This window comes from Vombatus ursinus, unplaced genomic scaffold (genome assembly GCF_900497805.2).
Source record: "Vombatus ursinus unplaced genomic scaffold, bare-nosed wombat genome assembly UNPS02014813.1, whole genome shotgun sequence".
Lineage (NCBI taxonomy): Eukaryota > Metazoa > Chordata > Mammalia > Diprotodontia > Vombatidae > Vombatus > Vombatus ursinus.
The window spans coordinates 3023199-3167377 of NW_020954591.1; the positions used below are offsets into that span (position 1 = coordinate 3023199).

Below are 144179 nucleotides of genomic sequence, written 5' to 3' on the forward strand. Positions count from 1 at the left end.
CAGCAATACTAAAAACCAGAGGAAGGCTATTCTGGAGTTTTAGGGCTGATTTATACTTCTGGGAAGGAGTTCTCACAGCAGAGAGAGCATAGGGTTTATTGATGTGTTCATTTGGCAGATTATTTTCTTTAGTTGTGTGTTATCTGACAAAGGAAAATATATGTAAAAAGTAATTATTACCTTTAAGTGGTTTTTTTTTAAACAAGGAGATTTCATATAAATATTTTTAAAATTAGTTCCTTTGGCTACATGATTTCAGTGGAATGAAGGAATAGAATTCTATCCATTCTTCTTCATTTTACATTAAATTTTATTTATTTTTTGTTTTTACTTATCAGGCATTTCATTTCCCTCTACCACCACACCACTCCCAAAGAAAAAGAAAACCTATAAGCATAATCAAGCAAAAGAAATTTCCATAGTGGCCATATCCAAAAATATGTGTCTCTACATATTAACCCATCACCTCTACCAGGACTTTCTCCTTGCCTTTTCATACAGTGTACTTATTCTTGTTTTCTTCTTCTTGTTCAGTGGTGTCTAATTCTGTGACTTCATTTGGGGTTTTCTTGGCAAAGATACTGGAGTGGTTCGCCATTTCCTTCTCCAGCTCATTTAACAGATAAGGAAACTGAGGCAAAGTTAAGTGACTTGCCCAGAGTCACACAGCTAGTTAAATGTCTGAGCTAGATTTGAATTCAGGAAGAGTCTTCTTGACTTCAGGCTTAGCCTCCACTCTACCACCTAGCTTTGTTTTCCTACAATCTTCCATTCACAAGCTATCCAATGTGCCATCCACTTAGTCTTTTCAGTACATTTCCAATTCTCTTCTTTTCTGCACATATATTACCTTAATGATTTTGTATGGCACTTTTCATACCTGCATTACCAATAGTAACATGCTACAACCTATGTAAATTCACCAAACATTTTCCATTGCCTTTGGGTTATTTGTCATTTTGATTCTTCCAGAATCATTTTTCTGTGATACATAGCAGCATTGATGTTAGCAATAAGCAATCTAGGCTAATTGGGAAGCATTATGCTATTTCTCAAATGCAATCTAATATTTTCTACCTGCCCAATCTTGGGTCCAATTCATTGTCCCACTTTGTGCAGCCCCTGTAAAAGACAACAGTAAGCTGCCACGTATATGTTTGTTTATTTGTTTTGGCCTTGATTGTTTACATTGCTGTGGATTTCATTTAGAAGGCTTTATAGAATTCTCTGGCTCAGTGCATTTAGTAAAATCTCCTCTGTGAATAGAAGCATTTAGAGAATCTTGTCATCAATAGACTCCTTTTTTTTTTTTTGTGCAGGAAATTTTCCATGACATTGGCAGACTGTATTTCAGCCTCTATCTGCCTAGCTTATACCTTGCTCAATAGCAATACTCAGTGTATCAGTGAACAATTACCTCTGTAGTCGTATCTTTTATAGATCAATATTATGTAAGACTGTATTTAGAGGACATCTTCTCTAAGAAGAGCCTTTAAGGATGCATGTTTCTAGTGCGTGATGTGCTTTTACAAGAAAACAATATACAGTGGCATAAATACTCTCCATACCTCTCAATCAGTGGTATGAGTAAAGATGTACTCAGTTCACAAAATAAAAGAAATAGAAGGTATTAGCGCAGCCTTCAATTGTATGCTAACAAAATGACATTTAAAAGAAAGCATTATTTACAAAAATATAAAATATATTAAGTTACTGAACATGAAATAGAGATCTTAACTACTAATAATAAATGCAGATCCAATCAATCATGAGATTTCTTTTACCTCACCCTCAAAAAGTTTGGCAAAGATGGCAAAAAGTGGAAATAGTGGCAAAATAGCTGTACTAATACACTGGGTAAAACTATGATGGTCCAACCATTCTGAAAAATGGTCATGCTAAAAAATTATTAAGATGTTTATGTCCTTTGCCCAACAATCTCACTGCTAAGCATATATTTGCAAAGAGATTAAAGGTAAAAACAGCCTATCTAGGTAAATAATCAGAAACAAAGATGTCCATTGATTCACAAATGACTAAAATAAATTGTGGTTTTGCAACATTATAGCACTGTTAAGAAACTAACGGGACTTCCACAGGGTGAAGCCAAGATGGTGGTATAGAGAAAGCACTCAGCCAAACTCTCCCAATATTCCCCTCCAAACATCTTTAAAAATAACACCTCAAATAGAATTCTGGAGTAGTAGAGCCAACGAAAAGCCAAAGTAAGACATTCCTCCATCCCAAGACAACTTGGGAGATTAGAAAGAGATCTGTGATGCAGGAGTGGAGGCTTGCTTGTACCCCATATAGATGAAACCCAGTGGTGAGACTAGATGGTGGTGACAGAAGCAGCAACAGTAGCAGCTTCAGGAGCTCTCAAACCAGTGACAGTAAGGGGACATGGCAACTGGTCAGAAAGATTACAGGGGACCCTTATGCTAGCACTGGGTGCAGGACTGGATGCTCTTTGGCAGATTCACTGCCTGTAACCAGTTCTGAATCATAGTTCAAGGGCAGAGAGGTACACTTTTGGTCAAGAGGGAGCAGGAGCCCTGAGAATCAGTATTGCTTTTGCTCACAAGAGATCGGGGACCCTGAGGAATAGTATCATTTCTGGTTGTAAGGGAGCAGGAGCCCTAAAAAGCAGAATCACTTTTGGTCATAAGGGAAGAGGGGCTCTTCCTGGTTAAGGGACCAGAGTGAGACCAGGAGAGCAATGACCGCAAGTCTCCCTGTAAGCACTGAAAACATCCAACCCCCCTGAACTACCTCTGAAAACTAGTGTGAAAAAGCCTGAAGCTTAAGACAGTGCACCTCCCTGCCCCATGTTGAAAATAGAGCCCAACTTAAACATAAAAGTTAAAAAATCAAGAAATAGGGTGGGAAAATTGGCAAACAATAAAAAACGAACCTGAATATAAAAAGTTATTATGGGGGCAGCTAGGTGGCTCAGTGGATAGAGCACTGGCCCTGGAGTCAGGAGGACCTGAGTTCAAATACGGCCTCAGACACTTGACACTTACTGGCTGTGTGACTCTGGGCAAGTCACTTAACCCCATTGCTTAGCCAAAAAAAAGTTATTGTGATAGGGAAGATCAAGGCAAACTCAGAAGGAGACAATAATGTGAAAAAGCTACAAGGAAAGCCTCAAAGGGAAAAAAATGTGAATTGGACACAAGTCTAATAAGAATTTCTTGAGCTAAAGTATTATTGTCAAAATTCAATGAGTAGTAGAGGAGATTTTAGGTAAAGAAATGAGAGCAAGGGAAGAAAATTATGAAAAGACAATAGTTTAGTAAAAGAGGTACAAAAAATACTGAAGAAAAATAACACCTTAAAAAACAGAATTGGCCAAATGGTAAAAGAGATATAAAAATTCATGGATGAAAAGAACTTAAAAAGCATAACTGGCCAAATGGAAAAAGAGCTCAGTGAGGAAAAGAAGGAAATACATACACACACACACACACAAAATTGGTACTAGAAATCTATCTTACCCAATGGGGAAGTAGGAGGAGAAGGGGATAAGAGGAGGTGGAGGAGAATAAAAGGGAGAGCAGATTAAAAAAAAAGAAAAGTCAGTGGGCAGAAGCAAAACCAATTTAGAGAAGGATAAACAGAAGAAAATAGGGAAATGCACAGTTAGTAGTCAAACCATGAATGGGATGATCTCACCCATAAAACAGAAGTGGATAGAAGAATGGATTAGAAACCAGAATCCAACAATGTCATTTACAAGAAATACACTTGAAACAAAATGATACACAGAGTGTTAAAATAAGAAGCTGGAGAAGAATCTATTATGCTTCAGGTGAAGTAAAAAATGCAGGAGTAGCAATCGTGATCTCAGACAAAGCAAAAGCAAAAACAGACCTAATTAAAAGGGGTAAGTAGGGAAACTACATCTTACTAAAAGAAACTATAGACAATGAAACAATATCAATACTAAACATATGCATCAAATGATATAGCAACTAAATTCTTAAAGGAAATGTTAAAATTAATTCCAAGAGGAAATAGTAAAACTCCACTAGTGAGGGACCTCAACTTCCCCTGTCAGAGTTAGATAAATCTATCCATTAAATAAATAAGAAAAAAAGTTAAGAAGATGAATAGGATTTTAGAAAAGTTAGATATGATAGACCTCTAGAGAAAACTGAGTAGGAATAGAAAGTGTACCTTTTTCTTAGCTATACGTGGCACCTTCACAAAAACTGATCATTTATTAGGGCATAAAAACCTCACAACCAAATTCAGAAAAGCATTAATATTAAATGCACCCTTTTGAGACCATAATGTAATAAATAGAAACTATATTAAATAAAGGTCCATGGAAGCACAGATTAAAAAATTAACTAGAAACAAAATAATCTAATTCTAAAGAATGAGTGGGTAAAAGAATAAATCATGTTCAGTTGTTTCCAACTCTTCATGACCCCATGGACCATAGCACACCAGGCCCCCCTATTTTCCACTATCTCTTAAAGTCTGTCAAAGTTCATGTTCATTATTTCCATTACACTATCCATATCATCCTCTACTGTCCCCTTTATCTTTTGCCTTCAATCTCTCCCAACATCAATGTCTTTTCCAGTGAGTCCTGTCTTCTCATTATGTGGCCAAAGTACATTGGCTTCATTATTTGACTTTCCAGTGAGTAGTCTGAATTAATTTCTTTTGAAGTATTGATTGATTTGATGTCCTTGCTGTCCAAGGGACTCTCAAAAGTCTAAAAGAATAAATCATAATGAGAGAAATGATTATTTCCCTCAATAACCAATTATTAAGATTTTTTCTTTTTCATTCAGAAGTAAACCCCTGTAGGTTAGTACAGCCAGTCTTTGAAGGACATTACTGATCTTGCCCCCCAAAATTTGTCCCACCTAGACCATCTTATTTAGTGGAATTGTTACCCCATCAACTAGAAAAACCTTAAAAAGAGAATCTAATGTAGGTGAATTCCAGTCCATTGTGTTCTACTCAAGCTTGGAGGGTGAGGAGTGGGAGGTAGATCCATTGTCAAGATTGCCCAAGCTAGGATTGAGTGACATAATCAAAGTAGCATCTCCCAGCCCCTCATTAGAATAGGTCCACTTCTCATAATACTCATTCTCTCATTATGTTAATGTTAATGAATCAAAGTTGATTGCAGCCGGTTGGGAGCACCCACTCTTCCAAGGATATATAAGCATCAAGAGGCCTCCAGGAGGGGTGTTTAGTTATGAGAGAAGGCCAGATGACCATCCTTTGATTAATTATTTGCTAGACATAATTAATAAAAATTATTAATTACCCAGAAACCAAGTCCCTCGAACTTTTCATATGTCACAATAGAAACAATAATTTCATCAAGGAAAATGACAACAAGACAGCATTCCAAAATTTGTGAGATACAGCCAAAGCAGTAATTAGGGAGAAATTTATATCTCTAAATGCTTACCTCAATAAAATAGACAAAGAACAGATCAACAAATTGGGCATGCAACTAAAATAACTAGAAAAATAACAAATTCCCCAATTAAACACCAAAATAGGAGTCTTAAAAATCAAAGGAGACATTAATAAAATTAAAAGTTAAAAAAAAACCCTCAAACCAACACATAAAACTAGGAGTTAGTTTAATTGGTTAATTTGATTTAAAAAAAACAAATTACTAGTATCAAAAATGAAAAGGGTGACTGCAACACCAATGAAGAGGAAATTAAAGCAATTATTAGGAGTTATTTTGCCCAGTTATATTCCAGTAAAAACTGATAATCTAAGAGAAATGGATGAATATTTTCAAAAATATAAATTGCTCACAATAATAAAAGAGGAAATGTAATAAATAAGCCTGTTTTAGAAAAAGAAATTGAACAACCCATAAATGAGTTCCCTAAGAAAAAATCCTCAGGACAAGATGGATTCACAAGTGAATTCTACCATTCAAGAAATAATCCCAACACTTTATAAACTATTTTTTAAAAATAGGTAAAGGAGTTCTACCAAATTCCCTTTATGACACAAATATGCTTTTTGTTTTTACTTTTTTTAGGTGGGGCTAGGCAATGGGGTTAAATGACTTGCCCAGGGTCACACAGCTAGTAAGTGTTAAGTGTCTGAAGCCAGATTTGAACTTAGGTTCTCCTGACTCCAGGGTCACTGCTCTATCCACTGAGCCACCTCGCTGCCCCCACAAATAGGCTTTTGATACCTAAAACAGAGATAACAAAAACAGAAACTATAAACCAATTTCCCTAATGAATATCAATGCAAAAAATTTAAACAAATACTAGCAAGGAGATTATAGCAATATATCACAAAGATCATACACTATGATCAGGTAGGATATATACCAGGAAGGCAGGGCTGGTTTTGTATTAGGAAAACTATAGGTATAATTGACCATTTCAATATCAAATATAACAAAAATCATATAATTATCTCAATAGATGCAGAAAATGCCTTTGACAAAATATAACACCCATTTCTATTAAAAAAACACTAGAAAGCATAGGAATAAATGGAACCTTTCTTAAATTGATAAATATTATACATCTAAAACCAAGAGCAAGCATTATCTGTGATGAGGATAAACTTGAAGCCTTCCCAACAAGATAGGCAGGAAGCAAGGATATCTGTTATCACCACTATTACTCAATATTGTACTGTAAATGCTAGCTATAGCAATAAGATAAGAAAAAGAAATGGAAGGAATGAAAATAAAGCAGTGAGAAAACAAAATTATCACTCCTTGCAAACGATATGATGATATACTTAAGAGAACCCTAGAGAATCAGCTAAAAACTAGTTGAAGCAGTTAACAACTTCAGCAGTATTTCAGGACAGAAAATAAACCCACACAAATCATCAGCATTTCTATATGCTATAAACAAAGCCCAGCAGGAAGAGATAGAGAAATTCCATTGAAAATAACTGCAGACAATATAAAATACTTGGGAGTCTGCCTTCCAAGACAAACCCAGGGACACTATGAACACAATTACAAAACACTTTTCATAAAAATACAGATCCAAACCATTGGAGAAATATTAATTGCTCATGGGTAGGCTGAACCAATATAATAAAAATGACAATTCTCCCTAAGTTAATTTACTTATTCAGTGCCATACCAATCAAACTACCAAAAATTATTTTATAAAGTTAGAAAAAATAATAAAATTCATCTGGAAGAATAAAAAGTCAAGACTATTAAGGAAATCAATAAAAAAAAAATGTGAAGGAAGGCAGTCCAGCAGTACCAGATATCAAACTGTATTACCAAGCAGTAATCATCAAAGCAATCTGGTACTGGCTGAGAAACAGAGTGGTGAATCATTTGAATAATTAGACACATAATACACAGTAGTAAATGCCCATAGCAATCTAGTTTTTTATAAACTCAAAGATCTGAGCTTTTGTGGTAAGAACTCGCCATTTGACAAAAATTGCTGGGAAAATTGGAAAACATTTTGACAGAAACTAGGCATAGACCAGCATTTCACACTATATGCCAAGATAAAGTCCAAATGGATAAATGATTTAGGCATTAAGGATGACATCATAAGTAAATTAGGGGAGCGTGGAAAAAAAATCTGTCAGATCTATGGATAAAGGAAGAGTTTATGACCAAACAAGAAATAAAGAAGATCACAGGAAGTATAATGAATAATTTTGGTTATATGAAATTTAAAAACTTTTGCACAAACAAAACTCATGCAGATAAAATTAGAAGGAAAATTGGAAACTGGAACAAGTTTCTCTGATGAAGGTATCATTTCTCAAATATATAGGAAACTGAGCCAAATTTCTAAAAATAAAACCTATTCCCCAGTTGACAAATATTGAAAGGATATGAACATGCAGTTTTCAAAAGAAGAAATCAAAGCTATATTTTGCCATATGAAAAAATTATTTAAATCACTACTGATTAGAGAAATGCAAATTAAAATAACTCAGGTACCACCTCACACCTATCAGATTGGCTAACATGACAGAAAAGAAAAATGATAAATTTTGGAGGGGATATGGAAAAAATGAGACACATGCATTGTCGGTGGAGTTGTGAACTAGTCCAACCATTCTAGAGAATAATTTGGAGCTATGCCAAAGGGCTATCAGACTGTGCATACTCTTTGACCCAGCAATACCACTCCCAAAGAGATCAAAGAAACTGGAAAAGGACCTGTATGTACTAAAATAATCATAGAAGCCCTTTTTGTGGTGCCAAAGAATTGGAACTTGACAGGATACCCATCAATGGGGGAATGGTTGAACAAGTTGTGGTACATGGTTGTAATGGAATTCTTGTTGTTCAGACACTTCAGTCATGTCTGACTCTCTGTGACCTCATTTGGGGTTTTCTTGGTAAAGATACTAGAGTGTTTTGCCATTTCCTTCTCCAGCTCATTTTATAGATGAGGAACTGAAGCAAACAGGGTAAAGTGACTTGCACATGGTCACACTGCTAGTAAGTGTCTGAGGCCATATTTGAATTCAGGAAGATAAGTCTACCTGACTTCAAGCCCAGCACTCTATCCACTGTGCCACCTAGCTCCCATATGGAATACTATTGTCCTATAAAAATGATAAGCTGCATGGTTTCAGAAAAACCTGGGAAGACTTATGTAAACTAGTGCAAATTGTAGTGAGTAGAACCAGGAGAACATTGTTCACAGTAACAGCAATGTTGTTGGGAGCAGACTTAGCTACTCTGATCAAGACAGCGATCCAAGACAATTCCAAAGGACTCATGATGAAAAATGATACCCATTTCTAGAGAGAGAGAACTGACAAACTCTGAATGCAGACTGAAGCATATCTTTTTTACTTTAGTTACTTCTCTTGTTTTTTTTTCCATCTGTTTTCTTTTGCAATGTGGCTAATATGGAAATTTGCTTTGCATGACTTCACATGTAGTTTTGATGTCAAATTGCATGCCTTCTCAAGGAGGGGGGAAGGACAAAAGGGAGGGACAGAATTTGGAACTCAAAATTTTTAAAAATGAATGTTAAAATTTTACATGTAATTGGGAAATGTTTAACAAAATAAAAATGTAGTAAAAACAAACCAAAAAAAAAAAAACTAACTGAAGAAGGAAGACTTATATGAAATGGCACAAAATGAAGTTAAGTAGAAACCTACCCAGCATCTACAAGAATGTAAATGGAAAGAACAACAATAAAAAATAAAATAGAAAAAAAAATTTAATTACACATACACATATGTGTATATATTTGTCTCTGGTGAAAAGAGGAGAAAATGAACGTTCCTTTCTTCTTTGTATAGGTGGACAACTATGGGATGATGGGTGGAACATTGACTATACCATCAGACTTGATTTATGTACTGGTTCACTTTACTCAACTCCCTATTTTTCTTGCTTCTTAAATCTTTGTTGCAAGGAATGTCTTGTTATGTAGGAGAGGAGGTATAAATTTGGAAATGAATGTGATGAAAATAAAACTAAATGCACCAATAAAAATAAAAGACAAACATCAATAAAAGGTGAAATAAACATTCTCTATAGCTTGCAATCATTTTTATAGCTATAAAGATGTATTTTTTTGGAAACTCCTTTTTCACTTTTCTAAATTTTTGGAAAGCTTTTTAAAAAAACTTCATGTAATAATTTTCATAAGTATGTAATCAATTTTTATTTAAATAACTTTTACAACTATTTTCTGCTATAATACTATGCCACTATACTTTCTTTACACTGATATTTGGGAAGTCAGCTGAGGCTCTTGACTCAAACAGTGCAAAAGATTCTGTGAAGATTATTGGTTATCTGATATCAGTGAAAGTCCATGGAGACCAACTTTGTTTACAACACACTTGTCAACAGGTATCTGAAGGACAAGAAAAAAAAAAGATTGAAGATATAGTCATTGTTTGAAGGCAACCAAAACTAGAGTGCATGGTTATTCTATATATGTTCATTGTGATAGGTACTTGAGTATCTCACTGATGTGGGTAATATATCTGAAGGTGAAGAGTACAACCCATATATGCCTGATCAATCATTGTCCGTGTTCTCCCATAAATCCACTACAGTGCTCCACCCAACATTCTAAGGACCTTCCTCCAGATCTCCTGATAATATCAGGATACCAGTGGAGAATGCAGGTTGCCTAATGGATATACCACATTCTTGCTACATGCCCATCTTTTTTTTTTTTTCTGGTCATACATCCCTTATATTGCTTCCCTTTTGCAATTAATTTCTCTTCTGTAATGAGTTGCAGACTTGTTATGCCCACCACATGTATCATGTATCTCCATTAACCTTTAGTTAATTTTCAGTTTGTTTTATTTTTTGGAATCCATGGTATTTGTTTACTCAAAACCATATACTATCACTAGGATAATATTGGTGTTACAAAGATAGTCCTTTAAATCAGTGAGAAGCTTAGGGCCATTCAAAAAGAAATCTGCAAAATCTCCCAAGGACGATCTAGATCACTCTTCCTCTTCAGTCCTGGTTTCAACGCATTGTCCATTTGTACTGTTAGTACAGGAGAGGTGTCCTAGAGGACAAGCTCTGTACATTGATCATCTGAATGATATGTCATAGTGTGGACAATAGGCATTCTTGATTCACTTGGTTTTTTCCATGCAGATAGTTAAGCTGAACTCAAATAGCTGGTTCTCATTTAGGAGTCTGCATTGTTCAGGGGCTTGATGCAATCCCTACGGTGGTATCTTTAAGAACACTTTGAAGAACTCACCATCAATAAGGAATTACTCTTCCACTTGGACTATACATTTAACATCCTTTATGACACTAGCAATTATACTTAATAAGCATATGTCTCCCTGTTTTATGTCTTGCTTATTTTATCAGAGAATCATTGAACAAAATTATCTCTTTTGTTAAATTTTTTAAGGAGTTCTTTGAATGAAAAAAAAACATTTATTAAGCTCTTTCGATATGCCAGATATTGTGACAAACGTGAGGAATACAAATTCAAAAGTAATAGTATCCTTGCCCTCAAGGAGCTATGTTACAACAGGAAAAGATAACATATATAAGAGTACTGACCAAGGAAGAGAATTTTGGTTTGGTGAGTCACAAGGATGGTGACTATAGGGCAATCAATGGACAGACACATCCTTACCTGAAAGAGTGGTAGCATTGACTTGATTACAGTACCCAGAGCAAGAAATAAAAAGATGAGTGGAGTTCATATGTCAGGAAAGATGAAAGATGGCCTAAGTAAATGGCTGGATGGGGTGTGAAGCATGATCTCACGTACAGCAGCTAAACTCAGTGGCTGGATGAGTTTTCAATAACTATCAACTCATTCCTAATGTATAAAACTTTTATGAGAATGACCTACACACACATTGAAGTCATCCTTGGTGAATATATGTGAAAAGGGAAACATGCAGGTTTTCAAAAATTATTTTCTACAGCAGACCAACTCTTTACCATGACATGATTGATTGAAAGTCTTTAGAGAGTACAAGCCTCTATTGTGCTTATCATTTGGTTGACTAGCAAAAAGAAGACTTCCATATTTCAATATACAACCTTTATCTGCCTCCTGGACTCCAGTCCCAAACTACCAGCTTCCTACTAGACATCTCCAACTGAATGTCCTATAGGCATCTCAAACTCAGTATGTCCATAATAGAATGCAAATTTCTCTTCTCAACTTAGGCCAACTCTAACCTTCCCTGAGTGTGACACCTTTTTTCTAGTCATTCAGGTTCCCAACCTTTGGAGTTATCCTTTTCCTTCACTACCTATCAATTGACTAATCTTGTCAGTTTTACTTCTTTAATCTGTCCGCTTTTCTGCAGCTTGAGCAGCCTGTACTCTAGTTCTGATTTCCATCACAAGAGCTTTCTTTTGATTTCTCTACCTTCAGTTTCTCTCCTCTCCAATCCACACAGCTGCCTTACAGCTGCCTAAGTGATATTCCTAAAGGGTCTAACCATGCCGCATCTCTTTATTACTTTCTAAGATAACATACAAATTCCTCTGACAGGTACTTACACATCCTTAGATCCAGCCAAACTGACCTTCCTGCTGCTTCTAAGCAAAATCAGATGTGATTTTGTGATCTGATACCCCCCATTTCCTGTCTAGGAGTCTTTATGCAGGCCTCAAATGCCCTTTCCCCTCACAGCCATCTCTTAAAAGCCTTCGTTCCCTGCCAAGCTCAGCTCAAATATTGAGTCCTACATGAAGTCTTTTCTGATCCCTCCAGTTATTAGTGCCTTCTTATAAAAACTGCCTTTATTTATTTTGTATATACTTATATGTGTACATGCTCTCTCTCTCGACAGAAGGTAAGCTTTTTGAGGACAGGAACTGTTTTCATTTTTGTCTTTATATCCCCAGCACCTCACACATAATAGATGTTAAATAAATGCTTGTCAATTGATCAACTTCCTAATGTATCACCTTGAATATGTCACTCCACTACTCATATAGCTCCTGTACTTAGAAAATAAAATGGGATGAAATTCCCCCCCTTTACTTAGAAAACAAAATATAAGCTTATTCTGACATTCAAGACTCCAAAATCTGGCTCCAAACTACTTTTTCCAGCCATATTTCTTCCAGCTTTCCCTTATTCAGAGCTCTTAAGTCACTTGTCTTATTGCCTTAACTCTCCTAAAGATATTACATCTCTGCCTGCCCTCTCCCAAAGAGATCTCTCAATTTCTCCAATTTAGTGGTAGAAGATCAGGGGTCAGTTTGCTCCTTGCTTTTACAGTGGCCTCTGATTTTGCCTTTAACTTTGCCATTAAGCATCTGCCAGTAGGAATGTCATCTTCCTTCTCCAAATGAAACCTCCTTTACTTGTTCTCTCAAGCTGATACATTCATGAAATCTTTCCACCTATCTAGACTTTTAATTGCTCAACTCTTCCCATTTCAATCAGTCTAATAGTCATCTACTTACTAAATTGAACTCCCTACCTTATACCCACGACTAGTTAATTTCAGCTGCCCATATCAAACTTCTAGATTCTTTTGCTCCCTCCCATAGTACTAATTCCCTAACCCTGAATTACCTACAGTCTATTTCTTCTGGCCCTACTCCTTGGCTGTAGAATACTGCTGGAGAAATACACAAAGTTAAAGTGTGAGACATGTAATAGACAAACAATGAACTGTCAAGTGAGTAAGTGGTACAGGCAATAAATTAAATAGGTCAGAATGAGAAGAGACCAATTTGAATTGTAGTAATTGGGGAAAAGTTCATAAAAGAGGTGTGACTTGAGCACCTGAACACAATGGAATAGTTTTTGGAACAAATTTAAATTAGTTTCCTTGCAACCTTTGATTAACATTTACTTATATGGATTCTAGCTTCATATTTATTTCTTCCTTTCTTCTCTCTATTTTCTGTGTATGTCTCTTCCATTCTCTATGTATGTCTTTTCTTTCCTTTTGTAAAATGTCTCTTCTCCACTTTGCAGTCTCACTCTCAACTCTCATCACCTCGCTTGACTTTAACTAAAATGGAGTAAATCTTTTGAGTATCTTACATTTATTGTTCCACGTATTTTGAATATGTCATATTAATATTCAATTATAAACATTGCTTTGCCAATGCATCCTAAGGGCAATGGGACTTTTCTGACTTGCAGTTGAAACCTTTCATATATGTGTTATCTTCCTCCATTAGAATATGAACTCTTTGAGAGTAGGGATTTGCCTTACTTGTTCTATTTGTATCCCCAGTGCTTAGCACATAGCAAGCACTTAATGAATGCTTCATTACTTCATTCTCTAATCCCAGTCCCAAAGCAAATTAGCATGGCACTCTCTCCTAACTGGTGGAGATGAATACCCTGCCATGCATGAGAGGTGGAGTGGAGTTAATGAGAGAGATAATTTCAGTCTTCAAATAATCCTTGAGTCATTCCAAGCTTGGAATTGCTTTGGGTGCTTCGAGCTTTGAGAGAGAAGAGACTTCAGGTTACTGAAGGAAGACTCTGGAAAGACATGAGCGAAAACTGGTAGTCTCTGAGTCATCCCTATCCCCAGCTGGTTACTCTAGAGACTTTGGGAAGTTTCCCCTTGGATACGATCTCGAACTCTCTTTCTTGCTTGAGCTGAGTAACCTCAATCTCATTGTGAGAGCTCCTTCACTCTGTGTTGTCTGGTATATATTTTCTCCTATGTATACCTTCTTTGATTTCTGTTTTGCTACCTGTCTTGATATGTGGGTTTTCTTTGATAACTCCTTCATGTTTGTTGATTGTGGAACTAGTATTTGTTGGAGGGAGAGTTGGTGCATGATTTTTTGTTTGCAGATGATTGTGCACTCAATGCAACCTCTGAGGCTGAGATGCAACAGCCTATGGACTGGCGCTTTGCACTTTGCACTAACTTTGGCCTGACAGTTAACATCAAGAAAACAGGTTTTACACCAGCCAGCACCTCACCATCCATATGTGGAATGATGAGTTACAGCAAATGGAGAAAATTAAATGCTATGAATAAGTTAACTTGCCTTGGCAGTATACTTTCCAGGGATGCACACATAGATGATAAGGTTGACACATGCATTGTCATTGCTCTGTATTTGGGAGTCTCTGAAGGAAAGTATGGGAAAGAAGAGACATTAGACTGCCTACCAAAGTGAAGGTCTTAGAGTTATTGTGCTGACCTTATTGTTGTGTGCCTGTGAAACTTGGACAGTATACCAGCACCCTGCCAAGAAACAGAATCCCTTCCATTTGAATTGCCTACGGAAGATTCTGAAGATCACCTGGCAAGATAATGTAGCAGACACTGAGGTCCTTTCTTGAGCTGAACTGTCAAACATTCAGACCAGAGAGTGCAAATCTGATGGGCTGACCATGTTATTCAAATGCCAGAAGTAACATTAGCCTAAACAACTGTTTTACAGAGAACTCACACAAGGCAAGCACTCATATGGAGGTCAGAAAAAGCAATACAAGGATACCCTCAAGGTCTCTCTGATGAACTTTGGAATCAATTGTGAGACATGGGAGACAATGGCACAGGACAAACCCACATCAAAGAAGGTGCTGTGCTTTATGGGCAAAGCAGGATTTCAGTAGCTCAAAAGAAATGTGAGATGTGCAAACTTAGAGACATCTCTACTCTAAATATTCACATGGACTATTTGTGCCCAACCTGTAGTAGAGCCTTCCAAGCTCATACTGGTCTGATTAGCCACAGTTGGACACACTAACTCTAACACTTGACTCTAACATAGTAATGTCATTTTGGTCCTCTTTGAGCATGAAGGACAATAGCTAAACAATTCTAGCCTGGTATACCCTCTTTTTGAAGAGAACAGAGTGGCCTCCAGGCCCCAACTTCTTGTTCCTCCTCCTTCTGGCAGGAGAAGAGGAGAGGGGAAAAGAGTCTAGACATGTCTGTTCTGCCTCCCTTCCATGCTAGATGTGGTGGATAGCCCTCCTTATAATTCACTGAAAGTCTCTGAAACAATAAGGCCCATATGCTCTCAGGAATGAAAGGTGAGCCATATACTAGAAAGATCACTTGATTCGGAATCTGAAGACCTGGACTACCTGTCTGAGCTTCAGTTTCCTTGCCAGCAAAAAAGGGAAGCACTGCTCTCTGCCTGCCTCCCACTTGTGTGAGCACCAAGCACTGAAATGTACAACTCATACCAAGTATCAACTGATCTCCATATTAGTATACATTTGTTAATTCTGTATCTGGTGTGCAAGCTGCTTGTGGCCAAGACTTACCCATCTCCTTCCCCCACCTTCCCAGGTTGCCAAAGGATCAGTTAACACAAACTGGAGTCAGGAGTTGGGGAAAAGCAGGAGGCTGGACTGTATGAAGTTGGTCTTTGGGCTACAGAAAGTCCCAATCTTAAGGAAACTTAAGGATGAAGGAAAATGACCTTTGCTCTATGATAAGACCTAGGAAGGGAACAGTCTTTTTCCCACTCCTTTCTTAAAGGCAGTTAAGTAACTAGACCAAGATCACTCAGCAGCTGAGTGACACCCATAGAGCCGGGTGGGAGTGAGGGGAGGGACCCTCAGAAAGGAAAGAACGCTCCTGGCGCAATTTCTCTAAGCCAGTCAAGGAGGTACCGGAGCTCGCCAATCACGGAGCCGAAAGGCGGGGCCGTATTGTTCTACTTCACCAATCAGCGGGAGCTATCGAAGGTTCACGAGCCCAGAAGTCCAGGGTTCTCGCGTCCTTGCCTCAGACCTTGGGGGTCCTCATGGGCACGTAGCGGGACAGCTTGGAGCTCCTGTGGTATTTCTCGGTGTGCCCGGAATCCCCGCTTGTCTTCTGCCTACGAACCCCCTTCTCTGCCGCCCTTGTCCAGTACTTCCCATCGTTCAGACTTCTGCGTCCTCGGGGGAGTTTCTACGCGGGCTGGGGGCCGGGGTCTGCCGGTCTTCGGGTCACTCCAGCGGGGGCTGGGAGAGTCCGGGCTACGTTACTATGGAGTCGGGGGCTCGCCATAGTGACGGCACCGCTTCAGCGGAGGGGCTTCCCAGGACTTGGTCCTGCGCTCGCCTTTCCAAGTCAGTCCCTGGACCAAAAAGGTGCGGGAGCTTAGTGAGCTCAAAATTATGGGGGAAGGAAGAGGGGACACCTTGGGCAGTTGGACCACAGACCGCCTTAGACTGGAGTTACTGGAGGAAACTCGATTGAAGTGAGTTGGAAAGAAACGAGGACGAAGTGCCGGATGGAGTGCATAGAGAGATACTCCTCCCAAGCCACTTGTGCCTTGGAGGTAGCTGGGGTGGCTGATGCTTGCAGAGCTCCCTTAAGCTTTATTCCTGGTGAAAATACCTAAGCCCCTCCTATCTCCCCTTTCCCCATCCCCCACCCCAAGCCCTGGCTGATGGCAAAGAGTCTGCTGAAGACCCCGGTCCAAATCCCAAAGTCGCCCGAGCTGCAGATCTTGAGAAATTCGCTTTACCCACTCTGGGACCCAGTTTCCCCATCCGAAAAGTGAGAGCTTTAGACGAAGATGATCTTTAGGGTTCCCCACTAGCCTTGAATCTTGAAACGCCTATGCGAATGTCTCCTTTCTACCAAGGGAATAATAGGTTGAGATGACCCAGTATGAAACCGGCGAACTTAGCGTAAATCCTTTGGATTAGTAGTATTTCCACAGTTCTGAAACTAATGGCCCTATTTTACACTATTGCAACTTTGAATACGAGAATTTCGGGGAATTCATTCGAACTAATGGGGATTGGGCTGTTTTATAGCCTACAACCAACTGCTGTATCTCACACAATTCTAACTTTATGTAGGGGGAATTTCAGTACATGTATTCACTTGGGGGATTCATGCTCACTAACCAGGATCGGGGTATATATGGCCTGGAACTAATTGCCATAACACAGTTAGGATGTCTAATAGTACTAATGTCAATACATGTAGACAGGGGCTTCATTATTCTTACTAATCTTAATCAGGATCAGAATAGATATAGATACCTATATCTCACATATATACTGGATATATATCCTGTATATAACATATATTTGTATACACATTTGTGTGTGTGTGTATATGTGTGTGTGTGTGTATATATGTGTGTGTGTGTATATATGTGTGTGCATATATGTGTGTATGTGTATATATATGTGTGTGTAGGTATGTATGTATTTCTGCTTAGGGGAATTGACAAGAGCATCAAGTGAAATAGTATAGAGGGAGAAGAAGCTTAGGACTGAGCCTTGGGGGACACCTACCATTAGTAGGCAAAACCTGGATGAAAATTTAGCAAAGGAGCAAAGTAAGACAAGAAAAGAACCAGGCTAGAGGAGTGTCCTGGAAACCTAGGAAGAAGGTAGTATCAAGGAAAAGAGAGTAATTGACAGTGTCAGAGGCTGCAAAAGAAGTCAAGAAGGCTGAAGATTGAGGAAAAGAACATTAGATTTGGCAATTAAGAAGTCACTGGTAGCTTTGGAGAGAGCAGTTTGGGTTGAGTGATGAGTTTGGAAGCCAGACAGTAGAGAATTGAGAAGAGAATGAGAGGAAAAGAAGTAGAATCACTGAATGTAAATGGCCTTCTTTAGAAAAAAGAGAACAGACATATGAAATGATAGCAAGGATGGATGGATGAAGTGGAAGGGTTTTGGAAGGTGGAGAAGATACTCATGTTTGCAGGCAGTAGGGAAGCGGTCAGTAGACAGGGAGAGGGGGAAGATAAATGGTACTGGGGATAATAGTGCTTATTATCTAATGGACAAGACAGTCTGGAATGGGATCACATAGGTGGGGGGTAGGGGATGGAGTTTGCCTTGGCAAGGAGAAGGGCCACCTCTTCATGGCAAACAGAAGTGAAGGAGAAAATAGTGCCGGAAGACATCTGGAAGATGTGATATAACTGGGAAGGCAGGAACTCTTGGTGAATGACCTCATTTTTTTTTCAGTGAAATATGAGGCAAGGTTCTTATCTGAGAGGGGGAAGGGAAGAGGAGCAATAGGTCTTTTAAGGAGGGATGAAAAGCTTTAGAAGAGCTGCTGTCCTGAATGGGATAGTGTTAATTAGGGTGGTAAAAAAGGATTGCCCTGCCACATCGAAGGCCCAGTTGAGATTATGTAATGTGAATTTGTAGTGGATCTAGTAAGCACAATTTAGTGTGCTTATTTTTCTCCATCTTCATTCATCAGCATGTAAAATAGCACTGAAGGCAGCAGATGGTGGAAATAGTCCAAGGCTAGGTCATGGCAAGGTAAGAAGAGAGGCCACCAAAGGGTCAAGATGGTAAAGGGAAGAAAAAGTAGCTAGTGCAAGGGTGATGGTTCAGGTTAAATTACAATACTATGCTATGTCTACTACAGATTCCTATCATCTAATCTCAACTGCCCCTCATTGGTACATGGCCATTTTTTTTTATTATTCTTTGATTCTATTATCACTCTCCTCAGCAGCCTTTCTGCTCCTTTCCTTTTCTCCTAATGTCTCCTCTATCACTATTTCAGTGCAGATGTCCTCATCTTCTAGTTTACTGAGAAAATAGAAGCTGCCATGAACTCCTTCTGCTCTCCTATTCTATACCTCAAAACTTTCATATATATAGATATATACATATAATATCCTCTCTTCCTTCACTACTCCTAACTCTGAGGAAGACATAGCCCTTCTTCTTTCCATGAACAACACTTCTATCTGTGTCTTCAAATGCCAGAAGTAACATCAGGCACTGTTTGCATTACATAGTCCACCACAGGATGTGCCAAAGTGATATGCCTAAAGAATGTATCCAGTATGTCTCTTCCCTGATCAAGAAACCCAGTTGGCTAGCTAGTGCCTGTGGGAACAAATACAAACCATTGCTTAGTTTTGTATCTAAAACATCTGGTACCCAATATGGTTATCAAATTCCTACCACCTACTTCATACTTTCATAGTCACTGTGATGTTTGATTACTGACTGTTGTTCAGTTTTTTTCAGTCATGTCCAACTCTTCATGACCGCATTTGAGGTTTTCTTGGCAGAGATACTAGAGTGGTTTGCCATTTCCTTCTCCAGCTCATTTTACAGATGAGGAAACAGATGAAGCAAATAGGGATACAGTGACTTGCCCAGGGTCACACAGCTACTAAAGTGTCTGGTGCCAGATTTGAACTCGGGAAGATGAGTCTTCTGATTTCAGGCCCAGTACTCTATCAACTGCATTACTTAAGAGTCAACTACTCTTCCCTACCCCCGTGCCACCCCCCCTCACCCCCAGCCCCTCATTGCTTGTTCTCACCCTCATCTTCCTTGACCCTATCCCTCTCATATCTACAGCTCAGTTCATCCTGTCCCTCCCATTATATGCCCACTAGGATTCCCAAACCGTACCAGACTTCATCCTTTATTTTGAATCTTTTCCTTTCATGTTCTTTCCATCTTATAGTACTCATTGATACCTGGCTTCTCCTGAATGATAGTACATCCTTGACCATCCTCTCCAGGACTCTGCTTTCTCTGATACCCTGATCACAGCAACTGAGGAGTTGGAGGAGGGAGTCAGAATACTTCTTGCTTGCCACTGGCAATTCCAGGCTCTCCCTCTACCGTCATCACTGCGCAACTTCTTTGAAGTTCAAAATCACTCCCATCAAAATTTATCCCCCAGTTGAGATAGCAGAATGGAGGTCAGTTTCTCTCTTTGCTCAAGGCTATTAGTGCCTGGTTCACTGTCTTTCTCCGATTTCTGTCCTTCAACATTTATGTCGAAGTTCTATCATACAATCTAACCTCTCAAGTCTAAAATTTCACATTTCAGATTCTACTCAACCTAAAAACATGCTGAAGAATGATTATACCCTAGTTCTTGCCATGACCCATTATCCATGATAAAAAACTGACATTCCTCTATATCTGATCATAATTTCCTATCATTCCATCTCTCCCTATGCCCTATGCTCCTAAATCTATTCTTCATCATCATTGTGACCTCCAGTCCCTCCAAACCTCAGCCTTTTTTCAAGGCCAGTCCTGCTGCTCTGAATTTCCTTTCCTTTTACAGACTTAGGACCCTGAGCAGTGCACCACCACACTGTACTCTATTCTCAAATCGCTTCTGCCTTGTCCTCTGGCTGCTCATGTTTTGCCAAACCCCAATCTTGAATTATTCCCACCACCTACTTCTTCTTGGGGGCAGCTAGGTGGTGGGCCTGGAGTCAGGAAGATTCATCTTCCTGAGTTCACATTTGGCCTCAAACAAGAGCTATGTGACCCTAGGCAAGGCACTTAACTCTGTCTCAGTTTTCTCCTCTGTGAAATCAGCTGAAGAAGGAAATGAATGGTAAACCATTCCAGTATCTTTGCCAAAAAAAAAAAACCCAAATGGAGTCACAAAGAAGCAAACACGACTGAAAAACAACTCAACAAATTCTTCTGCTCCTATTCATGTGCTTCTGATAGGAGTTGTTGGAATTCATGCAAATGAACTGACTAGATTCACTGCAGATGTATCCAATCTAACCTCAACTCGGCCCTTACTGAAGTTGAATCAAGGAAATTCTTTTAATACTCTCTAATTCCCTATCCTGCTCATCACAGAGGTGATTTTGAAATGTCTCCTCTCTTCTTAAATCCCCACATCTTTTCCTTCCCCCAACTTTTTAGCTGAGTACTTTGCCTCATAATTTACCAAAAAAACAAAACAAAACAAAACAAACAAACCTGAGGCAATAGCTGCCTTACTCTTTATCTTAAAACCTCTTTCCATCATTCCCTACTCTCCCCTCTTTTATTCCAGTCTGTGATAATGACATGGGCTCTTCTTACCAGGGCTAGACCCACTTCCCTCAGACACCAGTTGTATGACTTTAGGTAAGTCACTTAATCTTTCTCAGCCTCAGTTTACATATCGGTAAAATGAGGGGGGTTTGGATTCTATGGCCTCTTCCATCCCTAAATCTATGGAAACAGGTGTCCTTGATCCTTCCCCCTCCTGTCTGCTTCAGCAGATTGTTCCTTCAATCATCCCCTCTAGTTATAATCTTAAATCTTACCCTACCTACTGGTTCTTTCCCAGATGCTTTTAAATATGCCTGTCCCTCTCCTCTCTCCTTAAAAATATCTTAACTGATTTCTGTCATGCCTTCAAACTATCACTGTAATATCTCTCCTCCATTTCTCAGCCAAACTCCTAGAAAAACCTATTTATTCTTCATTTTCTTTCCTCCCATTCATTTCTCAAACCTCTGCAAATCTGGCTTGCTACCTCATCACTCAACTGAAACTGCTCACTCCAAAGTCATCTCTCCAATAAACTTCCCTTGCACTATCCCTCCTGGCCCCCCTCAAAGAACTCATAATTGCCAAATCAGATTGTTTTTCTCACTCCTAATCCTCCTTGAGCTCTCTGCTGCATTTGAAGTTGTTGGCTACCATCTTCCTCCATATACTTTCTCCTCTGGATTTTCCAGACACTATCCTCTCCCAGTTCTTCTCCTACCTGTCTGTCCTCAGTTTATTTTGCTCTTTTTGGAGCCCATTTCTCTTTTTATAGAGGTCATCTCCCCTGGGTTTTACTATGATCTCTCTTCAGATGACTCTCAGATCTCTACATCCAGCCACAGTCTCTATTCTGATCCCCAGTCCTGCATCACCGGCTGCCTATTGCACATATCGAATAGGATGTCCCAGAGACACTTCAAACCCAACACTTTCAAACAGAACTCGTTATCTTTCCCCTTCAAGCCCAACCTTCTTCCAAAGTTAAATATTTCTGTCAAGTGCATCACCATTTTCCTAGTCTCCCAAGAGTTGGCAGCTTTAGCATTATTCTCACTCTTCCCAATTCCATCAATCTCAGCAGCTGCCAAATATCACCATTTCTGTCTTATGTCTGTCCCTTTTCACAACTCTCATAACACCCACTTTAGTTCAGGTCCCTGTCACCTCTCCTGGATTATTTCAATGGCCTAATTGGTCTTCCTGTCCCAAGTCCCTCCTAATTTCATTCTGTTCTCCACATAGCTCCCAGCTCAAGTCTTCCTCTCTCCAAGTCTAGCTCTGTATTCACTATGCTAACTACAATGCATTCCCTCCTCACTCTCCCTTGTGGATTCTCTTAACTTCAAGGGAAGAACCACTTTCTACAGGAATTCTTTACTGATTCTCCCAGCTGCTAGTGCCCTTCCTTCTTAAGATAACATTCCTTTTGTATTCGGTGTGTATGTATAGATAGATATATATGTGTGTGTATAACTATCTAGGTAGATATTATATGTATAAAGAGATTTGTCTATAGATATCTAAGTCAATATTTATAGACATATCTATATCTAGGTATCTAGCTGTATATCTATATGTATATCTATACACACACACACACACACGCACACACACACACGATGTAATAGTGTAGACTGATAGAATGTAAACTCCTTGAGAATAGAAACTATTCCATATTTGTCTTTGTATCCCAACACCTACCACAGTGACTGACACATAATAGATACTGAATAAATGCTTATTGATCGATTGGTTGACTTGTATACCTTGTGAATTGCCTCAGGAAATTATAAGCTCTTGTAGAGTTTTATTTTTGTATTTGAATCAATCCCTAGCATCTAGAACAGTGCTTCAAATATAATGGGTTCTTAAGATCTTTAATTTAATTGAGTTGGATTGAAACAGAAATGTGGGTCTATTTGTTATAGAGACCTAGTTCCATCTGATATTAGGGACACATTTCCTATTAAGGAGTGAGGAAAATCTATATAGGTGAATTTTTCAAATAACTAAAGCTTATGTCCTTAAACACCCAAACTTTTCATTTTAACTGTTCTGGTTAGAAATCTTTCTAAAATACATTTCATACTGACTTGTCTTAAATTATGCTAGATATATTTTGACCTTTTATATTTGACTTATGATTATCATGAGCATTGGGCAACATAGTGGGAAGAGCACTGAATTTTGAGTCTAAAAACCTGGGTTCAAATCCTGATCCTGCTATATATGTATATATATATATGTATATATATAAATATATATGTATATATATTATATATGTGTATATATATTAATATATATGTATATATATTATATATATATAAAACATTGGAAATTTTTGTTTCTTTATCTGTAAATTTAGGGAATTGAACTAGATGCTCTCTGAAAGTTTTTCCAACTCTTGATCCTATGATGGTTCTCATTATTAAGTGCACTACAGTAATATTTTAATGAATATTAAGGTATTTTGGACAAGCCACCCCCACCACCCACAGTGACCCTGGCTGCTCTTGTTTTTGTAGTTTGTTAGTCTACTTTTTACAGTTTCCTCAGTTGCTTCCTTTCCTGTAGAGTTGTCATTTCTTGTACTTTGAATTTTCTTGCTCCTAGCAACAATCCCGTTCCATTTTCTGATTTCTTGCTTAAAAATCTTCTGTGGGGGGAGCAGCTAGGTGGTGCAATGAATAGAGCTCTGGCCTTGGAGTCAGGAGGACCTGAGTTCAAATCCAGCCTCAGATACTTACTAGCTGTGTGACCCTGGGCAAGTCACTTAACCCTGATAGCCTCAGCAAAAAGTTAAAAAAAAAAAACTTCTGTGGCATGGTAAACCAGATATCCAGACTTTTTAGAATCTTTTACAAAATAAATAGTAAATAGGTGCTTAATGGTTGCCTTCCAGACTATCCTATGAAATGCTTTACTTTCAGTGGATTAGCTTTGGGACTATTTTGGTTGTGCAGAATTTATTTTTCCCCTTGGTTTTCATATGCACATTATCCAGTCAAAGGGTTAGGATAAATGTGCCCTGGATAAGTAAAATGTTATTGTATATTAATTACTATTATTACAGTATTTTTCTTCCACTGATAAACATTATTTAACCAATTTCTTTAATTAAACAGGGATATAGTGCAACTCACAACGATTGAAATCAGGAACAAGATAGTAGAATTGGAAGAAGGATTAAAAAATGTTGATGATGAAGGTATAGTTTTTCTACATATTAATGTTTTTCTTACTAGGAAAAATATTAGAGAAGATTGTACAACCAATATTACAGTAAGTCTATGTTTTTGGTGGTTAATAATAGTATATAAATAATAGTGCAATAAAATCCAACCTCAAAAAAAAATTCAACCTCAGTAGTCCTGTTAGTATTTCTATCAATGTGGAAGTATTTTCTTTCATCATAAGAGGTTGATACCTTTCTGTACTTTTTCATCATGGATTGTTTTTATATTCTAGGTCATTTTACATTCTGTGAATACCACTTCTGTGCTTTTGTCTATTTGTTTGTGTGTGTGTGTGTGTGTGTCTGTGTGTGTATGTAAGATAAATTATCATTTGCCATTGCCATAGTCTTCTTTTTTTAACATTTCAATTTATTATTTATTTTTAACATTCTTTTCTTTGTAATTTTGAATTCCAAATTCTCTCCCTTCCAGTCCCTCTCCCACCCACTGATCACATAAACAATATGATGTCATTTATATATGTGAAACCATGAAAAACATTTCTATATTAGCCATATTTCAACACAAGAAAAATAAAATTAGAAAATTATACTTCAATTTACAATTCAGAGTTCATCAGTTCTGTCTCTGGAGGTGGATAGCATTTTTTCATTATGAGTCCTTTGAAATTGTCTTGGATCATTGAATTGATCAGAGTAGCCAAAACTTTCACAATTATCATCATTACAACATTGCTGTTACTGTGCACAGTGATCTTCCAGTTGTCATTTCACTTTTCATCAGTTCATACAGGTCTTGCCATGTTTTTCTGAAACTTCTCCCATCATCATTTCCCATAGCACAGTAGTACTCCATCACAATCATATGCCGTAACTTGTTCAGCCATTGCTCAATCGATGAACATTCTCTCAATTTCCAGTTCTTTACCACCACAAAAAGAGCTTCTATAAATGTTTTTGTACATATAGGTCCTTTTCCTTTTTCTTTGTTCTCTTTGAGATACAGACTCAGTTCTATACTTAGTAAATATTTGAGAAATGAGGCCTTTATCAGATAAACTTACTGGAAAATTTTTTTATATTACTTCATTGTCTGTGGTACCTTTTAGCATAATGTAGTTTCCCTGATTATCTCTGTTAATTAGGTCTATTTTTGCTTTTGCTTTGAGATCATGATTGCTACCCCTGATTTTTTTTTTTTAGTTGAAGCATATTATATTCTGCTCCATCCTTTTATTTTAACCCTGTGTGTCTTTCTGTTTCAAGTGTGTCTCTCCTAAACATATTGTTGGATTATCCATTCTGCTATCTGCTTCCATTTTATGGGTGAGCTCATCCTAGTCATATTCACAGTTATGATTACTGTGTATTTTCTTCCTTCCCATTTTCTTCTGTTTCTTCCTCTTTCTCTCTTTTTATGCTGTCCTTCCTCAAAAGTCAATTTTGCTTCTAACCACTGCCTCCCCTAATTGGCCATCCCTTTTATCATCTCTCTCATTTCTCTCATCTCCTTCCCCTGTTGTTTCCCTATTGGGTAAGTTGCATTTCTATACACACCTGAGTATGTGTATATCCCTCTTTCAACCAATTCCTATGAGAGTGAGGTTTAAGGCCACCATACCACCATTTTCCTCTCCATTGTAAAAGCTCTTCTGCACACCTCTTTTATGTGAGGAAAATATCTCCATTCTACCTCTTCCCTCCCCCTTCTTCCACTGACTCCTTTCTCAGTCCTTGTTTTTTTGGAGAGCATTCTAACATAATTGACTCATACCCATGTCCTCTGTTTATGTAAATTCATTTTAACTGTCTTAATAATGATAAAGTTCTTACAAGTTACATGTATCATTTTCTCATATAGGAATGTAAACAATTTAACTTTATTGTTTACTTTTTATGCTTCTCTCAAGTCTTGCATCTGATTGTCACATTTTCTATTCAGCGCTGATCTTTTCATCAGAAAGTTGTGTTTATTTGTTATCCCTCATTTTCAATGTGTGACCAGCTTCCCTCCTTTTCTGATCACATATTTACTCAATTATACATGTCTTGTGCCACTTCTTATGAATCACAGTTTAAAATATGTAGTAGTTGTTTTCATAGTTGTTTAAATTAAGTATAACAATAGTTCATTCTCATGAAGAATGTTATTTCGGAGTGACATACTAGATATTTTGTAATTGTTCATATAGACAATTCATACAATTAATTAGGAACATTCATCTTCCCCAATGTCAAGGAACTCTCATTTTATCTTTTAATTCAGGGTCAATCAGGAGTAACATAACTCTGTGTGTGTGTGTGTGTGTGTGTGTGTGTGTGTGTGTGTGTGTACACTCAAGAGTTGACTGGTAGCCGTTTGAAAAATGTCAGGGAGTCAGGGAGTAGACAAGGAAGCTTTTTTATGAAGTTATTACAATAATCCATGGAAGTGATAAAAGAGCCTGATGGGAGGATATATTGCAGAGGTAGAATTTATAGGACTAGCAAGATTGCTGAATTTGGGATATGACTAAAGAGAAGATTTCCAGTGGAGTCTTTTGTCCTTTGTACAGTGAGGAAGATAGGGAGAGTATGAGGACTCAAAGTTTATACTTTATTTGCCATTCAATCTAATATATTAACAATGTAATTGTAACAATGTAATCAACATACAGTTATAGACTTATCATAGAGCCTCAGTTATATACATCAAAATTTCCATCCCTCTAATGGGTTTCCAGTTCATGACTCTTGATAGTGGGAACACATAACTTCCCTCTGACCTTCACTAGAGGTAGTGTTTTCCTCCATTTACTACAGTTCTTTAAGTGAAAGCTGTATGGTCACTTTTGAGAAATGTTAAAGGTGCAAGTTGTGCTAGATAAGCCCCAAGGTCTTCCCATTTATGAGATTCTGAGATTTCTTTGGAGGCCATTTTATATCACTAGAAAGAAAACCATACATATACGTATATATATATATATGTGTGTGTGTGTGTGTGTGTGTGTGTGAGTATGTATATGAGGCTTTATATACATGTGTGTATGTGTATGTGTGTATACATATACACATACATATATACATGCACAAAGATGCACATACATATATACATATATACATGTGCATGTATATGTGTGTGTGTGTGTGTGTGTGTGTGTATATACACACACATATATGTTAAGGATCAGGGCTGTCCCAAAATACAATAGTTTGTATTTTGAAGGTAATGACTTTGCTTCCACTGAAATGTTACATCAAAAGGTAAATACATCATTTATGTTTCATGGGGAACATGTTCATGGAATAGTAACTTAATTTAAAAGCCATCTAAGGACACTCTCAGATTTGAGATATAATTTTAAATATTTGATGATTTTAAATATAAAAGTATTTTTGGAAGAAAAGAAAGATTGTGATTCTAAAAATATAATAGTGCTTTAGAAGGGTTATAGTAGTATATTTAAAATATTTTTCATTCTAAATACATTGGAGTACTTTTAAATATAAATTGAATAAGATGCCAGCATTGATATATGAAACTGGTAATTTTGCTTTTGTCCTTTTTCCTTATAAAGGTAATGAATGGAAAATTCGTTATGAAGCACAAATTGAAATTAATAAACAGTTAGAAAAGCAAATATTAAGTCTTCGAGAGAAAATGGCCAAAGTTTATGGGAATTCTTCAGGTAAAGGAGTGATTATGTGAATGTCTTATGAATGTAGTGAGATTTGATTTTATATCAATTACTGATGTTTGCTTTCTTTTAGATAGATTATCTTCTATTCGTGTCTATGAACGGATGTCATTGGTGAGTAAAATTTTAATTTCTCTACATAATTAAGAAAAGGGAAAATTGGAAGTAAATGATTTTGAATTACTTCACAAAGAACAAAAGATTTTTTTTCCATAAGCAGTTATCCTAAATATAGCTTCAATTACATATATATTGCACAGAATCCCCTTATTTTCAGTACACAAAAGTCTATACTTTTCTTCCCTAAGAGTTTGGAAAGTTAGACTTGGTACTGAAGCAAATAATTTTTCTTGGAGCAATATCCCCATCTTGTGTAGCTTTTGGAAATAGCTATTAGAGCCATTTTAAGTTTGAGATTTTTTTGTACCTAGAGGCAGACATTTATGCAGATTTCTCCAATCTTAACTTGCAATACCATATTTTATCATGCCAACTGTAGAATAACTTTTACAACATTATAAAATATTCACATGGATTGCTTTGGGGCCCAATGGTGTTTAAATACTTTAGTTCATTCTAATGAACAAAATAGGGTTTGGTTTTTTTGTTTGTTTGTAAATTGATGCTAAAATAAAAAAGGAGTATCCAGCATGTTGGAGAATCAGAATTAAAATTATCTCAGAAAATTTAAGAAGTAGTTAGAATTAAATGAAATGCATTAAGGACATGTTAATTTGGGGCCTGGAGATAAATTCAGAATTATAAGGTGGGTAAGTAAGAGTGACTATTGGTAACATGGCTAAAAATCTCAGTGACAGGAACATTGGTAGAAAACTAGTCATAAACTCAGGATGAGACCACTGTAACAGGAGCAAGGGATGAATGGGCCAAATTTGGGTCCCCCAAAATCACTGGTCAGGATTTAGAGAGGGGTATTGAAATAAATGAGCTAGAGGAAAATATCTAATAGTTCGCTAATGTCAGAACCAGGCATGTCATTAGAACCAATCAGTATGCACTATATTTTCTTCTAATCATCTTTGCCCTCCAAATTTTCCTGTTTCTCTTGAGGATGCTACCATTCTTCCAGGCACCTAGATGTGCAACGTTGTAGTCAACCTTAACTCTTTCCTCTCCCTCAACTCTAATATCCAATTTTCAAGTCTTTTTGATTGTACCTTCCCAAAATCTATGGAACCCATCCCCCTTCACTTGTGCAGCATCTTCCCTAGCTTATGTCGCCATCACTATTTGTCTCTGTTGTGGTAATAGTCTTCTCTGATATCTCTGATTCCAGTCTTTCCCTCTTTCCAATCTACCCAAGCATAGATCTGACTATGTGATTCCTTACTTAGAAATCTTCAGGGGCTCTCAATTGCTTCTGTGATGAATACAAACTCTTCAGTTTGGCATTTGGCATAATCTAATTCCCACTTACTTCTTATAGTTTTATTTAAAATTAATCTTCTTCATTCCTACACTTTACATTCCAGTCTGCATGGCTTTCTTGCTCTTCCCCAAAGAAGCCATTTTATTTCCTTCCTCTGGCCTTTTGCCCAGATGGACTTCAGTGTCTTCACATCTGCCTCGTAGAATCCATTTCTCCCTTCAGCTTAAGTCATTCCTCCTCCACAAGGCCTATCCCAATTTCTTCAGTTTTCAATATTCTCTACTTGTAATTATTTTGTGTTGTTGTTAAGTTGTTTTCAGTCATGTCCACTTTTTTGTGACCCCATTTTGGGGTTTGTTTGGCAAAGATATTGTAGTGATTTACCATTTTCTTCTCTAGCTCATTTTACGGATGAGGAAACTGAGGCAAAAAGGGTTAAGGGACTTGCCCAAGGTCACACAGCTAGTAAGTGTCTAAGGCCAGATTTGAATTCAGAAGGTGAGTCTTCCTGACTCCAGGCCTGGCACTTTATCCACTATACCACCTAGCTATCCAATTATTTCATATAAGTCTGTAATCAGTGAAGTAGAAAGACAGCTGGAAAGGAAGTCATTGGACCTAGGTTCACATCGTGACTGCCCTGCATGATCTCTATGACCTCAGCAAGGCTCCTGAACTCTCTAAGCCTTAGCTTCTTCATCTGTAAAATTATGTGGTTGATCTGGATGTCCTCTTCAGTCCCTTCCAATCCTACATTTATGATGTTGTGGTCCTCTCTGTCTGTTTTACATATACTTATATATGTACACACATACACTCTAACATCTATAATATATAGTATATGTATATATACACATGTTTATGTATGTGTGTATATATACATATATACACATATATATGTATGTGTATATATATACACATAAATGTGTGTATATATATATATATACACATAAATGTGTATATATGTATATATACACATATACACATAAATCATAAGCTCTTCCAGGGCACACATTGGCTTATTTTTATTGTACCTCTACCCCATATGCATAACAGGTACTTGTACACAAGAGGTATTTGTATCTATAACAGGTACTTAATAAATATTGGTTGAATTGAATCTTCAGTGGGGTCTCCTAGCCCACCAGGAGAAGAACCTTTTAGGTCTGATCAAGGATATGTCACAGAAGTAATTCAGGAGTAGCACAGAACCAATGCCAGGAAACAGGAAGTGAATGGAGAGCTTCTAAGGCCTTGCTGTTGACCTCATGCTCCTTCTATATGTACCCCAAAGTTATAATACTCAAGTGTTTATAGATGCTGCATAGCTAGTTTTGCGGATGGTAGGGTAGGGGAGCTCTTTCAAAGAGAGAGAGACATGATCTCTGACTTTGTGTTACAGTTGGAAAGGCTACTCTGGAGAGGGGAAATCAAAGGAACAGTGTCATTAGAGTGGGTGGAAAACACTTAATGTAAGTGATAAAGGAGTTGGTGTATAATGAAACACTATGGTTTCACCTATCAATGTGAATCAGCAGCAAGAAGAGTCTCTCAATTACTTAGCTGATATGACTGGTCAGGAAAATAGAGGCACTGTCTCTAGAGAACGATTGGTCATAAGGGGCAAAACATGACACCCCGTGGGCCCAGGATACCTCCTCAGGTTTGAGCCATCAAGACCAAAAGAGAGGCTACTTCAGATCTTAGTGTGGAAACTTAAGCCAAGAATATGAGCCAAGAAGCAGAGCTACTCCTGGAAGTCGACTTACATGTAACTCCCCAAAGGGGACTTACTTAGGAACAAGTGACTGAAGTAAAGCTATGCAAGTAGTTCTGGGCAGCTAGGGGGTGCAGTGGTTAGAGTGTCAGGCTTGGAGTCAGGAATATTCCTATCTGAATTCAAATCTGGCCTCAGACACTTACTAGCTGTGTGACCCTGGGCAAGTCACTTAACCCAGTTTGCCTCAGTTTCCTCATCTGTAAAATGAGCTGGGGAAATGGCAAACCACTCCAGTATCTTTGCCAAGAAAACCCCAATAGGGTCACAAAGAGTCAGACACGACTGAAAAATGATTGAACAACAACAATTATAGTTCTGGATCAGAATATAGCTTGCTATGGAGACAAAAGAATTAAGCAGATGCTATCTCAATGTTTGCCAATTGATGACACATTTGAACTTGGATTTCTGAGGCTATCTGGAAGAGAGAAACCAGAAGAGGTTCTTTTTCCATCTTAAAGGCAGAGTTCAAAAGTGTGCCTAATCTTTGGTAGCCCTCTCCTCTATTCCTTCTTTCTGCCAACTAGGCAACTGGGTAGTATAGTGGTTAGAGTGCTGGGCTTGGAGTCAGGAAGTCTTGAATTCAAATTCAGCCTCAGAGCTGTGTGACCCTGGGCAAGTCTTAAACTTCCATTTGCCTCAGTTTCCTCAACTGTAAAATGAGGGTGATAATAGCATCTAACTTGCAGGATTGTTGTGGTGATCAAGTGAGATGATATTTGTAAAGCACTTAATACAGTACCTGGCCCATAGTAGGCCTTATGTAAATGCTAGCTATCACTATTATCTTCACCATCATCATCATCGTTTCTTCTGAGACTTTCATGGGCTGTTGCTGCAGCTAGATGGAGTAGTCAGACAGATGAGGTGCAAAGAAACTGCAGAGAACTGAGAGCACCAGTTGGTGAGATAAGGGAAGAACTTGCCTCATCTTTGCACCAGGATTGGGAGCAGATCCCTAATGGGAGCTAATTGTACAGCCTCTCCAAGTTTTGTTTCTCTTTTCTTCCTAAAAGAGGAAGGCATTAAAAGAATCTGTTTCTCTTCCAAAGAGAAGAGAAAAATTAGTAACTTACTTGTAAATATACCCCTAGACCTCATAGAGATAAGACCTTCAGGCACCAAACCTGGGAAAGGTGGTTCTGAGTTACTGGTGAGATAGATACTCTTAAGGACTACTTTTTAAAGAAAATACACCTATCTGAACCGTGTATGTAGGACCCTCTCGATATGGCGACTTCCCTATGTCGTTTTGGGGTTGCCTGCCAAGATTTCCCTGGTCTAAGGGAGACGTCTATCCAGATGGAAGGAGGGTTGAATCCAGAGGCCTCTCCATTTTTACCTAGTACTCATGCTGTGTACAGTGACAAAATCCTTATGGTCAGGAAACAGTAAGAGATAGCTTGGCCTATTGTCCTTGTCTGTTAGAACTGGGACTTTGCTGAAGAATTAGATCAGCCAGTAATATAAAGCTACAGGACATTATTTAGCACATTTTAACTCATGGAATGGGAAGCTACACGGTCTAACCTGAGACACAAGTTAGTAGGATCATCAAAGGGGGGAGATAGGTGCAACCTAGTAATTCTACTATGATAGGGCAACAGTGAAAATTTGCCATATTTGGGCAGTGCTCATCTCTCAAATTAGAGCAGACCCAAACAGCCACAAAGTGGGATAGGGAAGGGATACAACCAGAGATGTTGCCTGAAACTCAGGTTTGATGATCTTCAAGACATGGCAGGAAGGAGTGCACAATGGTGTTTTGAGGAAAGGTGAACTCCTGGACTTGGTCCATGTTTAAACCAAAATCTTACCAATTCTTCTCGTTCTATGGGCAAGACTTCTGGGGCTATTATCACTCATGCCTCATATCAGCTCAGTGCTTCAGATAAGGGTTAGAGGACGTTTGTTAGAGGAAGGGCAGGGTCTGAACTGATTAGTGTAATGAGGGTCTGTTAGATGCTCATGCAGCCTCTCTCTGCAGAGGGTACTAGGGAGCTTGCTAGTGAGAGAATCATGATGACATGTAAGAAATGCGCCTTGTAGAGACTGTGGAGCCTTTGTGGACATTCCATACCTGATTCCAACTGATGAGCCATGTATTGAAGAGGAAACTCTTTGGCTTCTGAGACATTCAGAAAGGCCTGTCATCTTCTGTTGCTTCCTTTCTTTACCTCATTTACTCATTTGGCTTCATTTGGTGTCTCCATTACTCAGAGCATCTGGTGAGAAACCATGCTTTGTCTCTTTTGAGGTCATGTGGTCCTGATAAGCCCAAATCATTGGCTTTTGTTGTTGTTGTTTTCCATTCTGAGTGAAGGTAGTAGAGCCTCACAATCTAGTGAAGTCATTAGAATGGCATACTGGCACCCCCATGTTCCAGAGTCTGGGTTCTACAACCAGGGCAGCATCAATATCCTGAGGAATCAGGAGTGATCTTCACAACCTCTGCCAAACAGGAGGACTCATCTAGCAATCAGGGTACATCTGGACAAGAATTTAAAAAGATCAATGCTAATAGGAAGTGAGATAAGTTTTGAACCTACTCCCCTAGAGACTGAGGTAGTGCAGAGTAGAATATGCCCTGGAGATACTGGGGAAAATTTTTGTGTGTTTGCTCTCTATATTTTTGAAGTAAATATCCCTTTAAAAAGCTACTTGATGTTCAGTAATTAAATGGAATTGGAGTGCTGTCACAGGCTTTTAACAGTGGAGAGTACATTGAAGGCTTGAACCAGTAGAATGGCGGAAAGAGGCACTCCAACCCCTCAGGGCACCCTGGGCTGGTATCCTTGATTCTTGAGGGGAAGATGTCACTGGCCTTAGCCTGAGAGTGTGGGATCAGAGATATCGGCTACAAGCTGGAATTTTCTCGTGAGAATGATTTTGGGCATTCAGAACTTCGTAAAAAGAATGGGGTGGAAAAAACCTGTCCAAAATATCTGTGTTCAGAAAGCCAGAGATTTTCAGTCATTTTCAGACTTTCATGACCTCAGGACTGGGGCTGCCAGGAAGCTGAGAAGACCTATGGTAGAAAATTGACAGCATGCTACTGCCAAAGTGTCGGGCCTAGTGACCAGATTCACATATAATGCTCTAGGAGCAATAGTTGAAGATATAACTTGTTACTAGCCCTTGCCCACTGGTAGTGTATATAATTCATGTTCTGTGTGTAACAGCAACATAAAATGTTATATATTGCTGGTGACCTGTATATTTGGTCTACTGTATTTGATTAACAACTTATGATGCTTTGTGTTATATACTGCATGTGACCTCTGAATTTGGTCTACTCTATATCTACATCTTTCTCATGTGATGCTTTGTCCTGTGTATTTGCACTTGTACTGTGTGTTTGCCATATTGCCCCCTCGGATTTCAGCTGTGGGGAACACCTAGTGTAGGAACTTCTTGCAGTGACGCATATTAGAAACTTGTTTGTAGGGCAGAGTCTTAGAGAGCTGCCTGAGACACTTCAAGGTTAGGTCCTTTGCTCTTGGTTCCACATTTAGTGGCAGTGGCAGAACAGGAACATGGTTCTTCTTCTCTCCCAGGTTGGTCCTGTATTCACTATGTCTCTGCACCTCTAGACATAGTTGATGCAATGCTTTCTTGTGCATTAGGTTGCATAGCTAGATGTGGCCTCTGTACTTGTTGTCTTATGCATGTAACCCTACTGTATGCAAATTCATGGGTATTTAGATGTTACCTAGGTGGCAGAGTGGAGAGAGTGCTGGGCCTGGAGTCAGGAAAATTTGTCTTCCTGAGTTCAAATCTGGCCTCAGACACTTACTACCTGGGCAAGTCACTTAACCCTGTTTGCCTCAGTTTCCTTATCTGTAAAATGAGCTGGGGAAGGATATTGCAAACCATGCTAGTATCTTTGCCAAGATAACTCCAGTGGGATCACAAAGAGTTGGACATGACTGAAAAATGACTGAACAACAATTGAAAGATGTTAGCTATAAACATTTCTGTAAGTGTGGTGTACTGTGCAAGGACAGTACACATTTTTTTCCTCAATAATTAATTAATTGTTAGTTTTCAACATTCACTTCCATAAGATTTTGATTTTTAAATTTTCTCCCCCCAGTCCTCCCCCACCCCAAGACAGTATGCAATCTGATATAAGCTCTACTTATACATTCATATTAAGCATATTGTCCCATTAGTCATGATGTAAAGAACAATTAGAACTAATGGGAGGAACCATGAGGATGAAGCAATAAAACAAAACAACAAAGGAAAAGGAGAGCAAATAGTATGCTTCCATCTGCATTCAACTCCATAGTTCTTTCTCTGGATGTGGATAGCATTTTACATTGTGAGTCTTTTGGAGTTGTCTTAGATTCTTGCATTGCTGTGAAGAGTCAAGTCTATCAAAGTCAGTCATCGCACAATGTGGCTGTTACTATGTACAATGTTTTCCTAGTTCTGCTCATTTCACTCTGGATTAGTTCAGGTAAGTCTTTCTAGGTTTTTTTGAAGTCTGCCTGCTTATCATTTCTTATAGTACAATAGTATTCCATTACATTCATATACCATAACTTGTTCAGCCATTCCCAACAGTACACATTTTCCACAGGAGGAAGACTGTAAAGGATAGAAAAGCTTTGCCATGTTGGCAGGACCATGGCAGAGTTTACCTCTGACCCCATGTGCAGTATTTCTGGTGTCTTCTTGAGAATTATTTAAGTTTCAGGACAATTTGCTCAGTCAAGGATTAGTTTTCAGGTGGATTTAAAGAGTATAAGAAAATGGGTGCATGTTTACCCCAGTCCTCAGAAACACTGTGGAGGAAGTGCTGACCATGGGAATAGGGTAGAATCAGTTCAGCATTCTGAGCTAGAAATGGATTCAGCTGCCTTAACTCAGCTAAAGACCTGGGCACCTTCCATTGAAAAGGAGATCTCTAAATTCTTACAGCCAGCCGCTTGAGCAACTCTTTTGTCTACCAGACAAATTAAAGTTTTGAGGCTAACTAACAATAGGTCCCTGAGGCATGTTGGCTTGAGAAATATCACTGTAAGAGAAATGACAATCTCTGAAGCAGTAGCATGGCAGAGAAGAAGCAACTGTTTCTCAGGCACAGAGAAGTTGCCAATCAATGGATGACCTTCAGAAGTAGAGTAGATTGGTCTATGTTTTGGAAATGTAGAAGGTGGAACCGACATCCAGTCTGAGGCATAACCTAGTTGCCAGGAGACAGAGCCTAGCTGGACATGTGATGCTGAAGCCCAAACTTCTCTATTTTGGAATCTCTACTATGTATTTGTAGCCTTCCCTGAAAAGTGGTGAAGTCTGTAGGAGAGCAAGAACATTTGTATATGGAGGCTGAAAATGATTCTGTTGCATGTGTTTTGCTGTTATTTATTTTTCTGTTTTGTTGCAGTTAAAGTCTTTGATATTTGATGTATGTTTTCTTCCTAGTCTGTGAGGAGAAGAGGTTGCCAAACTCGAACCATTCTCCTGCACACTGAGGTCAGTCACAGTGAGATTCCAGAATTGAGTGAGATACGTGTTATACTCCATTCTTGTGGACAGGATAAAGACATGTAGGCTAGCATAGCTTAGGTAGATTCAGCACTGGATCAATGTCTGGACAAAAAGTACTTAGTCATTAATGGTTCCATTTCAGCTTGAGAGGCTTCCATTTGAGTACCTCAAGGATCTCTGCTCAGCCTTATGCTGTTTAACATTTTTTTCCCATTACTTGGATTAAGACTTGGTTGATATGTTTATCAGATTTCCAGATGACATGAAACTCATAGGAGTATATAGCTTTAGTGTTGGGGCAGGGGAGCAGGGGAAATCCCAGATTTCATCTCCCTTATCTAGCCAAGTGGACTTTTCCAGCCCTTTCTACTCATATCCATTAAAGAAAAGAACCAGATCATCTGCAAATTTCACAGAACAAATCACCTTAATAAAAGGATTTGTTCTGTGAAGTTTGGATTCATTCAAAGGGCCTCCAGGCTGCAGGTTTCCCCCCCACCCCCGGACCAGAACTTATTTAATGGCCAGGGTTGTGAAACCAAGTCTGCTAATTCCAAATCTAACCTTCTCTCTCTTACAGCAAGAAGCACCAGACTGAGCCCTAAGCCAGAACCTAGTCATGGTTGCTATTATAATTCTCTAGTCAGGGCTCAGAAAAAATATTGGCTTAATATTATTTGCTATGATTTATATTTCCCCACCTTCAGCCTAGCCTGATTAGCTACACTGGGGACTACTCCTCTGTGACTTTTTGAAATGTTGCCAATCCTTAGTTTATAGGATTTATAAAGTAGAAACTATTTGTGCATTTACATTTTATAACACAAAGCAATTCATTGCAATATTTTCTCTTGTGTTCTGTTCTAGCAGGAAAGTTTTTCATGATCTGTTCTGGATTCAGAAAAATTCTATTTTCAATTGTAGCTATATTTCCTTGAAACATGATAACTAGGGCTAGAAACTTGTGTTCTCTCTCTTTTTTTTTAGGCAATTGGGGTTAAGTGACTTGCCCAGGGTCACACAGCTAGTAAGTGGCAAGTGTTTGGTCTGAGGCTGGACTTGAACTCAGGTCCTCCTGACTTCAGGGCTGGTCCTCTATCCACTGCGCCACTTAGCTGCCCCTGAAACTTGTGTTCTCTTAAATACCACTGGTTTGACTAAATTTATTCCTAATGATGAGAATAAGGGTTCTTTTGCCACTGTGCCAGTCATTTGTTGCCAGAGAGGGTCACCTTGCACATGCCCTATATTTCCAAGTATGAGGCATACCCAGAGACAACAGACATAGCGTAACACCCACCTGTCAGTTGACAGGTGGCAGATGTAGCAACATCCTGAGCTTTCCTCATGGGGCATTGTGTCTCAGGAGCCTCTGGATTCGGGTTCTTTTCAGATGTCACCAATCAGCTGGAAGGCAATTGCACCCTCAACAGCCAATACACCCATTGTCCTAGTGAATAAATATCTAGGTACATTTTCATTTTTCATTAGTTTTTAAGTATAAAATTTTAAAAATCATTATTTACCACAAGGGGGCACTAGATGTTTATGTAAGGTGAATTTTAATTCTTCATATAGATCACTTGTAATGGACATTATTCCATGCTTTCATTGCTATGTTTGAATATTTAGAACTCATAGTTTCTGTAATATAAAACTGGTCAATTTTTTTGCTTGTTTCTCTAAAAGAAATCTATTTTAAAGAAGTGCTCAACTTCGCTTTAGTTATTAACTCTTGTGTAATAATATTGTATTCTTCAATTTAACCATCTGGAAGTTTATTGTTTGTCTGTAAGTGAAAATACTGTACACCTAGGAACAGTAATGATAGTCTCATTTTTTTTCTTATTGTCTGAAAGTGAGTAGTGCCTTATGCAGAATAGTGATTTAGTAAAAGTCAGGATTTTTTATTTGATTTGATTTCATTTCATTTCATTTGCCACTTTGAGATAAATTCCCTTGCCATTTAGAACATAAGCTCATTTGAAAAATGAAAAGGATGGTAAAAAAAATGCCCTCACAAAATAACAAGAGGCAAGTGGAGAGGAAAACAAACTGCCAGTTCCAGAAAGTCAGTGACCAGGCCCCTGGCCCTCAGCATAAGAAGCTTGGGATAGTGCCCCCTGTGCCCCAGGAGCAGAAGTCAACTTTAAAAACCATAAAATAGGGGCAGCTAGGTGGTGCAGTAGATACAGCACTGGCCCTGAAGTCAGGAGGACCTGAGTTCAAATCTGGACTGAGACCAAACATTTGACACTATCTGTGTGACCCTGGGCAAGTCACTTAACCCCAATTACCAAAAAAAAAACAAAAACAAAAACAAGAACCATGAAATAGTTGAAAAATGAACAAAAAGAAAAAAAAAGCCCCAACCATTGAAAGCTACTGTGATGATAGGGAAGATCAAAACACGAACTTAGAAGAGGACAACAGTGTTAACATGCCTACACATGAAGCCTCAAAGAGAGCTATGAATTGGTCTCAAGCCCAAAAGGTCTTCCTGGAAAAGCTAAAAAATCATTTAAGAGATATAGAAGAAAAATTGAGAAAAGAAATGAGAGTGATTCAAGAAAATCATGAAAAAAGAGTCAACAACTTGTAAAAAGAAAACAACTCCTTAAAAAGTAGAATTGGCCAAATGGAAAAGGGGGTACAAAAGGTAACTGAAGAAAATAATTTCTTAAAAATTAGAATGAGGCAAGTGGAAGTTAATGACTCTATGAGATATTAAGAATCAAACAAAATTTTAAAAATGAAAAAAAAGGAAGAAAATGTAAAATACCTCATTGAAGGAGCAGAAGGATTATCTTGCTATAGAGAGGGTCCAGTTAAGATTTGATAACACAAATTTGTATTGGCCCAAGTCAACATAGTTTTTGTGTCTTCCTCTAGCTTCTTTCAGTAGAATAAGAGTAGAAGCATGGGAGGTTGATGGTAGGAGTCAAGATATGACAAGGTAAAATCAATGATAAGACAAAGGAATAAGAGATTTAATGAAACAGCTAGTGTAGAACTGAACTGGCTCTCCAAGAAGACGAAGACTAGAAAAGGAGGACGTAGTAATTAGCACAAAGGTAGTGCCCAGCTAAGCATCTGGGGGTAGATTGTAGGTTATAGTTAGGACAAAGCATATGATTAGGATAATAAGGCATTGGAAGAAATGGAATAATAAAGGCGAGAACACGGGGAAGGCCCCAAAGCATTTAATCGCTCCCTTTTACTGAAAATCTATCTTTTCCCATTGAAAGCTCAACTTTTCATGATAAATTATTTTGAAGTGAAAACTAATTACTTTTGCTTCTATGGTCTGTCATGGTTTAGTTTTTGGTTGTTTTTTTTTTTTTAAATTTCTCTTGAATAAGGAATAGCCTTGTATGATTTGGACCATTTTTCTTAGATATATGGAGGCCTTCCTACAAAAAAAAAAGTCATTCATGGTTAGGCCTATAAAAATGACTAACTAAATTAGCTCACAAATTTAGTGCTATACCAATCCAACTATTACTCCCTGCCTTCCTTTCCCTCTCAACTCTCCCCCTTTAGAAAGAAGCTATATTCCCAGTGTTTACCACAGTGCTTAGCACACAGTAGGTCCTTAATCAATGTTTGTTGTATTGTATTGTAAGAGGTGGTAAAAGAGAAGAAATTTGAACAACATTAGGGTCCAAAATTAAAATGGTCTGCTTTCATTCCATTGTAACTCCTCTCTTCCCTTTGTGTGGACCCCAATCACTTATTCTTATCCTTTACTGCTTTCCTTTTATTCTCTCATTAGTGATTTACCCTCAAAAGTTGAAATTTGTCTTGGTTGTGGCTATTTTGTTCCCACTTGTACTGTCTTATAGTGCCATTCTTTCTCTTACTATCTTTGACTATTTCTCTGTTGAGTTGAAAATATTTCTGACAAAACTCTTTGTGTCTGTGCTTGTGTATGCAAGCTTCATTTGTCTGGTTCAGATAAGAGTAAAGTTCATGTGATATCTGCTGCCCCCATACCTTTCTCTATGTTTATATAGTCATCTCCTACACCCCAATAGTTCTACCCTCTTCTTCCTCTCTTCTTCCCTAATATATTCCTTTTTCTCTCTCTTTTCCTTCCTCTTAAAACCATTTAAGCAGAACAAAATCAATTCCTATGCCTTCTGTCTTATTCAACTCCTAGTGTTACCCTTAAAGACATTAAGGTTCTGAAAAGATACTTGTCTGTTTTCCCCACATTAGAATGTAAGTACTCCATCATTTAGCCCCTTCCAATTGCTCAAATGTATTTACCTTTCTAGATTTCTCTTAATTCTGGTGTTTGCATTTCAGAGTTTCTACTCAGCATTTACCTTTTCACCAGGAATAATTGAAAGCCTTCTAGTCATTAAGTTTCCATTTTTTTTCTCATGTAGAATTATACTCAGTCTTGCAAGTTTGGTTATTTTTTATTGTAAACCTTCATTTTTCCTTTTGTAATGCCATATTCTAAGATTTTCTTCTCTTTATAATCATTACTGGAAAGTCTTATGTAATTATGACTATGGTTGCTTGGTACTTAAACTCTTTCCTTTTCTGGATTCTTGAAATATTTTTCTTTGACCTAGAATTTCCGTATTTTGGCAATGATATTCTTGGATATTTTAATTTTGAGGTTACTTTCAGGAGGTGACTCATCAATTTTATTTTAGTTTGTCTTCTGTTTTTATAGATCTGAGTAGTTTTCATTTTATTATTTCTTGAAATAGTATGGTATCCAAGTTTTTTGTTTTGTCAGATGATTCCTATATTGTCATTTATTTTTCCAGGTTTTTTGTTTTTGTTGTTTTTTAAATAAGGTCCTTTATATTTGTTTCCATTTTTTTCAATCTTTTGCCTTTGTTCTAACCTTTTTTTTTCTGTCATGGGGTCATGAAGTTGAGGTCTCTGCTTCTATTTTCAGGAAGTTGTTATTTGGGTAATTTCCTGCTTCTGTTCCAAGCTATTCTCTTTCTAATTCCTTCATCTCTTGTGTATGTCTTTCTATGTAGGCTTGTAGCCTTTGTCCAAGCAATTTCTGTTCTTCTTATAATTAATGTGGAGTTATACTCTTTTGGTTTTCAAACCTCTTGAGCATCATATGATTCATAATATTTCTTCACAGTGTTCACTGTATTTTTGTGTTTACCCCTATCTCCAGCCTCAGTTTATTTGTGGACATTAGGCCAGTGCCAGGGCTAGGCTCTGCCCTCTTCTATAGTCTGGAATGGGAGTTAGGAAATATCAGTATTATTTGGTCCTGAACTCAATTTCTTGGGTTCCTATCATTGGTTTCCATCTCCAATGGTGTGTTTGTATTCAGAACTCTGACAGGTTTCAAGTCCCTCTGCATCCTATAGGTTCTAAGTGTATCAGTTTTCAGGGACCTCTATAGCACCTCAGGTCAGAGTACTGCAGATTTCTGGCCCCTCTAGGGTGTCCTGGTCAGAGCACTGCCAGTTTTTGGTCCTATGTTAGTGGTCAGAGTATCAAAGGATTTGGAATTTTTGACCCATCTGAAGCTTCCTTGTCTGAGTACTCTGGTCAGGTTTCAGGTGTCTCTGGAATTTATCTGATCAGAATGCTAGCAGACTTCTGAATTGTTTGCCTATACTCCCACTGGCTTCCCAGGCAGAAGAGTCCCACAAGCTACTGGCATATGGGGTGTGTGTGTGTGTGAGTGTGTGTGTGTGTGTGTGTGTGTGTGTGTGTGTGTGTGTGTGTGTGCCTGCCATCATAGGCTGGATGAGAGAGCTTACTATTATTCTTCTTTGAATTTTTCAATCATTATTTGATCAAGTGGCCTTCATAGATTTTTGTTAGAGAACATGTAGAAGAGCTGGATTTCTGTTATAATCTTTCATGCTGCCACCTTAAGAAGGAATCCTGATTTGTAAATTATTTTTCCTTGACCGGTTTTCCAGGTCAGTTATTTTGATCATCAGTACTTTACATTTTCTTTTTTTTTTTTTAGTCTTTTGACTTTCTTTTAATATTTCTTGTCTCATGAAGTTGAGTTATGTTTACTCCATTTTATTTTTTGTGGAATCTGCCACTTAAGTAAAAGTTTCCACTTTTTATTCTATTTTTCTTTCAATTTTTTCCTCTTGAACTTTAATTTCATTTATAATTTCATTTTTTAAAAATCTCTTCATTTTTTCAGGTATTTGTATAGACTTTATAGCCCAATCCATTTTTTTCCCCTCTGAAACTCTGGTTATAGTTGTTATGGGATTGCTCTCTTCCAGATTTGCCCTTTTGGCTTCTCTTAGCCTATGCAATTTCTTCGTTGTTTTTGGTATTTTCTTCTGTTTACTCATATTTCCACCCTCATTTCTTGGATTGGGGACTTTGTGCTCAGACCAGCCCACTCTTGCATTATTGGATGAATTTGACAAGACTTTTTTTTTTTTTTAATTCTGTCCCTTTATATTCTGGGTCTGCTATCAGTTCCTGTCTGGATGAGATGGCTGGTACTGGGCTCCAATTTTTGCCTTAGTTCTTGATTTCTACCACAGTCTTCTAGTGATCCCCTACAGTTTCTGACTTCAGTAAGTCTCTCCATCTTCCTGAATAGGAAGCCAGAATTGGTAGTTGGTTCCATTTTCTCTGTGGCTCTGACAAGAACCAGTCAGATGTTGGCAATCATGCTGGTCTTAGACTTCTTGCACAACACCCCTAGCATCAGTCCTTAAGTCCTTAGCTGTCCTTATCTACTGCTGTTGCTCATAGTGCTCCAGAGAGCGCACAGTTTAAATGTCTCCCTGCCCAATTGCCTATTAGGGTCAGGTCTGTCCCTTGATTCTATTCTGCTCTGACTTCAGGTCTCTGGTTACTGGAGCTCATAATGTCTTGCAACACTCCAATTCAGGTTATTTACAATGTCTCATTCTGTCTACTCTGGACTGACTCATTTTTTCCCAGCCTACACCTGCCAAGCCCATTTTATTGTAGGAGTTTGTGCTGGTTTCCCAGCCTCTACATTCAATTATATTAGCTGGAGTTTTGCTCAGAATTTCTGTTGTGTGACCCTTCTAATAGCCTCTGCCAGCTTCAAACTGTCTTTTGTACAGTTTTTAGGTTGGGTCGAGGAGTTTGCTTTTGTCTCTCTTTGGTTTTCTTTATGATTGTTCGTTCTAGGTTCTTTTTGAGATATTATTCCTATTGATAGGAATTAGGCTCCTCTACTCTCTTTCAAATTGCCTTTTAACCATAAGTTTCTTGAGAAATCTCTTAAAGAAAGAAAGTCTATGAGAAGGTTAAGGTTATAATGTGAAGTATGTGACTAAAAATACTATTTATTCTTTGAATGCCTGTCCCTGTATTTCTTTTGAATATAGTGTCAGCATTGAAAAAAATTCCTATACAGAATTTGAAGCATATAATTTAAGATCTAGATTGTATGAAATTCTGTAATTATTGATGAATATATGTGATAAATTTGTTTTGTATAATTCCAGAATTCTTTAAATCAATTACTTAAACAGCTAGAAAAAGAAAAACGAAGTCTTGAGTATCAAGTGAAAGAGTATGAGCTTAGACTGGAACAAGCATCAAAGGTTTGTTTTTATTCTGTTCAACAAACAACTCTTTTTAGAAATTACTATGCCATTTAATGTCTTGTATATATGTAGTATATGTAGTATATGTAAAGTATGTAGTATAATGAAAGCCTTGTAAGAAATATGTAACTTAAGAAGTTCCTAGATAATTCAAATTTATTAATATTATTATTAACATTATTTAATGTTGAATTAATATGTATCTTTAATTTAGGCTTTCCGTAAGACCAATGATGAACGACGTGCCTATTTAGCAGAAATATCTGAGGTAAACCAATTATTCACATTAGAATACTATGTTTATTCAGATTTTCCCTTGTTTTTAGTTTTCTTTTTTTCCTAGGATACTGTTTTCCTAGGCAAACATATTAAAACTGAGGAAAAACAGAGATTTAAGTATAGAAGAAGGTGGGAAGGGAGGCAGAAGTATTTACCCAACTAAAAGAATCTTTATGTATTGAACTTAGTTGAAGTACTTGCCCTCAAGGAGCTCACATTCGAACGGGGAAGACAATAAGCCAACAAATAAGCGAAATATGTACAAACAAGCTATATACAGGATAAATAGGAAATAACAGAAGGGAGGTACTAGAATTAAGAGAGGCTGAGAAAAGCTTCCTGTAGAAGGTGGGATATTCGTTAGGACTTGGGGGAAGCTAGGGAAGCTGGGAGGGAGAGATTAGGAGGGATAGCATTCCAGGCATGAGGGACAATTAGATAAAATTCCCAGAACTGAGAGTTAGAGTGTCTTCTTTGTGAAACAGGGAGGCACTGGAGTTTATTGAGTAAGAGAGTGATGTTTGCAGACCTGTGCCTTAGGTAAAACACTTTGACCAATGAATGGAAGATGGAATAGAATAAGGAGAGACTTGAGACAGGCTGACTCACCACAGACTCATTCGATATTATCCATGGATGAGGTAATGAAGACCTACACCGGGGTGGTAGCAGTATTAGAGGACAGAAAGGAGCATGTTTAAGAGATGTTGCACAGTCAAAATCTACAGATCTTGGCCACTGATTGGATACGGGAGGTAAGAGATAATGAAGAGCTGAGGATAACACCTAGGTTGCAAGCCTGATGGACTGAGAGAATGGTGGTACCCTCTATAGTAATAGGGAAGTTTAGAAGGGGCAAATTTTAGTGGGAAAGATAATGAGTTCAGTTTTAGGCATGTTAAATTTAAGGCGTCAACTGGACATCCAATTTAAGATGTTTGAGAGGCAGTTGGAGATGTGATACTGGAGGTCATCAGAGAACTTAGAGCAGGATAGGAAGATTTAGACATAGAAATGATAATTAAATCCATGGGAGCTGATGTGATCACCAAGTGAAATTGCATAGAGGGAGAAAGAGCAGTGAGGCCAGGATAAAACCCTGAAGGACTACTATGCTTAGAGGGCATAACCTAGATAAGAATCTAGCAAAGGAGACTGAGAAGGAGCAGGTAAGTAGGAGGAGAATCAGGAAAGAGTGATGTTCCAAAAATCTAGAAAGAGAAGAGAGGATCAAAGAGAAGCAGGTGATAAGTGGTGCCAAGTCTGCATAGAAATCAAGAAGAATGAGGATTGAGAAAAGGCTTTTAGATTTGACAATTAAAAGATCATTGGCAGCTTTTGGAAAAAGCAGTTTCAGTGGAATGATGAGGTTGAAAGCCAGGATCTAAGGGGTTAAGAGAGAGAGAGGAGAGAAAGTGGAGGCACCTCTTGTTAGATAGCTTTCTCAATAAGTTTAGCTTCACAGGGCAAAGGAGATACTGGATGATGGTTTGTGGAGATGGGAGGATCAGGTGAGGGTTTTTGAAGATGGGAGAGACATGAGCATGTTTATAGGCAGGAGAGAAGGTTCTTATAGATAAGAAGAGATTGAAGATGAATGATACAGTAGGGATAACAGAGGAGGTGTCTGTCAAAAGAGATGGTTTGGAATGGGATTGCTTGTGCAGGTAGAGGGGTTTGCCTTGGTAATGAGTGAGGTCACGTGAGACAGGAGTGAAGGGGATAGTGGCAGAAGGCATGTAAGTGATATGAGGTGGGGAAGAGGAGAGAAAATGGAACTCACAGTAAATGGCCTCAATTTTTTTTCTATAATATATGAGGTAGGGTTCTCAGATGAAGAGGTAGCAGGAGGGAGAGCTATGGAATGTTTGAGGAGGGATGAAAAGGTTTGGAAGAGCTGCTGTGGAGTGGGATAATGAATTTATAAGGAAGATATAGAAGGATTGCCTAGCAGCAATGAAGGATCCAGTTGAGGCTGTGTAATATAAATTTGTAGTGGACCCAGTCAGAGCAGTTCTGTGATTTGCTCTATCTTTATTCAGCAGCATATGTGTAGAAATAAAAGCAGATGATAGGAGTGATCCAAGGCTGAGGCTTGGCCACGCACAATAAATGATATGACAAGGGGGCCAAAGACTCAAGAGAAGACAACAGTGTAGAATTGAACTGATTCATCAAATGGTCAAGATGAGGAAAAGAGGAAAGAGTCACTAATGCAGGGGTGAGGGCCTGGGAAAGAATTGAGGGGTCAAGAGATTAGAGGTCATGGTGCACTCAAAGAGTGGGGTTTTATAAGGGAAGGCAGAGGGAGAAAAAAAGGTAACAGATTATGGTCAGATAAGGTGTCAGACTCCTTGAATATGGAGAGTGATGCAGTTGTAGGTGATGGCAAGATCAAGTCTATGACTACTTTCGTATATGGCTTAGGTGGAGTGGAAGAGTAACTCATGGGAAATGAGTGGGTTGAGAAATTTAGTGGTTAGTGTGTTTGAAGGAGAGTAGGTGTGTATGTTGAAGTCCCCTAGTATGAGCGCAGAAGTTGGGGAAGAGAGAAAATTTGTGAGTCAGGTATTAAACTCATTGAGGAAGGAAAGGCAGTGACCTAGAGGTCTATAGACAAGAGCTACTAAGTTTTTGATTGGATGGTAGATATGGATATTTTGAACCTGAAAGGAGGAGAGATTATTGAGTGATGGAAGTGGTGGGGAGAGGACCTAGAAGTGGCAAAGGAGTATTAAAAACTGTTGTATAATTTTGCTAGGCCTAGTTTCTTTTAATTCTTTTCTGTTCTTGGTAAAGTTGAGTCTCAGAACTGTCAATTCCTGGAATGTGCCTTCATGCTATTTAAGATCTATAATAGGCAGAATTGTGATCAGATAGATAGAGGCCTGCCCTTTTCAGGAAGGAAATCAATAGGATCTTCAAAAAAGTCCTGCTACTACATACATGAAGTTGCTCTCTAATTTTTCCCATTTCTAGATATCCACCTGAGAATGAGTCAATTGTCAGATATCACTTATGTATAGTCATAGTCAATAGTTAGTATGCCTTTATTAAGTGTCTACTATGTGCCAGGCAGTGTGCTAAGCACTGGGGATACAAAGAAAGGCAAAAAACAGTCCTGGCCCTCAAGGTGCTCACAATCTAGTGGGGGAGACAACAAGCAATCAAACATATACAAACGAGGCATATAGAGGAGAAATAGGAAATAATTAGCCAAGGGACTAATCAAGAGGAACTGGAAAAGAAGATGGGATATTAGTTGGGACTTGAAGGAAATCAAGATGAAGAGAGAAAGCATTCTAGGCATGAGGGACAGCTAGAGAAAATGCCCAGGGTCAAGAGGTGGAGTGTCTTGTTCACAGAACCACAAGGTGGCCAATGTCACTGTATTGAAAAGTATATGTGGGGTAGGGGGTGGGATCTAAAGTATAAGAAGACTGGAAAGGTAGGGGGGAGGGCTAGATTATGAAGGTCTTTTCACATTTAACAGAGGATTTTGTATTTGATTGTAGAGCTGATAGGAAGCCATTGGAGTTTATTGAGTAGGAGGGTAACATTTTCAAACCTGTTTTTTGAGGAAGATCACTTTGGTGGCTGAGTAGAGGATGGATGGGAGTGGGGAGAGATTTGTGGCAGGCAGACCAACCTTATGAGGTTATTACAACAGTCCAGGTGTGAGATGATGAGGGCCTATACCAAAGTGGTGGCAGTAGTAGAGGAGAGAAAGGGTCATGTTCAAGAAATGTTAAAAAGGTGAAATCTATCAGCCTTGGCAACATATTGGATATAGGGGGTGAGAGATAGTGAGGAGTTAAGGATAACACCTAGGTTGCAAGCCTGGGAGACTGGGAGGATGGTGGTGTCCTCTACAGTAACAGGGAAGTTTGGAGGGGTGCAAGTTTTAAGGGAAAGATGAGTTCAGTTTTGGATATGTTGAATTTAAGATGTTCTAATGGACATCCAATTTGCTATATCTGAAAGGTACTTGGAGATGTGAGACTAGAGGTCAGCAGAGAGGTTGGGGCAGGATAGGTAGATGTAAGAATAATCAGCATAGAGATGATAATTAAATCCATAGGAGGTGATGAAAGCAAATAAAGTAGTATAGAGGGAGAAGGACAGAGGGCCCAGGACAAAGCCCTGTGGAATACCTATGGTTAGAGGCTGTGATTTGGATGAGAACTTAGCAAAGGAGACTGAGAAGGAATAGCAAGATAGGTAAGGAGGAGAACCAGTAGGGAATGGTGTCCCTGAAATACATAAAACAAAAAAGCCCTTTGGGTACTGCTGGAAAACAATTGCAAATAAGATTTTAAAGATGGTCACCTGCCTCAGGTATGTGCCAGTATTGGTTCTGTCTGGCATTAACAAGTCTAGGACAACATACTCACCCTGATGGGGACACACAGCTTAAACATTTCCACTGTATCCTGCTGAATGTGTTAAAGACACTGAGACTAGTTCAAAACTTTTCTTGTGTATACATCCAAGAATGATGTTAGTGGCTCCTACCTGCTGGTGTTTGGGCATGAGCCACACTTACCTGTCATCCTTTGTTTTGGAGTCTCTGAAGATAGCGACTGCATATACTCGTGACCATTTTGTTTCTCAATTGAGAAACTGAAAGAAGCTTTTTTTGTTGTTATTGTTCAGTCATTCAGTTGTGTCAGACTCTTCATGACCCCATATAGGTTTTCTCGGCAAAGACACTGGAGTGGTTTGCCATTTCCTTCTCTAGTGGATCATCTTTTGTCAGAACTCACCATGACCTGTTCATCTTGGGCAATTCTGCACAGCACAACTCGTAGTTTCATTGAGCTATGCAAGCTCCTCTACCATGACAAGAAAGTGACCCAGGAGGGGGAAAGAAGCCTACCATTTAGCTAAATCTTAAAACAGGAAGGATCCTAAAAGAAATAAATGGTGATATGGTTCTTATATTCATTCTCAGGACCTTCAACAAGATGACAGAGTCCTGCTAAGAAATCTTGGCATTCATGGGACACACAAGTTAGCAGATCAGTGGAAAACTACTCTATACGTAGTTGTGGAGAGGTTAGGCAACTTCCCTATTTTAAAAATAGCCCATGATTGTTAGGAGGCCTAGTAAAGACAGTAGAAATTAAGGAAATGGTTACGTATATAGCCACTTGATATCTATTTTTACCCTTGTCCTTGCTGGTCCCTCTGGGATGTCTAAAGGATCCTGTAGACAAGATATTTTATCAGCTTCGTATCTTGTCAAGGTGGACACTCTTCCATGCTTACCATGTGGACTTGTAGCCCAAGCCAATAAGTCCCTCCTAGACCTCACCTTCTATATCTGTACTCCATGGCTGTTCCCTCCAAATTAATCTACACAGATAAGCTTACCTCTAGCTCTTGACTATTGGTCAAGTTAAAATGATGGGCATAGCAAAAGACAAGTAGAAACCAGGTACCTTATTTCACCATTTCAGATTCATTTGTCACCAATATCATGAGGGCATTTGGTATATCAAAAGGAAGAACTACAGACAAACTTCAGACTTAAGATGAATTTAGAACAGAGGTTCCTAACCTTTTTTTTTTATATCACAGACCCTTTTGGCAGTCTGATAAATCCTATGAACCCCTTCTCAGTATAATGTTTCTAAAAGCATAAAATACATAAGATTACAAAGGAAACCATTATGTTGAAATATAGTTATCAATATATGTTTTAAAAAATGATAAGCTCATAGACCCCAGGCTAAAAATACCTGGCTAGAAAATGAAATTTGCAAAGGGACAAAATAAGACACATAAGATATCCTGAATAGCATCATGATTTGTCTTATTTCAGTGGATCAATTACATGTCTTATAAGGGATCCTTGGGTCCTTTTAATCCTATGCAAATTTGAGAAGCAAACAGAATTTGTCATGGTACATATCTGCTGTCCAGGTGTCTTCCCTTTGCCCTCCTGGGTGAGCAATACCTACCTTTTATTTTTTAAATGTAGAATGTATATCCAAAAATGCGAGGTGGGATGGCATATTGAATAGAGCAGGACTTCTTAAACTTTTTCCGTTCGTGCCCCCTTTTTGTGTTTCAGCAGCATTGGTTGGCGATGTGTGGCCTGAGGACATGTGCAGTGCAAGGTATACATGTCGTGTTCAGAACCAAGGCTGCAGTGAAGTTGCGAGATGCAATACGGGCAATCACTGCCAGAAACACCTCAGATTCATTACGTGTTTAATTTTGAATTAATTTTTTGGTTGTTGCTCAGAAACTTTTTGCTTTTGCCAAATTTTTCATTAGCCCACAGTTTAAGAAGTGCTGGAATAGAGGATGCTCCTTAGAATCAGAAAGACCAGGGATGATAGAGAACGAAAGTGGTGGTTCTACTGTCCTAATTTGTTATAAAAAATTTTTGCTGATTTTATTCCATCTTTCATCTATTTCTTGACCTGCCATTTTCATCATTAAATGCCTTAAAAATGGCTGCTCAATTTGGTCGGTCACTAAACTTTCTTTAAACTTTTTCCTATTTTCTGATACTGAAAAATATGTAGGCTTTGAAGTAAATACCTGTCTAAATACTCTAACTTCCTGAAATAGTGCAGAATATTTCTCCTCCAGAATGAATCAACTAATTTTACTAGAAATAAAAGGGACAAGTTTGAGTTGACAAGAGATGCTAACATAGTGGATATAATAGTTTTGAGTGAATAATGAACTGTTGAGTCTGATGATAGCAACAGGAAAGAAGAGACTTTCCAAGAAAGCAAGAAAACCACTTGACGGAAGGTTATGGTAGCCTTTGAATCAACAATTCATTTTATAGAATTTTTTTTCTATTTCAATTTTCTATTTCAATTCTATTTCAATTCATTTTATAGAAAAACTGCCCTGTTGGGCATATAGCTAATTACATACCCATTACTCCATCTTTATGAAAAAGTGATACATAACCAAAAAGAATCAATATTTATTTAAGAAAGCAAGTTTTGTGAAGCCAAGATGGCAGAGTAAAAGTGGTGACTTGCTTGACCTCTCCCCCAAAGCCCTCCAAATACCTATAAAAATTGGCTCTAAACAAATTATAGAACAGCAGAACCCACAAAAAGAGTGAAACAAATTTTCAGCCCAAGAAAACCTGGATGGATAATTGGAAAGGTCTGTTGTGCCAGGCTGAGAGAGCAACATAGATCAAGATGGGCATGCAGGCAAAGACCAGGCCCCAGCAAACCTGGAGCAGGCCTCAGGGGACTGAATCACAGATAGCTGTGGCAGTTTACAGACTTCTCAACCCACAAACACCAAAAACAAATTAGAAAGTCAGTAGGAAAGGTCTGTGACCATGGTGAGAGAGAAGCTTGGTCTCAGCCCCAGTCCTGGCACATCTCTGGGGTGGTGGCTGCTTCCAAAGCTCTTAGCCCACAGACTGAGGGGGACATTGAGTGGCTGATCAGAGGGGGATTGCAGTCATCTCTTTGCTGGTGCTGAGGAAGGATTCTCTTACTTTGCCCTTGCTTAGATCTGGGTCACAGTTCTAAGTGGTGGTCCTAGGGTGAGGAGGAGTGCTAACATGGTAGAGCTTGTGGTGGCAGTGGAGAGGGAATCCTCCTCACAGTTCCAAGGCAAAAAAGAGTGCTTGTGGTCACTCATAGACCAGAGCACAGGCCAGGAAAGGAGTAAACACCTCACCCTTGATCATACCACTTTGGAAGAACTGAAAATTTACAGGTCCCTAGAAGTATGTCTGAAAACAGCTGCACACAACTTCTGAATCTTGGGACAGTACATCTTCCACACTTGAAGCAGACCCCTACCTTAACAAATAGTTTAAAACTCAAGTAATTACCTGAAATCATGAACAAACCATGCAAAAAAAAGTCAGACCATAGAATCTTTCTTTGGTGACAAAGAAGATCAAAACATACAACCAGAAGAAGACAAAGGTCCTACATCCAAAGCCTCCAAGAAAAACATGAATCAGTCCCAGGCCATGGAAGAGCTCAAAAAGGATTTTGAGAAGCAAGTAAGAGGCGTAGAGGAAAACCTGCAAAGAGAAATGAGAGTGATGCAAGAAAATCATGAAAAACAAATCAACAGCTTGCTAAAGGAGACTCCAAAAAATACTGAAGAAAATAACACCTTCCAAAAATAGCCTAACCCAAATGGCAAAAGAGGTCCAAAAAGCCAATGAGGAGAAGAATGCCTTAAAAAGCAGAATTGGCCAAATGGAAAAGGAAATCCAAAAGCTCACTGAAGAAAATACTTCCTTAAAACTAAAATGGAGCAATTGGAAGCTAGTGACTTTATGAGAAATCAAGACATTGTAAAACAAAACCAAAAGAATGAAAAAATAGAAGACAATGTAAAATATCTCATTAGAAAAACAACTGACCTGGAAAATAGATCCAGGAGAGAAAATTTAAAAATTATTGGACTATCTGAAAGCCATGATCACAAAAAGAACCTAGACATCATCTTTCAAGAAATTATCAATGAAAACTGCCCTGATATTCTAGAACCGGAGGGTAAAATAGAAATGGAAAGAATCCACTGAACGCTTCCTGAAAGAGATCCCCCAAAGGAAAACTCCTAGGAATATTATAGCCAAATTCCAGAGTTCCCAGGTCAAAAAGAAAATATTGCAAGCAGTCAGAAAGAAACAATTCAAGTATTGTGGAAACACAATCAGGATAAAACAAGATTTAGTAGCTTCTACATTAAGGGACCAGAGGGCTTGCAATATGATATTCCAGAGGTCAAAGGAGATAGGATTACAATCTAGAATCACCTATCCAGCAAAACTGAGTATAATCCTTCAGGGGGAAAAATGGACATTCAGTGAAATAGAGGACTTTCAAGAATTCTTAATGAAAAGACCAGAGCTGAATAGAAAATTTGACTTTCAAATACAAGACTCAAGAGAAGCATGAAGAGGTAAACAGGAAAGAGAAATCATAAGGGACTTATTGAAGTAGAACTATTTACCTTCCTGCATGGAAAGATGATATTTGTAACTCATGAGACCTTTGTCAGTATTAGGGTAGTTGGAGGGGAAAAAATTATATGGATGGATGGATGGATAGATAGATAGATAGATAGATAGAGGGTATAGGGTGAGTTGAAGATGAAGGGGTGATCTGGAGAATAAAATTAAGAAGTGAAAGGATTATACTGGGAGAAGGAGAGAGGGAGAGGGAGAATGGGGTAATTATCTCACACAAAACAGACAAGAAAAGGCTTTTGCGGTGGAGGGGAATTGGGGAAAGGTGAGAAGGAATGAGTGAATCTTATTCTCATTGGATTTGGCTTAAGGAGGGAATAACCCACACACTTAATTGGGTATGGAAATCTATCTTACCCTACAGGAAAATAGGGGGAAAGGGGAGAACAGGGGTATAATAAAGGGGAGGGCAGATTGTGGGAGGGGATAATCAGAAGCAAACACTTCTGAGGAGGGACAGGGTCAAAAGAGAAAATAGAATAAACATGGGCAAGATAGGATGAAGGGAAATATAGTTTTTCACAACATGACTACTATGGAAGTGTTTTGCATGACTATACGTGTATAACCTGAATTGAGTTGCTTGCCTTCTCAATGAGGGTGGGTGGGGAGGGAGAGAGGGAGAAAATTTGGAACCCAAAGTTTTAAAAACAAATGTTAAAAAATTGTTTTCACATGCAACTGGGAAATAAGATATACAGGCAATAGGGTATAGAAATCTATCCTGCCCTACAGGAAAATAGAAGGGGAAGGGGATAAGAGAAGGGGCAGGGGGGAGACAGAAGAGAGGGCAGATTAGGGGCAGGAGTATTCAGAATGCATGCTGGATTGGGGTGGGAGGAAGGACAAAATGGGGAGAAAATTTGGAACTCAAAATCTTGTGGAAGTGAATGTTGAAAACCAAAAATTAAAAAATTAATAAAAAATAATAAAAAAGAAAGTTCCTTGGTTAGTACCCATTTATTCATATGTTGCATACCATATATGTTTTCACCTATGGAAGAGCAAAATGACCATTACTCATAATAATGACTAAAAGAAGGCATCAGTGGAAGCAAATTGTGTGATACATTTTTTAAAGTTTTCTATTTAAAAAAAAGTTAAAGTCTTAGTACACAAAGTCTGAATTTTATCTGGAAAATTCTGTCATGTGGAACAATAGATAACAAAATATGTGCCATTAATGTTTCATATAACATTTTATTAGATTGTTCCTTGATACTACTTTTAAAAGGGAGTTTCATCGTAGAGTAAATATGCTAGCAAGCAGCAATGTTTAATGAACTAATACCTTCTAACTGCAGATCCAACTCTCTTTGTACCTTGATGGCTCCAGTTGTCAGATTATTTCTTCCCTTGTATATGTAGTAGGCGTATGCTTGATGGGAAAAGTCCCCAGAACTTCATTTCCCACAACTCTTGCAGCACAATCTTAGCCTCGTGATACAATGAGCTAAAGATGCAGTTTTATTTGTGTATTGGAAATGTTATTCAATTTCATTAAAAATCAATAGCTTCCACAGACTGAGGAAATACTGAATACCTGTATACTACCAGTGCCAGTATTTTCCATAAACACAATAGTATCAACTCCTTATTAACTATATTTAGTCTGTTTCTTCTAGTGTAAAAATCATTCTCCTTGGAAGCATAAACAAAAACAAAATAAGAATTGAATGTCTCTGTATCCTCCCTGTTGTCTGTTGTTATTGTCCTATCTGCCACAAACAGTAGTCCTATCACCTTCTTTAGTTATGCTCTTTTCCTTATTTTAGTTTAGAAAAATACTCCCAACCCTTTTGGTTGTCTTTAGCTTTTCTTGCCAGCCTCTAGTCATTCTGAGCTTTAGCACTTCTGAAATTATTTTTACTAAATCATACTTTTTAAACTCATCTTCTGCTACTTTCCCCAGTTTCTATATCCTATAAGTTACTTAAAAAAAAATTACATTACTTGATAAGTTCTCTGTCCAGGATCATGTATTTAAAGCTGGAAGGGATCTTAAAGGTGGTGGTCTAGTCCATCTCTCTCACTTTGAAAAGAGGAATTGAGGGCCAGAAATTAAGTGACTTGCCCAAGGTCATACAGGTAGAAGAAGAAGGATTTGAACCCAAGTTCTCTGACTCCAGAACCAGTACTATTCACACTGTACCACACAGTCTTCCTTTTAATTCTCTTGAGTACATTCCTCCTAAACTGCTTTGAATTTGTTTTGTCTTCAGAATCACATTTTTGAGAGTGTCCCTATAGAATTTTAGGCCATGGGACCCTACCGATCCTTGCTCTGAATGATTTGAAATGTTCTCTCTCAAAATCTAGGGTACATTTTAAGAGTATATGGTATTTACTTTTGTCCTTTATCAAAAACTCTAATATGGAATAGGAATTTCTCTGTAAGGTTTCCATTCCTTTTTAGTGGAGAATCAGATCCAGAGCAGTTTGCCTTTGATCATTAAACAAATCAAAAAGTTATTAGCTATTCTATTTTTGGCAGAGAAAGAGTTCCAGATAACATCTAAATAACTGAAGTTCCCTATCACTATTATATCATAACTCGGTACCATCATAAGGTTTAAGATATATTTCCCAAACTCATCTATTTCATCATTCTATCCTAGTAATCTGCAGTATGCGCTAAATTAATTGATCAACTCATAATGGAATAGGAGTAGAACTGACCTGACCTTCCCCAAGCCACTTCCAGGGATACATGTGCTCAGGAATGAAATCCTTTGGGATGATGCAGCAATCCTCAAAGAGCACTGGCCACAGAGCCAGGAAGAGCCACGCAGTCCTTGGATTTAAAGGGAGAGAATTTCTATTCTTACTCTTTTTTTTCCTCTCCTAAACAATCAGCTTGGCATGCTCTCTTGGACTTTCTCTTAGAGGAAGTAGTTGTATCTCTCCCCACCCACCCCTCCTTAGTACCAATCACCCTCGCTCGCGAAATATGGCAACAAACACAAGATTACCCCTTTTGTATGCATACTCAGTTCTGGCTTAATAATCCTTGTGCCATCAGTTTTTGCTCCATAGTCAATTAGATAGCTATTCACTACATGTTACCGGCTCCTGAATCATTGTGGCCAGGAGTAGGCTCACCTCAAGCTTCCATGTAGTCTCGGGCTACACCCAGGCAAGGAATATCTCTGCATGCTCCAAGTACTGGCTGCCTAATGGCCAGTCCATCCCTATTGCCAACAAAGTGCATCAGTGTTCCTTTTAGATTGTAAACATGAGCCATCTTTCCTTAGGCATAATGGTATCTGGACTAACTTCTCAAGTTTTATGAACAGAAAGAATAATTAGGAGGAACTAGTGTTATTATTAGGATGTACTAGTAAGTAAACCACTTACTCTACCAAAGACATGAAGACCTGAGTTCTAAGTTCTCAGACACTTCCTACCTGTGTGACCTTGGGAAAGTTTTAACCTCTTTTTGACTCAGTTTCCTCAGCTGTAAAATGGTGATAAAAACAGCACTTATATCCCCTAGTTGAGGGGAGAAACAAATGAGATATTTCTGAATTATTTAGCACAATTCCTGGAACATAGAACATACTTAACAAATGCCTATTCCCCCTTCCATTAATATGGTATGGAAGAACTACACCTGGTCATTTTAAGTTGCTAATTAAGGGTTCTTATATATGAATAAAATGTGAAAGGCTCTCTGAAGCTTATAGCACTGGTCTTCAAAGTGAGGTGGTACGAGTTTATCCATTGAGTTCCAGAGAGAAAATGTTACTCAATGATTCAATAAACATTGTGTCCAGAGAGTATGGGAGGCACTGGGACACAAAGACAAAAATAAAGTAGTTACTGCCCTCAAGTATTTTACATTCTTTTGGAGGAGATAAAATGTACATATATAATTAACTACAAAAATGTTAAAAATACAAGTTAAAGTTTTAGGGAAGATATTAGAAGTAGGGATGGGGTGGGGAGGTGATCTGGAAACGCTTCATGTAGTACAAGAATTCTTAACTTTTTTAGGTTATGGACCTCTTTGGCAGTCTGGTAAAACTTACGGACCCTTTCTCAGGATAATGTTTTTAAACACATAAAATAAAATACATAGGGTTTCAAAGGAAACCAAAGTTTAATAAAAAATAAAAAGAGTTGATAATATGTGGTGAATAGCTGTCTAATTGACTATGGAACAACAACTGATGGGACAACGATTATTAAGCCAGAATTGAGTGTTCATACAAAAGGGGATAACCTTGTGCTTGATGCCATGTTTGAGCAATCATGATTGCTACTAAGGAGGGGTGGGTGGGGAGAGATGCAACTACTTCCTCTAAGTTTAATATAAAATTTAAAAAAAGTTCATGTACCCCTGGAAATTAATCTACCATCTACCCTTAGGGGACCAAGAACTCCAGATTATGAACCCTGCTGTCAAAAGTGGTTCTTGGGATGAGTTTTAAAAGAAGCAAAGGATTCAAAGAAGCAGCAGTGAGGAGGGAGTGCAGTCCAAACATGGGTGACAGCCAGGAAGTAAACAGAGGGATAGAAAATAGCAACTACAAGAACAGTGTGACTAGATCTTAAAGTGTAGCAATGGGATTAATGTATCAGCTAGAAAGGTTTATTGGAGCCAAGTTGTGAAGGGCTTTTAAAAATACTAGACAAAGAAATTTATATTTGATAGTCCTAGAGTTAATATGGAGACATTGGAGTTTATGGAGTCAGGGAATGACATGATCAGACTTAGGCTTTGGGAAAACCACTTAGGCAACTACATAGGGAATGGATCCAAGTAGAGTGATAAGAGGCAGGGACACCAACCAGGAGGCTATTACAGCAGCTCAGGCAAGACGCAATGAGGACCTGAACTAGGGTAGTGGCATAAGGGAATGAAGGATTAGATACAAAGCTGTTGTGTGAAGGTAGAATTATTTCTTTTTTTAAAGCCTAAGCAAAACTAAATTTAAGTATAGGTTGATGCTGGCACTCTCTTGGTCTATGTTTCAGACCCAGTCATATGTCGTATACAATACCCTGAGGGAAGAATAGGAGCTACACTTTCAGTGACTCCAAGTGTACTGTATTTCAGTGTATTTTGATCTATTGTTGTTTATGTGCACTTGGTTAAGTGGATTTATGGTTTATATTGTCTAATTTTAACTAAACTAACTTTCATAAAATGGACAAGTGCATTAACAAGACTCCTGCAGAGAAACTAGAGATTTGAAGAAAATAAAAGTGCAAGCAAAAAACCCCAAGAAAATGGCAGAACTGGCACTTCCACAACTATTACAACCTCATAATCAGCCAAATTACAGAGGTAAAAGCAATGACATTCTAATAAAATCTGACAAGAAATTGATCAAAACCCTCCAAAATTATCAAGATACTTGAAATTTGGACTTAGATCCACTGTAATTAACAAGGAACCTTTCCCTAAGTGTATATTTTACCTTAAGATATTAGCTAATTATAGTATGAAACCATCATGATTGACAAGATATTTAAAACTAAGCATTTGTTGCCAAAAAAGATATTATCTATAAAAACATTAACATCTGCACCTTTAAAAACTTGGAAAAAGAATTTTCTAACTTATTTTAAGTCTCCCCAAAAGCTTCCTGGGCTTTGAACTCATTTGTTAAAAATGTAACACTTTCTAATTAATTTGCACAAATAATTGATTGACAGGAAAGATGGAAGTTTCCTAGTTGAATGTCAAAAAGAATTTTCGCATCATCAGTGAACAGGATTGAAAAATGAACACGTGATTAAGTAAACCTAGCTAGTGATGCACTTCTTCAATCTGAATCTGTGTCTTTGTGGAGTATCTTGTTCACCTAAACACCAAGTAGCAAAACAAACTAGATTCAGAACCAGAGCTTTGAATCATTATATCACAAAGTGTTAAGGCAAGCTTTTAAAAAATAATGAACCATATGCAATTATGTTACTTTCTAAAATATTATTAATAATGAAAATATTTAGTGAGCAAAAATGTTTTGTACCATTAAGAAATAAAATAATTGTTTTTAAATGTTGTTTAATTCTTGATTATATCCTTCTAAATTATTTTTGCGTATGTTTTATAATATACCTAATGTATTAGTATAATATTGTGTGTATAATTTATGAGTAAATTATACATATATACAGACTGTCCCAGAAATCTTAGTGCAGTTTTAAGCTGTTAAGACCTTTAAAGACAGATAAGACTTTTGGCATGCCCCATATTAGGGATGTGTGCTTAAAAAACTTTACTGATGGGGTACACGATAAAAAAAAAATCAGGAGTCCACTGGTGTAGAAGATGTATATTTTTAGATTTTGCCTGGGAGGGAGGGAGGAAGAGGTTGTATGACCAAGAAAAGCTTGGCTCACAGATCTGATGCAAATTAGGCTTTCTTGTTCTTTGCCCCCTCCCTGCTCACACCCCCTGCCCCCCCAAATTAGCTGTTTTAAAATAAGCTGATAATATAATGATAAGCCCACTTTTCCCTTTTGCTCTCAGGGTTGCATAAGGAAGAGACCCTCTGCAGTCCAGAGGAAAGGAAAATCTTACTTTGTTTCATCTCACATTCTTCATTCAAATAAGGCTTTTTCCCGGTTTGAAACAAAAATTTGATCCCCCTAGAACCAGCAGTGTCCACAGTCGCCAGCAGCAGTCTTTTCTCCATTACAAGAAATGATCCTAACAGGATGCAGTAGTGGCTGCTGCCCCCCCATGTAAGTTGCCAACCCCAGCTTTATCTTGCCTGAAGCCAAGACCGTTTGAGAGCTGCAGCCAAGTTACCCTTAGTCACAGGGCTGCATCACATCAAAGGTCACTTTTCCTTGTGTAAACCTATGGGGGGTTCCTTCCATGGGCTTATGGGAGCCTTTGCTCTTCTCCATAAAGATAAGAATCAGACTCATTAACTGTTATATTTTGTATTCACCTACATGTTAGTCTTGGAAGAAAATTATATTATTTCTTACAGAAGGTTACTGGAGGAATGTTTTTTCATCAAGTATAATTGCTTTTAAGTAAAATGGCCTCTTACTGAAAAATAAAAATTAAAAGTACAAAAATGAAGCAATACCCAACCTAAAGCATATTTTGAATGTATTTTTTGGGAGACTTTTTGGTGAGGCAATCAGGGTTAAGTGACTTGCCCAGGGTCACACAGCTAGTAAATGTCAAGTATCTGAGGCTGGATTTGAACTCAGGGCCTCCTGACTCCAAGACCAGAGCTCCATCATAAAGCATATTTTGAAACAAACTCTAATATGTCAAAGATCTTGGTGCTGTTAAAAATAAAAACACTCAGATCATATCTGAATACACAAACCACTATTATATAATATATATAAAATAACAGGCTCTATTTTCCCAATGTTTATTTCTATGGCTGCATTTTGCGTGGTCATATCCACTAACTGGTACAGTAGTATGTCAATGTCAGAATTTAAGTGTTTGGGTGTTTTTGACCTTCATTATTAAGGTCAGTTGACAGTGGCAGAGTTTATACTTAAATAATAATTCAGCCAATTCAATTTAACCAATAAATAAAGAGTCCCAAAAGTCTTAATGCAGTTTTAAGCTTTAATGGCTTGAAATCACACTAAGACTTTTGGGATTCTGTATATTAAAAATAGTTTTCATTTTTATAGGACTTTTAAAAGTTTGTACATCAGTTTTTTCACAGGCCTGTAATGTAGTTGTTAAGCACTTAGTAAGTGTAAAACATTGAACTGGATGCTGGAGATAACACAAAATTCTGCACAAGACATCAATCCCAGGCCTCTTAAACCTTACTGTCTGCTGGAGAAATAAGACACATGAAGTTTTTATGCACCATAATCCATGACAATCTGCCAAATTCATAAGAATTGTGTGAAACTAAAGTGAGGTCTAAGGTATGAAAAGACATTACCCAATGCAATCAAGGTTTCATGAAGGAAGTGGCCTTTTAATTATACTTTAAAGATGGGTAGTAATTCCACAAATATTGTGGGGGAGAGGGGGAATTCAGGCATAGGAAACTGTGAGCCAAAGCTTGAAAATGCAAAACTGGGTTTGTTAAGACGACAGAGTATTCCATTGTGGCCAAAGTACAGAGTGGATGGAGGGCAGAAATATAAGATTGGAAAGGTAAGGTGGCACCAGATCATTAGCATCCTGAATTGACAGGCAAAGAAATATTCAATTCACATACACATAAATGGCTGAACAGACTGAAACACTTATTTTCCACATGTTGAACCACATTATGCCTAATAGAAAGGTACTTTGCTTTGGTTAGAAAGGCATTTTTTTTAAACTGGAAGAAAAAATTAACTTATTTTGTATTAGATACAAATTAAATAGATTTAAAAGATTCTTCCTCATGGAAATTTCTTTCCTCCCCCTTAATCTCCTCCAATAATCATTTTGGAGACTTCCCAACTTAAAGTTATGAGATACTAAAATACAATACTAAGGAACTCTGAATCTTATTTGAAGATTTTTCAAGGCCAAAATTTGCTATATTCCCTAAATGGCATTCCCAAGCCTAAAGTGTGTGTCATGATATAATAATTTGTCCTCTAGAATTCCTAGGGGATTAAAAAGAGAGTATGCTAACAAAACAAATTTATTATGCAAAAGATTTACATGGATAATATTTGTAAAGTTTATATAAATCACTTTATAAATATTTTATATTGTAGTCATTTTCAAATAATTCCTGATAAATTCCAGTGCAATAGTGAAGAACATTCTAGACTTAGAGTCAGAAGGACCTGAGTGTCTTCTTACTTGGTCACTGTGGGACCGCTGTGGGTCACTTAAACTTTTTGACCCTTGGTTTTCTCATTTATAAAATGGGGATAATAATACCTGTAAGTAGCCACCACACAGAGTTGGGATAAGTTCTTTTAAAACCTTAAGGTACTATAGAACTTTTAGCAATTACTATTCAGTCTTGCTGAGTATGTGTTCTCCAGCAGCTCAGTTGGTCACTCAAAGACTACAGTAGCTTGAAGGTCAAAGATTTTACCAGATACCACCATGAGAATTGGAATAAGTTAACCTCAGTCTGTACCAATTTATACTTTCTTTGTGAGTCTGATACCAGAAAAGATCTCCTATTTTGGTTGCCTGAAAATAGGAAGATGAAAGGAATAAATCAACCTAATCGGCAACCAGCCACATTAAAAGGGGTGGGGAAAGGGCTATAACTACATTTGAATAGCACCTAAGTAAATCTGTGGTGGGATTCTGACTCAGTACCTACAGAACATTAGTGAAAAATAGTTAATCTTGAAGCTGTGGAGTGATTTCCAGACCTTTTCCAATATGTCTGAAGCAACTCAGACTTTTAGGGGTGAGATGGGAGGGATTAGAGTCAGAAGTAGTATGCAGGGACTATGACATTGTCCTAGGATACCAACTAGGATATGCTTTTCCCTCAGGGTACTTACCTGGTGTGTGGGGATACTGAGGAGGCACACTCAGATCCAGATAGGAGGAGAACCAGAAGAGACTAGTGTCACAAAAATGTAGAGAGGAGAGAGTAGCTAGGAGAAAATGGTGGTCAGTAATGTCAAAGGCTAAAGAGAGGTCAAGAAGAATGAGTTCTGAAAAGAAGCCATTGCATTTGGTAGAAAAAATGAGATATTCGTAAAGCCCTTTGCAGACCTTAAAGCACTATATAAATACTTGCTATTATTATCATTGGTAACTTTGGAGAGAGCAATTTCAGTTGACCGTTGAGATCGGAAGTAATAGTTGTAGATTAAAGCTTGGAAACGTGGGAGAAAGATTCATCTTAGCATTTTAATCAGTGATTAGAGTGAAAGAAAAAAAGGCAAGATAATAGATACCAGGGAGGAATTTCTAACAACTTCAAAAAAGGAAGTGGAAAGTAAAAACATAAAAACATTAAATTAGGTGGAGGGATGGGAGGGCCTTAGTTATCTATGAGTATCACCTAACTGTTCTATAATAAGATTCTGACTCACCCTAAATGTTGAACATCAGTGAGAACTACAGAAAATCCTGAAGCTGGTTCCAAGATTTTTGTTTTTTATTTTTCCGAGGCTCCCCTCGGACCAGTGGAGTTACTTTCTTCTTCTAGGTTTCTACTTCTTGGGCTTATCTCAGTTTATAGTACTTCTTCAATGTGTGTCTGGTTTGTTTTTTTGTTTTTTCCTTCTGGCATTTTCTTTTTCTTTTTTTTTTTTAACTCATATATCCAGCTTCAGTTTTTGTACTGGGGCTTTCTTTGGTCAGACTCACGTAGTTTCCCAAACTCTTGGATGGAGTGGGAAAACCTTGATTGGTCATGGATGCAGTGGTTAAGACTAGGCCCCAGCCCATGAAGGAATTCTTGGGTTTTGGTTCAGTCTCCTGATGGCTCCAATTAGGTTCTGGCCACGGTCCATTCTCTGTCTCCTCTTTGCACCACCACGAATCTATAGTTGGCTTCTTTCCTTGCCAAGATCCTATCAGGCCTTAGTGCAATCTTGTTGATTATGTTAGTAGCTGGCCTTCTGAAAGAACTCCAGTGTTTTGCATCCCAAATGATGCCCTGGCCCTTTCTGCTATTATAGCTTAAGCCACAATGTGGACTGGTCCAGATCTTTTCCATACTCTTTAAGCAAGTCAGGGATTAGGTAGTGGGGTTCAGAGCCAGAACTAGCGTGAAAAAACTAGAATTTTGTACCAAGGCACCAACACAGGGCTTCTCTCACCTCCCAGGCTGCTGATTTGGTGAATGAAGGCATTGAGAAGGAATCAGACAAATTTGTGAATGGTATGAATGTGGAAAGGATAGTTAATATGTTAGATGACAGAATCAAGATCTCTAAAACCCTTTATAGACTAGAACCATAGGCTAAATCTAATAAGATTAAATTCCATAGGAATAAATAAAACCCTACATTTGGGTTATCAGTGAGCCAAACAAATGCAGAATGGAGCAAGTATAGGTTTGGGAAATGTGAAAACCGCAGTTCATATGAAAAAGATCTGGGGATTTTAGTGGGCTGGAACTCATCATAAGCCAAATGTCAGACTTAGTAGCTCAAAAAAGCGGCTAAGGTCTTAGGGCTAATAAGATATCAAGTTCTCTAGGGGAGCTACTAGCAAGAATGAGAAAAGATTGAGGATCTCACTTCAAATAAGAACGTAAAGCTCATATTTCTGCCACAGCCAATCTAAGCTTAAAGTGTAGATTGGTCTCCTTCCTAGAAGTGTGATATTGGGATTTCAATAATGCCTACTCACTGTCTGGATCAGCAAAGAGAATAAAGTGTCGCTTAAACATAAAAGGGAGATCCACTTCCAGTGGAAACAAAGAAGATAAAGTTTCTAAAGAGGCAGAGAAAAATGCTGATTTCTGTGAGGAGGTAGGAGCACGAATGAATGTAACAGGAAGAAATTGCAAAGAAAAATCACGGAACCTAAGAGATATGAGACTTCCACAAGAGGCAGCTGGTCCCTCTAAGGAGGAAGTAACTGATTTCTAAAAAATGATAATGTGAATCCGTACGTGCTGTTGGAGGAGAGAACTTCTAGGAAGGGACAGAAGAAGTAGGCTAGAATAGTTAGGGGAAATAACTCCCTACTGTGGGCTCCCAAGGCATCTATTTGTCAATTTAATAACAGTGATAGAGAAGTCTGTTGTCTTACCAGGCCATGAGAGAATCTCCCAAGACTTGATAATCACTTTGACATAAACTCACTTCTTGTGATTCGTGTGAGCACATGTAATATTGCCAAAAGAAATCTCAGAAATGTTGCTAAAGTAGATGAAATGTTTTGCAAGGAGAAGAAGAGGGGAAAGAAGTAATGTGTTTAATCACTATTGTTCATCATAGGTAAAAGCTTTAGAAGGGAAAAAAAAGCAGATTTGGGAAGTGGTGAACAACAGGTTAAAAAGATGGAATCTGAGAATAAGATTTGGATTTCCAAACTATGGTTTAAAATATAGGAGTGACAGGCTACTGGACAAGAATAGAGTACATCTAGTAGGGGCTATTAAGACAAAAGGAGAGTAAAGGAGAAAATTACTTCTTTATATGCACCAAACTAGATACCATGGAAGGTAGCTACAATGTAGGTAGAAGACTAGCAGTAGAAAAAGCCAGAAGTTCACAGAAGACAAAGATGGCAGACAAAGATTGGCAAATGCAGAAGTTGCAAAAAAAAAAGGGGGGGGTAGGGGCAAATTTAGGTTTTATGTAAGGAAAAGATTATTCACAGACTATCCAAAAGCAGAATAGGCTGCCTTGGGAGGTGGTGGGATTCTCTGTACTAGAAGTCTTCCAACAAAGTTTGGTTGACTACTTCTCTCTCTCTCTCTCTCTCTCTCTCTTTTGAGTGAGGCAATTGGGGTTAAGTGACTTGCCTAGAGTCACACAGCTAGTGAGTGTTATGTGTCTGAGGCCAGATTTGAACTCAGGTCCTCTTGACTCCAGGGTTGGTGTTCTATCCACTGTGCCACCTAGCTACCCAATTGGTTGGCTACTTCTTGGGCATATTTTAGAGGAAATTATTCAGGTAGTAGCTGAACTAGATAGCCTCTGATGTCCTTTCTAATTCTGAGAGTTTGTCATTTTGATTCTGTATTAATAAAATTATAGTATCCAGAACAAGGCCATTACTTTGCCCTGGTCAGATCACATTTGGACAATAGTGCTAAGCTCTGTTTAGCTCTGCCTTTTGGGAAGATATTAGCAAGCTGCAGTATGTACAGAGGAGGAAAGTCAAATGATAAGATGATGTTATCCTTTAAAAGAATTGGGAGTTGTTATCTTGAAGAAAAGATAACTTTAGAGGCATGTAATAGCTATCTTCCCATGTTTGGGGAGTTTTCCCAGGGAAGAGATTATATTTGTTAATGCTTGACCCCAAAGAGAAGATTTTTTTAAAGCAGATTTCAGGTCTATATATATATATATATATATATATATATATATATATATAACCCAACAAACTCTTAATTAGAGTTGTCCAAAAATGGAATGGGCTACCTGGTGATATATTGACTTCCTCCTTTACTGACAGTCTTTAAGATAGTTTGGATGACTGTTTATCCAGAACGTGTAGAAAACATTCTCAGTAAATTTATGGATTGAATTAAATTGTCTCTAAAGTCCCTTCCCACTATGAGATTTTCTAACCTGTGGACAGGGTCACAGTTTCCCCTATGTATTGGAAGGGTTTAGAATCTTTCCAATACATAGAAAGCCAAATATAACTCATGAATTAATAGTCTCCTAGTGACTTTAGGACTCTACTTTGGCTACATAGCTAGTTGAGTCGTCATTTTTTTTTTCATTTACTCATGAAAGTAAAGAATAAATTACTTACAAATTTTCTTTTAGTTAACAATTTCACAAGCCTCTAAGAAACAACCTATGGATTCTTTGGCTAAGATGAAAGAAAATCTCCTTAAAAGGTAAGTAATGTCTCTAATCTCAGCTCAAGATCTAGTTTGAATTTTGTGGATGAATCAATGAATGAATGTGAATGAACAAGTATTTAAGCAGTGTACTTGAGCACTGTGCTTAGTGCAAGGGATGTCAATATAAAAGTGATATAGTCTTTTTCCTTGAGAAGGGAAGAAACTGCACATCGAGGAAGCTGCAACAACAGGACAGATGGCAAAGCTTGGTGGTCTAGAGAGCACACCTTCACAGGGCACAGTGCAAGAACTAATAGTCTGGAGAGTACAATGGATAAGGCAAATGGGGCAAGACTTGGTGAGCTGGAGAGCAAAGCAAAAGAAGTCAGAGTCCAGAAGGCACATCAGCAGGGTGAATGGAAAGGCCTAGTCATCTGCCAGGCAGATGATTTTTACCCACCTCTAGTAATTATCTCTACAGGCAAATGCTCCCAACAAATATTGATATCTATTTTATTTCAAGAATTGAATTTCCAGATTTTGACACATTATCATTTATGAAAAAGAGAACGTGAATAAGATGGATTCCCATTACTCAGAATACTTATACATTTTTGTAATGCTACAAGTGTTTTAGTAGTCAAACCTCAGATAAAATTAGTCCGTAATCTAAAACTGCATAATGTTCAAGGTGATATTTTCAAATTATATCACAAAAGTATGTAATTATTCAGTTTTAGCATTTTTTCTTTGCTATATATTTATTTTTCTTCAATTACATGTAAAAACAATTTTTAACATTCTTTTTTAAAAATATTGAGTTCCAAATTCTGTCCATCACTCCCCTTCCTCCTTATTTAGAAGGCAAGAAATTTGATATAGGTTATACATGTATAGTCATGCAAAACATATTTCCATATTATTCATGTTGTGAAAGAAAACACAGACCAAAAATAAAGTTAAAAAAAAAAGTATGTTCGATCTGCATTCAGACTCTATCAGTTTTTTCCCTGGAGATGGACAAAATTTTTCATCTAAGTCTTTCAGAGTTGTGTTGGATCATTGTATTGCTGAGAACAGCTAAGTCATTCACAGTTGATCATTGTATAATATTGTTGTTACTGTATATAATGTTCTTCTGCTTCTGTTCCCTTCACTTTGCATAAGTTCATGTAAATCTTAACAGGTTTTTCTCAGAACATCCTGTTTGTCATTTCTTATAGCATGATAGTAATCCATCACAATCACATACCACAACTTGTTCAGCCATTCCCCAATTTCCACCATCAAAAGAGCTGCTACAAATATTTTTTGTATATATAGGTCTCCCTCTCCATTTTTTCTCATCTCTTTGGGGTGCAGATCTAATAGGAAAAAAGGTATGCAAAGGTATCCATAGCTTTTTGGGCATAGTTCTAAACTGTTCCACAGAATGATTGGATCAGTTCATAGATCTACCAACAGTGCACGAGTGTCTTAATTTTCCCGTATCCCTTCCAACATTTGCCATCCTCCTTTTCCGTCATATTCACCACTCTGATAGGGATGGTGGCACTTCAAAGGTGTTCCAACTTGAATTTCTCCAGTCAATAATGATCCCAAGCATCTTTTCATTTGACCATGGATAGATTACTTTGTCCAAAAAATGGCCTGTTCATATCCCCTGGCTATTTACCAACTGGAGAATAGCTCTTATTTTCATAAATTTGATTCAGTTCTCTAAATATTTGAGAAATGAGGCCTTTATAAGAGAAATTTGCTGTAAAAAATTTTTCAGTTATTATAACTAACTGTATTTCACTCCATCTTATTTTCCCCCTATGTATCCTACTACTCCCTCCTTTCATCCTGTACATCCTCAAAACTGTTTTGCTTCTAAATTCTGCCTCCCCCAATCTACCCTCAACCCCTTCCTTTCTCTTATTCCCTTCCTTTCCTACTTTCTTGTATGGTAAGATAAATTTCTATACCAAACTGAGTGTATATGTTACTCTCTCTTTGAGCCAATTCTTCTGAGAATAAGGTTCACATGCTCCCCTCTACCTTCCCCATTTCCTCTCCACTCTAACAGTGCTTCTTTCATGTGAGACAGTTTACCCCATTCTGCCTCTCACTTTTCCCTTCTCACAATGCATTCCTTTTTCTCACTCCTTAATTTTATTTTTTTACATAATCATCTCATTGTATTCAACTCACACCTGCCTTGTATCTATACTCCTAACTACCTTAATGAGAAAGTTTTTAAGGAGTTAAAAATATCATTTTCCCATGTAGGAATGTAAATAGTTCAGCCTTATTGAATCCCTTATCATTTCTCTTTCCTGTTAATCTTTTTATGCTTCTCTTGAGTGTTGTATTTGAAAGTCAGATTTTTCTATTCAGCTCTGGTTTTTTCAACAGGAATGCTTGAAAGTCCTCTATCTCATTGAATATCCATTTTTTCCCCTGAAGAATTTTACTCAGTTTTGCTGGGCAGGTGATTCTTGGTTGTAATCCTAGCTTCTTTACCCTCAAGAATATCATATTCCAACCTGCCAATCCTTTAAATTTTGTGTTATCCTGATTGTGGCTCCATGATATTTGAATTGTTTCTTTTTGGTTGCTTGCAATATTTTCTCCTTGACTTGGGAGGGCTGGAATTTGGCTATAATATTCCTGGGAGTTTTTATTTTGGGATTTTTTCTGGAGATGATCAGTGGAGTCTTTGAATTTCTATTTTACCCTCTGGTTCTAGAATATCAGGGCAGTTTTCCTTGATAATTTCTTGAAAAATGCTGTCTAGGCTCTTGTTTTTTTTTCATGGCTTTCAGGTAGTCCAATAATTCTTAAATTATTTCTCCTGGATCTATTTTCCAGGTCAATTATTTTTCCAGTGAGATATTCCACATTTTCTTTTATTTTTTTTCATTCTTTTGATTTTATTTTTATTGCTTCTTGATGTCTCATGGAATCATTAGTTTCCACTTACCCAATTCTATTTTTTTTTTTTGCTAAGCACTGGGGTTAAGTGACTTGCCCAGGGTCACACAGCTAATAAGTGTCAAGTGTCTGAAGCCAGATTTGAACTCAGGTCCTCCTGACACTAGAGTTGGTGTTCTATCCACTGTGGCACCTAGCTGCCCCCCCAATTCTAATTTTTAAGGAATTATTTTCTTTATTGAATTTTTGTATCTCATTTTCCATTTGGTCAATTATACTTTTATTTATTTATTTATTTTTTGCGGAGGTAATCAGGGTTAAGTGACTTGCGCAGGGTCAGACAGCTAGTAAGTGTCAAGTGTCTGAGGCCAGATTTGAAGTCAGGTCCTCCTGACTCCAAGGCCAGAGCTCTATCCACTGAGCCACCTAGCTGCCCCAACCAATTCTACTTTTTAAGGAGTTGTTTTCTTCAGTGAATTTTTCTACATTTTTTTCCATTTGGCCAATTCTGACTTTTAAGGTATTCTTCTCTTCATTGGATTTTTGTGCCTCTTTTACCATTTGGCCAATTGTGGTTTTTAATTAAGGTGTTATTTTCTTTCTCTTTCTTTTTTTAAAATATTTAACATTTCTTAATTTATTTATTTTGTTTTCAACATTCACTTCCACAAGATTTTGAGTTCCAGATTTTCTTCCCATCTGTCCCCTCCCCCCACCCCAAGACTGCATGCCTTCCGAATAACCCTTCCCCTAAACTGCCCTCCCTTCTATCAACCCCTTCTTCTCTTATCCCTTTCCCCTTCTATTTTCCTGTAGGCAGGATAGATTTCTATAACCCATTGCCTGTATATCTTGTTTACCAGTTGCATGTGAAAACAATTTTTAACATTTGTTTTTAAAACTTTGGGTTCCAAATTTTCTCCCTTCCTCTCTCCCCACCCACCCTCATTAAGAAGGCAAGCAACTCAATCCAGGTTATATATGTGTACTTATGCAAAACACTTCCATAGTAGTCATGTTGTGAAAAACTATATTTCCCTTCATCCTTTCTCACCCCGTACTTATTCTATTCTCTCTTTTGACCCTGTCCCTCCTCAGAAGTGTTTGCTTCTTATTACCCTGTCTCCCAATCTGCCCTCCCCTCTATCATCTCCCTGCTCTCTTATCCCCTTCTTCCCTATTTTCCTGTAAGGTAAGATAGATTTTCATACCCAATTGAGTGTGTATGCTATTCCCTCCTTAAGCCAAATCCAATGAGAAAAAAATTCACTCATTCCCTCTCACCTTCCCCTACTTCCCCTCCACTATAAAAGCCTTTTATTGTTTGTTTTATGTGAGATAATTTATCCCATTCTACCTCTCCCTTTCTCCTCCCAGTGTAATTCTCTCTCACCCCTTAATTTTATTTTTTAGATATCACCCCTTCATCTTCAACTCACCCTGTGCCCTCTATCTATCTATCTCGTGTCTGTCTGTCTATACATATAATTTTTTTCTCTCCAACTACCCTAATACTGACAAAGGACTCATGAGTTACAAATATCTTCTTTCCATGTAGGAATATAAACAGTTCAACTTTAATAAGTCCCTTATGATTTCTCTTTCCTGTTTACCTTGTCATGCTTCTCTTAAGTCTTGTATCTGAAAGTCAAATTTTCTATTTCAGCTCTGGTCTTTTCATCAAGAATGCTTGAATGTCCTCTATTTAACTGAGTGTCCATTTTGCCCCCTTGAAGGATTATACTCAATTTTGCTGGGTAGGTGATTCTTGGTTGTAATCCTATCTCCTTTGATATCTGGAATATCATATCGCAAGCCCTCTAGTCCCTTAATGTAGAAGCTACTAAATCTTGTGTTATCCTGATTGTATTTCCACAGTACTTTGAATTGTCTCTTTCTGACTGCTTGCAATATTTTCTTCTTGACCTGGGAACTCTGGAATTTGGCTATAATATTCCTAGGAGTTTTCCTTTGGGGGATCTCTTTCACGAAGTGTTCAGTGGATTCTTTCCATTTCTATTTTACCCTCTGGTTCTAGAATATCAGGGCAGTTTTCCTTGATCATTTCTTGAAAGATGATGTCTAGGCTCTTTTTGTGATCATGGCTTTCAGATAGTCCAATAATTTTTAAGTTTTCTCTCCTGGATCTATTTTCCAGGTCAGTTGTTTTTCTAATGAGATATTTTACGTTGTCTTCTATTTTTTCGTTCTTTTGGTTTTGTTTTACAATGTCTTGATTTCTCATAAAGTCACTAGCTTCCAATTGCTCAATTCTAATTTTTAAGGAAGTATTTTCTTCAGTGAGCTTTTGGACTTCCTTTTCCATTTGGCCAATTCTGCTTTTTAAGGCATTCTTCTCCTCATTGGCTTTTTGAACCTCTTTTGCCATTTGGGTTAGGCTATTTTTTAAGATATTATTTTCTTCAGTATTTTTTGGAGTCTCCTTTAGCAAGCTGTTGACTAGTTTTTCATGATTTTCTTACATCACTGTCATTTCTCTTCCCAGTACTTGCTTCTCAAAATCCTTTTTGAGCTCTTCCATGGCCTGGGACTGATTCATGTTTTTCTTGGAGGCTTTGGATGTGGGACCTTTGACTTTATTGTCTTCTTCTGGTTGTGTGTTTTGATCTTCTTTGTCACCAAAGAAAGATTCTATGGTCTGCCTTATTTTTTTTTTCTTAGTTTGCTCATGTTCCCAGCCAATTACTTGAGTTTTAAACTCTTTGTTAGGGTAGGGGTCTGCTTCCAGTGTGGAGAAGGTACTGTCCCAAACTTCAGGGTTTTGTGCAGCTGTTTTCAGAGATACTTCTAGGGACCTGTAAGTTTTTGGTTCTTCCAAGGTTGTATGATCAAGGGTGAGGTGTTTACTCCTTTCCTGGCCTATACTCTTGTCTGTGAGTGACCACAAGCACTCTTTTCTGCCTTGGAACTGTGAGGAGGGTTCCCTCTCCACCCCCACCACAAGCTCCACCACATTAGCACTCCTCCTCACCCTAGGACCACCACCCAGAACCGTGACCCAGATCCAAGCATGGGCAAAGCAAGAGAATCCTGCCTCAGTACCAGCAAAAATATCCCTGCAATCTCCCTCTGATCAGCCACTAAATTTTCCCCTCAGTCTGTGGACTGAGAGCTCTGGAAACAGCCGTCAACCCAGGGCTGTGCCAGGACCGGATCTGGGACTGAACTTTTCTCTCACCATGGTCACAAACCTTTCCTACTGACTTTCTAAGTTGTCTTTGGCATTTGTGGGTTGAGAAGTCTGCCCATGATTCAGTCCCCTGAGGCCTGTTCCAGATTCGCTAAGGCCTGGTCTTTACTGGCACAGCCCATGCTGAACTGCGCGCAATAGACCTTTCCAATCAACCATTCAGGTTGTCTTGGGCTGGAAATTTGTTTCACTTTGTCTTTTTATGGGTTCTGCTGTTCTAGAATTTGTTTAGAGTCATTTTTATAAGTATTTGGAGGGGTTTGAGGGAGAGCTCAAGCAAGTCAATGCTTTTACTCCACCATCTTGGCTCCACCTGAACTTGCTTTCTTAAATAAATATTGATGCCTTTTGGTTATGTATCACTTTTTCATAAAGATGAAGTAACAGTATGTAATTAGTTATGTGCCCAATAGGGCAGTATAGCATGGCTGTTTTTCTACAAAATGAATTATTGATTCAAAGGCTACTACAACCTTCTGTCAAGTAGTTCTCTTGCTAGCATCAGACTCATCAGTTCATTACTCATTCAGAACTATTATATCCACTACGTTAGTATCTCCATGTCAACTCAAACTTGCCCCTCTTATTTCTAGTAAATTAGTTGATTCATTCCGAAGGAGAAATATTCCGCACTATTTCAAGAAGTTAGAGTATTTAGGGTTCTGCTGTTCTAGAATTTGTTTAAAGCCATTTTTACAGGTATTTGGAGAGGTTTGGGGGAGAGCTCAAGCAAGTCAATGCTTTTACTCCACCATCTTGACTCTGTCCTGCCAAAGTGTTGTTTTCTTTAGTTTTTTTTGTCCCTTCTTTAACAAGTTATTGAGTCTTTTTTTCATGATTTCTCGCATCACTGCTATTTTTTCCCCAATTTTTTTCCTCTACCGTTCTTATTTGATTTTTAAAATTCTTTTTGAGCTGTTCCAAGAATTCTTTTTGGGCCTGAGACCAATTCATATTTTTCTTTTAGGCTTTGGATATGTGGCAGCTTTGACTTTGTTGTCTCCTTCTGAGTTTATGATTTGATCTACCCTGTCACCATAGCAACTTCCTATGGTCAGGATCTTTTTTTTGCTGTTTGTTCATTTTTCCAGCCTATTTCTAAACTTTTAACTTAATATTGAAGTTTTACTTTGCTCCCAGGGTGGAGGGGGCACTGTCCACAGCTTCAGGTTTTTTGTGCAACTATTTTCAGAACTTGTTCTTGGGGGTCTGTAAGCTTTCAGTTCTTCCAACATGGTATGATCTAAGGAGAGGTGTGTTTACCACTCTTCTGGTCTGTGCTCTGGTCTATGAGTGACCACAAGCACTCTCTTCTGCTCTGGAACTGTGACCAGGGTCCCCACTCCCCTGCAAGCTTTGGTGTGCTAGTGCCCCTCCTCACCCTAAAACTGTGACCTGGATCCGAGAATGGGCAGTGCAACAGAGTCCTGCACCCAGTACCAGAAAAGCAATCCCTGTAATATCCTTCTAAACAATTGTCCAACACCTTTACCTTCTGGGCTGAGAGCTCCCAGAGTAGATGCTACCACTATTGATTCAGTCACCTCCAAGGACTACTGCTTGTTTGCTAGTGTACTGCATGTGCTGGACTTTGCTCCACTCTTACCCTGTTGCAATAGACCTTTTCTGCAATTTTTGTAAGTTGTCTCAGGCTGGAAAATTGCTTCAGTCCATCCTTTTGTGGGTTCTTCCACTCTAGAATTTACATTGAGGTATTATTGTTTAGAAGGGAATCTGGGAGAGTTCAGATGAGTCCCTGTCTTTTCTCTGTCATCTTGGCTCTAACTCTTCAAGCTCCTTGTTATATAGTTCAGTGGTTGTTGAGAAGATAGTAATTCTGGCTGGCATGCCATTGATTTAAAAAAAAACCCGGCAAATCTTCTTTGAACCAAACTATTAGGTTGTACAGATTTAATTTCCATGAAATTAGGCATAGGAACTAGACTTCTGATTTTATAGGTACAGGAAACTCCAAATTAAGGAAACTCCCTCTACCAATGCACCTTGCTTGCAGCGTAGTCACCTAGAGTACTGAGAGCTTAAATAACTTACCCAGGATCACACATCCAGCACGGATCAGAGATGGGCCTTGAAACCAGAGGCTTCTCAATTCAAGGCCAGCTTTCTACCCACTTATACTAAATTGTCTCTAATAAAATTGACATTTAATAAGGTTCTTCATCTAACTTTTTTTATTAAATTTCAGCTCTGAAAACAAAATCTTAGGTGTAATAGGAGGAAAAGAGCATTAAAAAGTTCTTAATAAAAGTATGGGTAGTACAAATTATTTAAGTATCTGCCTGTAGATGGCAAGATTTTAATCCAGTTTTCTCATCTTCAAGTGCTACACATTTTCCACTACATTTGAGAGGAAGTTCTAGTTAATCCTTGACCTCCCTGAACTTACACTATTATTATTAGTGTTATATTATTATTATAATATATTATAATTATTATATATAAAAATATATTATAATAATAATATAATATATTATATTATTATTATCTGGCTAATAATAAGAAATGACGAAATTATTAAGTTCAACAATTTGGGAGACATATTTTAAGACACGTGTCAGTGATTTCCAACCTGATTTATGATTATGTTTGCTAGTCCACAAAACTTTACTACTAAACATCCTTTTAAAAACCCACAAGCTTAAGAAAAAAAAACCTGCAACCTTGTTGGATAAGGTGGATGATAACCTAACACAGTGTGTTCAAGCTTTAACTCTTCATTAATTGGGGGGAGGGAGGAGGAATAAAAAGGCTTCAGTTATCACATTTCCCAATGGGAAAAATCAACTAAGAATGGCCATGCCTGAGCCCTGGTGTAAGAGGCAAAATTGAAAAAGTTGTATAGATCAAATGTCATTTGATACACACTAGAGAGGAAATATGCTGCAGTAGATACATAGCTGAATTTGGATTCAGGAGAGATCTGGGTTCAAATTTTGCCTAACACTTGTTATCTTTGTTTACTCTGATCAAGTCATTTAAACCTCTCAGAACCTTAGTTTTGTCATCTGTAAAATGGGATGATAATACCTCTATTATTCCTTCCAGAATAGTTAAAAGGATCAAATGAGATAACATAAAGCATTTTTCAAACTTTAAAGCAATATGTGAATACCAGCTATTATTATAAAGTGTCTTATCATTAAGGGGATGATGGGAAGTGTAATTTTTCCTAGCTAAAACATGGGAAATAAAGGATCATGGTAGGTTTGGCCTACCAGGAAGCTTGGGAACTTTTAAGGCCAGGAGGGTGAGCTGGCTTTGACTAAGGGGATAGGAACATACTCCAGAATCAGGAGTCAGTTGATTGCAAGGTACTGCTACCCCAAACTGAATATAATCAAGTTTTGTCTAACTCTTTGTCCTATTTGAGAAGTGTCTGCCTGTACAAAATTTTGCTATTTCCCTGACTATTACTACTAGCAAGACCCGATGAACTTATTCCTCCTCCGTTGCCATTTCCTCTGTCCTCCCCATCACTACTTGGTGAACTGGTATCACTTACCCTCAGGAGTTTCCTGTTATCTTTAAACTTTTCTTTTCTTTTTTTTTGCTATATATACTTTTATGATGAATTTTGTCTCCAGATAAAGATAAGCTGATTTTTATTACATTCTGAGTAAATGCATAAATGGATCACTCAGTGAGGAAGGATGAAAGGAATTTATGGAAATCAAACTGAAGTGCTTGCAGTCTTGGTGTTTCTCTCTCTGTCTCTCTCCTTCCCTAAAAAAAAGTTGTGTTCATGCTTAAATTCTTGCACTTCTTGTACACATCATAAATTTTGTTATCTTAGAATCTCAGTGCCAAACAAGATCTCAACAATCTTCCAGTCAATGTTATAAATCAGCAAGAATTCTCTCTAAAACATATCTAATAAGTGACCAGACATCTTTATTGAGGGCCTCCAATGATGAGGCACTACTTGTTACCTGTCAAGGCAACCCATTCCATTTCTTGGATAGCTTTAGTTGGGATGAAGTTTTTTCTCATATTGAACTGAACTTTCCTCTGTAAATTTTACCTTTTGCTCCTAGAGTCTAACCATTGTTCCACATGATGATCCTTCAAGTACTTGTAGAAAACCTCCAAATCTCCACGACATTTTCTTCAAGCTAAAACATCCTCAGTTCCTTCAGGCATTTCTTACATGGCATGGTTTCATATCATTTAAGCATTCTGGTTTACCCTCCTCTGAATGTCTTGCAGTTTGTTCATCTCTTTCCTAAAATGTGAAGCTAAAATGTAGAACTCAGGTTAAATACAATACTACAGGTGACAATACAATCGGATTATCACTTCATTAGTATTGGATTTCCCCCATTTTAGTCACTATATTTCTATTGATCCAGCCTTAAACTACATTAGTTCGTTGTAGGTTTTATTTTTAACTACAAGTAATACTGCTTCTAAACTGATATTGAGCTTGAAGTCCATTAAAAAACCGAGGTCTTTTTTTTTTTAATATGAGCTATGTTTAGTCACATCTCTTTTTTGTATTTATCTTATTGATTTTTTTAACCACATGTAAGATTATACATTTATCTCCACTTAATTTCATCCTATTAAATTTGATCCTATGAGTCTGGACTGAAGAGGTCTTTGGGAATTTTGATTCTCTTTTTCAGTGCATTCCTAGCTGTCACCTAAAAATCTGAAAAATATTGTCATTTATGTTTTCATTCAAGTTAACAGCTATGCTTTTAGTTTGTTAATGTAATTCTTCTGTATGAAGAACCATATAAAGTTACAGCATGTTCATTTACTGCTTTATGCCAAAGTATTAGCTATTGAAAGGACAAATTCTGAAAAGATTTTAACTGACACAAAATTGAAGTATTTCTAAGTCAAAGTACCAAATTTAAATAAGTATTTTCATGTATTTCAAACTCTTTTCCCTGAAATATTTTGTATATATGTGTATATGTATATATAATACCATAAAGCTATGTAGCTTTAGTACTTTCCAGGAAACAATGTAGATATTTTAATAGTCTCAGTATAGATTAACAGGAAATACTAATAAAGATAATTAAATAAAACTTTAAACTAAGACATGAGGATTCTTTGGGACTTCACTAGAAAACTTGATAGTCAGCAAAGCCATTTATGTCACTGGCCCAGCCCAAATGCCATCCCGTCTCTGAAATCTTCCCTGAGGCTTTTCCCTCCACAGTAACTAGAAATCATCTCCCTCTCCCTTGAACTACTCTGCCTCTCCTATTGCACTTCAACTTTATAGTTGTTTATGCACATTTAATTTCTTCTCCATTACTTTTTATGCTACAAGAGGGCAAGTTTTATTCTTTCTTATAACCTCCATAGTATCTAGTATAGTACCTTGTATATATACCAGGCACTCAGGCCAAGTAAGCACCTACTAAGTGCCTGGCACTACACAAAGCACTGCAGAAACAAAAAAAGGCAAAAGTTGTCTTTAATCTCAAGGGGCTTACAGTTTAATGGGCAAGACAAAATGCAAGCAACTATGTACAAATATGTATGTATATATATATATGTGTGTGTGTGCATATATGTATAAGCATATATATGCATGTTTATGTACATATATGTGTGTGTATATATATTTATATATTTATATGAAATAGTCCACAGAGGGTAGGCTCTAGAATTAAAGGAGATCAGGAAAGGTTTCTTGCACCAAGTAACATTTTGGCTGGAACTTCAACATTATTTCTTGTTATATCTTTCAAGGAATCTTGATTGATCTTGAAATATGGGTGGGAAGACATGCTGTCATAAATATAGATGAACAAGAAAGAGGCCAAGGATTGAAAAGGAAAGTGGGATGGAGTGCATCAGGAAAATGCCAAAGTACATTTACTGATCTCAAACTTCACAAAACAGCAAAGGTCCATCTTTTTAATACAGACAGTTTTTCAGTGTTGCTGTATGGCAACATGATCCGGTGTACTGCTATCTCTTTAGAACTAAATACGAGCATCAGACAGAAGCAATAGAAAGTTCCATGGTGAGTTTGACTATACTGTGACATATTATTATTGAAAAACTCCAATAAATAGTAGTAAAAGATGTCATCAAAGAATTACATGATATAAAGCGAAGATGGGCTAGTCACATGACAACATCAAAGGATGATAGGTGAATGGCCAAAGAGATACTCTTGTGATGTTGAGGGAAAGCAAGAAAAGCTTTGAGTACATTGGGTGGATCCCCTGTGGCCAATTTTTGGAAGGATACGGATCCTAATTATACAAGATTTGTAGACCTAACTGGATTGTGATGTACATTATTGGAGTGAATTACCAAATCAATGAGATCACAGATACATTTGAGTATCTGACTATGTCATTGTTTAATGATCACAAAGGATCAGAAAAATTAAACTATACATTTGAAATTTTAGCCATTAATTTTTTATTATATCTACTTATTTGATTTTCAGAATTAAACATTTCAATACTAAATACATATGCACCAAATCACATCGTATCTAAATTCTTTTTTTTTTCCAGAGGAGAACCCAAAAGTCTCTTAGAGGCCACTTTTTATCTATTACTCAACTGACTGTCATTCATTCTTTTTTAAAAATCTTTTTATTTTAGACTTGAATACTAAAACCTAAATACATAATAAAAGAAACATATTATAAACTTAAATATTAAAACTTAAATATAAAATAAGAAAAGAAAAAATATCATGTGCACAGCAGAATGTAAGAGAGGATTCAAAATAAATAGCAATAAATTTCTATTTCAAGAAAGCCTATATATTAAATACTATGGGTTGTGTTGAAAGCTGTCCATCTTTTCTTTGCTTCCTTCTAGGCTGTCTTTTCTTCTCTAATGTACACTTTTTTTCTTTGGTTTTTTCCCCCTTCTTCCCCCCCCCCCCCAGCTACAATTAAGTGTGAATATATTTATATATAGATATTGATATACACATACACATATACATATATACATACATAAACATATACTTTCCCTAAGAGATTCTACTCCTAATCTTTGTTTTTATGTTTGTACTCATCTCTTTATTTCCTATCCCTCTTGACTCCTCTACTTTACTTCTACCCACTACCTTTCCCCTTTCTATTACTTAACCTACTTCCCCTCCAACAATCTCTCCCTTATTCTCCTAATGAGGTACAGGTTGAGTTTTGGCAGGATGTCTCTAAAGAATTTCAAAGACTCAGGTCAACTCCAAGCCAGTTAGAAAGATTTATTATGGTTTCAAGGTTTCACACTCTGGTGAGCGGCTAAGTTCCTTAGAGGAATTACCAACTTCAGTAAGGCAAGACAGACAGTTTTCCAGAGTACATGATGCTGATTACAAATCAAAATTTACATAGAATATAGGAATATGATTAATATTAAAAAGGCAGGAAGAGTTTATTAAGGGATTAGGTAATGGGGGAGGGGTCCCAGCCTCAGTGGAACTGTGCATGCAGTTACCCACAATGCATACAGAATAACCCATGGCGGGAGGGGGGGCCACGGGAGGGGCAGGGTATGTATGTATGATAATGATATAATAATAAGCCTCTCTACATCATAAGTTCACTCTAGGTCAGTTCTTTAGTACTATTGTACAGGCGCTATCTTAGGGTAGGCCCCTTCTATGGTTTGGTGGTCAAGCATCCTGCTCCACATCCTGGTGGTGCTGCCTTCTGATTGGCTAGCTATTATGGTCCTGTCTGGTCAAGATGAATGATGTGGTTGTGGTTGAGTACATGGACACACTTGTTTGTGTGGGAAATACATGAATTGGATCTGGGGGGCAGGGGCTAGCTAGAGGATTGAGTCTGGGGACAATGGCTAGCTAGGGACAGTGGCTAGCTAGAGGCAGTAGCTATATTGAGTCTGGGGGCAGTGGTTTATAGTTTGGGGACCTGTGATGTTGTTAGAACAAGATTATGTGGTCAAATCAGGATAAGCTTGCTTTCAGTGGGGCCCATAAGGAAGTTAGAATTAGAGGCAGCTTTATTAGGATTCCCTCACTCTCATTCCCCTAAATCTAAACACCCTTTTGTACATCCATTTGACCTATTCCCTTGCCCTCACCTCTAAAGATCCCTCCCTTATCCTCCCAAGGATCCCTCCCTTATCCTCCCATTCCCATTAAGCTAAACACCCTTCTGTATCCCTCTTTAACCTATCACATACACCTCTTCTCTTTTCCCCTTCCTCTTCTATTTTCCTGTAGGGCAGGATACATTTCTATTGCCTGTATATCTTATTTCCCAGTTACATGTAAAAATAATTTTTAACATTTGTTTTTAAAATTCTGAGTTCCAAATTCTCTCCTTCCTCCCTCCCTTATTGAGGAGGCCCCCTTATTGAGAAGGCAAGCAATTCGATACAGGTTATACATGTGTAGTCATATAAAACACTTCCATAATAGACATGTTGTGATAGACTAACTCTATTTCCCTCCATCCTATGCCACCCCCCATTTATTCTATTCTCTCCTTTGACCCTGTCCCTCCTCAAAAGTGTTTGCTTCTGATTACCCCCTCTCCCAATCTGCCCTCTCTTCTATCATTCCCCCCATCCCTTTTCTCCCTATTTTCCTGTAGGGTAAGTCAGATTTCCATACCCAATTTAGTGTGTATGTTATTTCCTCCTTAAGCCAAGTCTGATGAGAGTAAGATTCAATCATTCCCTCTCACCTCCCCACTCTTCCCCTTCACTGTAAAAACTCTTTCTTGCCTCTTTATGTGAGATAATTACCCCATTCTACCTCTCCCTTTCTCCTTCTCCCAGTACAATCCTCTCTCTCACTCTATGCCCTCTCTCTATATATGTGGTGAGAAGCAAAATAAACTTTTGAGGAGGGACAGGGTAAAAAAAGAACAATTAAAAGAAGAAAATATGATGAAATTAAATACATAGTAATCATAGTTGTGAATGTTAATGGGATGAATTCACCCATAAAACAGAAAAAGATAGCAGAAAGGATTAGAAATGAGAATCCAGCAATATGTTATTTATAACAAATACACTTGAAACAGAAAGACACAAACAGGGTTAAAATTAGGGGCTAGGCAGAAAACTGGGAAAGAATTTTTTACAACCAGTGTCTCTGATAAGGGCCTATTTCTAAAATATATAGAGAATTAAGTCAAATTTATAAGAATACAAGTCATTTCCCAATTGATAAATGGTCAAAGGATATGAACAGGCAGTTTTTAGATGAAGAAATTAAAGCTATCTATAGTCACATGAAAAGATGCTCTAAATCACTATTGATTAGAGAAATGCAAATCAAAACAACTCTGAGGTACCACATTACATCTATCAGATTGGCCAACATGATAAAACAGGAAAATGATAAATGTTAGAGAAGATGTGGGAAAATTGGAACATTAATGCATTGTTGCTGGAGTTGTGAACTGATCCAACCATTTTGGAGAGCAATTTGGAACTATGGCCAAAAGGCTATAAAAATGTGCACACCCTTTGACTCAGCAATAGCATTTCTAGGGCTGTGTCCCAAAGAGATCATAACAATGGGAAAAGGACCCACATGTACAAAAATATTCATAGCAGCTCTTTCTGTGGTAGTAAAGAATTGGAAATTGAGGGGATGCCCATCAATTGGGGAATGGCTGAACAAGTTGTGGTATATGAATGTAATGGAATATTATTATGCTAAAAGAAATGATGAGCAAGCAGACTTCAGAAAAACCTAGAAAGACTTATATGGACTGATGCTGAGTGAAGTGAACAGAACCAGGAGAACATTGTACATAGTAACAGCCATGTTGTGTGATGACTAACTTTGATAGACTTAGCTCTTCTCAGCAATACAAGGATCTAAAACATCTCCAAAAGTCTCATGATAGAAAATGTTATCCACATCCAGAAAAAGAACTATGGAGTTTGGATGCAGATTGAAGCATACTATTTGCTCTTTTTTTTTTCTTCTGCTTTGTTTTGTTTCCTTTTTCTAGTGGTCCCTCCTATTGGTTCTAATTCTTCCTTACCACATGACTAATGTGAAAATATGTTTATTAGGAATGTATATATACAGGCTATATCAGATTGCACACCATCTTGGGGAGGGAGGTGGGGAGGGAAGGGGGAAAAATTGAAAACTCAAAAACTTATGGAAGTGATTGTTGAAAACTAAAAACAAATTAATAAAAATAAAATAAAATAAGGGGCTAGAACAGCTTCTATTATGCTTCAACTGATGTTAAAAAAAAGCAGGGGTGGCAATCATAATCTTAGACAAAGCAAAAGCAAAAATAGACCTAATTAAAAGAAATAAGCAAAGAAAGTAAGGTACCATCGACAATGAAGTAACATCAATATGAAACATATATGCACCAAATAGCAAAGCATCCAAATTCTTAAAGGAAAAGTTAAATGAGTTACAGGAGGAAATTAACATTAGTAGGGGACCTCAACTTTCCCCTCTCAGAGTTAGATAATCTAACTGTAAGATTAATGAGAAAGAAAATGAAGAGATGAATAGAATTTTAGAGAAGTTGGATATGATAGATCTCTGGAGAAAAATGAATGGGAATAAAAAGGAGTATACCTTTTTCTGAGCTATACATGGCACCTTCACAAAAACTGACTATATTTTAGGGCATACAAAACATCGCAATCAAATGCAGAAAACAAAAATGTTAAATGCGCCCTTTTCAGATCATAATGTATAGATTAAAAATTAATTAGAAACTAATCTAACCCTAAAGAATGAGTGGGTCAAAGAACAAATCATAGAAACAACAATTTCATTAAAGATTTTTACTATAATGAGACATCCTACCAAAATTTGTGGGATCCAGCCAAAGCAATACTTAAGGGAAAATTTATATCTCTGAATGCTTACATCAATAAAAACAAGAAGAGCAGATCAATGAAGTGGGCATGCAATTAAATAAAAAACTAGAAAAAAACAAATTAAAAATCCCAAATTAGACACCAAAATGGAAATCTTGAAAATCAAAGGACAGATTAATAAAATTTAAAGTAAAAAAAGTTGATTTAATAAATTAAACTAGGAGCTGGTTTTATGAAAAAAAAATAAAGTAGATTAACCATGAAAAAACCTTAATTACCGGTATCAAAAATGAAAGGGGTGAATACACCATCAGCAAAGATGAAATTAAGGCAATTAGGAGCTATTTTACCTAATTATATTCTAATAAAAATTGCAATATGAGAGAAATGGAGGAATATTTACAAAATACAAACCACCCAGATTAACAGAAGAGGAAATAGAATACTTAAACAATACTGTCTTAGAAAAAGAAATTGAACAGCCATAAATGAACTCCCTAAGAAAAAATCCATAGGATCAGATGGATTCATAAGTGAATTCTACCAAACATTTAAGAAACAATCTCAAATACTGTATAAACTATTTGAGAAAATAGGGAAACAAGTCCTATAAAATATTTTATGACAAAAATATAGTTTTGGTACCTACACCAGGGAGAGCAAAAACAGAAAGAAAACTATAGACTCATTGCCTTAATGAATATCAGTGCAAAAATTTTAAATAAAATACTAGCAAGAATATTATAGCAATACAAGCATACCTTACTTTATTTTGCTTCACTTTGTTGCGCTTCTCAGATATTGCTTTTTTTTTTAAATAAATTGAAGGTTTGCAGTAACTCTGCATTGAACAAGTCTATCAGCATCATTTTTCCAACAGTATGTGCTCACATTGTGTCTCTGTGTCACAATATTTTTAAATTTATTATTATTAGTTATAGTGATCTATGATCAATGATCTTTAAAGTTTCTATAGTAATTATTTTGGGAAACCACAAACGACACCCATAAAAGATGGTAAACTTAATAAATGTGTGTGTTCTGACTGCTCTACCAAGTGGACATTCCCTATCTCTCTCCTTCTTCTCTGGTCTTTCTATTTCCTGAGATACAACATTAAAATTAGGCCAGTAGGGTAGCCTTTAAGTGTTCAAGCGAACGGAAGAGTAAATTGATGCAGCAAACTTCATTGTCTTATTTTAAGAAATTGCCACAGCCACCCCAACCTTCAGAAACCACCACCCCAATCAATCAGCAGTCAACAACTTTAAGGCAATACCCTCCACAAGCAAAAAGATTACTAAAGGCTCAGATGATGGTTGGCATTTCTTTTTTTAGCAATAAAGTATTTTTAACTAAAGTATGTACATTTTTTAGACATAATACTCTTGCATACTTAGTAGACTACAGTATATTGTAAACAATTTTTATATTCACTGGGAAACCAAAAAACTTATGTGACTCACTTTAGTGCAATATGAACTTTATTGTGGTGGTCTGAAACCAAACCTACAATATATCCAACATATGCCTGTATATCACAAAGATTATATACTAAGATTAATTGGGATTTATACCAGGAAGGTAGGGCTGGTTCAATATTAGGAAAACAATAAGCATAACTGACCATATCAATAGCAAAAAGAACAAAAATCATGTGATTATATCAATAGATGCAGAAATTTTTTTTTTTTTTACAAAATACAACACTCCTTTTAAAAACACTAGGGGGCAGCTAGGTGGCTCAGTGCATAGAGCACTGGCCCTGAAGTCAGGAGGACCTGAGTTCAAATTTGACCTCAGACCAGACACTTGACACTTACTAGCTGTGTGACCCTGGGCAAGTCACTTAACCCCTAAGTAAAAACAAACAAACAAAAAAAAACCACTAGAAAGCATAGGAATAAATAGAACTTTTCTTAAAATGATAGGTAGTAGATATCTAAATCCAAGAACAATCATTATTTATAATGGTATTCAGTTAGAGCCCGTTTCATTAAAATCAGGAGTGAAGCAAAGATGTTTGTTATCATCATCAGTATTTAGCATTGCACTAGAAATGCTAGCTTTAACAATAAGACAAGAAAAAGAAATCGAAGGAACAGGAATAGACAATGAGGAAACAAAACCACAACTCTTTGCAGATGATATTATAGTATACTTAGAGAACCAACTAAAAAACTAGTCGAAACAATAACTTTAGCAAAGTTGAAGGATATAAAGGGTTTTATCATAAGAATTTATGACCAAACAATGACAGAGAGAATCACAGGAAGTACAAAGAATAATTCTGACTACATGAAATTTAAAAGTTGTTGCAAAAACAAAACCAAAGCAGCCAAAATTAGAAGGAAAGCAGGAAATGGGATGGAGGAGGGGGAGGAGAGATTTATAACAAGTTTCTCTGATAAAGGCTTGATTTCTCAAATATATAGAAACTGAGGGGAATGGCTGAACAAGTTGTGGTATATGAGTGTGATGAAATACTATTGTGCTATAAGAAATGATGAGCAGGATGGTTTCAGAAAAAACCCAGGAAGATGTATATGAACTGATGCAAAGTAAAGTGAGTAGAACCAAGAGAATATTGTACACAGTAACAGCAATATTGTAACAATGACCAATTGTGAAAGACTTAGCTACTCTGATCAATACAATTATCCATGACCACGCCAAAGAACTCATAATGAAAAAGTTATCCATCTCCAAAGAGAGAACTGATGAACTCTGAATGCAGAATGAAGCCAATTTTTTTCACTTTATTTTTCTTGCTTTCTTTTTTTGCGACATAGCAATGTTTTGTATGACTTCACATGTATAATGGATATCATATTGTTTGCTTTAGGAATGGGTGTGAAATGGTTTGTGGATGGGAGAGAATTTGGAACTCAAAATTGTAAAAATGAATGTTAAAAAAAAGTAAAAAAATTCAGCAGGATGAACTAAAAAGATCATGAACATCAAGAGAATACATTTTTAAAAGGGAGGGGTGATTAAGGGAGTTTAGCAGTAACACATCTCAAACTGTATTGCAACACTGTAATCATCAAAACAATTTGGTACTGTGGAAAAATAGAAAGGTTGATTAGTAGAGTAGATTAGATAATCAATATACATAAGCAAATGAGTTAAATGACCTAATGTTTGATAAACCCAAAGATCTTTGCTATTGTGGCAAGAACTCACTATCTGACAAAATCTGCTGGGAAAACTAGAAAGCAATAAAGCAGAAATGAGACATAGACTAACATCTTATACTGTATACCAAGATAAGCTCAAAATAGGTTCATGATTTAGCTAGAAAGGGTGATAAAAGCAAATTAGTGGAGAATGGAAATTACCCGTTAAATCTACAGATAGGGGAAAAATTCATAACCAAAGAAAAAACAGAATAGATCACAAGAAATAAAAATGGACAATTTTGATTACATAAAATAAAAACATTTTGCATAAACGAAACTAATGCAGCTAAAATTGGGGGGGAAGAAACCGAGTGAAAATCTTTGCAGCAAATTTCTTTGATAAAAGTCTCATTTCTAAAATATACGAGTAACTGAGGGAGCAGAAATTTGGATGGCTGCATGCTTGCTTTGTAAGTGTGTGCTAGAAGGTGAGTAGATGTGGGCCAAAGACCAAAGAACACCCACCACAACCCACACCTGCCTGTCCAGTTTGAGGGGAATCAGTAATATGAGTTTTTGTTATACAGAAAATAAAATCCCTGTGATGCTATCTGAAAAAAATCTGCTCATTTGCGCCCTGGCCCCCAGCTTAAGAAAAATTCTCAGAAGGCCAGCCATTCCCCTCCTGAATAGTCACATTTCATTTCAGGGATAGGGTATAATTACATCCCATTTGCTATCCCATTTCCTGACTTTGTGTTCCATTTTTTTCATAACACAGAACTGGAGGCCTGACAATATGGTACAAGCTGAAGGGGGTTGAGAATTGTGAAAGGTTAGTGATCTTTTCTCAATTAAAAGTGAATAAGCAGGAAGACTCATTATTCCAGCCTATGTCAGTACAATCAGGTGTTGTATTTAAGTTTGTCTTATTGCTGCAAATAATAATAATAATGTCTGAATGTCTGACCCCATACCCACCAGAGGTATCCCTTCCCCTAAGGACAAAGTGGCATGTGTCCCTATCCAGTAGTTGGTCAAGGTAAAGGCCAGGCTAGAATGTTAGATCAGATGCACACAAGTGTTGGGTTTTTCTGTTCCCCCAATCCAAGGGGCATAAAGCACAAAAAGCAAATGCACAGTAGATAGTAGGTGAGGGATTAGATTCTAATTATCAAGGTCAAACAAACAAGCAGCCAAGGACCACTGATTGGTGTTGGGAGTCCTCTCTCAGCTTACCTGGGTCCAAGGACCGATCAGATGTTGCTTCCTCTGCTAGGCTGGAAAGGTCCATTTCAGAAGGGCTGGAGACTAGATGTCTTTCTGAAGCTGTGGATCCATCCTGGCTTAAAGGGATGCACCACCTCTTCCAAAGGCAGAGTTTGCATCAAGGCTACCTCCTTCTAGGCCTGTGAAAGAGAGCTAGACAGAGATCACATGTCTTATCAGGTTTTCATTCCCTGTGGCCAGGCTCAGGCTCTGAGGGTCCAGCCCCTGACTAGCAATTACCAAACAAGATTTCAAAAGGTGACAATCCACAATCCTGCCTACAGTAATTTCTTAGTTGGAACAATACAAGGGGAAGAGCCCGAGGCCATTTTAAGTGTGTTTCCTGGCATAGCGATAAGACATGTATGAGCCCAGGGTTATCCCAAAAAACTTGGAGAGTTGCTTAGTTATTTCTATGGTCAAGTGTGGCCATTGGTACATGGCAGCCCAAATCTTGTTATTATGCTCTTGGTCAGATACCTTGCTACTATGTTCACTGTGGTGTGTGTCACCAGAAGGGCCTCTACCCAGTGGCTGAATTGGTCTGTGTACACCAAAACATCTGTAGCCCATAGACTTTGGCAATTCAATAAAGTCAGTCTACCAGTGTTCAAATGGTAGGGTTGCCCACTTTCTCCCCACTTTTGTCACAGTTTTCTTCTGTGACAAGTTGAACTGTTGACAAAAGAGGCAGCTAGAGACCATATTGTGGGCCTCTGCATAAACAGCAGAAGCAAACCATGACAGGAGAATTTACAGTACTAGGGCTTTAGTTCCAATATATCCCCAGGCATGGAGTTCATGGCACAGAGGCACACAGTCATTTAGGTGTAACAGGGGTGCCCATCTGGCACAGAATGGCTTTATGTCTGGTCACCCAGATGTCAATTTCAGCACCTATGACTAAGGAAGAATATAGTCAGTGGGTGGGCTAGCAGAGAGCATAAGCTCTCTGTTTGGTGGCTCTCGAGGACCCTGATGGACAGTCCATTTCGCCAACTCATCTGCAAACTGGTTGCCATTTTACAAAAATGACTGCCCTCTGGTCTGGGCCAGGCAATGCATCCTGGGGATGGCCCCAAGGATCAAAATAGCTTAAAGAAGTTAGTTAATAAGCAAGGCATAAGCTGTTGGCTTACCATTTGTGATGATGATGTCTTCTCTTGTCTGGTTTTTTTTTTTGTGAGATAATTTACCCCATTCTACCTTTCCCTTTCTCCTTCTCCTAGTATAATCCTCTCTCACCCCTGAATTTTCTTCTCCAGATATGACCCCTTCATCTTCAACTCACCCTGTGCCCTCTATCTATATATCCATCTATCCATACATATATATACATATATACACATATATACATATAATTTTTTCCCTCCAACTGCCCTAATACTGACAAAGGTCTCATGAGTTACAAATATCATCTCTCCATGCAGGAATGTAAACAGTTCAACCTTAGTAAGTCTCTTATGATTTCTCTTTCCTGTTTATCTCTTCATGTTCCACTTGAGTCTTGTATTAGAAAGTCAAATTTTCTATTAAGCTCTGGTCTTTTCATCAAGAATGCCTGAAAGTCCTCTATTTCATGAATGACCATTTTTTCCCCTGAAGAATTATACTCAGTTTTGCTGGGTAGGTGATTCTTGATTGTAATCCTATCTCCTTTACCCTCTGGAATATTATATTCTATGCCCTGTGGTCCCTTAATGTAGAAGCTGCTAAATCTCGTGTTATCCTGATTGTGTTTCCACAATACTTGAATTGTTTCTTTCTGGCTGCTTGTAATATTTTCTCCTTGACCTGGGAACTCTGGAATTGGGCCACAATATTCCTAGGAGTTTTCCTTTGGGGATCTCTTTCAGGAGGACATTGGTGGATTCTTTTCTATTTTGCTCTCTGGGTCTAAAATATCAGGGCAGTTTTCCTTGATAATTTCTTGAAAGATGATGTCTAGGCTCTTTTTTTTGTGATCATGGCTTTCAGATAGTCCAATAATTTTTAAATTCTCTCTCCTGGATCTATTTTCCAGGTCAGTTGTTTTTCCAATGAGATATTCCACATTGTTTCTAATTTTTCATTCTTTTGGATTTGTTTTACAGTGTCTTGATTTCTCATAAAGTCACTAGCTTCCAATTGCTCTATTCTAATTTTTAAGGAAATATTTTCTTCAGTAATCTTTTGGACTTCCCTTTCCATTTGGCCAATTTTGCTCTTTAGGGCATTCTTTTCTTCATGGGCTTTTTGGACCTCTTTTGCCATTTGGGTTAGGCTATTTTTTCAGGTGTTATTTTCTTCAGTATTTTTTGGGGTCTCCTTTAGCAAGCTGTCAACTTGCTTTTCATGATTTTCTTGCATCACTCTCATTTCTCTTCCCAGTTTTTCCTCTACTTCTCTTACTTGCTTCTCAAAATCCCTTTTGAGCTCTTCCAAGGCCTGGGACTGATTCATATTTTTCTTGGAAGTTTTGGATGTAGGAGCTTTGACTTTGTTTTCTTCTGGTTGTATGTTTTGATTTTCTTTGTCACCAAAGTAAGATAATATAGTCTGACTGTTTTTGCGCTGCTTGTTCATGATCCCAACCAATTACTTGAGTTTTAAACTCTTTGTTAGGGTAAGAGTCTGTTTTCAATGTGGAGAATGTACTGTCCCAAGCTTCAGGGTTTTGTGTAACTGTTTTCAGAGACACTTCTAGGGACTTGAAAAGTGTCAGTTCTTCCAAGGTGCTATGATAAGAGGCGAGGCATTTCATCTCCACCACTACAACAAGCTCCACCACACCAGCGCTCCTCCTCGCCCCAGGATTGCCCCTCAGAACTGTGATCCAGATCCAAGCACTGGCAAAGCAAGAGATTCCTGCCTCAGCACTGGCAAAGAGATCCTTGCAATCCTGCTCTGATCAGCCTCTCGATTCACCCTCAGTCTATGGGCCGGAAGCTCAGAAGGCAGCTGTCTCCCTCAGGGCAGCTGAGATCTAGCTTCTTCTCTCACTGCAGTCACAGACTTTTCCCACTGACCTTCTAAGTTGTCTTTGGCATTCATGGGTTGAGAAGTCTGGAAATTGCCACAGCTGCCCGTGATTCAGTCCTCTGAGGCCTGCTCCAGGGTCGCTGTGGCCTGTGCACCCAGGCCAAACTGCGCTCCTCTCCCAGCCTAGCGCGATGTACCTTTCCGATCAGCCATCCAGGTTGTCTTTGGCTGGAAATTTGTTTTACTCTGTCTTTTTGTGGGTTCTGCTACTTTAGAATTTGTTTAGAGCCATTTTTGTAGGTATTTGGAGGTCTTTGGGAGAAAGCTCAAGACAGTCACTGCTTTCCCTCTGCCATCTTGGCTCCGCCCCCCCCATGATGATGTCTTGATACTTCCACAAGGTGCCAGGGGCATGATAGACTCCCAATGGCATATTTGGAATCTGTTAAATGCTCACTCAGAGTCCCTCAGCACTGGTCAGTACTACCAATTTGACTTCCTGTACCCCAAGTCCATCAGACAGTGCAGCCTACTCAACAGCCCAGGGGACATAACTACTCCCCCATACCCCTCATACCCCATTTTCATAAAAGGGGGAGCCATCTGTAAACAATGTGAGATTGGGCTCCTCCAAGGGAACATCTGTGAGGTCAAGCTATAGGTTCTCCATAGCTTCAATTACCTCAAGGCACTCAATTACCTCAATTGACCAACACCTCATCATCTTTCGGGGGGAGAATGGTTGGATTAAAGATAGTAATAGTGATGAATGGTGAGATTAGGGTCAGACCAAATGCTTACCTCATAAGCATCTACCTGCTGGTAGAAGAAGGCTTGAGTCTTAGACTGGAATAAAATGATAGCAACAGGATGAGGTCTAGGTACATATACAGTCATAATATCATCAGAGTCTATGCAAATCCATACTAGGAATGGACCGCCCTCTTGTGTGCAACAATATTAATATTAATTAATAAATATTAATTTAGAGGCTGTTGAACCTATTCAGAATGTCATCAATGCTTACATCTATCTGGGGGTGATAGTGCTATGTCAGTCACCCCTGGACTGCCTGTGAGGAAAAATAAGTTGAAAGATGAAGGCCTATCTGTATACCCTTTTGTCCAGGATATGAGCTATCAATAATCTTGTTATCCTGAGAGCCTCAGTGGTCTCAAATCCTGTTTCTATTATCACCAACTTCCCTTACAATATGAAAGTATATTCTGTTATTGATTTGTGTACTGCCTTTGTGTTCCAGTAGACTTGGACTCATAGTACCTCTTTACATTTACTTGAAAGTGCCACCAATACACTTGGATCAGGTTGCCTCCAGAGTTACTTCCACTCTATTCACATAGGTGCTGTAAAATTCCTAACAAGATGTACACCTGCCCTGAGGTCCATCTTATTTCAATATGTTGATGACAGGGAGTCTGTGAAGAAGATACTATTTTTCTCCTATGTTTTCTTTATTAAAAAGACCACCAGATCTCTCCTTTAAAGTTAGTTTGCCCCTCCCACAGTGATATGAGATGGGATATGAGGTGGGCCCCAACTCTAGGGCCTTGACAAATGATAGGATCCTGGGTATCCTTCAAATGCTAATACCAAAAACAAAACTCCAGGTATGTGCCCTGTTGGGGGCTGTGGGATACTGCTGCCCTTGGATTTCAGCACTAGAAGAACTCACCAAGGAACTAGTTGCTTATATGGCTAAAGAGGCCTGAATCTTTCACATCTTCAGAAGCCTTGAAGGAAGCATTAGGCAAGTGAAACAGGCGATGGCCATCCCACCAAATCTAGGACTGTACATGAATGAAGAGGGGTTGTTGTGGCAGACAAATCAGACACTAGAGTTCCCGTAAACTTTTTAAGTTCCTTTAAAATTGCCCAATGAGCCAAATCAATCCCTTTGTATTCTAACTCAACCCCTCCCAGATCACAGTGAATAATGGCCTTAAGTTTATGTAACATGTCCCTTCCACACAATGACATAGGGGAATTAGACATTAACAAAAAGGAATGAAAATATGTCAAAGGTCCAATAACTACTTTAAGCAGAGTGATTAAAGCACATGTCTCACCTATTACCCTTTCCATATTTAATATCAGGAAGCCCTGGGTGGGGGGCACTTAAGCATTGAGAAAATCACTCTTGCGTCCACCTAGCAAACAAAGGGTGTTCCATTAACAGCAGTCTCAGGTAAGGGCTCCTTAACTGTACCTGAGTCCTCTTCAACATTCCCAAGAAACGCCTAGTGGTTGGGAAGTTCCCAACCACCTATCTCCTTCTGTCATTGTGAATATTCATCCTTAGTATCCAAAACACCCTACAGACCATTTGGGGTCCATGGGGATTGTGATTGAGGGCACCAACGCTACAGTGGGCGGGGTCTACATGGTAGCTGGTTCTTCATGGGGTCCCCTTTGGATAACATGGAGGATGTGACCCTCTGCTGGAGGCCTTGTCCTGCTCATTTCTGGCAATCTCACTTGAATTGTCCCTCCTTTTTCTTGTGAGAGCACACTGGTCTCCTCCCCTGTGTTCTAAATCTCCTTTTCTGGTCCTCTGTTCCTCCTCCTTTGTCCTCCTGCATCACCCCCTTCATAGAGACCACCAAAATCTTCACTTCCTTAAACTTACTTTCCTTCTCTAAGTCCCTTCTCCTTCTGCCCATCAAACACAACACAGTCCTGCTGAGTTCACTAGTGGTTTCCCACTCCAGCTGGGGCAGAATTTATGACAATAATCACAAATGTCTGTTGCTGAGTGATTAACATAAGCTAAACCAATTTAGACCATGCTCATATTCTGTATCTGAGCACATTTCTGGGCAGCAGCACACAAACAAATATGGAAAGCATTGAGATATTCATCTAAATTTTGTATAATGCCATGGACTTTTTCCCAATCTATCAGTTGTGCAGTCTGCTCTAGAGGGTCATTTTTGCATCATTGAGCATTTCCCAGTCCCTCTCATTATTATAGCTCCAATCAGGAGGCATTCTGGGCCATGTGGTCCTGTTATGTTCATCCTCTAACTTTATTTTATTTTAAATTTATTTATTTTTAGTTTTCAACATTCACTTCCACAAGATTTTGAGTTCCAAATTTTCTCCCCATCTTGCCCATTCCCTCACCTCAAGATGGCATGCATTCTGAATACCCCTTTCCCTGAATCAGCCCTCCCTTCTATTTCTCCCCCCCCTTCTCTTATCCCCTTCCCTTTCCATTTTCCTGTAGGGTAGGATCATCCTCTAACTTTACAGCACAGGATAGGACCTTTGCCTTCTCATCCTTTATGAGAAAGGCATCTAATAATGTGGCATCCTCCTAAATGGGGTTATGGCTCCTCATAGTGGTCCTAGTTTTCTTAATGATGGTGACTGTGTCCATCCAAAAGGGTGGAGTGAACTGTTGCCATAATATAATGTCTTCTGGTGAAAAGGAGATATGCACTTTTCTCTGATTATTCTCTATAAAAGTGGTTCTTAAGGGTGCCATGGTCTTTGATTCTGAGAAATCTGGATATTATGGTTGTGGTTTGATGGTGAGAACTGGCACCTCTAATGGACATGGTAATGAGGGGCAGTCTCAGTTTGAAAGTTCTGCCCAACAGTACCAATAATCCATTTGCCTAGGCTCCGGTTCTTCAAGTCTGATTTTCAGCGTACACAGCTGACCATGATCAAAGGGCCCATATTTATCTGGCCAAATTTGCTTCCCACAATTATCTTAGTACTGAATCCAGTCCAAACTGAGTTTTACCACTAAAGTTTTGGATATTCCCAATTGAAATGTCAGTTTTCCATTATCCCAAGCTTTTAATAGCTTGCTTAAGAGGGAGCCAGTAGGAGGTTTACTCTGTCCCAATCCTATAATGATACCTGTATTCCTTTGACCACTCTGTCCCTTGGAGACCTAATGTTAGGTCAAGACTAGTTATTCACCACTGCTTTTTCCTTCACACAGCACCACTCCCATATCTCTATGCACAAAATTGGGGCTTGGGCCCTATTTCTTCTTATCCTTCTTGAGTCTGGAGAGTTTAATTCTCTGACTACTTCACAGCTGACTGACCTCTGAGAGAGTCCATGACAAACTGCAATCAGACAAAGGTCTGAGTGCTGGTAGTAGAGTTGGAGTAGTTCCACCTAGTGACTGTCATGCAAGCAAAGGTTCCTGCTGTGGCCACCAAAATTGCTTAAAAAAAATCTTGGTTTGGACCTAACCCTGGTCAATGAGGCAAACTCAGGAAAAGAAAGGTAAAAGTATTTTATTAGCACACCAAAGCAGTAAGCAGTTGGAGTGCGGAGGTTCAGATTTCAAAATACCACCTAGCTTTTATAGACAGGAGTAAACAATTTCCATATAAGGGCAAAAGTATGTTGATTGGCACATGTATCATGAGGAGATGGGTTTTGTGCCACTTTAACTTTTTTCTCCATGTCTAAGTGCACATGCCTAAGGGTATTTTTTAACTGCCGTCTCTTACAGGCTAGTTGCTCACATAGCCAAAGTTTAAGCAAGGTTTCAAACATAGGGGTCACTCAGATTTGCATGAGTAGCTAAATTTGCACAATCAGTCTACACTTTAGAAAAAAATCAACTTGGCAACTCATGTGAGGATGGTTTGGAGTGGGGAGAAATTAAAGCAGAAAAGCATTAAGAATGCATCAGACTAGAAAAGTAAAGAAAAAGAAAAAAAATAAACCAAATTACCAGTATTAAAAATGAAAAAGGAAAATTCACAAAAAATAAAGAAAAATATTAGAAACTTTTTGTCCAATTATGTCAAAGAAAACTAACAGCATAAGTGAAATGGATTAATATTTACAAAAAATAGAAACTGTTCACATAAACAGAACAAAAAATAGAGGATTAAATAACCCAATCTCTTAAAAAAAATTAAACAAGCCATGAATTAGTTCCCAAAGGAAAAAAAAATCTATGACCAGCCATTTACAGGCAAATTTAATACAACATTCTAAGAAAAATCAATTCCAGCGTTAAATAAGGTGATTTTTTTAAAATAGAAAAAGAGTCCTACCAAATACATTCCATGATAGAAATATGGGCTTGATACCTAAACCAAGTGACTGGAATAAGAGTCTTCTGAGAGGTGGGAGAAGTAGAAGCTGGTGTGTAGGGTTAGGTATGGCTTCTTAAATGCAGCTATAGTCCAGTCCCCAAACTCAGTAATCTCAAAGGACGTGATGCCTCTGTAGAGCAAGCTGAAAGACATTTCTGAACCAGGGAGTCCTCATCATACCCTGGGCTGTCAGGAGCAGAGATGGAGCCTTGACCACTCTTAAAAAAGTAGCTTGCAAGCTTCAACTCAAGGCAGAATTGAACCAATCTTCACCATTCTGTGAATCTGTTGCAGGTTCTATTAATTTGAAGAATGGATGCTGAGAATGTTTCTAATTGTTGAGGTGTTCATTTCCATACATTTCCTTTTTTGTTCCAATTAAATGCCTTATAACTGATTTTGTGCTATTGTAATAGCTCAATATTTATACTCAAAATGACTTCATTTTCCTATTTCATATGGGGATAGGAACTTGAGACCCTTAGGGCACACTTACCAGAAAATTATTCTCTCCATTTCCCATCTCCCACCTCACAATAAACCCAGTTCCATGAAAGGCTAATGCTGACTGGCACATGGGAGACATAACAATTAACAGCCACGTGTCATTAGCTGAAGATTTTATTAAATATGGCATAATTAAATGATTGGGTAACCCTTTACCTTCTAGGAAAATGCTATTATTCTTAAAATGTGTTGGTTACATAAACTATGGGAGAAAAAAAGCAACATGCAGCTCTCTCCCAGGTAATGTTTCTATAGCTTAAAATGGTGAATGACATTAAATGATTAGCATTTGCTTTTTTATAGGGGAAGAAGAATTCCAGTAAACTGGAGGACATCAGATATCAAGAAAGGACCATTTAAAAAGACTGCAAGAACAAACTGTCTTCCAAAACTAAATGCTTAACTCCAGACAGTTATTGACCTTGTTTTTTCACCTATGATATTCAGGTTTTACATTTAGTACTCAGTACTTTCATTGAGGGAATGAAATAGATAAGAAAGGACTGACTACCAGACTCCAAAGTTTTGGCTCCTATGCCAAAAACATCTTTGAGGGCACACAGGTAACTTTCTCAAGTGGTCCTAAAATGCTTTACAGCACTGTCAGAATTTTGAGAGACATCTATATAAAGTGTGGAGAAAGAGATTAGTAGTACACTTTTTTTTTCCCATTTACCCCCTAACCTGACCGAAGCAACAGATATTACTTGTTCTTGTGAATTAAGTTACTTTGGTCTTATTTTGGAAATAAATCCAGTCATTTAGCTTTGAGTTGGATAAGCTAAAATAGTAAGCCATTGATTCAGCTATTTGTTTATAGGGTTATAATGTATTCCTCTTTCATGACATTTCTTGACTTTCTAGAGCTGTTTTCTAGGCCCAACATACATCACTTACTGGCAGCGTTTCAGATTTTCTAAAGCCACTGAGTAGTATACACTACTAGTTTCAAAGACATAGTGGCATAGTGTTAAGGTCATATGTGCTATCTCGGTCAAAATCTTATTCAGCAGATCTAGTAATGAACATCAAGTGTTTCTCTTGGAAGTATTTCTTTAAATTTTCACTTGTTATCTTCAATGGGAGTATCTTTGATTATCCTTTTTGTGTTCATGTCAAATATTTATCCTTTTTATGTGAATATGTATTGTATAGATGGTGTACATTCCCATTTATTTTCATGTTGTCTCCTTTTTTCTTTTTTCTTTTTTTATTAATTTATTTTGATTTATCAACAATCACTTCCATAAGCTTTTGAGTTTTAAATTTTTCTCCCCTTCCCTCCCTACTTCTCTCCCCAAGATGGTGTGCAATCTGATATAGGCTATACATATATATTCCTATTAAACATATTTTCATATTAATCATGTTATAAGGAAGAATTAGAACCAATAGAAGGAACCACAAGAAAGAGGAAACAAAACAAAACAGAAGGAAAAAAAAGAGCAAATAGTATGCTTCAATCTGTATTCAAACTCCATAGTTCTTCCTTTGGATGTGGATAGCATTTTCCATCATGAGACTTTTGGAGATGTCTTAGACCCTTGTATTGCTGAGAAGGGCTAACTAAGTCTATCAAAGTTAGTCATCGCACAACGTGGCTGTTACTGTGTACAAATGTTGTCTCCTTTCTTAGAATATAAGCTTCTTGAGGGTGGGGATTGTGTCTGACACAAAGTTAATTTCCTTTTATTTTGTGTCTAATGCCTAATAAAAATGCCTAATAACTGCTTGTTGATTGATTGAATCATACAAGTAAACATTTTCTTAAAGGTACAATGACATGGATCATGATACTACCAGACTAGAAAGACTTAGACCATGGTCCTTATGATGTATGACTGTTGTCCAAAGACCAGACCAGCTAAGTTCAGAGAAACATCATGAGATGTTGGCTATAGGGAGATAATTTTCTTCGACAGCAACTCACAAAAATCATCTGCTAAGCTTTACAGATATTCTAATTTGTTAGTGGAATCCCAGATCTTTGACCTATTGAAGTGTAGTATATCGACATGTCCTCTCACAAAGCCTCCCCCAAAAGTTACAGCAGGTTGGAGGCACACTGTGGATTGATAGCCATTCAAAATTACAGCTCAAAAGCCCCTCAGTGTGTATACTTTTACCAGTCAACCAGACAAGACTTGATTTTAAACAAAAAATCAAAGAACACAGTAAATGAAGTAAAATGTTCTATATCACCACTATTTTAATAAATTAAGTTCTTTTTAATCTTTCATTCTTATGACTCGTTTAGGTCAATCCCCCATTTTATTATAGAAAGTACTGTCTTTAAAATCTTATGTTTTTCCCTTATTGTCTTTTTTTGTTATTGTTTCTCACCCATTTTATACACCTTTAAATCAATAAATTTGGCTATTGTTTAGCACTTTCTATGTTTTTGCTTTTCTTAATATCCCCAGTGGTTAACTCAGAGCTTGGCATGAAATAAATGCTTGTCAATGATTTTTTTTGTTTCTCAACTAGGTGGTACAGTCGTTAAAAGTTCTGGGCCTGGAGTCAGGAAAGTCTGAGTTCAAATCCAGCCCCAGACACTAACAAGCTGTGCGAACCTGGGCAAGTCATTTACTGCTTGTGTGCCTCAGATAATAATCTCACCTACCTCCCAGCATGGTGATGAGGAGTAAATGAAATAATACATGTAAAGCACTTAGTTTAGTACCCGGCATATAGTAGGTACTATATAAATATTAGCTGCTATTATTAGCTAATATTATTTTTAAACATAAACACTGATTGCTTATTTCTATCTAGTTACAAAAGTTTGCCTGCTTGTGATAGTTGGCTACATCAGGTACTAGCTCAAGTTTGTGACGGGAACAGAATGAGACAAATAACATTCTAACAGTTAACAAAAGAAGGTTTACTTAGCCATAACAAGGGAGGAGCATTTAGAGAAAGGAAAAGACACTCATCCATGGGTACAGCATCGATTCCATTGAGCACAGCTTCCCTGCTTCTGTGGTCCCTCCCTGTGGTGGTGGCCGGTCAGGCCTCAAGAGCTGCTGGATTCTCTTGGTGGTAGTGGCAGCGTGGTTTTTATTTTATTTAGGCAACCAGGAAGCCGTATCACCAGTTCAAGCCTTAGTCTTCTGGGAAGTTCCTATGGCGGAGAAGGGGGTGGGTTCTGGTAGAACTTCTCCTACCATACCCTACCCCTTTGTGGCAAAGTCCTAAGAGTCTTTTAAAGATCCTTCCACCACCTAAATTGCTTTGGGCCATTACTGAACAAAACTGACCTTGGAGCTTTGAGAAGTCTAACACAGGTAGTGCTGGAGGAGGAAAAGAAAACCTAAACAGAAAGAATGCTAAAACATATATAGATATAGATATAGATGAGAGAGAGAGAGAGAGAACACCATAAGACAACACAACAGTTCCTTAGAGCAACGGGACATAGGAATCCCATACCACACAGTTGTGACTGTCCCTCCCCCCTTCAGAAGGACTGAGTCCTGGCTCTAAATGATTTGGCCCAGCCTGGTGGGCCAAATTCACAGTAGGTCTTCCTAGATAAAGTGACAATGAGCAGGAGCAGTACCAGGAACTAAAGATGATCCGACTTCCCACATAGTCATCCATCCTTATCACAGATCAAGGTTATCTGTATTAAAGCACTTATGAAGTCATCACCCTCTTGTATGCAGCGTGTCCCAATGTCAGGATGGAAATTGAGAAATGGCCCACCAGAGGGGCTCCTACTCCTTCCTCAAAACCCCATGGGGGGGGATAGAAGGAATATCAGATTTTTGTCCTTTAAGAGACCTCTAATGAACTGCCCCCTCTTTGAGGGCTGGGGAAACAGTTTCACCTCCGCACTATGACTAAAAAAACAAGACAATCTCTTCAAACCACCAGTCATTCATCCAAATCTTTTCTGGAAAGAGTATTCCAATGACCACTGGGTCCTAGCAGCCATGTAGAGGGATCCCAATAGTTCTAAAATATAGTAAGCAAAAGGCTATACTGGTTGGGCCTGTCTTTGCCACTGCCCTGTTACCCACTTTACTGGGGACCACTTTACTGATGTTGAAACCAGCACTGTTGTTTGCCACCAATGAAGCGGCCCTGCTGCTTGATCTTCTGAGGCCAAGCCCTGCTTCCCTGTACTGGGCACTGACAATGCTCCCTGTGCTGGACCTGAATGCTGCCACTGCCCCCGTGCTGGGGTAGGAACATTGCTTCAGGCATTACTACTGTTTCCCTCACTCCCCTCAAGACATTTTACCTCTCCTAAGGCCTAACTTTGCCCCCTGTTCTGAGGCTGTGTTACCTCCTCATACCAGGGGCTAAGTGCTTCCAAGGGCACTGCAGCTGTTCCCATGTGCCAGGCCAGAGGTAATAACAGGCAGTGTTACCGGTGGGGCCTAAGCTCTGTGTTCCCAGAAATAGCCCCTATTCCAGGGGCTAGGGATGTCCCCCTCTGCTGGGAGCCAGGCAGGTACTGCCTCCCTATACTATGACTACACTGTCAACCACTCTCCTCTCAACTGCCTCCCCAGAGCCCTGCACCAGAGTCACAATGAAGTTCATTTGGCACAATTTCCAAATGCTAAAAAGTACCAAGCAGTTCCTTGGCTCTATGTCTTTTTTTTTTAATTATTTGTTTATTTTTAGTTTATTTTAGTTTCAACATTCACTTCCATAAGATTTTGAGTTTTTAATTTTCTTCCCCCCACTTCTTTCCAGTCCCCCCTCCCAAGATGGGGTCACAAAGAGTCAGCCACGACTGAACCACTAAACAACAACAAAAAAACAGTGAAGAAAGAAAAATGAGAAACACAGTTTACATGAGATAAAATCCAAGAAGGAAGTCAGCTGTAAAACTTATGGCCTCAAACATCTATACATCATTGCCCAAAGTTTTAACATTTTTGCCCTGCTCTACCTGGGGGGCTTCTCTACAAGTTTCTTTACAAGTTTTGTAAAACTTGGACTCAAGTCAAAAGGCTGAATCCAAGAGCGTAAAAGGCCATATGTGGCCTCAAGGCTGCACGTTTCCCACCCCCCACCTTAGCCAATCCCTTGGCCTCCCTCCCTTCTGAAGGAGGGGTTTTCCTTTTAAATCAGGTAAATGATTGCCTCAGTGCCAACCCAGTCAGTTACCTGACACTGCTGTTAATTCATTTACTCAAAGAAAAATGGGGGAATGGTTATCAAAAAGAATGATTAACTCTTTCATTTCTGATAAAACACTGTTGGATTAAATCTTTCTCTTTTCTTCCAGTCCATTGCCAATTGTTCCATTCAACTATAGCACTCAAGTGATAGCACCCACAGTTTAACATTTCACTAATCATCCACTCAATCACATTAGCCATCTTAAGAAACAAGTAAACAATTAAATCCAAATGGGCAAACATATTATTAAAGCACATAGATAATGCCTCTCCACCCCTACCCCACAATGTAGAGATCTATAGAAAACATGTGTAGGAGAGAAAGAAATGAAAGATGGGGAGAATAAGGATATTTGGCCTAGGTCTGAAGTCTGACAGCATTTTAGCACCGAGTTAGTGTTAGTCAATAAACGTTTATTAAATGGCTACTGAGGTACTGAGCTAAGCACCAGGGATACAAAGAAATGAGCTTATAGTCTAATGGGGATAAAACATGAAAAAAAACTGTGTACAAAGCAGCTATATACAGGATTCATTAGAAATAATCAATAAAAGTAAGGAACTAGAATTAAAAAGGATTGGGAAAGGCTTCCTATAGAAGGTGAGATTTTAGTTGGGGATTGAAGGAAGCCAGAGAAGCCAAGAGTTGGAGATGAGGGAGGAGAGCACTCCAGGCATGGGAGACAGTCAATGAAAATGCCTGAGGCAGAAGATGGAGTGTCACATGTGAGGAAAAGCAAGGAGGTCAGTGTCCCAGATTCCATGGAAGGGTCTAGGGTACAAGAATGCTGGAAAGGTTGGGGAGGACAGGCCCACTCTACTCTACCTCATCTGCAATACTGTTTTCAGTATTATGACACAATTTAAGAAGGATCTAGGTAAACTGGTAGCATCCAGAGAATGGCAATCAGGATCCTGAAAGGTCATGAGTCCACATCATAAGAGAAGCAGAAGCTGAAAGAACTGGTAATATTTGACTTGAAGAAGAGAAAACTCAGGGTAGGCTAGAGTCCATCAGAATTTCAAGTATTTGTTATGTGCAGGATGGATTAAGCTTGTTTTATTTAGGTCCAGACGGTAGAACCAATAGCTAAAGGTGAAAATTGTAATGCAGAACATTTAGGCATGTTGCCTCCAGAAACAGAGTTTGTTCTAAGAAAGAGACAAACAGGTTAGGGGGTGTGTCCACGTTTTTATTTCTCTCAAACTGGCTTGACATGCATTGCATGGGAGTTACAGGCCAGAACTGGGCCCCCCTAAGGGGCTAATCCAGGACCGGCTCAAACTGGGATTTGGGGGTACAGGGTTATATACCCTTCAAATAGTAGGTGTTCCCAAGTGGTGCCAATCAACTCTGATTGGTCAACACACTGGGAGGTGGGCTATATTAAAATGAGGTCTTGAGTATGTGACTTAGGTCACTTAATCCTGGTACATCACCTTTTCAACCTGGGCTGAAATTCCAGCCATCATTCCACCTAGGACAGAGGAAATACCCATTCTATCAGACCACCTCCCAACCAGTCCACTCTCAGCCTTGGGCTATCTAGGCAGAAGAGTCTATCTCCACCCAAACCCGAGCAGATCAAATAAATTTGGGCCTGGGTTGCAGTTTGACCAGGATAAGACTCAATTCAATCTTATCACCAGTAATGTCCTTCTGAAGAACTCTTCAGAAAGGGGTTGGCCGGGTGGTGTTCTGAGTTTAGAAATCATTTTTCACAGGCTTGATCTCTAGAAAAGCTTCCTAACAATGTTGTTATTCGATTGTTTTCAGTCATGGTCAACTCTTTGTGACCTCATTTGGGGTTTTCTTGGCAAGGATACTGAAGTGGTTTGCCATTTCCTTTTCCAACTCATTTTACAGATGAGGAAACTGAGGCAAACAGGGTTAAGTGCCCTGCCTAGGGTCACACACTAGTAAGTGTCTGAGGCTAGATTTGAACCCAGGAAGATGAGTATTCCTGAGTTCAGACCCAGCGCTCTACCCACTGTGCTACCTACTTGCCCCAACGTTCCTAACAATGAGAACTGTCTAAAAGTGGGATGTGTTGCTTCAAGAGTTGGTGGTTTCCCTCTGTCGGTAGGCCTTTAAGGACCTGGCCAACCATCTCTGAGGTACATTACAGTGAGGGTTCTTTTTCCTTATATGTTGGCTCAGATGGCTGCAGTCCCTTACAACTCTTAAGAAGTTATGTGAATGGACCGAGAGGCTATATTTTGAAAACTGTTTGATCTATTCCAGGTGAGGAACCTGCCACCTTGAGGCCACAGGTATCCCATCCCTGAATTCTGCTCCCATTCTATTTCTTGAGGAATTAATCAGACTCCTAGTTTTAGTATTAACAAGACCAGTTATAGGAATCCTTGTCCATCACAGAATTTGGGGGATTAAGCCTAATGAGGCTTATTTTTTTTCAATGTTCCAATTCAACAAATAACAAAGTTCTATAATATGATTTTGGTAATATGTTTTAAATTAACAGATTTCTTACCTTTTCAGTGTTTCAGTTTGCTCATGTGTCAAATGATAAAGATATGTGCAAATTTTACCCCACAGCTTTGTTATTAGGCTTGAATGAGATGTATGTAAAACACTTTGGAAACTTGAAAACACTACATCAGGAGTGGGGAACCTGTGGCCATGAGGCCACGTGTGGCCCTGTAGTACCCCTGGACTAAATAAATCTAGTTATCATAGGAGTCAGCTTAGCATAGGGAACAGAAATAAGGACTTGCAGTTAAAGGGAACTCGTGTAGTGAATCTCACTTCTTAAGACTAGTATCATATTTTCTTCCATTCCTAAACTATGAGGGGACTGGACTGAGTCAATACTGATCCAGAACATCATTTCTAGCTCTGTTTTAGTTCCTATGAGAATGAATGAATAAATGATGTTCACATGATGCCCAGGAGGGCATGTTCCTTTTGGATACAAAGGCAGGAAATAAACATAAAATTGGTTATTGATGAAATCTATTTGAATTAGATTACTGAATATTCTCACAAACACAATCATATTGCTAAGGACACAACAAAACTAGATAAATCACTAAGTCATTCTTGAAATTTGAGGTAAGAAACATTGTTGGATGATGGGAAAAAATAAATCTTTTCATCCAAAGTTTCCAAAAACTTTAAATATAAAGTCTTGTTTTCAAGTTATTAGACTTAAAATGTTAAGTTGCTTAGAAATTTTACAATAATCAGTATGCATGAACAATGAACGATATTCATGAGCTCCCCACTTGGAATACTTAAAAAAAATAAGAATTACCTATGCAAAACCATTTTCTCAAGTAGAAAATTTAACCTGAAAACATATTCAACATGCTATATTTCCCTTATTTTGATATGCTTTGAAGAAAGAGGAAAAACCAAGTGGAAATACATCTTCATATTTCTGTATTTTATGATGCATAGCATTACATTTCCAATGAATATAACCAACATGTTGAAATTCTTAGGAACCACAGAGAGCATCCATCTGCCCTCGTGTCTGGTAAACATCCATAATGAAAATAAATATATGGCCCATGAAGGTTAATTAAAGATGACATTGAAATTAAATAGTTTATATTTATTATCTACCTATGTTGTAATTCAGAGTTTGATGCTTTGTTTTATATTGATTCACATAGCAAACTTTGTTTTCCTTTCTTTTATGTTAGTAGGAACTAAGGAGTCTAGGCGACATGGTAGCTGGATAGCATGCACTAAAATCGCACAGCTAGGTGGCACAGTGGATAGAGTATTGGGCCTGGAGTCAGGAAGACTCATCTTCCCAAGTTCAAATCTGGCTTCAGACACTTACTAGTTGTGTGACCCTGGGCCAATCAATCACTGAACCCTGTTTGCCTCAGTTTCCTCATCTGTAAAATGAACTGGAGAAGGAGATGCAAACCACTCCAGTATCTTTGCTAAGAAAACCCCAAATGGGGTGGCAAAGAGTCAGACACAACTGAAATGACTGAACCACAACTCCACAAATATTAGAAGACAGGTACTATACTGGTTATTTCCTCTTAGTAAAGGGAACTTGTGGTGTAGTGGTTACTACTCTTGTATTCAAGACACCCAAATTCAAATTCCAAATATGACTTAGTAGTTATACAGCCCTAGGCCTAGAAAAATCATTTTAACCTCTTTGTATCTCAGTTTCATTATCTTTAAAATGGGGATAACGATGCTTGTAACTTACTCTAGAGGCAGTATTGTATGGTAGATAGAAGGTTGGTTTCTTAGGCAGGAAGACCAATCTTATCATGAGACAGGCAATTCTCTAAAATTAGCAGCTGCAAGTTTCTGATTGGTACTGGTCTCAGGAGTTTCCTCACTGGGAATTCACCACAACAATGAAATCTTATGTCTAGTTCCAAAAATATTGCTGTCGAAGTTTCTATATTCTTATTGAGGTTTCTGGTTATCAAAAGTAATAAGAAAACCCACCATTTAATCCCAAAAATATTAGGATCTTGAAATATGTATATATGCAATAACATAAACACTTAGTATACACATATATACATGCAAAAATATACATGTGATATTTAAAGACAAATAACTTATTAATAGATTAAAACAGAAGACTTTTGGAATACCCTGTATTTACATATATATATAGAGAGAGAGAGAGACAGACAGATATCAATAGATATATAGAGAGCACAATACAGTGTTTATATATATGTATAGTGTCATTATATATATTCACACGTGCATGTACCCTGTATTGATATATCTCTCAACATAGTAGTATATATGCATATATAACACATATGCATGTATATACACACATATGCATATATATCTGATATATAGCATATTTAAGATTGATATCTATCCACCTAGCTGGCTAGCTATACATAGCCCATGAGCAGGATTATTGTGAGGCTGAAATATAGATGCAGATATACACACATACATACATATATATGCGTATATCACGTTAAAGTGCTAATGTAAATGCCAGTTATTATCATCATTATCAGCTTAGAGTTACCAGGCTTTCAATCTAAGGATGACTTCATTCCCTGAGCCTCCTACAACATTCCTGCTGAGTTCAAGCAATGTTTATAGAGCAATTTAGGAGTGTGTTGGTAAATATTTAACAACCAGGTATCCAGGGTACAGAAAATGTATCCATACACTTTTGAATTTAATTTGTATTAACATTTTCTTAACCCCAGAAATCAACAATACAATATAACAAGCCCTAATTTGTAATTGCTGACTTCCAAGGTATATGTTATTTTATAATAAAAGGTATAAATGCTCACACTGAAAATTTAACAATCTGAAGGTCAGAGGGGCTCCAGCACACCCCCGCCTGCAGGGTAGCAAGCTTGAGTCTCTTCAAATATCCCAAGGAATTTCCTGTGTAGTATCATCTGCTTTCATCAAATGAGCCAAAGCCCCTATGAGCTTTGAAAATGATTAAGGACTTACTAACACCTTATTTATTTTTTGATTGATTTGTTGTCCTAATCAAAGTTTCTTGGGGGTCATCCCACCATCCTTACATATATAACATGCATTTAATAAACACAATTAAGTTGATCATCAAGTAGTATCATAAGAATGACAAAGTGTACATCAGTTTTTTTCTATGTATGAATATATGTAATAAATGAATAATTTTTTTTTATTTTACAAATTGATGTAGATCAATGAGTGATCTTCAGTTGCTTCCTTTGAGCATGTCTTGTTTTTTCACTGACGTGGAAAATACCATAAATGCAGGACTTATCTTCTACTCTTGTGATAAGTTGCAGAGCAGGCAAACATTCAAGAAATTTGATAATACAAGCATTTTGTATAGCTAGTTTCAACTAGCTATACTTCTAATGGATTTTCTTAGATAAACATTACAGATCATCTTATGTTAAAATTAACATAAAATACTGTGGAAAAAAATTAATAAATAGAAGATGAGATGTTTCTTGATCGAAGGCATTATTTTATGCATTACACTACAGCCCAGTGAGCCTATACAAGGTTCTTAAAAAAAAAAAAAAAAAAACCCAAAGTAAACAGATTCCATTTTGATCCCTACGAATTTACAATCTAAGGCTAGCATATCCTAGCCAAAATGTTAGAAACAAACCTCTTAATGTTTTTTCTTTTGCAAAATAAACAGATCTCCTGCAAAGAAATTTCAGCAAAGTCCTCCCTGAAATGGACAGATTGCCTGGGCAGCAGAAAACCCAATACTGGGAATATTCATTATTGCTGCTAATGTTCCTCGTCAAACAGCTGTTGGGCAGAAAGTTTCTGTGTTGAGATCAAAAGAAGTTGAATGCCTATAGTTACACATCTAGTTTATATCAGTCTTACAAATAGAATTGCTGGTCTAGTCTCCTGACTCCAAGTCTAATATACATTCCAAAGTGCCATGCACCTGGAATAGCCTTTCCCTTCCCCCCCACCTCGTTGTTTTGTCCATCATACCAGGCTATAGTTTCTTTAACTCTCCTCATTGAGGAACCTTAGTACATGGAAAGTATTCTTTAAAGTGAATAAAAGGAATAACCTATTGAACATAAAGATAAATAGAATCAGGAACAGGGAAAATTAAGGAATAGAATAAAAACATATGTAACCAGATTTAAGAAATCAGTGACCACTGAGTGATTTCCAATGTGTCTTACTTCTTGGACTGGACTCCATCATTATTACACTTCCACCAAAAACTTATCATCCTTGAGTTGCATTAGCTCTGGTGTTCACATCTCATCATAACTTTCAGTACTCTCTGCCCTCTTGAGTGGAAGGCTAGAGTGTAGAGCAAAGAACTCTTCCAAAGCCTCCATTTAAAAAGGATTCCCAGGCCAGTCATCTTTTTATTTCCCACAATCTGGACTCCTTACACAAGACTGTACCATGCCCCCATACCAGGGACCTTCTTCCCCCACTCCAAAGTTCTTTTCAGTTTCCTTTTGTGCAGTTTCCCCTCATTAGATTATTAGCTCCTTGAAGACAGGGACTGTCTTCCTTTTTCAGATTTTTATCCCCTTTAGCACAGTGCTTGGCAGGTGTTTAATAAATGTTTATTGACTGACTTAAATACACCCAAGAAGAAAGTTATGTTTATGGGCACAGTATGCCACAATATTCTAAGCATAGCACTGGAAATCAGATTCCAAAAATAAAACTTCCCAAGTTTTCAGAGATACTGTAACAATTAGCACTGTTTCTATTAAAGTAGTATAAGGACTGATGGTACTACATAAGTGCTAAATAATTATTAAAGGAGGTCTGATGTGATGGCTGGTTTTAGAAGTAGAGAAACAGAGGGAATTTCTTCTAAGCAGCAGGACCTACAGCAAAGAAAGATTATGCTCCAGGGATAAGGACCTGTACTAATGATAATTCATTACCAGTAGTCTTGGGTATATGAAATGTAAATAACTCGGGCAAAGGGTATCTTCATCCGGGACCTGGGCTTCCCCAAACAAAGCGATGCCTCCAAATGTTCTAGTATTGTTATATCCTTGTACTAAAACCAAATCATAAGAGAGATGACTGCTCAGGCAGTAAACCATACCATGAGAATAAGGAAAGTATAAAGAAGGACCATATATACTCTGTTTTTCTGATTGCATCAAAAAGGTGCTATGTGTACTTTCCATAGAAGAAAATATGCTAAAATGCCACCCTGGAAAAAAAAAGCCTGGATGATAAAAAAAACACAAAAGGATATGTGCTTTAAAATAATCCCACCTAAAGATTATAAAGACCCAGTAATATGACAGTGGTACAGAAAAAGTTCACCAAATTTGGGTCAAAAGGAAAACTGTTACTAGTTCTGCTTTCCAGAATTTTGAAGGTTGAATGCATTTTCATTTTCCAGGAATTGGAATTTTAAAAAGGAGAAAAGTGGGGCAGCTAGGTGGTGCAGTGGATAGAGCACCAGCCCTGAAGTCAGGAGGACCTGAGTTCAAATCTGACCTCAGACCAAACACTTGATACTTACTAGCTGTGTGACCCTGGGCAAGTCACTTAACCCCAACTGCCTTAAAAAAATAAAAAATAAAATTAAAAAGGAGAAAAGACACAAGAAATAGGAAACACATTTCTATTTATTTTCTCCTATTAATGGTCTATTTATCGAGTTCAAATTTAACATTTATTAAGCACTTACTCTATGGGGTGTTCAGGGAGGACTAGCACCTCTGGAGTGAGGGCTTACCGAGCCCTTTTCAGGAATATTCATCCACCTTAGGTGTCTACATGATTCACCCAACTCTCACCTGTGGCTCCAAGAAGCTGTAGCATGTGGAGCAGTCACACTCCAGTAAACCATCTCAGCAGACAGGCTAAACCAGGTTGAAGGCAACTGACAGGCCTCAAACTAGTTGGTGAGTTAGGAGGATATCTAGCCCAAGCATGTGAAGACTTTCCCTGGTAGAATGGGTTGATAAGAACAATCTGTTCCAAGGCCCTGAAAGCAGCTGAAGCAGGAACCATGGAGCACTTAGAGCTTGGTCAGTCATCGAAGATGCCAAGGTCATCCACTGCATCCTGGGCCATTGCCAGTCATCTTGACTTTTTTCCTGTCACTGGACTTTGATGATTCTGGAAGAGAGAGTGAGGCTGACAACTTTTTGCAACTCTGACTCACTTAAACCAAATCATACACAAGACATCAACTGTGATGTTGTCAGTCTCTTTGAAAAGGAAAGATGAATGACAAAAAATGTTAAGATTCTGGAGGAAAAACAGAATTTAAGTAAGATCCTGTCCCTGCCCTCTTGCCTTGGAAGGTGAAATATTAATATATGGTGAAATAACTCTAATATAAAATATGTACAAATATGTACAAACTAATAAATAGAATCATAGATGATATGAAAGGTTCTAGCAAAGTCAAAGGTTAAGGAGGTATAAGGTCATTAGCAACTGGTGGAGATGGGGAGCTGAAGGAAGACCTTGTTGAGAAGGTGACATTCAGGCCGGGCTTTAAAGAATGGGTATTCTACAGTAGGTAGAGGAAGAGTGCTGGGCATTCCAGGCATAGGGAACAACTTAGGCAGGCATGGAGGTTGGAATAGTGCGGGACATATATGTAGTAGTGGGTTAGTAAATGGTCCATGGGAGAATGTGAAATATAGCTGGACTTATAGGGTAGCACAAGAATATGAAGGGTCAGATGAAGAAAGAAAATTTTAACTTTATTTGGTAACCTGTAGGAGTTATGTAGAGCGACATGGTGTAAGAATGGGGAGGAAGAGTTCTCTCCCCTTCCTCCTACCATATTATAATGTACCATAATGGCACTGTCATGCCCTCATGACATAAATTAGGCCTGTATGACATACCATCAGCAGGCTACATATGGTGCAATTCATGAACCAGTCATGGGAAGCTTGCCCAGAGCTCCTCTGTCACAGCAGTTCAAGTAAAACATTTTGGTATTGGAAATGCAAGTGAGCTCTCAAGACTCCTTGCAAATCTAAAATGACAAGTACTAACTCCCTTTCTTTATCTACATCCCCTCACCCCACCCATCAATGAAGAAATCATAAATAGGTAGAATGGGAAAAGATCCAAATGCAGGTCTATTAACTATGTATCTACCATAAGCTTTCTCCTTTCTCCTGTGTATCAACTTCTAAAAAAAAGGGCGGGGGGGCATGGGATGGAATGGAGTTTACTAAAAAACAAGTTCCAATGAGACTCACGAAGAACCTCCTTTAATAATTATTTAGGACTTTTAGAGAACCCTATTAATCTTCACTATTACCCTCAATAGCAATTGTCATGCAATTTCTGAAAACTCTAAAAGTTCTCATTGAGAAGCTTCAGGAGTGGCCCGAGGGAGCAAACCCACCTGTCCCAACGTCTTAGCCCGACGTTTTAGTCGTTTAAACACATACACACAACCAAACCTTGCTGATGGTGGTGCTCAGGCTGGGCGGCCAGGTGTGAAGAGGCTCTAGGGCTGGGCCAGTCTGGGCCACTTTAAGGCTGCGCCGGGCGCACGGGGAGGGCCCTCAGCTGCAGAGGCACGAGCCATTTGCTTGCAGCTGTAGAGCGGCGCCGGCCGCCCGGGGCTGGAGGGCCCAGGTAGAGGCAGAGACCGCCTTCTGTCCCACTTCCCTCGGGGTGCAGCTCTTTCAGGGCTCCCCGCAGCACGTGGGGAGTGAGGTCATGGAGGGTTCAATTACGAAGGTTGATCGATACCGCGTCTTTGCCAAGGTAAGGTGTCGAGAACCTGGAGGGTTAGGAAGGCGTAGCCAGGCTGTAGAGCTTCGCCCTCCGGGCCAGGATAGGCCTGGGCTGTTCGTTCGTTCTGTATTGCCAGGAACTCGCTCTCTATATGTGTGGGCATCGAGTACATTGAAGAGGGGCATAGAGCTGAAAGGCTGGGGTTGGTTAAAAAAAAAAAAATTGTGGCAGTGCCACAAGACGCTACCTTCAGCTGGGGCTGGCTGCCACTCTCAGGCCTGCCCCATTTCCACCCTGTGTAGTAGAGACGCAGGGTACCGGGGGGCAGCCCCAGGGGCTTAAGAATCCTGCATCCTGTGGGACTGAGAGAAGGGAAAGCTCTTTCAGTTATCTGCTTCCCCACGTTTTCCCCAAGCTGTGGGGTGTGGTCCGCTGATCCTCAAAAAGGGCCAGATGATAAAGATGGTTAAGGAAAAGCTTGGCTTTTCACAAGAGGAAAAACAGGTGGACTCCTTAGCCCACGTGGCTTGATATTTCATTTCCCTAAATCAAGGTGCAGTTTTAAAAAAGAGAGACCAAGTGAAAAATTTTGAAGCTATTTATTTCAATCGATCCCTTAGTTTTAAAACTTGAAAATTTTATTTCCTAGAATTTCATTTTGAAACAGAAGTTGACCTCCTTTCTATTATTTAATCATTGGTTGGAATAGAGCCTGAGGTAGAGTCCTGAAATCTCCTGTATCTTAATCCAAATTTAGGACCAGTGATGTGTTGAACAATTAGAATAATAGAAAATCCAAAGTATTACTAGAAAAAAGACTATCTCTGTTCCTTCGATATAGTTATGGTAGCTTACACATTCTCCCTTCATCAGATCTCTTAAGTTTGGACAGAATTGCTTCCTAAAGCTTGTTCTTTATTTTTTTAATCTATAAATTTTAAGTCAACCAAAATGAGCTTCCTGAAAGTAACATAGTAGCACTCTGAGGGGTGGGCCTGAGCAGAATACTTAACATGTCTGTCTTAATTGAAGATCGAGGTGGATTCATTTAAATTCAAAAGTATTACTACTGTACAGGAATATACCTTTAATACCTACACAAATCTCAACTTTGTCTACCATATACCCAAGTGATGTACCTGGGCAGTAGGTACAAAAGGATAGAACTAGTCCTTGTCTTCAAGAAAGTTGAAACCCCAATGGTGCTTCTTGTTGTATTTGGGCTAAGTGCTGCATGTTTCTCCGGGCATGGCAGTTTAAATCCCCTCACTCCTGGGGGGAAACAGGAGTCCAGCATTTGCTCTTAGAATAGGGGTTATTGTGGTGCAGCTGCCACTGATTGAGTCAGTGCTGTTTGTTGTGATAACAACGACATAAATAACAACTCGGTGAAATGCAGGAGTAGTTTGCTTTAAGCACTTCAGCACCTGCTGTTACTAATTAAGGGTTTAGTATGCTCCAGATTGCAAATGACAATCCAGTGTTTTAAAAATGTTAGTGGCTAGGGTACTCTCTGCATGTTACATTGAGCTCAGAACTCAGATAAAGTACTGGAGTATTGCTTGATTATTTAAAAAAAAAGGCATTCATAATTTTTATTTGAAAATAGAAGTGTTAAAATAAGAAAAAAGTACTTGTGCTTAAATGAAAGAAAAAAAATATTTAGCATGCCTGCACCAGATTTAGTTGAGTTGTGTTAATACAAGTCAAAAATGTTACTATTGATTACAAGAGCAGACTTGTGGCATTCAGTAAAGTATCTTTTCAAAGAAGGCTTATGGTTTTTCAAAAGAACTGACATTTACATAGCATTTGAAGCCCCAGAATTATCTCTTGTCCCACAACAGACTAGGAGGGTGGGTTCAGTAGGTAATGTCCGATTTTATAGATGAGGAAACTGAGGCTCACTAGAAGTTTCTTTTGCTTACTCTTTCTGCCTCTCCCCACTCAAATCCCTTAAAGGACAGCCATGGAGATAATAAAACTGACCCTTAGGGAGGCAGTTGTGGTTAGTGGAAAAATTAGCTTTAGAGAGAGTAAAAACCCAGGCTCTGCTGCTTACCACATCTAAATTCTTGGACATTTTACTTCTCTGGGCCTCACTTTACTCATGTGTAAAGTGGGTGAGACTTATTCTAGCTCTTGAATCTTAAAACTCCTACAAGGTAATTTTAAACTGAATAAAAATTTTTAATAAAAGTTGATTGAAAATTATTTAACATTACTGAAAGACAATGGTCTGCCAATTTTTTTCCCTCCAATGAATGTTCCTCTAGTTAGGCCCCAGGCAAAGTTATAAAGCAGTTTTCTTCCTACCTACCCTTGTTCTCTCTTTTGCCTTCCTCAGGCTCCCGGTACTTTAACACTGCTTTCCCTAGGCCTGCCCCATTGTTAACAAGCTGCAAGTTTGAGCTCCTCTAAGCTGCTTTCCTATCTTTGCTTTGCATTGTGGCTAATCTGTAGGCAAGTAATCTAATTTTAATAATCTTTATTTAGGCTTAACCTTCCAGAGAAGTCTTCCTCTGTAAATGGCTCAAGGAATGCTTTAAGCAGGGAGTCTTAACCTTTTTTTTTTTTTTTTTGCCAAGGACACCTTTGGCGATCTAAAAAAGCCTATGTACCTCTGGTCAGAATATTGTTTTTAAAGCCATAAAATAAAATACATAGAATTGTGAAAGAAAACCAATTATATTGAAATACAATTATTAATTAAAAAAATAATAAAATTTAGACCGTAGGTTAAAAAACCCTAGCCTACATAGAGTAACTGGGTAAAGAATTGTTTTCATTTCCTAAGGGACCTCAAGAAGATTGTTCTTTGGTTTAGTTTGAGATCTTTCTACTTTACAGGTTCAATTTTCTTCATTTAACATATTAAAATCATAGCAATTAAGACTCCAAGAGGCATAGTGACTGATCAGATCTAAGAATAGAATGCTAGAGCCTAACTGAAGTTCCTGTGAACTGAAAGCTGATCATACTTTCTTTCTAACAATGAAAAATGCATTAGCAAACAGATTCACACAATTGAGTCCTTAGAAATAGCTGGACTCCTCTTCACTCCTTGAAGGGTGTGACTTCCTGATCTTATCTAAACTATTTCCCATTAAGAAAGCTCTACAGAAAGACATTTTTGATAAAAAGCCAGTAGCAGAGTAGTCATGCCTTCACTTTTTGTGATAGAAGGAAGCTATTTGAATTATTTTCATTTTTCCTTCACTGTAGGAAAATAATTCTGTTTCCAGATTATGAGCTTCCTAAAAATCTTATGCAGATAGATGGCATGGGATCTTGTTTACCCAGAAGTACTAATATTTGGGGTTTCTGAGTAGTACCATTTAGCATCAGAAAACTTTATACAGAACAGGAAGGGTCTAAAAATTTCGCCCTAAATTTGTTTCCTCTAAATTTATCTAAATACATCAGTAAAATTGGTGGGTTTTTCACTTTTTGAGGTATAAAAAGTAACCACTACTTAACACATGACAAGTATCCTGAAGGTATTTATCAAAATCCACACAATGATCACTGTTTCCAGGAGACTAGAAGACCAATAACATTGTATTACAGAATGTCATTACTCTGACTCAATGAAAACATAAGTAATTCATGAAGAATAGGCTGTTGATTTTGTAGGTTTTTAATGTTACCAGGAGAAGAAACATTAGTCTTTTTAATAAAGCAGTGATGAGCTGTGGTTTCTTTTGAAGAGATTTTTCCCTTTCAAATTGACAGTTGAAATAAATTGTATAAAGCCTGTGCTTATGGTACCAGTATTTTAAGATAAGGGTAAAACAAGGGGAAAAAAGATCCTGTGGGGATTCTTGGGAACTGTCTTCTACCTTAAAAGTTTCCTCAGTTCTTAGGATCCTCTCATTATTTTTTTACTGTACCATTAGCAATTTAGTTCTCATTCTTCAAAGTTACTAGTGTAATACTGCCTAATGGCCAGGTATGGTATATAGTTCATCCATTCCCCAGGGTTATCCTGGACTCTTAAGGGGCTTAGAGGAGCCTAGTCTCTGCCATTGGCTCAAGCCCCTACCAATTATGTTCCCCCAATTATAGGGATCCCCTTAAACCCAGTTCCATTTAACAGATCAGCTTTTACAAAGAGTTACTTCAAGGATATAGCAGGAACAAACATACAGTTCCCTACCCCACCTCTAACACCTGAGAAACATAATCTCCCCTTGTAACACTTCAGTCTCTAGGGAAGATGGAGAAGGGAAGGGCAATAGGTTCACAGCTTAACTCATTGCCTACATAGCATGGTCCTACCAAGTTACCAGTCTGAAGCCCGCTAGGCTTCCATCCTAGCACTTTGGCTTCCTGGGAATCTAGATGACTGGCAGCAACATTCAGCCGATAATACTGTCTCCAAGGGTGTCATTGCTTAAGGAAGCTCCATAGGGCCAGGGACTCTACCACCTGTATCTAGAACTGAAAAGGACAAGTGAAACAGACCAGAATGCCAAACTTGGTTTTGCCACCGCATTTAAGAGGGAGAGGAGAGAAGGTAAACCTTTCCCCATACTCAGCTCAGTGTTAGCATCTATATTTGGGTGAGTAGAGCCTTCACTTCCTTGAATATTGCTGGCAAGAGAAATTGTCCCAATCTAATGTGTCGTTTTTCAATTTTTACTTAATTTTTAATTTATGGAATAAAACGAGCATTCCCATAACATTAAAAAAAAAGATTGCACATGAAACTTCTAATCTATTATGTACAAGTTGCAATTCCTTTTATATAATAAAGTTATGTAAATTTCTTTTTTTCCTTCCCCCCATGCGCACGTGCACACACATATGGATGTATATAAAATCATTCTATATATAACTTGTTTATCAGTTCTTCCTCTGGATGAAGATAGCATCTTCAAATGTCCTTTGTAGTTAATTTGGGTATTTATAATAGTTAAAATAGTCAACATTGTTCTTAAGGCAATATTGCTGTTACTATATACAATGTTCTCTTGGTTCTGCTCATTTCACTCTTCATTATTTTGTGCAAGTCTGTCCCTGTGTTTCTGAAATCATTCAAGTTCATCATTTCTTATAGCACAGTAGTATTCCATCACAATCATATACCACAACTTGTTGAGCCATTCCCCAATTTATGGGCTGTTTTTAATCTGGTATTTTTAAAGACGCAACCTATTCCAGCTACACAGCCAAGGGAAAGAGGCTATTCCTGCCCATGTGGTAGGGCAACACAAAATGTCTTCTCCCAGAATCAGATCCCTGCTATCTCCCATATGGGTGCCTCCATCTTATGTGATCTGGGCATGTGAAAGTCCCTATTACGCTATAATTTCATTCAATAAGTTTTTCTGAAGCAAATTTTACAAGTAGGGCATTGTGCTAGGTTCTTTCTATTTTGTTTTGTTATTTGAGGGTAGAGGTTGTTTCTGAGACTGGGTCTCCCTGTCTTGCCCAGGCTGGAAGTGCTATTCAGTCCAGTTCTGCTATTGATCAACATAGGAGATTTGATGTGCTTTTTTTTTTTTTTGGACTGGACAAGTTTACCCTTCCTTAGATCAAGGATTCCTTAGATCTAGATCAAGATCTGGGGTTGGTAGGGATCTCTGAGGCCAATTATCCCAACTCCCTCATTATATAGAGGTAACTGAGGTCCGAGTATTGTGGAGTGGTCTGAAGGCTTTTGCCCAACCTAACATGATGGCAGGCATCAGTGGCAGTATTTGAACTCTTATCTTCTGACTCTGGATGGTAATCTAAATTAATTGTGTTACTCTCAAGTAGTAGAGAATTGCTTATGAATGTGTATTTTTAGCACATCCAGTTTTCCTTATTTCTATTTATGGTATCATCTATCACCTCCTTTTCCCCTACTTTACTCCTCCAAATTTAACCAGTATAATAACCAGTATTGAATAGTATATAATTATCTTGCTGCTTTCTGCCCTAGGCAAACTCAATATAGATTATCCTGTTCTAGCTGCCACATTTTAGGAAGGAGGTTGATAGGCTGGATGACATCTGAGGAAGTATAACTAGAATGTGAAAGGCCTCAAGTTCACCTAGTCTCAGAACTATTTGAAGAAACTGAGGATGTTTAGCCTGGAGAAGAGAAAATTTGGGGTTATGATTTGTTGTTTAGTCCGGCCCAACTCATTAAGACCCCATTTGAGGTTTTGTTGGCAAAGATACTGGAGTGGTTTGCCATTTCCTTCTCCAGCTCATTTTACAGATGAGGAAACTGAGGCAAACAGAGTTAAGTGACTTGCCTAGGTTCACATAGCTAGTAAGTGCCTGAGGTCAGATTTGAATTTATGAAGATCAGTCTTCCTGATTCCAAGCGCAGGGTTGTATCCACTGTGCCATCTAACTGCCCTTGGGTTATAACTTCCAAATGTGTGAGCATGTGTGTGTGTGTATGTATGTAACAATCCTCTCTCTTTCTGGTACTTTGTACATACAACATCCTCACTCTTTGAGCTCTTTTAATCACAGACCCACAAAGAATCTTCCGAGGATCCTTGGATTAGTCTATCCGGCAATTAGGCACATTGCACACTGACTCTAACTGATTGGCCAACATTAGGTCCCAGCCCAAACCTACCTTGGTCATTGTTTGGGTTCTGATGGCTCAGGGTGAATGTAAATAGCAGTTGTTTCTGTTTTGATCAGAAACTCTGAGGGTCTTCTCCCAGAATTTTTTTTACTAGATAAAAGAGGTCATTGTTTTGCCTCATTTCTTACCTAGTCTCAATCACTGAATGGGCATTGCCTCAGACAAACTGAAACCTGAGAAAGACCTTAGCTTAAAAAGGCCAAGGTCTCCCACTGCATCTGGGGCCATCTTCAGTCATCCTGATCTATATGTTGCCGCTTCTGGACCCAGATGGCTTAGGAGGAGAGAGTGAGTCTGGTGATTGTGCATAGCTCTGCTTCACTTAAATCCAATTCACTTACTAGTCATGATATCACGTTTCCAATGTTGTGGTCCTCTTCGAGAAGGAAGGACAAACAATAACAACAACATCATACATACATCTTGTAAGGGAGAGGGATTAGATACCTTCAGAGGGCCTAGACAATAGAATTTCATTGCAAAGAGGCAGATTTCGGCTAGCTATAAGGAGAACCTTTCTAATTATTAGCACTATCCAAAGGTGGACTGGTCTACCTCAGGAGACAGTGAATTGCCCCTCATTGAAGATCTCTTCTCAAAGCTAGGATGACCACTTGTGAAGTATATTCTAGAGGAAATTCTTTTTTAGGTAAGAGTTGGATAAATTAGCCACCGAAATCCTTTCCAACTTTGTGATTCTGTGAAAAGTAGACACTTGCAAAAACAACCACACAGTCGTTTTTTGGGAAATTACTAGAAATAATACAAATTATACTAATGTAATGAAGTCTGGATATTTGTATAATTTATTTTTCTCTTCTTTGACAGATATGAATCTTCTCTCAGACTCCATACTAATTGTGTGGTACTTATACTTTCCCCCATCCCGTCCCCTATCTCCTTTAGGCAGAAATTGACCTCTTATTAGTTGGAGATGTTGCTGTCGGGAACCTGGCTGAAATTGTACAGAGATTATTTTCAAATACAGCTGAAATCACAATCACTATTAGTGATGTGAAGAGTGCTTCAGTCTTTTTGGATGATTTCACATTCAACATGATTTTCCTGAAGATGAATTCATTGCCAACTACGGAGGAACTAGAAGCTATCAAATTAATTAGGTAAATTTTAAAGAGATGAATAAAAGTATAACAGGATATTTCTTGATAAAAAATTTTTTGTTCCCTGTGCTATTATATAAGGTTTTTTTTTGAGGTGGTGGTGGTGATGGTGGTGATATCCTGTTGTTAATCTGTTCTCTTTATTTTGGAGGGTTATGGGATGAAAGCAGGGATTAAAGCACTATATAAATTCTAAATGCTAGCTATTATTGATATTATTAAGTCTAAATCAAGGCAGTCTCAATATTCCTGTTCCATCTTGGGCTGGCACAGGCCAATTCCAGAGGACTGAGGAACCAAGGATAGGAAGGGTGATCTGTCCTAAGACTTTTCCTAAGGGGCCTAAGTCTGTTTAGGAGATCTGGACAGCACTGGCTTTATTGAGGCATGGTTGTGGTACCTTGAAACTACCGGAGAGCTCCTATAAAGCCAACCCAAATAAATATTGCAAACTTACCCCTTCCTACAAAATATATACACAAACTGGGGAACCCCAGATTGAACTGGTCCAGACTAAAGCCTCCTGGCCCATGGGTAAGAGGATCCATGTTGTGATATCATAGGGATTTGTACTGCAAGGGAAATGTAAAGATGGCTGCTGCTACTACTCTAGGCCACTTAACTTTCTGTCAAAGCAATATACTGCGCATCCCTTTATGGTTTCCCAGTGATAGTCTAGAATAAAGCATAGCCAATTAGGAAGGTTGTAGAAACCCTTGTTTCTCCTTTGGAAATCTAGCAATATGATATTTCCAATGATCATTTGAAAAGATGGATGTGATTAGGTCCTGCCTAATTCTAGTACTCTCTTATCCTTTGGGTAAGACCACTTTAGAAACAACAAAAAAAGATAGACCTTCATACTACCTTTTTGCTATCATAGCAACCTAAACTACTTTCTGAATGAGGCAAGAAAGAGTTATGGGGAAAAAATCTTAGTGCATCAAAGATGTTTTCTGGTACACAAGATGACTAGGTGTCTTCTATTGTGATGGGTTTTGACAGGGAAGTCATCAGTAAGCATTTCTAATGGCACTTGTATAGACATTGTACAAAGTAAGTGAAACCAAGTGAACAAGCATTTGATAAGCAGTTATTATGTGCCAGGCACTGTGCTGAGTGCTGGGAATACAAATACAAGCAGAGAGAAAGACAATCCCTGCCCTTAAGGAGCTTACACTGTAACAGGGGAACATACATTTAAAATTGAGCTGAAAAGTGTATAAGGACATAGTAGAGAAAGTCCAATAAGTCAGGAGTAGAGGGCCTGAGGAGGAATAAAGACATGGCTAGCCTGGATGTTTGCCTTAAAATAGAGGTTCTGGGAGGAACCGACCAATCGGAGGAAGGCACCAGGTATATCCAGTGTGAAAAATTTAGGGGATATATTGAACTTCCAGTGTGAGGAGGTTTCTGCAGCATGGTGGTGGAGAAAGTCCAGACAGTCAGTGGTATAGTCTGGAGAGGCATGAAGAATGTTGGTAAGTCACAAAGAGAACAAACTTTGACATCTAAAGTAAGGCTTTTCTTGCCTAGGGAATAAGCTGAGAGAAGGTTCAGAGGTGCAAGGGCATTCAGCTAATTTGAGTCAGTTTACATGGTATAGGGTGCAAGGTTATGATGTAAGCAGGTTAATTATTTGTATTCCTACAGCCTGATGCTAATAGGTTCCAAGCTGAAGGAGATTTAGGACTTGTTACCGTACAAATGGAGCACTCACTTTTTACTAACCATTACACTTAAAAAGAAAAGGTTTTTAGACACCCAGAGATTGTGTTTGAAGAGGGCAGTCATTTGAACACAATCATACAATGATAGACGTTTAGGGCTCAGATGGACAATAGGGTTCACTTGGTCCCAAACTCACATTTTTATTTCCATCTCTTAAACTTCTACAACTTTATGCTTATTATGACAAAAACTTCTTATCATTGTATTGTTGAGAAGAGCTAAGTCTATCAAAGCTGATCATCACATAATATTGCCGTTACTGAGAACCAAATGTTCTTAAAGCCAATGGATAGATAGGAAAGTCACCTAAAGAAAACATAGTTGAATATAAAAATTTTATTAAAATGTTAAGAAAACTAAGGGAGTAGGAAAATGATTTTGATGTGGAGCTATAGAGACAAAATCACTTGGGACCATAGCAAACTAGAACTGGACTTCTTGGTCTACTTGGCTGCCAGAAATTCTGAGTTTCTTGGAATCCAAGTTGGAATTAACCTCAGAGAACATCCATTTCAACCAGTCAAGAATCCCCTCTAGACTACCTGCCCAAAAGTCTAGCTTCTCCTTGAAGTTCCCCAAGAAGGGGAAATCCATTTCCTACCAAGGCATCCCACTTCACTTTTGGATACCTTTTAATGTTAGAAACATTTTTCTTTACATCAAGCCTAACTCTGCTTCTCTGCAACTCCCAGTCATTGGTCTACACTTGGTCTTATGGGAAGCAGAACTCATTTAACCTCTGTTCCACAAGAGGAAAAAAGGGAATGCTTTCCAGGCTTAGGGCACAGCCTGTGCAAAGGCATGGAGATAGGAGATGGGAGGTTACATGTAAGGAACAAGAAGTCCAGGTGTTGGCAGGTTTGTAACATTCAAGATGGAGTTGTTCTACCTCAAGCCCACTGTCCTTCCTAATTTCCCTATTTCCATTGAGAATCCCTAGGATTCCCAGTTTCCTTCAAAAATGTCACCTCCTTAGGAGATCTTTCCTGATTCCCTCAGCTGCTAGTATTTCCCCTCTAAGTTATCTGGCATCTTCTACATACAGTGACCCAAAAATCTTAGTGAAGTTTTAAGTTGTAATAACAGAAAACTGGACCTGAACTTTTGGGGTATTTTGTGTCTTGTATGTGTATATAGGTCTCTCCCTATAGAATGTAAACTCGAGGGCAGGGGCTATTTAATTTTTGCTTCTGTATCCTCAGTACCTACGGTGCCTGGCACTGAGCAGGCACTACAGTGAGTGTTTAACACCATTGTTCCAGTAGCCCAAGTTAGGAGCAGCTAGATGATGCAGGGAAGAGAGCACTGAGCCTAGAGTCAGGGGTCCCGAGTTCAAATTCAGTCTCAGATTCTCACTAGTTGTATGACCCTGGAAAAGTCATTTAACTTTTGTCTGCCTCAGTTCCCTCAATTGTAAATTGAAGATAATAACAATACCCACCTCCAAGGGTCATCATAAGGATCAAATGAGATAATATTTGTAAAGCACTTAGCACAGTGTATGGAACATAGTAGGTACTTAATAAATGCTTTTCTTTCCTCTCCTTCCTTTCTTCCAGGTTCTCAGCACTGTAGTCATCCTACACTCTTCATCTGCCTCCTCCTGAGCATTCATTTACTTCTCAAGTCTTGCTGATACCTCTAGAACATCTCTTGCATCTGTCCTTCTCTCTACTCACATAGCTTCTCCTCCCCCTATCTCCCCAGATCAGACCCTCATTACCACTTGCCTGAACTATTGCAATAATTTCCTTGTCTTCTAGCCTCTAGTCCCTGTTGCTTACAATCCATCCTCCGTGCATCAAATAAATCAACATTTCAGAAGACCTTGTGACCATGTTACTACTTGCTAGGGAAGCCTCAGTGATTTCCCTGTTGTCACTAGAAAAAAATACAAACTCTATTTAAATTTTTTTAATTTTTAAATTCTTTTTAATTTTATACCACCTTAATTTCCAAATATATCTCTCTACCATCCCTTGTTAAAAAAAAAAAAAAGAAAAACAAAAGGTTAGTTCATCAAAACTAACTAACAGACTATCCAAATCTTATAGTAGATGTGTTCAAACTCTGCTTGTTTGGTATTTAATACCCTTTACAATATGATACTAACCTACCTTTCTTAGACTTGTTTCACATTATTCTACCTCAAATCTATAGTGTGACCAACTTGGTCTACTAGCAGTATAGTGCAGTAGAAAGAGAATTGGATTTGACTTCTGAGGAACTGACTTTAAATGGTCACAACCTCCCTGAGACTCAGTTTTCTCTTCTGTAAAATGAAGAGATTAGACCAGACTACCTGTAAGACCCCTTCCATTTCTTAATCTATGATCCCCATACATAGCATTCAATCTCCTGCTGCAACGCTTTGCACAAGTTGTCAACCATCCCTGAAAGGCTACTTCCCTTCATGTGATATTGTGGTGTTTTTTGTTTTGTTTTTTTACATAAGGCCTTTCCAGATTTTCACAGTTTTTAGTGTTAATATATTCTTCCAGAATTCTTATTTTATGTATTAATTTTGTGTTTCCCTCTGTGTGTATGTTTTTCCTGAATATAAGTGAGACCCTTGTGAACAGGGACTAAGAGTTCAAGGTTCTCACTATTGTCTGTTATCGTCCCATCTACTCCAAGGACCAGTCCTATCCTTTCTTTCATAAATACTTCATGGTTGATTTTTTTTCTGTCTTCCTTTTGAACCTTATAGATTTTTGTTTGTTTGTTTTGATATTGGTCACTAACCTTAGCACTTTCTGGTATTTAGTGCTTCTGATGCCATTCTCATGGGGCTTTGCCACACTTTTGCATCATCAATGACCTGGCTCTGTTTCCAATGTCATTTTAAAAATCTGAGTTGATCGTGAGTTTCTCATACTGCCACACTGGTTTCATTTAGTAGCTTTCCTCCTTCCACTTTATCAGAAGCACATTCTTTTACTGACTTCCTGCAAAACACAAACCTGTTTAAGCCTACCTATTCTTTCTCTGCACCCTTTAAAATATATTTTCTCAAAATCTGTTTTCTTTGGGCAATGCCTAGCTTTCCTGTCCTTTATCATGAATTCTGTGATAGAGTGATCACATATTCCTAATGGAAACTCAAGTTTTATATTGCTAAAGAGTCCCAGTGTGTGAAGTCTGCCCTTTCATCCCTTCAAATTCCTATGTGATTTACCTGCTTCCAAGCCCCTCTTTTGATATTATGTAGCCTTATGGCTCTTTCTTCAGATTAATTTTGTCTTAACACATAGGCTATACTTTTCTCCCCCTTAAATATGATTTGTAGAAAATCTGGGTATGGTCTATAATCACATACTAATTAAGAGAACAAGATGGTACAAAATCAAATAACATTGATAATAAAAATAATTAAAACAGCTTTATTTGAATTTCAGGTAAGGTATGGAAATCCTTTAAATAGTAAATGTTTACATATGGTAATTTTAATTATTTTCAATAACCTGTGTTAAATTTTTCTTCTTTCAAAGAGATATTATTTAGTAATATGGATTATATGGTAGTGGAGAGGTGGGAAGGAAAGAATGTGTGGCCTGTATTTAGACCTCTGAAGTAGATAATCAGATTATTATAGATAGCAGTAGTGCAAATTGATGGAATACTATAATAGCATTTAAAAGTTTACAAGGCATTTTACAAGTATTAACTCATTTTATCCTCATAGCAGCTGGAGATAGATATTATAATCTCTATTTTACTACTGAGAAACTGAGTGACTTGCCAGGAGGCAAGTCAGCTATTAAGTATCTGAAGTAGGATTAGAACTCAAGACTTCCTTAAACTGAGTCCAATGCTCTTTCTATTCACTGTGCCACCTAACTGCTGCTTAACTTAGACATTCAATTTAAGTTTGAGATCTCTACTATAAATCATTTTAACTTCCCTGGACTTTTTTGTCTGCACTATCATGGATGTAACATTTACTTGGAGCTTGAAGGGAAAAGTGGAAAGGGATCATCTTGTCCATTCTTTCATTTCATGTATGTCCTAGAGAAAAGAAGTGATTTGACAAAAATCACAAAGCTAGATTTGGCTTTCATGTCTTAAAACCCCAGGTGTGCCCAGGAAAAGGGAGCATGGCAATTTCTCAAGGTCTCAATCCTCTTCCCACACATACTTCTTAGGAAGCAATGAGCTTTTTACTTCAGCAGTTCAAGGTAGTTAGATCCAAAAAGTCCTATTTGATTCAGAACACAAACTAACATCCCATAAAGTCCTTTTAAGCACCATGAAAGGTGAGGTACCACATTCCCATTGCTTCATGGGGACTTTGAGAGCTATACAATCTTTTTCAACCATAAACTTAGAGATCATAAACTCTCAATACGGTTCTCTTGATCAGTCCAGTGTACAACAATTAATTATCCAAGTTGGGCACTTAAGTCGTTAATGCTTTTTTTTTTAATGTTGATCTTGAAGTAATAAAGAAAATCTTCCATACTTAGTGAATTTAGGGAAACTGTTAGAAAGAAAAATACTTTGGTGACAAAAGCCAACTTCAGGGAATGCTGGGAAGAAGGCATACAGCCATGGTGAATAATGTTTGGGACATACATGCTGTATTTGAAAAGGTGAATATCTAACTTCTCATATTAACAAATACTTTTTGCCCATTAAAGTATTTATGTTTAAACCACCTTGAATTTAAATTTGATGCATGTACTCCCACCATCAAGAAAAAAGTGGCAGATTTTTAGAATACAAATTATGGGTTCATAGATCATAGCATTATATATTTTTATCCAAAAGGTACTGCAGAGATCATCTTACCAAGTCCTTTCATTTGATAGATGAAGAGAGAGGTCCAGACAAGTTAAGTGACTTGGCTTACTGAGGCATGATTGGTAGTCAGGATTGGAACCCAGGTTCTCTGACTTCCAAATCCAGCATGCTTTCCACTGTGCCATACAGTTCCTCAATTTTTTTATGTATACTTAAGCTCTCACATTAAGGATATTTGTCTAAGAAGAAAAATAGTAAATACATTATTTGATAAAGAAAAAAAACCAGGACCTTCAAAAAAGCAATAATAAATATATGGGAATGAGGTTTTATCTTTATGCCCATGTTAATCTAGGTGAAACCCAGGTGTCTAATTTATTGATTGGGAGAGAATATGATTGAATAGCTGCAGTTATGAGCAGAATATTGGATTCTGGGAACTGTACTGATTATTGAATATGTCTGTATACAAATCTACAATCTATGTTCTACAGGAGGGAAGCTGTCTTGGTTGGCAGTTGATTCTGTACTAATTCCCCAAAGACTAAAGTGCTGACTCTGCTTTTAAGAGCATAATCTAAAACTGGTGCACATAAATTCATGTGCAGAAGTCCGTCACATTTTAGTACGTGCTTCAAGCGACTTTAGTCACCTAATTTTTTGGGAAAAAAAATACATAATGATATTTAAAATTTTCTTTTTATTTAGTATTTTATTTCCCCCCAGTTACATGTAAAAACAATTTTCAACATTCATTTTTCAAACTTTGAGTTCCAAATTCTCTCCCTTCCTTCCTCTCCACCCTCCCTCCACTCCATTGAGAAGGCAAGCAATACAATATAAGTTGTGCATGTATAGTCATGTAAAACATTTCCATAGTAGTTATGTTGTGAAAGAAAACATAGACCAAAAAAAAAACTCCAAGAAAAATAAAGTTAAAAAAAGTATGTTTCAATCTGTATTCAGACACCATCAATTCTTTCTCTGGGGATGGATAGCATTTTTCATCATAAGTTCTTCAGAGTTGTCTTGAGCCATTGTATTGCTGAGAATAGCTAAGTCATTCAGAGTTGATCATCTTACAATGTTGCTGTACACAGTACATTTAATTTTGTATCCGCTTATGTAAGTCTCTCCAGGCTTTTCTCAGAACATCCCACTCATCATTTCCCATAGCACAATAGTATTCCATCATAATCACATGCTCATTCAGCCATTCCTCAATTAATGGGCATCCCCTCAATTTTCAATTCTTTGCCCCTAGAAAAGAGCTGCTATAAATATTTTTGTACGTATAGGTCCTTTACCTTTTTCCTTTTTTTAAATCTCTTTTGGGTTACAGACATAATAGTGGTATTGGTAGGTCAAGGGGTATACATGGTTTTATAGCCCTTTGGGCATAGTTCCAAATTGCTCTACAGAATAGTTGAATCAGCTCACAATTCCACCAACAGTGCATTAATGCCCCATTTTTCCCACATCCCATCCACCATTTGTTACTTTCCTTTTCCAAAATCGTTTTAATTTGCATTCATAATGATATTTTGAAACTGAAATTTCACGTGCAAAATATTTCTGAGGAAATTTCTTAGCATTATTTTTCTGAACTGAAAAATAATTTTTATTTCAAAAGTTGAACCAAATGCCCCACTATTATCCCTCCAAGTATGCAACTCATCTCTCTTCACATTTACTTCTATTTTGCTACTTATTCATTCCTCTAATTATTTCAAAAACATTTATTAAGCACCTGCTATATATGTGTAAGGCCTTACACTTGACAAAGGAAATTAAGATTTGAGTCCAGTCCTCAGAGAGCTTTTAGTCTAGTTGGGATGATAAAGTTCAGCTGGGTGTAGTTTTCTGTTTCTTGCTGAGGAAATCATGCACAAATAAACTTGCATTATACTCAAACTATTCCCAAATTTATCACATTGGAACAAATTCACCTGTTCAAAACAAGCATGAAAGTAGAACTGCACTTGAATACTTCAAGGGTCTTTGGTTTCATCCATTTTGAGCCTCCCTCCACTAATGCAGATGACAACTCTTATTTTGTTTTAATGGACCTGTGGTTTTATCAATACAACTCCATCATGACCTAATAAATGTTATTTTAATGTTCTGTAGTCAAAGAAACTCATCACATAAAGGCCAGCCTTCTATTGATAAGCCTTTCCAGACTTAGCTTGGCTAGTCAAGTCCAAAAACTGAACTTAGAGCAGTGGACATAAATACAAGCAGAAAGTCCCTGCTCTCAAGAAGCTTTTGTCCTTATTACATATCAAAGAAAGATGACAGAAGATATAAATCCAGTCACCAGATGAACACCTAAATTTTGCAGCTTGATGTAGCACCTTTCAATCATCTCTCAACTGGAAGGGCCTTAACAAAGCCAAAATCTCCTCCATGCAATGATGAACCATTGGAGTAGGGCATTAGGAGTGGAACAGAGCATGCCCGATACCTTTTAGATATTGATATTTGGATCAAGTGAGATATTTGTAAAATGTTTTGCACAGTGCTTGGCATGTAGTAGGTGATTAATAAATGCTTATTCTTATTAACCTTTTAATCACTTAGTACTAATTGTGCCCCACTCAATTTACCAAATGTTTATTAAATGCCTATTACATGGTAGATGCTGTGGAATGTAAAATCAAAAGGAAACGGCTCTGCCCTCAACTTACTTTATGCTGCTAGGAGACAATATGTAAATGTAAGGAAAGAAAAAGCATTAAATGGCAGGGGCCCAGGAAAGACTTTGCAAAAGAGATAGTTTACTTTAAAATGCAGTATGGATAGTAGGAGGCAGGGATAAGGAAGGCAGTACATTCTGGGCATGGGGAAAAGACCACCTATTCAAATGCGTGGAGATAGCAATAGAATGGCAAGTTTGAGGAATAGTTTTATAGGCTAATTTGACTGGAATATATATGAAGAAAGTAATATGAAACCTCTAGCCATGTAGATTAGGGCCAGGATTATTAAGGACCTTAAATAACAGACTGAGGAATTTGTATTTTATCTTAGTGGTAAGAAGTTGCTAAAGATTTTTGAGCAGGGGAGTGGTACAGTCAGATCTGCACCTACAGAAGATTAACTTGGCATCTCTCTGAAGGATGGATTGGAGAGGGGAGAGACGATGAAGATCAGTTAGGATCTTTATTATTTCAGCAGTCCAGGGGAGAAGAGATGAGGGCTTGACTAGGGTGGTAGTCATGCTAATGAAAAGAAGAGGATGGCTGTGTGAGATACTGTGAAAGCAGAATCAACAAGACTTGGCAACCAATGGGATATGGGAGTGTAATGAAAAGAAAGAGTCTTTGATGACACCAATGTTTCAGCTTCAGTGACTAGAAAGATGGTGGTACTATCAACAAAAATAGGCAAGTTTGAATGAGGGGTCACTTGAGGGGGAACATGTTTCATTTTGTACATGTTTAGTTTGAGATACTGATGATCTAGGTAGAGTTGACCAGCAAGTAGCTGCCATTGTGTGACTAGATTTCTGGAGAAAGATTAGGGCTAAATATTTTAGAGCTCTCCTCTTATAGAGGAGAGTGGATGAGATCAAATGATGGAGTATAGAAGAAAAAACAAGAGGGCCCAGAAGAGAGCTTTGGGGGACTTGTGATTAGGAAGTGGAAAACTGATGAGGAGTCAACAAAGAAAACTAAGAAAGAACCTTCAAACAAGGAAAAGAACCAGCAGAGTATAGTGTCATGGAAGCCAAGACAGCAGAAAGACTATCTAGGAGGGATGGTGCAATCAACAATGTTGGAATTTTCAGAGAGGTCAAAGAGCATGAGGACTGAAGAATCCTGTGAGAGTCTCCCATTTTTTCCTCTAACTTTTATAATAATAACAACTAACATTTCTGTACCACTTTAAAATTTGCAAATCCTAGCCATAATCCTGTGAGATAGCTGTTATTATCATCCCCATTTTTTGGATGAGGAAACTGAGGCTGAGAAAGATTAGGTGAGTCACCCATGGCTACATGACTGGTAAGCATCTTGAGCAGTATTCAAATTCCATTCTTCCTGACTCCAAGACCAATATTGTATCCACTATGCTATATGCCACACTGCCTGTCTCTTATCCTCAGAGTAGCTGTTTTATATACCTTCTCTCTTGAGTCTTTCTAATTATTTATAGATAACCATACTTTAATCCTAAGAGCTCTTTTCCTCTCATAAAGCAGAATCCAATTTGAGTTGATGCCTGTGGGTTAAATATGTTACAGAATTTAAGGGAAAGTTCAGTCTAAATTAGTGAAAAGTCAACAAATTATGTAATTTTTTAAATGTCATTTTGTTGTTATTGTTCCATCACTTCAGTTGTGTCTGATTCTTTGTGACCCCATTTGGGATTTTCTTGGCAAAGTTACTGGAGTGGTTTGCCTTTCCTTCTCCAGCTTATTTTATAGATGGAGAAACTGAAGCAAAAAAGGTTAAATGACTTGTCCAGGGTCACACAGTAAGTGTTTGAGGCTGGATTTGAATCCAAGTCTTCCTGTCTCCAAGCCTGGTGCTCTATCCACTGAACCACCCAGCTACCGCACTTTATTACTTTCAAATAAATAAAATAATTAAATCAATCAATAAGTATATTAAGCCCCTAGCACAAGTTCCCCACCTGTGACCTAACACATACGTGTCAAGCATTATGCTAGGCATAGAGGACAAAAGCAGTGTTGTCTGGCAGAGGTTTTTTTTGTTGTTGTTTTGTTTTGTTTTGCTTTTTTTGGTCTAGGCAATGGAGTTAAGTGACTTGCCCAGGGTCACACAGCTAGTAAGTGTTATGTGTTTGAGACTGGATTTGAACTCAGGTCCTCCTGAATCCAGGGCTGGTGCTTTATCCACTACACCACCTAGCTGCCCCTGACAGAGGTTTTTTTAGGGAGTTTTGAATCATGGAATCATGATTATAGAATCATGTTTTTGTCTAACTGAAAGAACCTGAGAGATGATTTAATTGAACACAGCAGAATCTTATAGATGAATAAACTGAGGCTAAATTAAGTGACTTACCCAGGGTCACAGAGCAGTTGGTGGCACAACCAGGAGTAGAATGCAGAGAAAGTCCTTCTTCTAGAGGCCCAACGCTACCATTACTTTATTAAAGAGAATAAAATGTTTTATAATGAGCATATAAATTACATATGTATTCAAGCTAGCATTTCTTACTGCTTAAAATAATTTGTTCTTTAAATATGGTGTTTTAAAATATTTCCCCAAAAATCTTATTTGCCATAGTGTTAGAGGTCTTTTTTTTTCCTAAATAGAAGAGCAAACTCAGCCTAATACATATCAGTTTTATAATAGGTTGTGAATTAGTAGAGTCTGAACCAATGAGGTTTCGCCATATTGTCCTAATTTTAGATTGCGGGGCATCCAAAGAAAGCCATTCTTCTTCCTCTCTAGATAAACTAAGCTTCTGAACTTGGAATTTTAGAATGTTGATTTTTTTTTTTGTCATTTTAACTAGATGTTTTTCCCCTCCAGATTTGGCAAAAAGAAAAACATACATTTGCTGTTTGTTTTTATAATCCCTGAAAATTTTGAAGGTATGTGCCACTCTGGTAGACTCTTTGTTTTCTCATCAAATAAAAACTGCTAGATCAATATTTAATTCAAAGATTCTTAGATTGTATTTCAGGCCATGGAGCAGATATTATTTTAACAGAACCACTAACAATGGAAAAAATGAGTATTGTACTAAATTATTGGAAAACCTTCTTCTCAAAAACTGGTAAGTGAAAAATGTATTTCCAGAGGTTTATAACCTATTACTTTATATCTTTAAAATGGTATCTAGTGTTCTGAAATAGGTATCTGTTTTGCATCATGGACAAAATAGCAATCTGTTGAAAGCTTATGGACCCCTTTTCAGCATCATTTTTTTAAATGCATAAAATAAAATACACAGTATTACCAAAAAATTATGTTGAAAAACAATTACAAAAATATTTCTTAGCCCAGAGTTAAGAACCCCTGCCCCAAAGGTTAACTGGCTTCTTTAAAGTCCCAGTATAAATTAGTGGTGGAGCTGAGAGCCCAGATTTCTAGGTCAATGTGCTTTATACTACATTGGGATACTTCTTCATAGAGTAGCTTAAAATAAATTTTATAGTGCCGCATGCAATGCTGTTGTGAATGTTGTATGCCATGTAAGTGTAACCTATGGTTCTGAAGTCCAGGCACTAAGCTTACATGAACTAGTTTCAATTATTTTGGGTAGGGTGGAGCTGCTCCCAGAATTTCTCTTTGAATCATTTCCCAGACATATGTCTTGTCAGCATATGCCTTGATTCTAGATCTCAACAGATCTGGGTAGAGGACTTAGCAGACAGCCTTTATTTCACCCCACAAGAAGAATGCAGAAAAAAGCACAAAGGACTTACAGGAGCTCATAACAATCACAATATTCTCCTTCCCCCTAGTGACTCCCATTTTCTGTCCTGAGGACCTATATAGGACTACAACTTTATGGTGCAACCCCTGTGGTTTGGAGTCCCTTTGGAAGGAAATGAACTTAGGTTATTAGAAAAACAATTCCTTTTCCACATGTCTTATACCATTTCAATAACACATGGCAAGAGTAAAAGGTAAAATCTAGGTTTTGCTCTTTTGAACCCTCATGGTTCGGTCCCTTCTTGCCCTTCCCATTTAGACAACCTTGATCCTTAATTCATGAGCTCTAACCACTCCTAGTTAGAGTTGGGGTTCAGGAAGATTTGACACTCCTTTAAAAGGCTAGCTGCATTGTTCCCCTTTCTACAGCTACCAGTTCTCCAGCCAAGAGTTTCTATCACTGCCTCTCCGTGCTACATTCCCTGGGGTTGAAGTGGTGATGAATTTACTGGAGTTGAGTGAAGGCATATGGAAAAACTCAGGGATCAAGATCTGCTTTAGATTCTCTGGTGGTTTATGCTCAGCTGTCACTGAATTTCTCCTCAGATTTCAGCTTTGCTTCCATTTATAAGTCCATTTCTGATTCACACCTACTATGTGCAAGGCAGTGTGCTAGGTTTTGGGCATACAGACCCCAAAAATGTCTCTATCTTCACATATCTTACATTCTAGGGTACAACTTAGATCTACAATAGCCTGAACTGATCCAATTATATCTGATGCTGAGGCATACTTCATAGAGATGTTCATACCTCATTTTTCATTTAAGGAAATTTGAGCTTCATGAAAGTTAACCAGTTATTGAAAATTATGATTAGAATTCAGATTATCTGACTTCATTGGTCTTAATATATCTGTTATCTAAACAGTTTAATTGGATGTTTTATTTGCCATTTTGAGTTGAATGAAAATCAGCTTCCAAACTTTATCTCTGCTAGGATCATTGATCATCAATGGCTATTGATGATCTTTCCAAGCCTGTGGTACCTAAGTTAGGAAAACCTCACCAACAAAGGTGACATTTGTACCTCTTCTTGAAGAACCACAGAAATAGGGCTGAAAGAGACTGTTTGAGTTGATTCAATGTGAATTCTAGTCTCCAGATAGGACAGCACTTAATTAGCTACCTGGTCCTTTAATTTTTCTGAACATGATTATAGAACTTGACTTAGTAACATTCCAGGGTCTTGCAAACTTCCCAGTCTCCAAGCTCCTCCTAGAAATGGCTAACCACTGACCAAAAGCCCCTTCTGCAAGATCATTCTCATACTGGAAATAGAACAGCTGCTTTCTAGCACCTGTCCAATGTCCTTTCACATTTACAACTCATTCTTGTACACTACAAGTTGATCTCATCTTTGCTCTTGGGCTAGGCAGCTGCAGCGAATCTTTTAGATGTCATGTTTTGATGGTGCAGCTGTCCACTGCAGACTCATACACATTTTTCTCCTCTCAAGACACTTACCTGAAATCGAGAGCTTGATTTTTTTCTGGATACATTACTCATTTAGGTATGCCACATCTTCAGCTGTTATGGGGTTACTCTAGATAAAACCTAGTTGGAAGACAGGCAGTTGTAACATGTAATATCCTGTTTGTTTTTCTCTGTATGCCTTGAATTATTTCATGCTCTATTCATTCTGATTCAGTTAAATGTTCTTGTAGAAAAAAAAATTTGTAGGCTCCTTTTGATTTAAAAAGCATTATATTGTTAAACTCTATTGAATGAAAAGTGACAGCTGCATTTCAGATTAGAATTTGTGCATTTGATTAGTAGTTATTCTATCAGTGTTTTCTGAATAAAAAGAGCCTATATTGTTTTCTTTTAAATTTCAGCTAAAAATGAAAATATAATCAGAGGGGAAGACTCCAGATCATCCCTACAGAGACCTTTTAATGAAAGCCTAAGAGATGGTTCCACTGATCTAGTCCCTCATAGGTTAGTTTCTTGTGCTTAAAAAAAGTTATATATGATTTTGACAAAGCTTAAATAGTTATTTAACAAAAAAATTCCTGAATACTTGCCACAGTAGTACTCTGTCTGGAGTCAGAAGACCTAGGTTAAAATCCTAACTCTGCCACTAACTACCTATGTAACCTTGAGTAAGTCAACGTCTCTGAGCTAATTTCTTCATCAGTAAAATAAAGGGGTTGAGACTGTGATTCTAACTTGCACATATGCTTAGTGTAAGCCAAGAGTATGTCACAACTGAAAATTTTTTTAACATAATTTGAAGTTGCATTACTAGAAATTTAGTGTCCAGACCAATGAAAGTAATACTACTGTATTCTGAATGGGTTAGGTAACACCTGGAGTATTGGGTTGAGTTCTGGGGACTGTGACTACATCTTTTTTTAAAGCCATAAGCCATCTCAAGGCTAGTGACTAGGATGGTGAGAAAATAATGTAATATGAGGAACCATTGAAGCAACTAAAGTCATTTAACTTGGGGAAAAGAGGACTCCAGCTAGTGTAGAATATGCTAGATGTCTTCAAATGTTTATATGGAATAGGGATGAGACCAGAGGTATATCTTGGGTAGAAGATACAGGAAGCAGATTTCACTTCCATTTTAGGAAAAACTTTCTCACGGAGATGTTAAAAAAAATTAAATGGGCTGCTTTATGAGAAAGTCCCTTCAGAGACTAGATGACCACTTTTCTAGGATGAATAGTGGCAATAACATTAATTATACTTCACATTTCTCTAGTCCTTTATAGTTTTCAAAACATCCTTATGTGCATGATCTCATTTCAGTCAATCAAGAAGCACTTATTAAGGCAGCTAGATTGTGCAGTTGATAGAGCAATGGTCTAGAGTCGAGGAGACCTGAATTCAACTCTGGCCCTTGATGCTGACTAGCTATGGGATACTGGTATTAGGTGAATTTCCTTAGTGGTTTAACTAGCTAATGACAAAAAGGCAGCAGGAATCAGAGAAACAGGTTTTGGGGCACCTGGGTGGTGCAGTGAGTAGAGAACTAGCCCTGGAGTCAGGAGGACCTGAGTTCAAATCTGTCCTCAGACACTTAACACTCACTAGCTGTGTGACCCTAGGCAAGTCACTTAACCCCAATTGCCTCACAAAAAATAAATAAATAAATAGATAATAAAAAAAGAAGCACTTACTGTATACCAGGCCCTATGCTAAACACACTGAGAATACACAGACAAAAATGCAACAGTCCCTGCTCTTAGGGGAGTTTGAATTTTAATGGGGACACAACACATACCCATTTAAATATAAACAGAATGAGTATAGGATGGTTTTGGGAAGAAGTACATAAGAATCTGGGGGGACCAGTAAAGACTGTATGAAAAATGTGGTGCTTGAGCACAGTCTTAAAGGAAACCAGGGATTTCAAGCGATGGAAGTGAAGAGGGGAGTGCATTCCAGGCGTGAGGGACAGCTAGTGCAAAGACCTGGATACCAGACAGAAGATGGGGCATCATGTGTGTAAAACAATGAGTAGACCTGAAAAGGCAAGAAGGGGCTACAGCTTTAAATGTCAAACAGAGGAGTTTATATTTGAGCCTAAAAACAACAGGAAGCCTCTGAAGTTTATTGAGTTTCCACTCAGTAGGAGGGTGATGTGATCAGATTTGTACTTTAGGAAAGTTACTTCAGCAGCTATATGGAGGACAGATTAGAGTGGGTGAAGACTTCAGGCAAGGAGACCAAATAGGCCGTTGCAATCATCTAGGCAAGAGGTAATAAGGGTCTTAACTAGAGTAAAGATGTATGTGTAGGAAGAATGAGGGATGAATGCAGGAGCTGTTCTAGAGACAGAAACAAGATTTGGCAAATGATTTAATATGTGGACAGAGTGACAAGTCAGGGACAACACTGAGGTCAAGAAACTAGGTGACTAGAAGGATAACTGCTCTTGACCATAAGGTAGCTAAGTGGTGCGGTGGGTAATACACTGGACCTTGAGTCAGGAAGACTTGAGTTCAAATCTGACCTCAGACACTTACTAGCTGTGTGATTCTGGGCAAGTCACGTAACTTCTGTTGGCCTTAGTTTTCTCAACTGTAAAATGGGGATAATAATAGCACCTATCTACTAGGGTGGCTGTGAAGATCAAATGAGATAATATATGCAAAACACTTAGCACAATGCCTGGCACATGGTAGGTAATTAATAAATGCTTGTTCCCTTTGCCTTCCCATGAAAGGGAAGTTTTGATGAGGGATGGGTTGGGGAGGGGAAAAGAAAATGAGTTTTCTTTTGGAATGTATTGAGTTTGAGAGGCTTACAAGCAGTTGGTGATATGGAACAGGACCTCAGGGGAGAGATTAGGACTGGACATAAAGATAGATAGCTCTGAGATTCATATGCATATGGATAATAATTAAATCCATGGAAGTTAATGAGGTCACCAAGAAAGTATAGAGAAAAAAGTAAAGAGAACCTAGAATAGTCTTGGGGTAAACTCACAGTTAGTGACTGACATGGATGTTCAGTCATCAAAATAGACTGAGAAGGAATAGTCAGAGAGCAGGAAAACTAAGAACAATGTTCCAAAAACACAGAGCAGAGACGGTATGTAAGAGGAGACAGTGAGCAGCAATGTCAAAAGCAGCAGAGAAATCAGAGGATGAGAACTGGGGAAAGGCCATTAGATTTTATTCTTTAAAAAAAATTACAAACTTAAATACCAAAAAAGAAAAGAAAACTTCAAACAAATTCTGATCATTTTCATTCACACTACAGAACACAAAAAGGGGACTATATATGAAATGGTGAATCTCTATTTCATACTACTTGCATGTAAAAAAATGTGTGTGTGTATATATATATATATAATATGTATGTATACCATATGTTATTTGTAACACTGTCCTACTTATCTATGATTCCTTCTGTTCTCTTCTTAGTGTTTAAAAAAAGATTTCAATGGCCCTCTTTTTTGGGGGGGGTATGGCTATTTTTGAATTTCCCTCCCGTTTCTCATTCTTTGTTAAATACTAAGATAAAGGGGGGAAAACCCTTCTAACAAGCATAGTTGAGCAAAACAAATCCATACAGTAGCCACGTGCAAAAATCTGTCTCTGCATCTTGAGTTGATCAGGGAGGTGGATAGCATGCTTCATCATTGGTCCTCTGGAGACATTAACTAGGGTAAAGCTGTATGTGTAGAAACAACCTCTAGTTGGTCGTTGTGTCGAGCAGAGTCTTTCAAAGTTGTTTTTCTTCAGTGTTGCCATCTTTGTATGAATTGTTCTCTTTGATTTGCATCAGTTTATACTACACAGGATTCTCTGAAATTATCTCTTTCATCATTTCTTATGGTATAATAATATTGTAATACATTTATATGCCACGATGTGTTCAGAAGTTCCTCAAATAGTAATCATTCCTTTAGAGTCTAATCTTTCCTTTTTTACCCCCTTTTCATCCCTCCTAACTCTGGGAATTAGGAAGTTTATTATGTTTATGACTATTCCTTCCCCAGTGTTATTTATATCATTCTGTCTTAACCATTCTCTCTCCACATTCCCACTTGTTTCCCATTGCTGTTTGATGTATTTGTATACCAAACTGTTCAGGTGTGTGTGTGTGTGTGTGTGTGTGTGTGTGTGTGTGTGTTCGTTTTCAACCATCTTTTATCTGTTTGTTTTTTGTTTGTTTGTTTTTTAGGCAATAGAGGTTAAGTGACTTGCTCAGGGTCACCAGGTTAGTAAGTGTCAAGTGTTTGTTCTGAGGCCGGATTTGAACTCAGGTCCTCCTGATTTCAGGATTGGTGCTCTATCCACTGTGCCACCTCGCTGCCCCCCTTTATCTGTTTCAGATAAGAATGAGGTTCAGATAAGAGAAATGCTTACTTCTGCCATCCCCTTTTCCATACTTTTTATTCTTACATACTCTATGAGAAATAGGGAGTTCCCACTCCTTCCTTCCTCCTTTTTGTATATTGTTATATTTGAATATTTGTATTATAAATGCATATCATAAAAATACAAATATTTGTATTATAAAGAATATTTGTATATTCTTGTGGATCCTAACTGTGGCTGCATGCATTTGCATTATTTCTTTACAGATGTTTGGTGTATTTTCTCTTTGACCTGAGAGCTCTGGAATTTGGCTATAATATTCCTTGGAGTTTTCATGTTGGGATCTCCTTCAGAGAGTGATTAGTGAATTCTTTCAATTTCTACTTTGACCTCTGGTTCTATGATATCTTGGAAGTTTTCCTTTATAATTTCTTGAAATATGATGTGTAGTCTCCTTTTTTTTGATCATGGGTTTCAGGTAGTACAGTAATTCTTATCTTTCCTCAATCTATGTTTCAAGGCAGTTGATTTTCCAATGATGTATTTCACATTTTCTTCAATTTTTTCATTCTTTTGACTTTTTAAATTGTTTCTTGATGTCTTATGGAGTCATTAGCTTCTACTTGACCAATTCTTATTTTTAAAGAGTAATTTTCTACAATGAGATTTTATACCTCTTTTATCAAGTTGTTAATTCTCATTTAATATTTTTCTTGCATTGCTCTTATTTCCTTTCCCAATTTTTCCTCTACCACTTATTTAATTTAAAAAACATTTTTTGGCTTCTTTTTTAGCTCCTTCTTTGGCTCTTCTAGGAATTCTTTTTGGGCTTGTGTCTAATATGCATTTTTCTTTGAAGCTTTACTTGTAGATGTTTTCTAAGTCATTGTCTTCTGAGTTTGTGTCTTGAGCTTCCCTGTCTCCATAGAAGCTTTTTATGGTCAGGTTCTTTTTTTGTTGTATGCTCATTTTTCCAGCCTATTTCTTGACTTTGGATTTCATATCTGAGTTGGGCTGTGCTCTGCTGGAGGAGGAGGTGTGAGGATGGTTAGCCTGCACTTTTGTGGTGAGATCCGGTGGGCCTGTAGATTTTCATTGTGTCCAAGATGTTGTGATCCAGGGAGAGCTCTGGTCACATTTCTCCTGGTTTGCACTCTGGTCCTTACCTAGATAGGGCCTCTGCTCCCTCCCAATCATAGATAATAATCTCTCCTCTTTGCCCTGGAACTGTGACCCAAAACTGAGTAATGGGCATAGGATCTTCCAAATGGCACATAATCTGCACCCACTGCTAGCACAGTAGTCCTCTGTAATATCTTTCTGACCAGACGTTTAGTCTCCTTACTGTCCTTAGGCACTAAAAGTTCTTGATACCACCACTGCTGATTCTGCCACCATTGGGGGTGCTGCCTCCCCCTCCAGGCCCCATTGTGAGGGCTGCTTCCTCCAGCAGTGCTCCCAGCCAGCCTGGACACCAGTATCTGCAGGCAGACCTATCTTTCAGCCCACCTAAGATGGAAAAATGAGATACTGTAATACTGTGAATTTTATTTTTGGTTCTCCTCCCAGAATTTGATTTGAGGCATTTTTAAAAGAGTTATTTAGAGGGTTGGATTGGGAGAGCTCAGCAGAAGAGTTTAATGCCCCCTTCTGTGCTCTCCATTAGTGTGTTCTTGTTACCTTTCCTACCCCCTCCCCTGCAAACAAAACAAAACAAAAAACCAACCAGAACAATTCCATTCCTAGGAACAGTTTTTCTCAAGTACTCTTTGTAGACATTCAGGTTCTGAAGGGACCCTTGGTTCTTCCCTCCCTATTAGGTTGTTAGCCCAACATCATCATAAAACTCCTTCTAGTTTGTTCAACTGAATTTAGCTTTCAGAGTTTCTTTTGACTCACATTTGTATTTCAAAGATATTTCTCACCTCTGGTCTTTTCATCAGCAGTATTTGAAAGTCTCTTTTCTATTAAAGATCCATTTTTCCCTCTACAAGGTTATATTCTTCTTTGCAGAATAAGTTATTGTTGGTTGTAAGTCCATATGTTTTGCCCTTTAGAACATTGTATTTTAAGCTCTCCTGTTTTATAGTAGATGCTGCCAGGTCTATATGATCCCAATTTAGTTTCCTTGGTACTTAAATTGCTTCTTTATGGATGTCTGTAGTATTTTTGTGACTTTTCTGTCCCCTTTCCCCTTAGGTGAAGGTGAATTTTTTCTGTCTTCATTTTGGCCTCTGGTTCTAAAAGATCTAGGCAGTTTTCATTTATGATGAAATATAGTATCCAGACTTTTCTTGGTTTCCAGGGAGTCCAATGATTCTTAAATTATCTCTCTTTGAGCCATTTTCCAAGTTAGCTATTTATGATACTAGATATATTATTTTCTTCTGCTTTTTTCTTCAATTTTTTCATTTTGGCCTAACATTTATTGCTGTTTCATGGAGTCATTGAAGTATGTTTGGTTTATTCTATTTTTCAGAAAGTCCATTACTTGGCTAAGATTTGCTATTTTCTGTCCCAAGCTCTTTATTCTGCTTCCCATTCTTTCTTTCATTTTTATTAATCTCTCCTTTAATTTTCAGATAATTTGGTATTTAATTGGGTGTTTTTAATTGTGTTCTCAATTTAATTAATTGTGTAATTTTAATTGTGTTCTTTTTCTAGCTTTTTTAGTTGCATGCCCAATTCATTGATCTCCTCTTTCCCTATTTTATTCATGTATGCATTTAGAGATATAAAATTTCCCCTATGTACTGCTTTGACTGAATTAAAAAATTTTTGGTATATTGTCTCATTGTTCTCTTTGATGAAATTATTGATTGTTTCTATGATTTGTTTGACCCACTCGTTCTTTAGGATTATATTATTCAGCTTCCAAATAATTTTTAGTCTTTCCATGGCCCTTTATTACATGTAATTTTTATTGCATTGTAGTCTGAAAAGGATGTATTTAATATTTCTACCTGTCTGCACTTGATTGTAAGGTTTTTATGCCCTAATACATGGTCAGTTTTTGTGTAGGTGCCATTTACCACTGATAAAAAAGGATGTATTCCTTTCTATCCCCATTCAATTTTCTCCAGAGGTCTATCATATCTAATTTTTCTAAAATTTTACTCACCTCCTTAACTTCTTTCTTGTTTATTTTGTGGTTAGATTTATCTGGGTTGGAGAGGGGGAGGTTGAGGTCCCCCACTAACATGATATTGCTGTCTATTTCTTCCTATAACTCACTTAACTTCTCTAAGAATTTGGATGCTATACCACTTGGTGCATATATGTTCAGTATTGATATTGCTTCATTGTCCTGGTACCTTTTAGCAAGATGTAGTTTCCTTCTTTGTCTCTTTTAATTAGATCTATTTTTGCTTTTGCTTTGTCTGAAATCATGATTGCTACCCCTGCTTTTTTTTTTTTTTTTTTTTTTTTTTTTACTTCAGCTAAAGCATAATATATTTTACTCCAGCTTTTTACCTTTACTCTGCGGGTATCTCTCTGCTTCAAATGTGTTTCTTGTAAACAACATATCATAGGATTCTGGTTTTTAAACCACTCTGCTATGTGCTTCCATTTTGTGGGAGAGTTGATCCCATTCACATTCACAGTTCTGATTACTGTGTATTTCCCTCCATCCTATTTCCTCCCCCCTGTTTATACTTTTCTCTTTCCTTTCACCCTGTCCCTCCTCACCAGTGTTTTGCTTCTGACCACCGCCTCCCTTCTGTTAACCTCCTTCCTCTTTCTTTCCCCTTTCTTCTTCTAATTCTGCTCTCCCTTCTATTGCCCCCACTTTTTTCTTTTCCCTTTTCCCTCCTTCTTCCATATAGAGTAATACCCAAGTGAATATGTATATTATTCTCTCTTTAAGTCAAATCCAATGAAAGTAAGGTTCAAACAATGCTCACTCCCTCCTTTCTTTCCCTCTACTGTAATAGGTCTTTTGCACCTCTTCATGTGATATACTTTACCCTATTCTGCTTCCCCCTTTCTTCTTCTTCTAGTACAATCTTTTTTTTAACCCCTTAATTTTTTCATATATCATCACATCAAAGTCAACATATACTAATACCCTCTATCTATATATACTCCTAATTGTCCTAACAGAGATATAGTTCTCAAGAGTTTTAAGTATCATCTTCCCATGTAGGAGTGTAAACAGTTTAACCTTATTGAATAACATGATTTTTGCCTTTCTGTTTCCCTTTTTATGCTTCTTTTGAATCTTGTAGTTGAAGATCACATTTTCTGTTCAGCTTTGGTCTCTTCATCAGGAAAGTTTGAAAGTCCTCTATTTCATTGAGTGTCAATCTTTTCCCTTGAAAGATTATGCTCAATTTTGCTGGGTAGTTGGTTCTTGATTGTAATCCAAGCTCTCTTGCCCTCTGGAATATCATATTCAAAGATCTCTGATCCATTAATGTAGAAGCTGCTAAGTCTTGTGTAATCCTGACTGTGGCTCCATGATATTTTAATTGTTTCATTCTGGCTGCTTGCAGTATTTTCTCTTTGACCTGATAATTGTAGAATTTGACTATAATATTCCTTGGAGTTTTCATTTTGGGATCTCTTTCAGGAGGCAATCAGTGGATTCTTTCAATTACTATTTTACCCTCTGGCTCTAGAATATCAGGGGAGTTTTCCTTGATAATTCTTAAAGATGCTGTCCAGACTCTTTTTTTGATCATGACTTTCAGGTCATCCAATAATTATTAAATTATCTCTCCAGATCTATTTTCCAGGTCACTTGTTTTCCCAGTGATGTATTTTATATATTCTTCTATTTTTTTCCATTCTTTTGATTTTGTTAGACTGATAACTGATGTCCCATAGAAGCATTAGTTTACACTTGCCCAAATCTGATTTTAAGGAATTATTTTCTTCAGTTAGCTTTTGTACCTCCTTTTCCATTTGGCCAATTCTACTTTTTAAGGAATTGTTTTCTTCAATCAATTTTTGTCCTTCCTTTTTCAAGCTATTGACTCTTTCTTACATATCTCTCATTTCTTTTCCCAATTTTTCTTCTACTTATTTAATATTTAAAAATCCTTTTTGAGCTCTTCCAAGAAGGCTTTTTGTGCCTGAGACCAATACATATTCCCCTTTGAGACTTTGTATGTAGGCATTTTGACGTTGCTGTCCTCTTTTGAGTTTGTGTTTTGTTCTTCCTCATCACCATGGTAGCTTTCTATGGTCAGGTCTTTTCTGTATTTTGCTCATTTTTAAGCTTATTTTGTGACTTTTAAAGTTGAGTTCTGCTCCTGGGGCACAGTCCCAAGCTTCTTTTGCTAAGGGCTGCCAGGGGCCTGGTCACTGACTTTCTGTGCTTGGGCCTCTGGGGTTCACAGCTTGCCTACTGCACTGGGATGACCCAGCCTAGCTGCACCTGTTGTGCCGGGCTTCCAGGGCTGTCAGTTGATTTTCTTCACTGGGGCTGGAGGCATCACAGCTGGCCTGCTGTGCTGCTGGCCTGCTGTGCTGCTAGCCTGCTAAGCTAGGACCGAGGGGCCTCAGTTGCTGATCTGGGCTGTAGCTAAGAGCCTCCCGCTGGCTTGCCCACCCACTGTCTGTGTTGGGCTGTGATCTCCTTTTACCCAAGTAAGAAAGACCTTTTCTGAAGTCCTTAAGTTATCTTAATCTGGAAAATTTTTTTCATTCTTTCTGTGGGTTCTGTTGTTCTAGAATCCATTTATAGGTTTCATTTAATGTTGTTTCCA

The 144179-nt window shown here is 38.0% G+C and overlaps 2 protein-coding genes across 2 annotated transcripts in view; both read left to right on the forward strand.

The window, feature by feature from the left end:
• Positions 1 to 16407: 16407 nt before the first annotated feature.
• Positions 16408 to 97163, forward strand: CCDC169 (coiled-coil domain containing 169). The gene is made up of 9 exons (XM_027877595.1): positions 16408 to 16511; positions 24293 to 24375; positions 27921 to 28031; positions 28114 to 28154; positions 44167 to 44265; positions 44483 to 44536; positions 66860 to 66933; positions 87709 to 87762; positions 97064 to 97163. The coding sequence occupies exons 1-9, from the start codon at positions 16408 to 16410 to the stop codon at positions 97161 to 97163; spliced, it is 720 nt and encodes a 239-aa protein (XP_027733396.1).
• Positions 97164 to 112054: 14891 nt separating this feature from the next.
• Positions 112055 to 144179, forward strand: part of SOHLH2 (spermatogenesis and oogenesis specific basic helix-loop-helix 2) — a 62780-nt gene continuing 30655 nt past the window's right edge. Inside the window, exons 1-5 of the mRNA XM_027877568.1 lie at positions 112055 to 112102; positions 119577 to 119791; positions 131776 to 131837; positions 131918 to 132022; positions 134521 to 134623. Of these exons, the coding sequence (XP_027733369.1) occupies positions 112055 to 112102; positions 119577 to 119791; positions 131776 to 131837; positions 131918 to 132022; positions 134521 to 134623 (533 nt within the window). The remainder of the gene's footprint in view (positions 112103 to 119576; positions 119792 to 131775; positions 131838 to 131917; positions 132023 to 134520; positions 134624 to 144179) is intronic.

Bases quoted from the DNA above. Each gene is read 5' to 3' on its own strand.
- CCDC169 (XM_027877595.1), top strand. From the start codon at position 16,408: ATGGAGTCGGGGGCTCGCCATAGTGACGGCACCGCTTCAGCGGAGGGG. The intron at 44,537-66,859 runs GTAAACCAATTA...ATTTTCTTTTAG, and splicing joins ATTTAGCAGAAATATCTGAG to TTAACAATTTCACAAGCCTC. The intron at 66,934-87,708 runs GTAAGTAATGTC...TTCATAACACAG, and splicing joins AAAGAAAATCTCCTTAAAAG to AACTGGAGGCCTGACAATAT.